Source organism: Hemitrygon akajei, chromosome 12, assembly GCF_048418815.1.
Source record: "Hemitrygon akajei chromosome 12, sHemAka1.3, whole genome shotgun sequence".
NCBI classification, from domain to species: Eukaryota; Metazoa; Chordata; class Chondrichthyes; order Myliobatiformes; family Dasyatidae; genus Hemitrygon; species Hemitrygon akajei.
The window spans coordinates 12546728-12690906 of record NC_133135.1 but is presented as its reverse complement, the minus strand read 5'-3'; the positions used below and the strand labels follow the sequence as shown (position 1 = coordinate 12690906).

The 144179-nt window shown below is 42.6% G+C and overlaps 1 protein-coding gene across 1 annotated transcript; it reads left to right on the top strand.

Moving 5' to 3' along the window:
- Nucleotides 1–42445: 42445 nt before the first annotated feature.
- On the top strand, nucleotides 42446–108225 carry gipc2 (GIPC PDZ domain containing family, member 2). The gene is made up of 6 exons (XM_073062565.1): nucleotides 42446–42805; nucleotides 81409–81594; nucleotides 94674–94854; nucleotides 103243–103352; nucleotides 104284–104365; nucleotides 106031–108225. Exons 1-6 carry the CDS (start codon nucleotides 42452–42454, stop codon nucleotides 106180–106182), a joined length of 1065 nt encoding a protein of 354 aa, XP_072918666.1. The 5' UTR covers nucleotides 42446–42451; the 3' UTR covers nucleotides 106183–108225.
- Nucleotides 108226–144179: the final 35954 nt, after the last annotated feature.

Genomic DNA, 144179 nt, shown 5'->3' with positions numbered 1-144179 from the left:
CAATTAGTTGATGGTTGAGGGTAGTAACTGTTTTTAAACCTGGTGGTGTGAGTCCTGAGGTTCACGTACCTGTTGGCAGCAGTGAGAAGAGAGCTCTGATGATGGTCAACAAACTTGTCTTTCTTCAACTCCCTGCCGAAGTTGTCAGTACACATACATGAAATTCTGATGGTATTTTAAATCGACATTTTCCAACAGGTGGTTCTGAAGAACTAAATGTAAAGTATATCAGGATCTTTTGGATACTGTTGAGGTTCTGGGTCATGAAGTTAAAGATTGATATCAAAATCAGGGATGTTGCCGGATCCGGAGGACCTGAGTTATAAGGAACGATTGAATAGCTTGGGACTCTTTTCCTTGAAACCTAGAAGATTGAGTGGAGATTTGGTAAATTATGAGAAGTATAGAAAGTTAATGTAGAGAGGCTTTCCCCACTGAGGTTCGGTGGGACCACAATTAGAGGTTTGGGTTAATGGTGAAAGGAGAAAATTTGAAGGGGAACATGAGGAGGACCTTCTTCACTCAGAGGAGTAAAGTGTCGAATGAGCTGCTGGTGCAAGTGGTGCATGTGAGATTGATTTCAATGTTAAGAGAAGTTTGGATAGGTACATGGGTGGTAGGGATCTCGAGGGCTATGGTCCTGGTGCAGGTCAATGGGAATATGTGGTTTAAATAGTTTGGCACAGACTAGATGGGCTTGAAGGGCCTGTTTCTGTGCTGTATTTTTCTATGACTGTGACTCTGTGACACCGCAGAAACGTTTCTATCAAGAGTTGGAAGTCTCCCAGTATCAGGCAGCTTGCGGGATATTGCTGGTGCATGAACTTCACATTGAGCAATTCCAATTATAAATGGCAGGAGAGGTGGCTGCATTCTGTACAGGTCACTCTGCCTTGAAATAAATCCAGTTCCCTGAGCTGACAGTGATATGAAAGAGCAAAAGTTCCCTGAATTTAAAAATACAGGCCGTACTACGCTATGATTAGTGTTGGGGAATGATTAGCTGGTTAGCTGCCTTACCATTTCAGTTCTCCTGAGTATTTGCCAGGTTTCCAGAAGATTAATTGTGACTCTTTTTCTATTTTCTGTTCTGTGCACTGTTTTAGATTATTCATCAAAACACTGAGTTTCAAATTCAACAGATAAGCAAATAAAGTGGAAGTATGCTATCGTTAAAACCAAAGGCCAACAATTTGCCTATACCTCATAACTTGCAAATGTCCCATACCAACCAATAAAACAAATTTAACTTTAGGACTGCAACCAAGGGATTGCCATAGGAACAACCAAGGGATTGTTCTTAAAGAGGCAGCTCAGTTTGGAGGCTAAATATTATAACCAAACTTCAAGCACCATGGCAGGTGTGCATTCAAGGGATTTGAAGATGGATATAAGGCTCTGATGTTTTGGAAGTTTACCAGCAGAGTTTTTGTTACTGTATCAGTATTCGGATGCCTGGATTATGGTTCCAAGAACACGAATCCCACCATGCAGCTGGGAAAATTGAAATTCAATTCCAAACACAAGGAGTTGGTGTTTCAAATTTCCTTATGATATTCCAGGAACATTGGGTGTAGAATATTGAACATCACAACACAGTACAGGCCCTTTAGCCCATAATGCTGTGCCAATCTTTTAACACACTCTAAGATCAATGTAACCCTTCCCTCCCACGTAGCCCTCCATTTTCCTATCATATATGTGCCTATGTATCTTAAATATTCTTAATGTATCTGTCTTTACCACCATCCCTGGCAGGGCGTTCCTCACATTCATCGCTCTATATAAAGAAATTACCTCTGACATCCTCCCCTAAACTTTCCTCCAATCATCTTAAAATTATACCCCGTCATGTTAGTCATTTCCACCCTCCTCCTGTCTCCCTTCTGTCTTCTATTTCCCATTCTGACGCCTGTCTCACTGTTTCTCTTTTCTTTACAAACCTATCACCTCCCTTTGGTGTCTCTCCCCCTTCCCTTTCTCCATTCACTGTCCTCTCCTATCAGATTCCTTCTTCTTCGGCCCTTTACTTTCATATTAACTATTTCTGCCCTTGGAAAAAATCTCTGGCTAACCACTTGATTTACTGCATGCCTTTCATTATCGTGTACACCTCTATCAAGTTGCCTCTCATTCTCCTTTGGTCCAAAGAGGAAGCTCTAGCTCACTCAACTGATCCTCATATGATGTACTCTCTAATCCAGGAAGCTTCCTGTCAAATCTCCTCTGTATCCTCCCTAAAGCTTCTACCTCTTTCCGATAATGAGGAGTTCACAGCAACAAAACTGGTTACCATGTAACTGAAGGATTCCAGACCCAAATGACTGAATTTCTGACCTTGACCCAATACATCAACTGTTCATTTCCCTCCAAAGGATGCTGTCTGACACACTGAGCTCCTTCAGCACCTGCAGTCTTCTTTGTCTCTCTTTCATGTCAGACATGTGGTATCACGGCCTGGGATGGAAACACCAATGTCCAAGAATGGAAATGTCTCCAAAAAGTGGTGAATATAGCCCAATTCATAACAGGCAGAGTCTACCCCGCCACTGAGCACATCTTGGAGCGTTGACGCAAGAAATCAGCATCCATCATCAAGGACCCCAATCATCCAGGCCATGCTCTCTTCTCGCTGCTGCCATCAGGAGGGAGGTACAGAAGCCTTGGGTCTCACACCACCAAGTTCAGGAACAGTTTTAGCGTTCAACCGTTAAGCTCTTGAACCAGCATGAATAATTTCACTTACCTCAACACTGAACCAGTTCCACAACCTATGGACTCGCTTTCAAGGATTCTGCAGCTGCTGTTCTCGGTATTATTTATCTATCTATCTCCTGTATCTATTTTGAAATCTGCACAGTTTTTCTTCTTTTGCACAGTGGTTGTTTGTCAGTCTCTGTGTACTTTTTCATTGATTGTATTTCTTCGTTTCACTATGAATGCCTGCAAGAAAGTGAATCTCTAGGTAGTATGTGGTGACACATATGTAAATAAAATATTGTGCAAAAGTCTTAGGCACGTATACATATGTCTAAGACTTTTGCACAATCCTGTAGTAATTGTATATATTGAACTGTACCAATAACACAAAAAAAACTAATTTTATGATATATGTGAATGATGATAAACCTGATTCTGATATGGGTCTCGATTGTGGACTGAGAGTGGGAAGGGGACAGGGAGAGGGGGATCATGGTTGGGGGAAAAAGGGAAAGGAGAGGGGAGGGAGTGGGAAGCACCTGAGAGACATTCTGCAATGATCAATAAAACAATTGCTTGGTATCAAATTACCTTGCCTGGTGTCGCAGGGTTGGGTGTGTCTGCACCCGTGTCACCTCCCGCCTCTGGTATTCCTTCCTTGCCACCTGTCCCACATCCCTCCATTCTACCCTGAACATTCCCAACATCCATTGTCCCCACCAGATTTACAAATTAGCTCTCCATTCCACATTGACAAATACAGTACTGTGCAAAAGTCTTAGGCACCCTTGCTATAAGAATGTGTCTAAGACTTCTGCACAGTACTATAGACCGGCAATAAATTCACATTGAACTTTGAACCTTGAACTATGAAGTAAAGAATAAGTTTCTTGAGCATATGCGTGTACTCTTAAGGTTATTAAAGTTAGCAGTTTCTGAGCGAAGGTCATTCTTCCAAACTTTATAACTAACAGTACATCCTTCCTCTTCCTGTCTCTGCAGCTAGTTTAACAGGAAATCAAAAACAGGATGTGATTTTCAAGTTCAAGTTCAGTTTATTGTCATTCACATGTACACCACCAAATGAAACAATGTTCCTCCGGACCAAACACAGAATGTATAGCTCACACACATCACATAAAAAGTAATATTACCGCAAATAAATTAACAAACACTAAGGTGCATTTATAATACAAGTTAAAAAAGTAAACAATGTAATGTTACTGGGCCTTTATACCTGATGAGACCTGGGTTGTGACAGGGAGTTCAGCAGTCTCGCAGCCTGGGGGAAGAAGCTGGTTCCCATCCCAACAGATCTTGTTCTGATGTTATGATACCGTCTGCTTGATGGTAGGCAGTCAAAGAAATTGTTGGGCAGATGGGAAGGATCATTGACAATGCTCCTGATAAATATCTCTGGTGAGTGGAAGAGAGACACCGATGATCCTCTCAACAGTACTTACAATCCTTTTCAGGGACTTGGAGTCGGATGCCTTGCAATTCCTGTCCAGATGTTGAAGCAGCTGCCCAGGACACTCTTGATGGTCCAGTAGGTTTAAAGACCTTAGACACCCAAAGAGTTTGCAATTAAATAAGTATATTAGAAGAGTAAATAGCCAAGTACTTATTACAATGTACTCCTCAGAAATTCTGCTAACATCACTGTTGTTGGCAGAATCTCAGATCGTGACGAGGAGGTGTACAGGAGTGAGGTTGATTGGCTGTTGACTGTGTCTCAATAGTATCAAAGTTCAAAGTAAATTTATTATCAAGGTATCTATGTAGATACCACCCTATACTGCCCCCCAAAAACCCTTGCCCAGGGCTTATGCCCTGGAAACTTTCCTAGGTGCAAATCCATGGTCTATTGAGACTAACGGAGGCCTACACACACTGCCCCAAGATGCATTTTCCTGGGGGCATTCAAGGTAAAACAAAAAATATAAAGAATTAATGAAAAACTACACAAAAACAAATACTGTGAAACAACCAATGTGCAAGAGAGTACAAAACTGTGCCAATACATAGAAGTAAAAAATAATGATAAATAAATAAGTAATTAAAAATATTGAAAATATGGGTCTTTGAAAGTGAGTCCATAGGTTGAGGAATCTGTTCAGTATTGAGGTGAGTGAAGTTATCCACTCTGGTTCAGAAGCCTGATGGTTGAGGGGTAATAAATGTTCCTGACACAAGAGGTGCCGTGGATGCTGAAAATCTAGAGCAATACACAAGGAGGAGCTCAGCATGTCAGGAAGTATCTATGAATGGGACAGTTGATGTTTTGGGCCAAGAGCCTTCATTTGGACTGGAAAGGAAAGGAGAATTAGAATTAGAATTTTATTTCTTACATTCATCTCACAACAGGAGGGAGTAAAAATCTTAATGTTGCATCTCCATCACTATTGTTGGGCTTGAAATTCTGCCCTGTGTTCGTTTAGGAAGAGAGACAACCAACACCGGAATATTACAAAACTTAGGTTTATTGCAGAATTCGTAACTGGTACAGCGAATCGACGGAATCGCTGGAGAAGGCGCGTTCCGACCTCCCCTTACAATCTGCTCTTATTTATATCCCTTTTCCCCCCAGCACAACCCCCCGCTACATATTAGGTAATATCGGGCACTTGTGTCCATCTTATTGGCCCGCAGCCATATGCTCACGAGTTACCTGTTTCTTTTGTTTACTGTATCGCGTGACACTAATAGTATCGGTGTAGCGGGGTCCCCAGTTTCGCTCCCCCTCGCTCGCATTCCAGCTTCCTAACATGATGTGCGTTACGTGAGCCACTCCTGACCTGTAATGGCGGTCCCGAATTAACCCCGACACGAATTAACCCCGACACGAATTAACCCCGACACGAATTAACCCCGACACGAATTAACCCCGACACGAATTAACCCCAACACTATGTACAAGCAATAAGGAAGGGAACTGTGGGAGGAATTGCCCAAACACTAAGATTGTATACATTATTGTTCTGTATACATGTTTATACAGTCAGATACAATGTATAGACAGATATGCAATCAGATCAATGAGTATTGATAAATCTGATGGCCTGGTGATAGAAGCTGTCCCATAGCCTGCTGGTCCTGTGGGTACCATTTGCCAGACAGAAGCAGCTGAAACAGAATTGTTCTGAACCTGGTGATGTGGGACCTTAGGCTCCTGTACATCTTTCCTGATGGTCTCGGTGTCAGTAAGACCAAGGAATCGGTTGTGGACTTCAGGAAAGGGAAGTCGGGAGGACACACAACAGTTCTCATCAAGGGTTCAGCTGTGGGAAGAGCTCCTGGGGGTCAAAATCTTAGAAGTACTACCCTGGGCCCAACTTATTGATGCAATTACAAAGAAGGTGCGACAGCAGCTATATTTCATTAAGAGTTTGAGGAGATCTGGTAGGTCACCAAAGACACTTGCAAATTTCCACAGATGTAGCATGGGGAGCATTCTGACTGGTTGCATCACCATCTGGAATGGAAGTTCCAAATGCACGTCTCAGTACCTTTTACTCTTTATTCTACATTGTTATTATTTTATCTTGATCTAGCTCAATGTAATGATGCAATCTGTATGAACAGTTTTTCACTGTATCTCAGTACATGTGACAATAATAAACCATAAACCAATAAGAATCGGTTTTCAATGGGTGAGCTTCAAAGTGCTTGATTCTGGAAAATTCTAACTAAGTTTCCTTATATAACCCCGTCTTGCCAACGATATCTGTTCACAGATTATTATTATCACAGGAGTAAACCAATCTGTATATAAATAGTTCTTGAGCGTGTTTGAAGTAATTTGGCATCTGTTAATGTGATCTTGTTTTTCCCGAGCAGCCTTTAGACTATTTTTTCTTTTGTACCATTCAATTTCGTGTTGAAAAGGAAGTGTGGATCAGTATGTTGCTTGCCCACTTGGCAGAAAGTGCCACTACAAAGAAGGCGTAGCAAGGCAAGGCACTTCTACTTTCTTAAAAGTTTGCACGGATTCGGAATGTCATCTAAAACTTCAAAGGTTCCAAGGTTCATTGAGTATCAGAGAATATATACCATATACAACCTGAAATTGGTACACTTCACAGACGTCTACAAAACAAGAAGTCCCCATAGAATGAATGTAGAAACATTGAAGCCCCAAAGCCCCCCCCCACTTCCCTTCACACAAGCAGCAGCAAAAACATCATCCCACCCACCCCTCCCCCACAGAGACCTTCATCCACAGTCCTTCAAAACTACAGTCCATAACCCAGCACTTTGGTATCTCAGACAGGCCCTCTCTCTCCAGCGAGAGAGGGAGAGATCGCTCCTGCAGTGTGGAGAAAGGCAACTCGCTGTTCTGATCTTACAATCTTCCGCATCTCTTCTCCAAGCCCCCGTCTCGAGGACTGACAGGTTCTCACTCTGCATCAAATGAAAGAGAGAAAGAGGGATCATCTGAGTACAGGGGCCTTCCTCTGACAACAGCCGGTGATTAGCGGACATACCGCCGGCTGTTTTGGTGTTCCAGTCTCCCATGACGCTTCAGTTGGTGAAATCAGTGAGGAACCAGGTGGTCCACGTGACTCCTCTCTGACTTGTAACCCCCACCCCCCCCAGTCCCAAGGGCGCACATTTTCCAGGCCATTCCTGGAGATAGCGAAGCATTAGGCCGCACAGTCACCACTTGCAAAGAACCGTAGTTAGAACTCTAGATCATGGACTCCAGCAGAACCACAACCACCTTGAAAAGAAAGACATGAGAAGAAAAATAAGCTGTTTAACTGGAAGAAGTCGCCTGAGTTTTCAAAATCTGTTGGTACCATCTTTCCTCTCTCCTCCTCCTTTGACAGACTTCTACAGATGCACGGTGGAGAGTATCCTGACTGGTTGCATCACACCCTGCTATGGAAATACCAATGCCTTTTGAATGGAAAAGCCTACAAAAAGTAGTGGATACAACCCAGTCTGTCACAGGAAAAGCCCTCCCCACCATTGAGCATATCTATAAGTCGCACTGCCACAAGAAGGCAGTGTGGAGGACCCCCATCGTCTAGCCAATGCTCTCTTCTCAGAGTTGCCAATGGGAAGGAGGAACAGGAGCCTTGGGTCCTGAACCACCAGGTTCAGGAGGAGTTATTAAGCACTCAACTATCAGGCTCTTGAATCAGACAGGATAACTTCACTCAACTTACTCACCCCGGCTCTGAACTGTTCCCACAAATGATGTCCTCAATTTCATGGAGTCCTTTATTTGCTGACACCTCCTGCTGCGGAATCAGAAAAGAACAAGGAACAAAGGAGGTATGGCTTTGAGCAGGAGGCACAGAATCCTTAGGTCCCACACCAGGTTCAGGAACAGTTATTACCCCTCAACCATCAGCCTTCTGAACCAGCGTGGATAACTTCACTCACCTCAACATTAAAGTGATTTCACAACCTGTGAACTGACTTTCAAGGACTCTACAACTCAGGTTCTCTGGTTTATTATTTTTCTTTGTATTTGCAGTTTCCCTTCTTTTGCACATTGGTTGTTTGTATTAGTTTTTCGCAAATTCTATTGTATTGGTTGTCCTAGAGTAAATGCCTGCAAGAACATAAATCTTGGAGTGATATGTTATAAGGTGACATATATGTACTTTGAAGAAAGGATTGCTTGATGAGATCTTGGTGAGTAAAGCAAGTCAATAGTGTGAGCAGCTTGTCCAGTTAATGCCTACTTATGATATACACGGCCTGATGTCCACAACTGAACTCCCAATGAGTACAACGGGACAGAACTGCAGGGCTCTTAATGAATAAAATGTTCATTGGTGTATGGGGAAGTCATGTGATCAATCCTTGTCAGCCATTTTGCTATGGCTTCCTGATTGACTTGGAAAGCTACAGGGAACATTCTTGGCTGCATTGTTTTTGACTTGGGTGTGGCTTCATACATCATATGAGGTCAAAAAGATGTTGATTGTACTCTTTTCCTTAGATGTTGCTTGGCCTGCTGAATCCCTCAGCATTTTGTGTGTGATGTAGACCTTGATTCTACTTATGAGCTGAAGTGGGCAAAATTCCAGGCCACATCGCACGAAGTTCACCACACAGCCAATCAGCAATGAGATTTCCTCCCCACATCACAGTTGAGTTTCCAAAGTGATGTCCAATCAGCTGATTGGAAAGTACATACAGGCCAAGCATTTGGAGGACACCAAATCAACAGTGCATTGACGACGTCTCCTCGCATGGTGACAAAACACTTGCAGGTAAATTGTCACGATCGGAGAACAGCTCAATTCAACCATCCTATTATATCTTAATTTTCCTGTAAATGCCTGCAAGAAAATGAATCTCTAGGTAGGATGAGGTTAAAATATACATACCTTGATAATAGATTTGCTTTGGCTTTGTATTTGTCATAAATGCCAACTCCCTGCCCAGGAAGGACACAGGTGAGACTCCATGGTACACACACGAGATTCTGCAGATGGGTGGAAATCTGGAGCACCACACACAGAATACAGAGGAACTCAGCAGGTCAGGAAACATCAATGGAGGGAGATTTCCCCCTTTCCCCATTCTTCTATCTCCAGTGAGCACAGGCCCAGAACCATTAAATAATTTCTGTGTAAGACAGACCTGTCTTTTCATCTCAATCACCAGGGGGAGGGGGATGAAGTTTTTAAACATTAGGACAAATTTAAAGGAATTTGAGTCAGATTCTGACTTCATTTAGTTATTTTACTTGTTAGCCGATAGTTTGGGCAAATGAGTATATAAGTGATGTTTTTCAAATTCTCCTTCCCAGCCCACTTTTACTCATTGGAGACACTCCAGGGAATCTGGTACATCACGTGGTAGCACAGTGGTTAATGCAATGCTATTATGGCCTGGGGCATCGGAGTTTGGAGTTCAATTCTGGTGTCCCCGTAAGCAAGTTTCTATGTTCCTTCCCATGTGTGTGTGGGTTCCAGGTGCTCTAGCATTGTCCCACAGTCCAAAGATATACAGGTTAATGGGTTAATTGGTCATTGTAAATTGTTCCATGACCTGGCTAGCGTTTTAATTGGTGAGTTGTTAGGTGGTGTGGTTTGAAGGGTTGGAAGGGCTTGATCTGTGATGTATCTCTAAATAAATAAACAAAATCACACAGAAGACTAGATGAACTCAGTGGGTCAGGCAGCATCCATCGAAAGAAATGGCTAATCCTCCATTGAACTGAAGCTCAGATCTTTTGTTTTTTAATTGTGTAATTGTTTAACTTTTAATTCCTTTTTTAAGTTCATAAGAATGGCTTTGGGAACAGAGAAGGCACTTAGGAGTCAAGTTAAGGTTTAGTGACAAGGATGTGGAGGTAGGCTGGAGTCGAAGTCTCTGCTCAATGTTAGATTTATTGGATGTCAGACTGGCAAAGAGTGGATGAGGGCCCCCTCCCCCCAGGTCAGTGCATTGTCGTTAGGTTCCAGAGTTGGAGTTCCATGCAGGCAGGAGGAATGAGTTCCAATTACCCTCTGAGTTCATCATTCGGTGAGATCCGAGTTGAGATATTAAGGCCCAGGTTAAGAGAGAAAGGGAGGTGCATAACAGGAACAAATGAGGTGCTTATAGAGTACAAGAAATGCAAGGGAACACTTTTTAAAAAAAAAAAAAAAAAAATCAAAAAAAAAATCAGGAAGGCTAAAAGAAGGCATGAAGATACTCTAGCAGACAAATTGAAGGAGAATTCTAAGGGATTCTACAGATATCTTAAGAGCAAAAGGATTGCAAGAGACAAATTTGGTCCACTGGAAGACCAGAATGGCGATCCATGTGTGAAGCCAAAACTGATGGGGAGATATTAAATGCATTGTTTGCATCTTTATTTACTCAGGAGATGGATACAAAGTCTATAGAAGTGAGGCAAAGTGACATCAACTTCATGGACCATAAACAGATCACAGAGGAGGAGGTGTTCACTACCTTGGGGCAAATCAGGGTGGATAAATCCTCAGGATCCTGATAAGGTGTTCCCTTGGACCATACGGGAGTGAAGTGCAGGAATTGCCCCGGCCCTACAGAGATACTTAAAACATTATTAGTGACAGGAGTGGTACCAGAGGATTGGAGGATACTCAATGTCATTCCATGAAGTTATAGGTTGGTGAGTCTGACATCAGTTGTGGGAAAGTTATTGGAAAGTATTCTAAGGAACTGGATATATATATTTGGATAGATATGGACTGATTAAGGATAAACAACGTGGCTTCATGTTTGATAGGTCAGCTTTAACCAATCTTATAGAGTTTTTCAAGGAAGTTACCAGGAAGTGGGCTGAGCAGTGGCAGATGGAGTTCAACCCGGGGAAGTGTGAGGTGGTACACTTTGGAAGGACAAACTCCAAGGCAGAGTACAAAGTAAATGGCAGGATACTTGGTAGTGTGGAGGAGCAGAGGGATCTGGGGGTACATGTCCACAGATCCCTGAAAGTTGCCTCACAGGTAGATAGGGTAGTTAAGAAAGCTTATGGGGTGTTAGCTTTCATAAGTCAAGGGATAGAGTTTAAGAGATGTGATGTAATGATGCAGCTCTATAAAACTCTAGTTAGGTCACACTTGGAGTACTGTGTCCAGTTCTGGTTGCCTCACTATAGGAAGGATGTGGAAGCATTGCAAAGGGTACAGAGGAGATTTACCAGGATGCTGCCTGGTTTAGAGTATGGATTATGATCAAAGATTAAGGGAGCTAGGGCTTTACTCTTTGGAGAGAAGGAGGATGAGAGGAGACATGATAGAGGTGTAAAAGATATTAAGAGGAATAGACAGAGTGGACAGCCAGCGCCTCTTCCCCAGGGCACCACTGCTCAGTACAAGAGGACATGGCTTTTAAGGGGAGGGAAGTTCAAGGGGGATATTAGAGGAAGGTTTTTCACTCAGTGGTTGGTGCGTGAAATGCACTGCCTGAGTCAGTGGTGGAGGCAGACACACTAGTGAAGTTTAAGAGACTACTAGATAAGTATATGGAGGAATTTAAGGTGGGGGGTTATATGTGAGGCAGGGTTTGAGGGTCAGCACAACATTGTGGGCCGAAGGGCCTGAAATGTGCTGTACTATTCTATGTTCTATGGCAGTGGATGTTGCCTACATGGACATTAGCAAGGCATTTGACAAGGTCCCGCATGGGAGGCTGGTCCAGAAGGTTCAGGGGCTTTGCATTCAGGATGAGCTAGTAAATTGGATTAGACATTGACTTTGTGGGTGAAGCCAGAGAGTGGTAGTAGGGGGTTGCCCCTCTGACTGGAGGCCTGTGACGAGTGGCGTGCCACGGGGATTGATGCTGAGTCCTTTGTTGTTTTGTCATCTGTATCGATCTTGATCAAAATGTAGTTAACTGGAGTAGTAAATTTGTGGATAACATCAAGACTGGGGGAGCAGAGGACAGTGAGGAAGGCTATCATATCACGCAGAGTGATCTATATCAGCTGGAAAAATGGGCTGAAAAATGTCAGATGGAATTTAATGCAGACAGGTGGAAGGATTTGCACTTCCGTACCTGGGTAAGTCTTACACTGTGAATGGTTGGACAATGAGGAGAACAAAGGGATCTAAGAATACAGGAACATAATTCATAGAAAGTGGCATCACAGGTAGATAGAGTTGTAAAGAAAACTTTTTGCCACATTGGCCTTCATAAATCAATGTATTAAGTAAAGGAGGTGGGATGTTATGTTGAAGTTGCACAAGATATTGTTATTGTTTGGGGTATTGTGTTCAGTTTTGGTCACCTACCTATAAGAAAGGTGTAAGCAAGTTGAAAAAGTGCAGAAAAAAATTTACAAGGATGCTGCTGGATCTGGAGGACCTGAGTTATAAGGAAAGATTGGATAGGTTTAGAACATAGAAGAATAAGAGGAGATTTGATAGAGGTATACAAAACTGAGGGGTATAGATGGGGTTTGCCCAGGCTTGCGCCCTGGAGAGGGCTTTCCAGGCACAGATCCATGGTCTTGCGAGACTAACGGATGCCATACATAGATAGGCTTTTTCCACTGACATTGGGTGGGACTACAATCAGAGGGCATGGGTTAAGGATGAAAGATGAGAAGTTTAAGGGGAACATTAGGAGAAACTTCTTCACTCAAAGGGCTGTGAGAGTGTGAAACGAGCTGGCAGCACAAGTGGTACATGTGAGATCGGTTTCAATGTTTCAGAAGTTTGGATAGGTACATGGATAGTAGGAATATGGAGGGTTGATGGGAGTAGGCAGTTTAAATGGTTTGGCATGGACTGGATGGGCCGAAAGGCATGTTTCTGTGCTGTACTTCTCTATGACTCTAGTGGTTGGAGCCCCATCATCAGTGAGTCTGGAGTTTGAGGCAAGGGTTTGGTAATTGGTATTGATGCAGAGTATCGAGGCCTGAGGGTCAAGTTGAAGTCCAGAAGTCGAGGCCCGTTGGCCAGAGCCAAGTCTGTGAATCTCTCTGGGCAGGTTGAAGCTCTGGGTCTGCAGGCCCGACTCTGGAGGCTGGAGGCCTATCCTGGGATTAAAGGACTTCGTATGTGCAGGAGAAATGGGATTGTTGTTGCTGTTCTTTTGTTGCTTGTGTTCTGCCAAGCATTGCGGGCATTCCATGTTGGCGCAAGAATATATGGTAACAATTGAGGGCTGCACCCAACTCATCCTTGGTTGTGTTGGCTATTAACTCAAATGACCCCATTTCACTATATGCTTTGATGTACGTGTGATAAATAAACTTGAGTCTTGAATCTTGGATAGTTAGTGTTTTGGGTTGAGACCGTTCAGCCCCACTTTGTTACGGGGAAACAAGTTTGTGGATTTGGTGAGTGGGACAGAAGGCACGGATTGCAAGTGGGCCCGTTAACTATTTATTTATAAATAAACGGAGAAACACAAAACTGGGCATCCAGTTAAACAAACATTTATCTAAGCTACACAAAACTACGATACTAAACATTCTGTAACCCTTTTAACTCGATGGGTATTCTATTAAATCTCTCCATTATAAAACTAAGCATGCTACAAATGAGTAATTAACTAAAATGTTGGGGACCCATATATTTCTGCACCAATCTTTCCCAATGGTCGTTCAGCACTAGTTGTGGCTTCAGCCTGGAGTGAGCCCCTGGAGACAAGGGAAAGAGACTGAGTCTCTTGCACGTGTTATTCTTATACCCCTGAAGTACCTGAAGCAGAAGCCGGTGCCATGGTGTGAAAGCCAACCAACGGAAAATAGCTGCTATATCCTTTGAACATCAAAACTGACATGGTGGAAGCGGATTTCGACCAGCAGTTGAACTAACCCTCTCATTATACGCTTTTGCTTCATACGTCCAAAGGTGCAAAATACTCTGGCTATGTTACTGTAGATGGAAGCCAGAGGAAAAACCATCCGTACGATGTGGCGCTCTTGCGATACGCTGAAGGATTTGGTGAGTTCGACTCTCGACGACGCAGGTATGGCCACGGCCATTGTTGAAGCGGACTCTAGGCCGGATTGAAAGCTCAGGCTGGATCGAAGTGGTGGTGACCGGACCAGAGAGCAAAAAAACAAAGAAGACACTGTTTCACCAATTCAAGTGCTGAGGCAGATTAGAAAGATTGAGATGTTGGGACCAAGGACAAAGGATGAACAAGTTAGTGTTCAGATCATTACTCTATGGGGCTTTACTCGCCTCAGCATTGAACTGACTCTGTAGACATGGCCAGCAGCAAACAGGCTCCTGGTGTGGCTGCAGCTCTGAACTGGCTCTGTGGCTGTGGACTCGTTTTCAAGGACTCTGTGGTTCATGTTCTGTGTATCATTTGCTTAATTTTTATTGCTTTGCACAGTTTGCTCATTTTTTCTCACATTGAATGTTTGAGTGTTTTTGTGGTGTGGGGTTTTTCATGGATTCTCAAAGTTCAAAGTACGTATACTATGTACAACCTTGAGATTCATCTCCTTACAGGCAGCCACAAAACAAAGAAACCCAGTAGAAGCAAATAAATAAGACTGTCAAGCACCTGACGCGTAGAAAAAGAACAAATGATGCAACACCAAAAACCTTAACAGACGTCTATAGATGTGCAGTGGCTGCATTACGGCCTGGTATGGGAACACCAATGCCTTTGAGTGGAAAACCCATTGAGCACATCTACATGAAGCACTGTCACAGGAAAGCATCCATCAAAGATCCTCACCACCCAGGCCATGAACTTTTCTCACTGCTGCCGTCAGGTAGAAGGTACAAGAGTCTCAGGACTCACACCACCAGGTTCAAAAACAGTTACTACCCCTGAACCATGAGGCTCTTGGACAAAAGAGGATAATTACACTCATCTATGGAGATGTTCCCACAACCAGCGATCTCACTTTAAGCACTCTTTATCTTGTTAATTCATGCTCTCGTTATTTATATTTGCATTTTAACAGATTGTTGACTTCTATGTTCTTGTTCTTTCGTTGATCCTGATTTCTGTTACTATTCTATAGATTTGCTAAATATGGCCACAGGGAAAATAATCTCCGGGTTGTGTGTGATGACAGGTCTGTACTCTGATAATAAATTTTACTTTGAACTTTAGAACTGAAATTCGTGAGAGTGAGTCTGTAGCCACGAAGCTGGTCACAGCCGATCAGGTAGCCTGGTAGTTGTAGGCCAGAACCTCGGCTCTATATTGTCACTGCCAATTGTGTTTCTTTGTTTTGTGGCTGCCTGCCATAAGACGAATCTCAAGGTCGTACATTGTATATGTACTTTGATAATGACTGTACTTTGAACAACTTTCCTCCCACAGATGCTGCTTGACCTGCTGAGTTCTTCCAGCAGATATTTTGTTGCTGCTGATTCCAGCCTTGGCATTCTCTTGTACCTCCAGCGGCTGAGGCCACCTCGGGGCTGATCGATTTAGTTACTGAGAACATAGTCACCCCCCCCCCCATAGAGATTGGCATTCTTCCAAAGAATGCCAATTTCTAGGGATTTCTCTTTGTCATAGACCTAACTGGCCTGCACCCCCCACCTCAACCGGCCACTACCCTGAGATAACTCCTTCTGCTTGTAGATTGTCCAACACGAGGAAACAAGCTCTCAGACCCAACCTGTCAACCAGTTTCAGAATATAACTCATTTCAAATTTCTATTTCTATTTATTGTTTATTATGCTTGTTGTGTTCTTTATGCCGCATTGGATTCGGAATCGCAATTATTTCATTCTCCTTTACACTCGTGTACCGAAGAATGACAATTAACAATCTCCAATCTTCAGTGAGACTGGCTGTGATTTTTTTTCTATACACATAATGAGTTCTTGTATCTCAGCCAACATTCCTCCCTAACTAACATCATGTAGATAAAGCCAGGATTATTGGTGATTGACTTCAACACCATCTATGTGATGTTATTTGCTCTCGTGGCTTTTAAGGGAAATCTTCTTGGTCACATGAGTGTCACAATCTAATGAACGTGTATTGCAAACCTCTAGTTGCCCTTGAGAAGATGATGACAGACCTTCCAGAACCTCTGCAGCCCATTTGATGAAGCCTTGTTAATGGGAGAGGTCAGAGGAGAATGGCCAGACTGGTTCAAGCTGACAGGAAGGTGACAGCAACTTAGATAACCACACGTTACAACAGTGGTGTGCGGAAGAGCATCACTGAATACACAACACGTTGAACCTTGAAGTGGATGGGCTACAGCAGCAGAAGGCTATGAATGTAGACTCAGTGGCCACTTTATTAGGTATAGGAGGTTGTTCAATAAGGTGAGTATCTCTGAGCTTCATGGAGGGCATCTGCAATGATATTGCTGCTGACAGGAGGATCCAAAACATGGGAAACATCAGTGAAACTATTCACAACATGCACTGTGGCTGTGATATCTTTTTTGAACATGGTACAGGCCTTGAAGGAACATTTCAAATGATCTGTCATAACATGCAAAACCCAATTTTCCACTCTACTTCAGTACAAGACAAAAATGAACCAATCACCTTCTATCAGATACCAAAGTTGGAAACACGTAGGGTAGCTTCTATCTAGCTGAGCAGACCTACTATTTGATTGATTTATTTATTTATTGAGATACTGCATGGAATAGGCACTTCCACACACCACCCAGAAACTCGCCTATTTAACCCTTGCCTGACAAACCTGTTGAAATTGTTTGAGGAAATTACAAGTAGGATAGATAAAGGGGATGCAAAGGATGTTATATATTTGAACTTTCAGAAGGCCTTTGACAAGGTGCTACACATGAGGTTGCTTACCAAGTTAAGAGTCCATGGTATTATAGGAAAGTTACTAGCATGGTTAGAGCATTGACTAATTGGTAGGAGGCAGCAAGTGGGAATAAAAGGATTCTTTTCTGGTTGGCTGCCAGTGACTAGTAGTGTTCCACGGGGGTCAGTGTTGGGACCACTTCTTTTTATGTTGTACATCAATAATTTAGATGATGGAATAGATTAGTGGTCACCAACCTTTTTAAGCCCAAGATCCCCTACCTCGGCCTTAGTAAAAGGCAAGATTGACCCCAGATCAAGTAGTTACATGCATGCGCACCAGGGCAGAAAAGACCAGAAGTAAAACCCCACAACCCAGAAGCAGAAATAGTGTATAAACACCAGGGGTACCCACCCTTTTTGCACCACGGACCGGTTTAATATTGACAATATTCTTGCGGACTGGCCGGCGGGGGGAGGGAGTGTTAAGCACGACAGTACACGAAGCAGGTTCCTTATGTCCAGTCTATTCTACAATTTACTTTTCGCGGCTCTCGGCACTTGGCTTCTGTCCTGCGCTGCTCATGTTTTTCCCGCTGAAAAAACTCAACGGGTTTGTCTTTAAGTGCTGGGAGCTTGAACTCAGGGTACTGAAGCAGTTTTGAGTGCTTCATTGCCTCATTGGACAGCCTCTGGGCCTGAACTCCAGCCTCCCACCTGCCCACCGCCAGACACCTTGGCCAGGTGCGGCTGGTCGTGGGTTGGGTGAGAGGACAAGGTCAGGGCCGGAGGTCCCCGTGCCGGGGCTGTGGCGGTCGCAGTCCGGAGAGAGCGATCGACCGAATGAGGAGAGCGACAGGGCGCGCCCCCTCTCCCCCCTCCCCCCCCCCCCCCCCCCCGTAGGATCTATCGGCCGACAAAAGTTTGTTTCAGTAGATCGCAGCGAGGTAGCGCTCTGCTACTTACAAAACCCTGAGCCCGAATTAGGTTGTCTGCGAATATTTTAGCACCAGGTTCCCCACAAACATTCGGTGTGTTAAACAGGTTTAGAGGCAGCACTCCAGGCCTGTAGCAATGGCACTTCCTGCCAGCCGCCCGAGGCCAACCAGTGATCCCTGGCGCGAGGGTGTTACTGCGGTTAGGCAACTGATAACCTCACATGGGTTCAAGTTCAACAGTCGGCATGACAGGGAATGAATGAGGAAAGGTGCAGCTGACTCATATCGTTTCCTCCCGGCCCGGTGGTTGGGGACCACTGAATTACACTGTGTAGTGTGTGGCGGGGAGCTACACGCACGCGCACTGGGCAGAAAGAATGGAACTAAACCCCCACAACCCGGAAACAATCTCTCAACAGTATTTGTGTATTTATTTTTCATTTTTTTTTCGGGATCTACTGGGAAAGTCTCAAAGATCGACTAGTCGATCGCGATCGACGGGTTGGTGACCACTAGAATAGGTGGTTTTGTTGCCAAGTGTGCAGATGATACAAAGATTGGTGGAGGGGCAGGTAATGTTGAGGAAATGGGTAAGATGCAGAAGGACTTGGACAGATTAGGAGAATGGGCAAGAAATACAATTTTGGGAATGCATGGTCAGACACTTTGTTAGAAGAAATAAATATGCAGCTATTTTCTGAATGGGGAGAAAATCCAAAAATCTGAGATGCAAAGGGGCTTGGGAGACCTTGTGCAGAACACCGTAAAGGTTACATTGCAGGTTGAGTCAGTGGTGAAAGAGGCAAATGCAATTGTTACGTACCCTGTAACTGGGCGTCTGACCAGCAGAGAAAGAAGAATCCGTTGGAGTCTGGTGGTACCAAACTAAAGGTATTTATTAGTAATCTACACAATACAATATCAAAAATGCAAATATACATATAAAACAAGTTAGCAGTAATAAACCTAAAAGTGTAGGAATAATAATAATCAATAATAAACAAGCTCTATTGATGTCTAGGGGTAAATGAATTGTCATAGGAAAGTAGAGTTCAGTTCATAAATGCTGAAGTAGTTATGGTTGTTGTATTGAAATCGTTGGGGAGAGAGAGAGAGAGAGAGAGCGAGCGAGATGTAACAGCTACAGCAGCCAAACCTTCTGTTGCTTTCTTAATCCGTCGTATCGTTGTGGTCATTCAGTTATGACCCCTCTGGTCTTCAGCTAGACCATTCTTCTGTGGTGGACTCGTCACTCTGGCATGAGTGGACACACACACAAGTCCCCACCGGCCCTGCTTTAACACTGTGAGCTTTACTGACCGATCTCCTGGTTCGGTCTGCGATGCCCCCACCTTCCTGTGGGTTCCCAACACTCAGTCAGTGTCCACTAGTGTGTCTGAAGGGTGTCTCTCCAGTTCTGTCTTTTTATCCCCACTCACGGGGTCTCAGCTATCCATCAACTCTGAATGACCGCGTCCATCAAATCAGGCCACTCCTGCTATCTCCTGAGGAATGTTAACGAGCAAAGTAAAGTCCTTGTAGTGGAGGGTAAATAATCCAGGAAGAGTCATAATACAGTAAATCAACAGTCACTCTCCCCCTCTTATCTGTAGCAAATGTTCTTGCCTGGGCTTTATCTCTCTCTCATGAGGAGCATAACAACAGCAATAGTTCGTAGTTCTCGGGGGGGGGGGGTTGGAAATGGTTAACTCTGCCCCATTTCCATCAGGTCTGTCCAGCACTCATAACACCTCCATCCTTCTGGAAATTTTCACCAGGGTGAAAGTTAACTAATAAAGCATATTACTGAATTACAGAGTTTAACAAAATACAGAAGTGGTCTTAACTACAAGAATAATACAAATACACTTTCAAATTAACATCTGGATAAACAGTCATCAATTACATTATCACTCCCCTGTACATGTTGTATTTTAATATCGAATTCCTGTAACAACAGACTCCAACTTAATAACCTCCTATTTTTATTTTTCATGTTAGCCAAAAATACCCAGGGATTGTGTTCTTAGCTTAGGTGTATAGTACAAAGTGTGAACCAATACATGTGTAATTATACTGTGGTACATTACAGAAGTTTGTGCAAATACTAATCTCTATTTTACTTTTAAACTTAACATTCAATCTTCCATGATGTTGTCTTTATCATTCACGTGCTTTGTTAAAAAAAAATCAAATTCCCGTAAAACCAGATCCTGTTATTCAAAGTGGCACTTGGTCAACCCTTGCCTCTTTTCCACTTAACTCTCACGTGGTTAGCTTGCTCACCAGCTTGGAACAGGCCTTCACAGACTGCTTTCACAGGAGCTATCTTATCACCAATGTTTTCCAAACTAAGCCTATTTGCTGAACTTCCAAACCATTCATTAATTTTAAGCAGGTCATTAATTTTATCTTCAGGATCTTTAATTCTATTAGTTTCTCATTTAACATCTGCAGGTGATCCCTCTTGGTCAAAACAACACTAAGTTCTGCCTCTCCAAAGCACATCCTTGAACAACATCACCAAGTTGTTTATCCTTAAATTCCAAAACAAACTGTAATTGATTCGCAGGCACCTTGTTAAGCCATTGTTTAGTTAACGGTCCCTTCACTTTAATTAACAGTTCTGAAACCAAACTCGACTTTAAATTTTCTTTATTCAAAAGTTTAGGAACAATACTTTTCCCTTTCCCTTCAATAATATTCATCTCACCAGCTTTCATCTCCTCACTAACTTTTAACACAAGTGACTGAGAATTCTCACATTCTACCAGTGCCAAGGTTAACCCTTTCTTCACTGAACCAACTCTATCTGACCCAAAAGGATTGCATTCCTTTTCAACTAAATCAGATACCTCAGACTTTTCCTGAGATTCAACACTACGTTCAGTATCCTATGACTCCACATCCTTCACATCCTGAAAACAAGCAAACGGGACATCTGCCTCTCCTAGGCTTTCAATACCAGTCCCTTTTTCAAATTCTAAGTTCCCCTGATCCTCCCAGTTACTCTCTGGGCAACTCCCCTTCGGAGTAAACTCAACCTTGCGGTTTTTTTTAATAAATTTTTTTTTATTGAATTTTCAAATGGCTACAGAAGGGGAAAAAATTATCAACCCTTCCACCCCCTGCCCTGAACCCCTCCCCCTAACATATCCCTGTAGAAAGAGGAAAAAAAAAGAGAAAAAGAAAGAAAGAAAGAATGAATGCCTGGATATCGGAAGATCCCCACATGCTCCATGGAGTTCATAATAGCTTTGGTATATATATTTATTTCTTTCCCCAAATAACCAATAATTTTATCTTTGGAGCACCTATATATTTAATCCTATCTTTTGTAAATAAGGGTGCCAAATTTTCAGAAATATTTCGTATTTATTTCTTAAATTATAAGTAATTTTTTCAAATAGAATGCAGCTAAAAGCTATATCTATTTTCATTTTCTTAATGTATGTTAAAATTCTTTTTCTTTTCACTGGTCCATTAAGCCCATTAACATTAAAACTTTAAAAATTCAGTAAATTAGTCATTATTTTTAACAGGGTTACTCCAGTCTATAGTAATACCTAATTAACCTTGCGGGTTAAGACAACTTCGTCTGCTAACCCAGCAGACTCCCTCAAGGTAGCGGCATCCTTTTCATCTAGGACTGCCCTTACATCATCGGGAACACACTTAACTTCTCCAAACTGAAACAGCTCTGTCAAGCCAGACAGATCATCCGTGTCCAACCCTGGACCTTCTAACTGCCTCATCTGTTTCTCATCTTTACTCTGTGCCTCCATAACTTCCTTCCTCACTCCTAAGTGTCCACCTAGGGGTATCTTGTGAACCAGGTTCAAAATCTTGTTCCTTGACAACATTAAATCTGCTTCGTCTCCGTAACTTTCCTTAGCTCCACTATTCTCCGTTTTACCATCCTCTAACCCCTTTTCATACAAGATCGGCAAAAATGTCTCCGCTAAATCAACCCTGGACTCATTTAAACTGTCTCCTTTCTCAGCCGCCTTTCTAGACATGCTGCGAGTGATTGCGCATGCGGGATAAATCTTGGAATCTATGGGCGGGTCCTCAGTACTTACAGGCTTACTTGTTAATTTCACTGCTGAATACACATCACCACCTGCCAGATCGTTACCAAGTAGGACATCCACGCCGTCCATCGGTAGTTTTGACCGCACCCCTATTTCGACTGGTCCAGATACTAGGTCACATTTCAGAAATATCCTGTGCAAAGGTACTGCCTCTGTCCCTTTCCCGATACCTCTTAACACAACCTTCCTTCTTCGGAGCAAAACAGATGCTATATGACCAGCTTTCCCACAATTATAACACGTAAAGATGGGAACTTTCCTGCCAACCTGTTTTTCCTCCTCCTTACCTTTTCCACTAGCTCCCGGCTTATTCTCTGCCTTAGCCGGTGGGCTTTCTCTGCTGTCCCTACTGCCTTTCTGGTAACTCTTATTTAGGGAAAACTTTGTTTTGTGGGTTAAGGCATACTCGTCTGCTAATTTGGCAGTCGCAGACAGAGTCTCTGTCTCCTTCTCATCCAAATATATCTTCATACTCTCAGGGATACAACTTTTAAATTGCTCCATCAGTATTAACTGTAACAGTTTATCATAATCTCCAATGACCCCTGAGGCGCACCAATGCTCATAACACATTTGCATCTCACGGGAAAACTCTAAATACGTGTGGTTCCAGGGCTTTCTCAAGTTCTGGAACTTCTGCCGGTATGCCTCTGGAACCAACTCGTAAATCCTCAATACAGCCCTTTTTACTTCCTCATAGTCCCTAGACTCATCCATAGACAATGCCGAATACGCTTGTTGAGCCTTCCCCCTAGGTACGCTCTGTAACAGAACAGCCCATTTCCCCTTGGGCCAGTTCTGATTCACAGCCACTTTCTCAAAATGAAGGAAGAACTTATCGACATCCATCTCCTCAAATGGAGGTACCAACTGGATCTCCTGACCAATCTTGAGCCCCTCACTTGGGTTTGCAACCTGGTCTCTTCCCTGCGATGCCTTTAACCTCTCCATTTCCAGCACAAACTGCCTCTCTTTTTCTCTGTCCTCCCTCTGCCCATCAGCTTCTTCTCTCTGCCTTGCAGCTTCTACCTCCTTTATCCGGAGCTCACGCTCCCTTTTCTCCTTCTCCGCAGCCAACCTTAATCTTTCTATCTGTATCTGAAGCTCACCCTCGACTGGTATTTTCTCAGGGAACAGGTCCAATACATCCGACGTGAACACACCCTCGGATACGTAATGCACAGCTATTGCTCTCTGTATATCCACCTTGCTCATCGACGATTTCACCGCTGAGAGATTTAATCATTTTGCAACGCTCACCAATTCCGCCTTCTTGGCATCCTCTAATGCCCCCGAAGTTGGGTCTTTTACAAATTTGTCAATTTCCATCTCTGCTGGTTTCCCGTCTGGTTATCTACACAACCAGATCAGATAAGGGACTTTTATCCCGATTCACTGGCCCCCCAATTTGGTAATCAAATCTCGGAGACGAGGCCCCAATTTGTTACGTACCCTGTAACTGGGTGTCAGACCAGCAGAGAAAGAAGAATCCGTTGGAGTCTGGTGGTACCAAACCAAAGGTGTTTATTAGGAAACTACACAATACAATATCAAAAATGCAAATATACATATAAAACAAGTTAGCAGTAATAAACCTAAAAGTGTAAGAATAATAATAATCAATAATAAACAAGCTCTATCGATGTCTAGGGGTAAATGAGTTGTCATAGGAAAGTAGAGTTCAGTTCATAAATGCTGAAGTAGTTATGGTTGTTGTATTGAAATCGTTGGGGAGAGAGAGAGAGAGAGCGAGCGAGATGTAACAGCTACAGCTGCCAAACCTTCCGTTGCTTTCTTAATCCATCGTACCATTGTGGTCATTCAGTTATGACCCCTCTGGTCTTCAGCTAGACCGTTCTTCTGTGGTGGACTCGTCACTCTGGCATGAGTGGACACACACACAAGTCCCCACCGGCCCTGCTTTAACACTGTGAGCTTTACTGACCGATCTCCTGGTTCGGTCTCCAAAGCCCCCACCTTACTGTGGGTTCCCAACACTCAGTCAGTGTCCACTGGTGTGTCTGAAGGGTGTCTCTCCAGACCTGTCTTTTTATCCCCACTCACCGGGTCTCAGCTATCCATCAACACTGAATGACTGTGTCCATCAAATCAGGCCACTCCTGCTATCTCCTGAGGAATGTTAATGAGCAAAGTAAAGTCCTTGTAGTGGGGGGTAAATAATCCAGGAAGAGTCATATTACAGTAAATCAACAGTCTCTCTCCCCTCTTATCTGTAGCAAATGTTCTTGCCTGGGCTTTATCTCTCTCTCATGAGCAGCATAACAACAGCAATAGTTCGAAGTTCTCAGGAGGAGGTCTGGAAATGGCTAACTCTGCACCCCATTGACCATTAGGTCTGTTCATCACTCATAACACTATGTTAGCATTCATTTCAAGAGGTCTAGAATACAAGACCAGAGATGTGGCACTGAGGCTTTATAAAGCACTGGTGAGGCCTCACCTTGAGTACTGTGGACAGTTTTGGACTCCTTATCAAAGAAAAGATGTGCTGGCTTTGGAGAGGATTCAAAGGAGGTTCACAAGGATGATTCGGGAATGAAAGGATTATCATATGAGGAACGTTCGATGGCCTTGAGCCTGTATTTGCTGAAATTTGGAAAGATGGGGGGGGAATCTCATTGAGATCTGTGTTGATGGCACAGTTGCACAGCAGTTAGTGCAATGCTGTTACGGTGTCAGGTTTGATTGCTGCTGCTGTCTGTAAGGAGTTTTCATGTTCTCCTCTGACATCTGGTTTCCTCCCACATTCCAACGTGTATGGGGTAGAACTTTCATTGGTCACATGGGTGTAATTGGCCAGCACGGGCTCGTTGGACTGGAAGGGTCAGTTACCGTACTGTATCTCTAAATAAAACTTTTTAAAACGGGTAGTTTTTCACTCCATCTTGGAGTGAAAAACAATAAACCAGTTATCATTTTCAGTCCTCTGTTGCCGTGAACTGCTGAGAGGTATCAAGTGAAGGAGTTTGTTGCCGGGAATCTAATAGTTAAAGAAGCAAACACGAGGAAATCTGCAGATGCTGGAAATTCAAACAACAACAACACACCAAATGCTGGTAGAACACAGCAGGCCAGGCAGCATCTATAGGGAGAAGCGCTGTCGACGTTGACAGTGCTTCTCCCTATAGATGCTGCCTGGCCTGCTGTGTTCTACCAGCAGTTAAAGAAGCATGCAGGTTTGCCCTTGCTATGGACTAGAGAATGTGCGACACCTTTGCCTGGGTCATGTAAAGGAAAAATATGTTTCTGTCAGGGATGGAATGCAGGAATATCTAGGAGAGAAACCACAAGATGGCAGTGTAGAGACTCATTTGATCAGAATCAGGTTTAATATCACCGGCATATTTCATGGAATTTGTTGTCTTCACTGCAGCAGTACAATGCAATACATAGTAATAGCGTTGTGAGTTACAGGAAGTGTGTATGTGTGTATATATAATATATCAGATAGCTAAATTAAATATGTAGTGCGATAACAGAAACAAAGAAGTAGTGAGGTCATGGGTTCAATGTCCATTCGGAAACTGGATGGCTTTGGGTGTGCCGCATGAGGGTGTGTCTTCATGCTCCTGTGCCTCCTCTCTGATCGTAACAATAAAAACAAGGCATGTCCTTGGTGATGGCGGTCCTTAAATGACGGACACCGCCTTTTTCAGACATCACTCCTTGAAGATGTCCTGGATACTACAGAGGCTAGTGCCCATGATAGAGCTGACTAAGTTTACAACTCACTGAAGCTAATTTCAATCCCGTGCAGTTGCCTGCTACCCCATACCCCATAGCAGACCGTTAGAAAGCTCTCCACAGTATACCTGTAGAAATTTGCGAGTGTCTTTGGTGACGTACCAAATCTCCTCAAACTCCGAATGAAATACAGCCGCTGCTGTGCCGTCTTTGTAACTGCATCAATATGATGGGTCCAGATTGGATCCTCAGAGATACTGACACTTGGGAACTTGGCGTTGCTCACTCTGTCCACCTCTGATCCCTCTGTAAGGACTGGTGTGTGTTCCCCCATCTTATCAATCAATGTTGAGCCCCTGCAGGGGTTCCCAACCTTTTTGATGCCATGGAGCCTTACTATTAATGAAGGGTCCATGGACCACAGGTTGGGAATACCTGAGCCCCAGGAAGTAATATTTTGCTTCTGTTATGGAAGGGAAATATAATTTAATTGACTGATTATACTCTTTAGAGTATTTTAATGATCTAGAGATTAGCACTGCTTCTCAACGAGATGAGATTTTAAACACTGTTTATTTCCCCCCACAGACGCTGCCTGACCTGCTGTGTTCCTCCTGCATTTTGTGTGTGAATTTCCAGCATTTGCAGAATCTCCTGTGTTTATAATTTTAAACTCTCCAGTGGAGTTCAGCACATTTCAAAGTCAAAAGTTCAAAGTAAATTTGTCTATGGACATATATGTTACCATATACTGCCTCGAGATTCAATTTTTTTTACAGTTATTTACAGGAAAATTAGGAAATACAATAGAATTTATGAAAAACTATGCATAAAATAAAGGCTGACCTGAAACATTGGCTGTTTATTTCTCTCCTTAGATGCTGTCTGACCTGATGAATTCATTCTGCAATTTGTATGCGTTCCTCTGGATTTTCAGCATCTGCAGGACCTCCTGTGATTATGACTGATATTTTCACCTCATCTGCCTGTACACATGGAGCTAAGGGATCCCATAAGCTTTTTATAGAAGGGTTAACATTCCTGCCTGAGTCAGCAGTAACAGAAAGCAGATGATTTAGTTAGTGAGCTGGCTATTGTTTGCAACTTGGTCATCTCATTTGTTACCATAACAAATAGGACTGATGCCAAAAGCACTTCATTAATGATATGTCACCTTGGAAGACTTTGACACTTACTTCAAAGTTCAAAGTAAATTTTTTTTTATCAAAGTACATATATGTCACTATATGTTACCCTGAGATTCATTTTCTTATGGGCATTCACAATAAATATGAAGAAACACAACTGGGGGTCGTTTTTTTGCATGTTGGGTGTTTGATGTTTTCTTGAATCGGTTCCATGGTATTTCTTTATTTCGGGGCTGCCTGAGGGAGGGTGAATCGCAGAGTTGTATTCTGTATACTTACTTTGATAACAAATGTACTTTGACAAACAAATATGGACAAACAACTTTGGAAATTTATGTAAAGGTTATGGAAAACTCCAACTATGGAAATCTTTTCTCCCTCCTGCCATCTGGGAAAAGGCGCCGAAGCATTCGGGCTTTCACGACCAGACTATGTAACAGTTTCTTCCCCCAAGCTATCAGACTCCTCAATACCCGAAGCCTGGACTGACACCTTGCCCTACTGTCCTGTTTATTATTTATTGTAATGCCTGCACTGTCTTTGTGCACTTTATGCAGTCCAGTGTAGGTCTGTGGTCTAGTGTAGCTTTCTCTGTTTTTTTTATTACGTAGATCAGTCTAGTTTTTTGTAATGTGTCATGTAACACCATGGTCCTGAAAAACATTGTCTCATTTTTACTATGGACTGTACCAGCAGTTATGGTCGAAATGACAATAAAAGTTGACTTGACTTGACTTCAAGTTGATTTTTCCCTCGTTTTTCAAACTACGATTTCACTTTGCAGGAATGCAGAGAGAATGAACAAGTGTAACATTCAATTTCAGGATGTCCCAGTCAGTTCCAGTTAACTTGATTTCTCCATTGTTCCACAGCCAAATACACAGCTGGTTTCCACAAACAGTCATTGCTACGAAATGATCAATTAATCTGCTTTTGTTGGTAATGGTTAGGGTATAAACATTGCAAGGTCACAGGATGGTTTCTCTAATTTCCTTTAAAATCTGCCACAGGATCCTTTCTGTTCCCTCACACGATGGTCAAATCAAAGCCTCCGCTCTGAGGTAAAGTGTCATCTGGGGTGACGTGCTCAGATCCTGAAGGAGGGGTTTGTATCCACGACAGCAACAAACAATCTATGTGTTGAGCGGCAATTGCGTGTGTTGGAATTGTCAACGATGTGGGTTGAAACCCTGCATAAGATAGAAGCAAAAATTTCCTTAACTGTTAGACAATCCCAATAAAAAGATTAGCTTTATTTGTCACATAAATATCAATGAAACGTGTTGCTTCTGTCGGATTTAATCGGTGAGAGTCGTGCTTGATGACCTGGAAGTGTCACCACGCTTCAGGTGCCAATGGATCATGGCTACAGGGCACTACTCCTAACTCGTATGTCTTTGGAATGTTGGAGTAAACCAGAGCCTCTGGGGGAAACGCAGGTGGTCATGGGCTGAAGGTGACAGATTGCGGTGGGAGTTGACCCCATTTGGTGATTGATGATGCCGCAATAGTGGAATGCTAACCACCTAGAAGCTGTAAACAAATATCAAATACACATGAAAAGTAAAACCAGTTAAGAGACAAGTGAGACCAGAGTTGGAGGCCTCATGCTCGAGGCCCCTCATCGGTTAATCCAGGGTTCGAGGCCTGGGAATTGGCAGGCCCTGTGGTTGATGCCGAGGATTGAAGCCCAACCCTTGAATTTGAACTCCGGAGGTTGAGGCCCAATTGGCCAGAGTCCTAGGTCTGTGAATCCCTGTGAGTTCACTGGGGTAGTCGAGGGCCCAAAATCTGTGTGTCCAAAGTCCGTATCCAAGTCTGCTGGTGGTGAGAGGCCAAAGAAGATGGCCTATCTTGGGGTTAGAGGACTGTGTATGGACCTGGATGGGAGGGAGTAAAGGGGCTTGTTTCACTGTTGTTGTCTGGTTGCTTGATGTGCTCCGTGTTGTTCTGCCGAGCATTGCGGGGATGCAATGTTGGAGCTGGAATGTGAGGCGATCCTTGGTGTGTTGGGGGCAGCCTGCAAATGACGCAGTTCACTCTATGCTTTGCTGTAACATGATCAATAAACTCTCATCTTAACTCTGCCGTGGATCGTCCCAAGCCTGGCTGCGAAAGGAGGAGGGTTAGTTATGGAGCCAGGACTGTAGAAACGGCAACTGAAGCTCCAAAGACCTCATTCATTGGAGAGGAGATCTTCACCTGGAAGCCGTATGAATTCATGTGGTGAAAGAGGAATACAGGGCCAATCGACCCTCAGCTCTGGACTGAGGACTCTGGCAAGCTGCTATCAGCAGCCTGTGCCTCAGGAGTGATGGGCTTAAGAAGAAGAAGAAGAAGAAGAAGAAGAAGAAGAAAAAGGAGAAATTTGAATTTTAAAGAGAAAGGCAGATTTTGGAGAGCAACAAATTGAAGCTACACCGCATAACTTGGGCTTGACCTCTCACCTTCTTTAAGTACACTGAATAGTTAAAAGTTGTGGACCAGGATATAACCTGAAACAGGTTAAACCATAGACGCAGAGATCTTGCAATTCACTCTGTGAATCTGGATAATGATAGTTTGGCAGGTCATCCTGAATTTGTCAGCTGGAAATGAAAGGCAGCTGTGAAGGAACAGAGCCCTCTTGTGGTAATCAGACTATAAGACAGCCACTCAGTGGCCACTTTATTAGGTACAGGAGGTACCTACTGTATGTTTGTGGTCTTCTGCTGCTGTAACCCATCTACTTCAAGGTTCAAACACGAGGAAATCTGCAGATGTTGGAAATTCAAACAACACACACAAAATGCTGGTGGAACACAGCAGGCCAGGCAGCATCTATAAGGAGAAGCACTGTCAGACGTCGACAGTGCTTCTCCTTATAGATGCTGCCTGGCCTGCTGTGTTCCACCAGCATTTTGTGTGTGTTGTTACTCCAAGGTTCAATGTGTTGCGCATTCATAGATGGTCGTCTGCACACCAGTATTGTAACATGTGGCTATTTGAGTTACTATCGGTCTGGCCATTCTCTTCTGACCAACAAGGTAATTTCATCCACAGACCTGTTGGTCACCGGATGTTTTTTTTATTCACGCTATTCTTGTAAACCCTAAAGACTGTTGTGCATGAAAATCCAAGGTGAGCAGCAGCTTCTGAGATACTCAAACCACCCCATCTGGCACCAACAATCATTACATTTATTAGATCACATTTCTTCCCCATTCTGATATTCGGTCTGAACAACAACAGAACCTCTCGACCATGTCTGCACCCGTTTATGCATTGAGTTGTTCCATGTGATTATACAAGGCCATGCTCTCCTCTCGTTGCAGCCATCAGGAAGAAGGTACAGGCGCCTCAGGACTCACGCTGCCAGGTTTGGGAACAGTTATTGCCCCTCCACCATCAGGTTCTTGAACCAAAGAGGATAACTTCACTCAACTTCACTTGACCTATCATTGAAATGTTCCCACAAACTCTGGACTCATTTTCAGGGATTCTTTCATCTCATGCTCTTGATATTCATTGCTTATTTATTATTATTATTTCTTTCTTTTTGTATTTGCACAGTTCATTGTCTTTTGGTCACTGGTTCAACATCCAAGTTGGTGCGATCTTTGATTGATTCTGTTATGACTATTATTCAGTAATGGATTTAGTGAGTGTGCCCGGAAGAAAATGAATCTCAGGGTTGTATATGTTGATATGTATGCACTTTGGTAATAAATTTATTTTGAACTTTGAATGTAATTGGCTGATTAGATACTTGGATTAATGAGGAGTTCAGGTTACTACATAACATGAGAAATTAGTGTTGTTACCAAAAGCTAAGAGATTGAAATAATGTTTGGAAATTTTAAAAAAAGCAATAAAAACGAACAAAATAATTTCATTTACCTCATTCCATTTGCATTTTAGAACTAATTAGACTAGATTAGATTCAACTTTATTGTCATTGTGCCGAGTACAGATACAAAGCCAAATGAAATGCAGTTAGCATCTAACCAGAAATGCAAAGAATTGTGTTATTTGCAAAATAACTGTGAATAAAAAGTAAGTGCTACAGCATACAAATATAAAAGTACTGAGACAGTACAATATGGGTGCAATACTGCTTAGCGCTGTGATATGCGGTTCAGCAGGGTCACAGCCTCAGGGAAGAAGCTCTTCCTGTGCCTGCTGGTGCGGGAGCGGAGGCTCCTGTAGCACCTACCGGATGGGAGGAGAGTAAAAAGTCCATGGTTAGGGTGAGATGCATCCTTGATAATGCTTTTCACCCTGCCCAGGCAGCGTTTATGGTAGATGTTCTCAATGGTGGGTAATTGGGTGCCAATAATCCACTGGGCAGTTTTCACCACACGCTGGAGAGCTTTGCGGTCCGATATGGGACAATTACCATACCACACTGAGATGCAGTTGGTGAGTATGCCTTCAATGGTACAGTGGTAAAAGTCCGTCAGTATCCTGGGACAGAGGTGAGCTTTCTTGATGCTCCGCAGGAAATAAAGGTGCTGTTGCGTCTTTTTGATCAGGACGGAGGAGTTCAGGGACCAGGTGAGATCATTGGAAATGTGGACACCAAGGAATTTGAAGCTTGATACATGCTCCACTGTAGCTCTTGATGTAGATGGGGACGTGAGTGTGGCTCCTAGCATGCCTGAAGTCCACAATGATCTCCTTGGTCTTCTGGGTGCCAGGTTGTTGTCAGCACACCACGCTGCCAGGTGCTGGACCTCGTCCCTGTAGGCTGTCTCATCATCCCCTCTGATCAGGCCAACCACCGTGGTGTCGTCTGCAAACTTGATTATGGAGTTAGAGCCATGTACAGGAACGCAGTCATATGTGAAAAGGGAGTACAGAAGAGGGCTCAGCACACAGCCTTGAGGCATGCCGGTGTTCAGGGTGAGAGTGGAGGAGGAGAGGTTGTCTAACTTAACAGATTGGGATCTGTTAGTCAGAAAGTCCAAGGTCCAATTGCAGAGGGATGAACTGATACCAAGCTGGTGAATTTTGGCGATCAGCTTGGAGGGGGTCACAGTGTTGAATGCTGAACTGAAGTCAATGAACAGCATTCTGATGCAAGAGTTGGGGCTGTCCAGGTGGGTCAGGGCAGAGTGAAGTGCTGTGGAGATGACGTCCTCTGTTGACCTGTTGGTGCGATGGGCAAACTGATGGGGGTCCAGGGTAGTGGACAGACAGGATTTCAGATGTGATAGAACCAGCCTCTCAAAGCACTTTGCAATGATGGGGGTGAGTGCAACTGGGCGGAAGTCACTCAGGCCCGTGGCAGCGGAATGCTTCGGCACTGGCACGATGGTGGCGATCTTGAAGCTTACAGGGACAACTGCCTGGGCCAGGGACAGATTGAAAATGTCCGTGAAGACCTAATGACCTTTTTGAATTAGTTACTATTTTTACTTTTTGAAATGTTTACTGTTACCTTGTCAAAAATGCACAATGATATGAATAATTCCCACAAACTAATGAGAATCAAATGAGATCATACCTCCTAATTGTTCAAATATAAACGGAGAATTTCTGTGGTTTCCTGTGGGTGTACAGATTTTGCAGCACTAGAAAGAATAGACAAGGCATATTAGGTGATTGATAATTAGCTTATTATTGCCACATTCAAGATTCAAGATTGCTTGTTGTCATTCTTCAGTACACGTTCAAGTTTATTGTTATTCGAATGTATACATGTATACTGCCAAATGAAACAACTTTCCTCTGGACCAAAGGGTACAACACAGTACATATAACTCACACACAACACAGAAAGCACTATTGCCACAAATAAATTAACAAATAATAAAATATATTCCAGAAGGTTGACATCTAGCGCAAGGTGCATTTGTGACACAAGTTGAAAAGTATAATGTTATTGGCACTCTATACGTGCTGAGACCCGGCTGGTGGCGTGGAGTTCAGTAGTCTCACGGCCTGGGGGAAGGCACTTAACCACACATTGCTCTGCGACGACACCGGTGCCAAGCTGTATCGGCCTATAGCCCTTCCCTTGGACAACATCGGTGGCATGGAGAGGGGAGACTTGCAGCATGGGCAACTGCTGGTCTTCCATACACATACAACCTTGCCCAGGCCTCAGTCAACATTGAAATCGATGGAGAGCCAAAGAAGAGAAGAAGAAGAATATACTTTGACTGTATAAAGTGACACTAGGTGATGCGTATGTAATGATGGGTGGGGGAGTGAGCTGGGTCAGTGATGGAGGTGTTGATCAGCCTGGCAGTTTATGGGAGGTAACTGAGGTCGAGTGAGTAACCTTTGGTTACATGCCACCTGGGTGCCTGTGATGCTGCCTTAAGTCAGTTTCTCTTTGTGCATCATGTACACACACCTGTGTGTTTGACAATAGACCTGCCTTTGACATTTTGCCACATCAGTACATTGAGGAAGTACAAGGAAAAAGCAGAATACAGTGTTACAGTTCCGGAGAAAGTCTGGCTCAGGCAGATAATAAAGTGCAAGGCCACAATGAAATAGATTGGGAGTTTCTACCTTGCTACTCCGCGAGGTTCCATAAGACACAGGAGCAGAATTAGGCCATTCAGTCCATAGAGTCTGGTCTGCCATTCCATCATGGTGATCCCGGATCCCAGTCATTCCATACACCTGCTTTCTTGCCGTCTCATTTGATGCCCCGATCAATCAGGAAACTGCTTTAAGTATACCCATGGACTTGGCCTCTGCAGCTGTTTGTGGCAGAGCATTCCACAGATTCACTGCTCTCTGGTTAGAAAAAAAATTCCTCCTTAGCTCTATTCTAAAGGGTGGCCCCTCAGTTTTGATGCTGTGCCCTCTGGTTCTGGACACCCCCACCAGAGAAAACATCCTTTCCATATCCACCCTATTTAGTTCTTCAACACTTGATAGGTTTCAATGTGATGCCCTGCATACTTCTAAATTCCAGCGAGTACAGGCCATAACTGCCAAATTAACCCCTTCATTCTTGGAATAATTCTTGTGAACCTTCTCTGGACTTTTTCCAATGACAGCACATCCTTTCAGAGATATGGGGCCCAAAACTGTTAACAATACTCCAACTGTGGCCTGATTAGTGTCTTATTAAAGCTCATCATTATCTCCTTGCTTTTATATTCTATTCTCCTTGAAATAAATGCCAACATTGCATTTGCCTTCTTTACAACGGACTCAACCTGTAAATTAACCTGATGAGAGTCTTGCACAAGGACTCCAAAGTCCTTTTGTACCTCTGTTGTTTGAATTTTCTCCCTACTTAGACTTAGTCTGCATTTCTGCTCCTTTTATATAAGATTCATAAGAACATAAGAAATAGGAGCAGGAATCGGCCACCTGGTTCGTTGAGCCTGCTCTGCCATTCAATAAGATCATGGCTGATCTGGCCATGGATTCACCTCCACCTACCTGCCTTTTCCCCATAGCCCTTAACTTCCTTACTATGCAACAATCTATCCAACCTTGTCTTAAATATATTAACTGAGGTAGCCTCCGCTGCTTCATTGGGAGAGAATTCCAGATTCACCACTCTCTGGGAAAAGTAGTTCCTCTTCATCGTCCTAAATCTACTTCCCTGAATCTTGAGGCTATGTCCCCTAGTTCTAGTCTCACCTACCAGTGGAAACAACTTTCCTGCCTCTACCTTATCTATCTCTTTCATAATTTTATATGTTTGTATAAGATCTCCTCTCATTCTTCTGAATTCTGCGAGCACAGTCCTAGGTGACTCAATCTTTCAATCCGTCTGTGGACTCACTTTTGTGAACTTCACGAATGTCGTTTGCTTACTCTATTGTTTGCGTGATTTCTTCTTTTCTCTCTGCACATTGGGTGTTTGACGATCTTTTTTAATGGGTTCTGTTGGGTTTCTTTGTTCTGCGGCTGCCTAGGAGATGAATCTCTAGGTTGTATATCATGTAGATACAGTACTTTGATAATAAATGTACTTTGAACTTTGAGCTTGAGTTTAAGAGTCCATTTTATTGTAAAAGATGTCTATTTAAGAGTCTGTGGGATAGAAGTTGTCCTTGAGCCTGGTGGTAGGTTCTTTCAGGCTTTTTAATCTCCTGCCAGATAGGAAGGGGAGAAAAGAGAATGTCTGTGGTGGGGTGGGCACTTTGGTTATTTTACCGAGGCAGTGAGAAGTGTAAAGAGAATAAAGTCCGATTAAAAAGATGCAGTGTGGGGGACACTGAAGTTCAGCACTCCCACGGTGCTATAGTGAAGTGTCAGATAGATCTGCTCCAGTCACAAGGATATCACCTGTACCCAGAATCTATTGACACAGTGACACCAATCCTGTCTGTGTATCTACAACTGACTGGCAAGTAGCTTTTACAGGTGGCTCAGAGTGATTGTGTCTTGAGTTACCAGACATACAGACTAGAAATAGCCCAGGGCTTATCCTGCAATTTGTGCCAAATTAACTGATCTTATTTCATCTGGAGATAGAGGAGGTCCAATTACACTGAATTTCCTTGGGTTAGGGAGGGGGTAATTGGACTAGCTTTCCTGCTCTTTGTTATAATCCTTTGACCACTGCAAGTGGTTTGAGTATAAAAGAGTTTCCATTCTGAAACAGCTTCTGTACGTTAAATTTAAAACTAAAATCTTACATTGAGCAACCATTTTAAGTCAAAAAGAAATAAAGATAGAAACTTGTCTAGTCCTGACAAAGGGTCTCGGCCCGAAACGCCGACTCTTTATTCCTGTCCGTAGATGCTGCCTGACCTGCTGAGCTCCTCCAGCATTTTGTGTGTGTTGCTCTCTCAGGGTGGAGGAGCAACACCTTATATTTTGTCTGGGTCACCTCCAGCCTGATGGCATGAACATTGATTTTTCCTTCTGGTAAAAATATTTATTTCCCTCCTCCTCCTCTCTTCTTCTATTCCCCACTATAGTCTTTTACCTCTTCTCAGCTGCCTATGAATTCTCCCTGGGCCCCCTCCTCCTTCCCATTCTCCTATGGTCCACTCTCCTCTCCTATCAGATTCCTTCCCCTCCAGGCCTTGAACTTTCCCACCCACCTGACCTGGCCTCACCTATCACCTAGCCATCCTTCCCCTCTCCCCACCTTTTATTCTGGCATCTTCCCCTTTTCTTTTCAGTCCTGAAGAAAGGTCTCAGCCCGAAATATCAACTGTTTATTCACTTCCATAGATGCTGTCTGACCTGCCGAGTTCCTCCAGCATTTTGTGTGTGTTGCTGATGGTCATTTGTTACCCTGCATGTATCGCTTTTCATATGGAGTTATTTTTTCCTCAGGGAAATCTATTCATTGAGAATTTTGATTTTTTTCATTATTTCTTACCATTGTTTATCTAACAAACAGCTTTTTGTCTCTCCTACTTATGTAATTTTCCTTTTTTTTAAGTTCAGTACATGAATTTCTTTCTGAATTGTGTCTCTCTTGAAACTGAATACGTTCCACCTCTCGGTTCATGAAAAGTAAGGAGCCTGAATTAATTGAACTTAACACACACAAAACGCTGGAGGAATTCGGCAGGTCAGGCAGCATCTATGGGGAGGAATAGACAGTCGATGTTTTGGGTGGAGACCCTTTCTTATTCTTTTGTCTATACACTTCTTAGCATTAACTCCTCTCTTAGTGTTATTTTTCAGCTCCTTGTTCAGTTTGCTCGGTATTTGTATGTTACAATGGGTAGCCATGGGCACTCACGTGGGTCCCAGCTATGCCAGTCTGTTTGTCGGCAACATGGAACAGTCTGTGTTCCAAGCTTACACTGGTGACGGTCCTGCACTTTTCCTATGCTATACCGGTGACTGCATTGGTGCTGCTTCCTGCACCCGTGCTGAACTTGTCAACTTCATCCACTTTGCCTCCAACTTCCACCCTGCCCTCAAGTTCACCTGGTCCATTTCCAGCGCCTCCCTCCCCTTTCTCGATCTCACTGTCTCTACCTCCACCGATGTATATTACAAATCCATGGACTCTCACTGCTACCAGGACCACACCTTGTCCCACCCCACTACTTGTAACAATGCCATCCCCTTTTCCCAATTCCTCGTCTCCATCACATCTGCTCTCAGGATGAGGCTTTTCATTCTAGAAGGAAGGAGATGTCCTCCTTTTTCAAAGAAAGGGCTTCCCTTCCTCCTCCATCAATGCTGCTCTCAACCACATCTCTTCCATTTCACGCACATCTGCTCTTACCTATCCTCCTGCCATGCAAACAGGGGTAGGATTCCTCTTATCCTCACCTCCCACCCCACCAGCCTCCGCGTCCAGCGCAGAATTCTCTGAAACTTCTGCACCTCCAACGGGATCCCACCACCCAGCACATCTTTCCCTCCTCCTTCACTTATTGCTTTCCACAGGGATCGCTCTCTTGTCCACTCGTCCCTCCCCAGTGATCTTCCTCCTGGCACTTATCCTTGCAAGCGGAACAAGTGCTAACCTGCCCCTACACCTCCTCCCTCACCACCATTCAGGGCCCCAAACAGTCCTTCCAGGTGAGGCGACACTTCACCTGTGAGTCTGTTGGGATCATTTAGTGTGTTTGGTGTTCCCGGTGTGGCCTTCTGTGTATCGGTGAGACCCTACGTAGATTGGGAGACCATTTTGCCGAGCTTCTATGCTCCGTTTGCAAGGACAAGCAGGATCTCCCAGTGGCCACCTATTTTAATTCCACTTCCCATTCCGATTCCGATATGTCCATCCATGGCGTCCTCTACTGTTGTGATGAGGCCACACTTAGGATGGAGGAACAACACCTTATGTTCTGTTTGGGTAGCCTCCAACCTGATGACATGAACACTGATTTCTCTAACTTCTGGTAATGCCCCTCCAACTAACCCCCCATTCACCATTTCCCATTTCCTTCTCCCTATCTCACCTTATTTCCTTGACTGCTCATTACCTCCCTCTGGTGCTCCTCCCAACTTTTATTTCTTCCATGGCCTTCTCTCTCTTTCACCAATCAACTTCCCAACTCTTTGCTTCATCCTTTCCCCTCCAGGTTTCACCTGTCACCTGGTGTTTCTCATTCCCCTCTCCCCGCCCTTTAAATCTACTCCGCAGCTATTTTCTCCAGTCCTGCAGAAGGGTTTCAGCCTGAAATGTTGACTGTACTTCCCTCTCACTGTGAAACGGGAACACCTCTTTTTCTCTTAAGAGAGAGAGAGAGAGCCTGTGGTATGTTGAATTACCGGGTGAACAAGTAGTCTCTGGGGTACTGTGTCTTTATTGATGCTTTGTTGCATGCTTGAGTGCTCGGTTTGGGATCCTGATGCTTTTTTTGCTGGTGAGGGGGGGGGGGGGATTGTTGTTTTGCTGCTGTTTACTTGTGGGAGGGGGAGCTGGGGGGGGCTTTGGGGTTCTAACGTTTAACTGTCACTCATTCTTTGAGGCGCTCCTCTGTTTTCGTGGATGGTTGCAAAGAAAGGGTATTTCAGGATGTATCAAGACATACAAAAAAGCTGGACGAGCTCAGCAGGTCGGGCAGTATCCGGCTGAGTTCGTCCAGCTTTCTTGTACGTCTTGATTTGACCACAGCATCTGCAGTGCACTTTGTGTTTTGATTTCAGGATGTATATTGTATACATTTCTCTGACATTAAATGTACCCTAGAAACCTTTGAACCTGAGCCTCTGTATCTCCCTCTGCAATTGGAAGACCTCAATCTGTATGTATTGGTGATAATATCTCCTCCTCGCTGACGATCAACACTGGGGCACCTCAGGGATGTGCAATCGGCCCACTGCTCTACTCTCTCTGCACCCATGACCGTGTGGCTAGGCATAGGTCAAATACCATCTATAAATTTGCTGACGATACAACCATTGTTGGTAGAATCTCAGATGGAGATGAGAGGGTGTACAGGAGTGAGATATACCAGCTACAGTAGTTCAGAGGTGTCATAGCAACAACCTTGCACTCAGTGTCAGTAAGACCAAAGAGCTGATTGTGGACTTTGTAAAGGGTAGGATGCAATCCTCGTAGAGGGATCAGAAGTGGAGAGAGTGAGAAATTCCAAGTTCCTGCGTGTCAAGATCTCTGAAGATCTAACCTGGTCCCAGCATATGGATGCAGCTGTAAAGAAGGCAAGGCAGTTGCTATATTTTGAGGAGATTTGGTTTGTCATCTAAGACACTCGAAAATTTCTACAGATGTACCATAGAGAGCATTCTGACAGGCTGCAACACTGTCTGGTATGCAGGTGTGGGGCTAATGCACAGGATTGAAAGAAGGTACAGAAAATTATAAAATTAGTTGGCTGGAGAGCGTCCAGAGGAGGTTCACGAGAATGATTGAGGGAATGAAAGTGTTAATTTATGAGGAGCATTTGATGTCTCTGGGCCTATACTTGCCTGATTTTGGAAGAATGTGGGTGGGTCTCATCGAAACCCATCGGTTATTGAAAGGCTTAAATAAAATGGATGTGGAGAGGATGCTTCCTACAGTGGGCGAGTCTAGGACCAGAAGGCACAGCCCCAGAATGGTGGGGTGTCCATTTAGAACAGAGATGAGAAGGAGCTTCTTTAGCCAGAGGGTGGTGAATCTGTGGAATTCATTGCCACATACAGCTGTGGACGTCAAGTCGTTGAGTATATTTAATACAGAGGTTGATAGTGTTTTGGCTGGTCAGGTGTCAAAGGTTATGAGGAAAAGGGGTTAAAGGGATAAAAATTAGCCATGATGCTTGATTTATTGGGTGGAGGGGTGGAGATACATCTCTACCAAAGGCGGTGTAAGGTGCTCCTTCCCACCGCTCGCCTGCAGGTCATCATTGGGCAAAGTGTAGCACCTGCTTAGCCCACTGATCAGGGTCATGTGAAGCCATGGAGCAAGTGGTAGTTGGTCATATGAGCAGCTGGTGCATATTAGAAGTCTTGGTTAAGTGACCACTGACACCAGGCAGATAATCTCTAAAGGGTATTGATAACGGCTGGGGTCACCCATCTTGTAAAGGCACTGCCCAGAAGAAAGCAATGGCAAACCACTTCTGTGGACAACCTTGCCAAGAATAATCATGGTCTTGGGAAGACCACGATCGCCCATGCCATATGACACGGCACATAATGATGATGATGATGGCTGTTGATCTCTTGTCCCCTCATAAACATCCTGTAGCTGCTTCCGACACATATTCCAGCCAACATACTGCAATATTTTTGCTGCTGTTAATAATTCAATTCTTCCCCTGGCCTGTTCTGTGATTGGAGAACTGTGTATGTACATGGGTATGTGGGTGGGAGGGAGGAAGGGGGCTTGTTTTCCTTCTTACTCTGACTTCTCAACTTTTTCTCAAGTCCTGATGAAGGGTCTCGACCCAAATCGTCAACTATTTATTTATTTCCATTGATGCTGCCTGGCCTCCTGAGTTCCCCCAACATTTTGTGTGTGTGTGTGTTGCTCTGGATTTCTAGCATCTGCAGATTTTCTTGTGTTTATTTTGCAATTGTTGTTCTGGTCTGTTGTCTGCATTAGTTTGCTGAGCATTCTGGGCATGCTATGTTGACTCCAGAATGCGTGATGACTCCTGCGGGCTGTCCCACAGCACATAAGACCGTAAGATATAGGAGCAGAATCAGGCCATTTGGCCCATTGTCTGCTCTGCACTTCATCATGGCTGATCCAATTTTCCTCTCAGCCCCAAACTCCCACCTTCTCCCTGTAATGTTTCATGCCATGACTAATCAAGAATCTATCAATCTTTGCCTTAAATATACCTAAAGACTTGGCCTCCACAGCCACCTCTGGCAACAAATTCCACAGATTCACACCTCTCTGTCCAGTGAAATTCCTCCTCAACTCCATCTGAAAAGGATATCCCTCTATTCTGTGTCTCCTGGTCTTTGACTCCCCCACCATCTTCTCCACATCCACTCCATTGAGGCCTTTCAACATTTGATAGGTTTCAATAAAGTCACCCCTCATTCTTCCGAATTCCAGTGAATACAGGCCCAGAGCCGTCAAATGCTCTTCATATGACAAGCCTTTCAATCCAATAATCATTTTTGTGAACTCTCTCCAGTTTTAGCACATCCTTTCTATGATAAGGGGTCCAAAACTGTTCCCAATACTTCAAGTGAGGCTTCACCAGTGCTTTATAAAGTCTCAACATTATACCTTTGCTTTTATATTCTTGTCCTCTCAAAGTTAATGCTGACATCACATTTGCCTTTCTCACCACAGACATGACCTTAACCTTTATGGAATCCTGCACGAGCACTCCCAAGTCCTTACGTTGTGTTTTTGTTCACACAAATGATGCATTTTACTGTATGTTTCAATGTATGTGTGATAAATAAATTAATTTGAACCTGCAGTAGTTCAGAAATGTGCCTCATAGAATCATAGAGTAACACAACGCTGATGCAAGCCCTTTGGCCCAACTCATCCATACTAAGATGTCACCTCTAAGTTAGTCCCATTCATCCATTTGTGGCCTCAACAGAGTGGATGTGGAGGGAATGTTTCCTCTGGTGAGGGAGTCTAGACACAGTCTCAGAATAGAGGAGTGTCATTCTAGAATGGAGATGAGAAGGAATTTCTTTAGCCAGAGAGTGATGAATCAGCAGAATTTGTTGCCTCAGGCAGCTGGGGAGGCCAAGTCATTAAGTATATTGATGGCAGAGGTTGATAGATTCTTTTTTAGTCAAGGCATGAAAGGATATGGGGAGAAGGCAGGAGAGGGAAGGCAGGGTGGACAGAGAAAATGGATGAAATGGCAGAGATGGATGGGCAAATGGCCTAATTCTGCTCCTTATATCCAGTCTAAACTTATCCTACCCGCTTACTTACCCAACCATTGTTAATGTACCTGTCTCAACTAGTTTCTCAAAATTATTTTGGGAAGACAAGAATCGCTAGACTTGTAAGGGAAACAATAGCTCATTTTTTTGTGTTTTGTGTCTTTGAAGTCTAGCAAAAAAAATAAAGGATACCTGCAAATACGAGGAAATCTGCAGATGCTGGAAATTCAAACAACAACACACACAAAATGCTGGTAGAACACAGCAGGCTAGGCAGCATCTATAGGGAGAAGGGTCTCGGCCCGAAACGTCGACATCGCTTCTCCCTATAGATGCTGCCTAGCCTGCTGTGTTCTACCAGCATTTTGTGTGTGTTGTTAAAGGATACCTGCACCTTTTCCTATGATAAATCTTCAATATTCATGTTTCCCCAATTTAACTGGTCAAAAACTTTCACTGGTAGGTCGACAAAATGCTGGAGGAATTTAACAGGTCAGGCAATGTCAATAGAAAGTCGACGTTTCGGGCGAAGACCCTTCATCAGGATATGAAAGAAAGGGGGAGGGGAAGTCTTCTGTGTGTGTTGCCCTGCAGAATCTGTTGTGTTTATATTATTGGTAGGTCAAACATGTTAAAATTCCTGATTCTCTCAAGCCTAATTCAGAGGTTGAGAGGAGCGAATAAAAGTCTCGGTACTTCAATTATTCATATACGATGACATAACAAAAACTACCCTTTTCCAGATTACAGATTCAGTTTCTCTTCAGTAAAATAGTGTCACTAATTCCTTTCAACTTCTTCCATCGCCCCAGGTGCTCTCACCTGAGATACTATGTCCATGACGTCAATGCACACGGAATTACAAGGCAATTGGACGCATGCGTTGTGAGCGTACACCGCCAGCGCCGTTGCCGGCATGCACAGACAGAGCATGCGCTACAAGAATTCCGCCCCCTGAAGCTCGCTGCCCCGCCCATCGCCGGGGCTGGGCAGACTGCGCATGCACGTTACATGGGTAGTTGGCAGCGTCGGTAGCGGGCGAAGGTTCCGCTGCACACAGAGGGGAAAAATGCCGCTGGGCTTAAAGGGGAAGTGGAAGCACAGGTCGCGGGACAGCACTACCTTGGTGGAGAACGAAGGTGGCGCAGGCTGGAGGGGTGGCCGGATCGGGGCGTCTACCCCGAGCGCGGCCGGCGGGGCTGGTCTGCCTGCGCCGCCGTCTCACGCCCGGCCCAAGCTGGTCTTCCACACGCAACTGGCGCACGGCAGCCCCACCGGCCGCATCGAGGGCTTCACCAATGTCCGTGAGCTTTATGCCAGGATTGCCGAGGTGTTCGATATCCCTGCCTCGGAGGTAAATGGCCGCTAACGAGCTTTCAATTGCCCCCCTTCCCTGACCTTGTAGTGTCTCCTTTTACTTCCCATTCCTTTTTTCGATCAGCTCTCTACCCCCTTTCCCATTGACTCGCACACCCCCTCTACCCCCTTTCCCATTGACCCGCACACCCCCTCTACCCCTTTCCCATTGACCCGCACACCCCCTCTACCCCTTTCCCATTGACCCGCACACCCCCTCTACCCCTTTCCCATTGACCCGCACACCCCCTCTACCCCTTTCCCATTGACCCGCACACCCCCTCTACCCCTTTCCCATTGACCCGCACACCCCCTCTACCCCTTTCCCATTGACCCGCACACCCCCTCTACCCCCTTTCCCATTGACCCGCACACCCCCTGTACCCCTTTCCCATTTAAACCACCCGGCCCCTCTCATTGACGTGCTCCGTTTTGCAGCCTTCCCATTTAAACCTCTGTCCCCTCTACCCCAGTTTACTCCCCTCCCACTTTTTTCCATCCAGCCCCTCCTTCCCTTTGACCCTTGCCCTCTTCCACTCCTTTTCCCTATGGGTTCCTAATCACCCTCTACCACCACCTTCCTGATTGGCGTCAACTTGGCTTTTCACACACCTCCCCAACATCTCATGGGCTCTTTTTCTCCTCTTGTTTCCACCTGTCAATAAATGACCCTCCTTTGCTCCCTCTCCAATAGGATCCCTCTACTTTGACCCTTCTCTGTTTGGACCACATCTGCCTCCTTTGCACTCCTTTCCTCCTTCCTCTTCAGTCGGGTATACTATTTATTGTATTCACTGTGGCTCATCTTTTGTCTCCCCCTTTTCTCCCTCTTCACTGAACCTGCCCCCCCATTTGAATTTCTTCTCCAACTAGCATATTTGTGAGTCTCCAAATGTTTCAAGCACCTGTTTTGAAACTTAAGCTGGTTTATGGGAGAGCTTGTGTAATTTTACTATGGACTGATACATCTTTTCTTTCATGGTAAATCTGCAGTGTTCTAGACATCTTCATTCTTAAGGGAGATAGATCTTCCCCTCCAGCAATCACTGGTTTTTATTTGCATGGTTATGGGAAGAAAATGCAGTGCTGACTTACCAGAAGTGCTTATCGTAGCACATTCTATTTCCCATTGAGGGCATTGAACACTTACTCAGAGCAAGCGAAGTGTAACCACTGCTGTTGACTTGCCTGCCATTGGTTGGGGTCGACCACGGACATTTCGCCATAGCTGTCTACGTGGTACGAAGCCAGGGCAGCACGGTGGTTACTACAACACTTTACAGTGCTGGCAACCCACCGCTGTAAAGAGTTTTTACGTTCTCCCTGTAACTGTTGGTTTCCTGCCACTGACCAAAGATGTACCGGTTGGTAGGTTAATTGCTCATTGTAAATTACCCTATGATTAGGTAGGGTTAAGTCGGGGTTTGCTGAGTGGTGCAGCTTGAAGGGCCTATTCGGTGTTGATGGTAAATATATGGAGGGCAAGCAGTTGCCCATGTCGCAGCCTCCCCCTCTCCATGTACATGATTAGTCCAAAGACCGATACAGTTTGGCATCACAGGAGTTGCCAGTTAGCGTTGAACTCAACGTTGGACTGCCTGAGGGACTCCATCTGCTGATTTATTTTTCCCCCTTGGGGTTTACTCCTGAAGCCTTCCTCATGATTGAGTACAACTGCAAAGCAGGAGATGGTGGCCATCAGTTTTCTTTCTCCTAGATGAGCTGCCAACCACAGCTGATGAGCCTCATTTGACCAGTGACTGGTTTTAAGGTGCCAATAACCTGACTTTGCCCCTTATCCTATTACAAGAACATAAGAAATAGGAGCAGGAGTAGGCCATCCGGCCCATCGAGCCTGCCCAGTCATTCAATAAGATCATGGCTGATCTGTCCGTAAACTCAGCTCCATCTACCTGCCTTTTCCCTATAACCCTTAATTCCCCATCTATAGAAAAATCTATATAACTGCATTGTAAGTATATTTAGTGAAGAAGCCTCAACTGCTTCCCTGGGCAGAGAATTCCACAGGTTCACTACTCTGGGAAAAACAGTTTCTCCTCACCTCCATCCTAAGTCTTTTCCCCTGAATCTTGAGGCAATGTTCCTGTCGGTTGAATAGTTTTGCCAGGCTTAGTCGCTCAGCCACATGTGAAGGCCAGGAGCTGGACTTGATTGTCAATGGCTATTAGGTACACATGCCAGTGGGAGCTTTTCCCCAATACCACCCCTGGTTATAGCAGCCTTAAGGTTCCTGTAATACAATGGGCTCTTACATTGTTGAGCAGCCTCATATGCAGCACTTTGTTAAAAGTCTTCTGAAAATCTAAGTAACTAACATCCAATGACTACTTTGTCTATCTTGCTTGTTATTTCCTCAAAAAATTCCCCTCTCTTCTCCCCACCCCTACAAGCTATAATAACCTTGAGGGGAAACAGCAGAGAATTTCCATGCAGTAAGCTCCATAAAAGGCCAGTGTAATAGTGACATGTAAATATTGACAATACCCTGCTCTTTCTAGACGTTGTTCCTTAAAGGGCAGGCATAAAAATCTGATTAGGAAATCGCTGCCATTGATGGTGCAACACTCTCACAGTGCTGCTCGGAGTTGTTACTCTGTGTTACACAGATTTGAATGTAGTGCTTAGAATTGATTTTGATGAAGACTTAAATGGGAATCAGTCAGAATCAGGTTGTTTATCACTGACATATGTTGTGAAATTTGTTGTTTTGTGGAAAGACCCGTTTCACACAAAATATATGATATGTGCAAAAATAGTGAGGTAGCGTTCATGGGTTCAATGTCCATTCAGAAACTTGGCAGAGGGAAAGAAGCTGTTTCTAAAGCATTGAGTGCGTGTCTTCAGGCTTCTGTACCTCCTCTCTGATGGTGGAAATTAAAACTTGAGGTTAGTATATTTTAAAAGTTACTATAAGAAGATTGTTAATTTGCACTGAGGGAAGATTGTGTTGAATGCTGAGCTGTAATCAATAAACAGCAGGCTGATGTAGCTATTGCTTTTGTCCAGGTGGTCTAAGGCCTGGTGGCAAGCCAATGAGATTACATCTTCTGTAGGTCTTGTGACATGACCAACCTCTCAAAGCACTTAATCACAGCAGATATGCCACTGGGTGATGGTTGTTGAGGCAGCTCACTCTGCTGCTGGGCACTGGGATGATTGACCTTTTGAAGCAGGTAGGAGCTTCCTACTGAAACAGTGAGAGATTGAAGGTGACCTTGCACATTCCAGCCAGTTGATTGGCACAAAGTTTTCAGTACCCTGTCATTATGCCAGCAGGCCTGACGCCTTTTGATGGTTCACCCTTTAAAGAGTGTTCTGATGTTAGCTTCCAAGGCAGAGATCATGGGGTTGAAGGATGCTATGGGGATTCACATAGTGTAGTGTATTTCTCCCATTTAAAGTGTGCACAAAAGGCATTGAGCTTTTTGGGGAGTGAAGCATTGCTGCCATTTGTGTTATTAGGCTTTGTCTTATAGGAACTAATGGCATACAAACCCTATTACAGCTGCTGTACTTCCAGTTGTGTCTCTAACTTCAGTTAATTGCCTTTTCACTCTTGCGATGGCCTTGGGTTGTACTTGGACTACTTGTGGGGTTCTGGATCGCTGATCTTCAATGTCCCAGACTGAACTCTCAGGAGACGGTGAATATCCTGGTTCTGAAAGACTATGTTCTGGAAACTGCACACTCACCTGCACAGTCAGTGACAGTAGCAGCCCATTCATTCAAATCTGAATATGGTCCAGTCAACTGATTCAAAGTAATTTTGTAAATGCTTATTCCCCCTTGATCATAACTTTAGTTTTAGTCTCTGTTTGTATGATTGGAGTAGAAGTACAGCCAGATTATTGGACTTGCCAAAGTGTAGAACTGCGATGACACAGTAAGAGTTGCTGATGGTTGTGTAACAGTGATCGCGAGTGTTGGGTACTCTGATTCCACAGCTGACATATTGGTGGTGGTTGTTCATAGACTTTTTCAAGCTGTCGTGGTTGAAGTTCCCCATTGATCAGAACTGGATCTGTGAAAAGAAGAACGTGGATTGGATAGAGGCATCAGAGGGAATGGCAAGGAAAGGGTGCAGACCAAAGTTGGATTTCTGAATTGGCCATCAGATTTCTGAAATGTCAATGAACCCATTGTGTTTGCTCTTTTTGCACTATTTGTATATTAATTTATTATATATTTAATTAATTTATTATAAATATTTAAAAATTGGCTACTTAAGCACTGTCCCAATTAGCCAGTTTCATGGAAATAAAGAAATATGGTTCAACTGAGTAACAAATTATGTATTTAAATGAAATGCAGAACAAATTAGAACCTTACTAATACCACTACACTACTATAGTTATCAATAGAAGAATTCATTTCATGTACTCTGCCCTGTTTTATTGATTGACTAAATGAACAAGATCAGTGCAGATACCTAGTGCAGATGATAGACTGCCTTCGTCCAAATCTTAATTTTCATTATAACATTCAAGATGATTGTCAATACTTTCACTATTCCTAACTTGTCGAAGTCATGAAATCATTTGTTTTTCACTTCTGCTATTTCTGGCATCTCCAAGCCTGAAGGCTTGAACTGTGGAGAGCTAAACAGTTCTGAATTGTCATAATGCTTATTTCACAACTATCAGTGACAATAATTTCCACTTTTTGAACACAAACACACGCAACTGGTGCTAATTAAAAGCTGATTGCACTAAGCATGGTGTAGTGTGTAGTGGCCATGTAAGAGCACAAGACTGACGCTAATCAGAAACTGTTTAGTAGGTCTCCTGTCCCAATTAAGCAGCACAGTGTCCCAAATAAATTAAGAGAATTACAGTTATTTTCTCAATTTAGTTATTGTTATTCAGGAGTTGTTCCAAATAGATGGCTAGCCCGATTAACTGGAATCCACAAATGAGAAAATCAGCAGATGCTGGAAATCTGAGCAATACACACAAAATGCTGGAGGAACTCAGCAGGTCAGGCAGCATCTATGAGGAAAAAAAAGTACAGTCAGCGTTTTGAGCAGAAACCCCGAGTCCTGCCAAAGGGTTTCAGTATGAAATGTTGACTGTACCTTTTTCTATGATGCTGCCTGGCCTGCAGAATTCCTCGAGCATTTTGTGTGTTAACTGGAATCTGCTGTCTGTGTTTATTTAGTAGGAGCCATACACTGATGTATCACTTCTCAAACATCCTTGTTCAAGGTGTTCATATTCAAAGTACAGAAGTACATTGTATATGTACTTTGATAATAAATTTACAACTCTTGAGATTCATTTTCCTGCAGGCACTCACAGTAGAACAAAGAAAATACACTAGAATTAATGAAAAACTACACGCAAAGTCTGACAAACATCCAATGTGCAAAAGGCAATTTGTGTATATACAAAAAATAAATAATACTGAGCATGAGTTTGGGTCTTTGAAAGTGAATCCAAGGACATTAAAGCAGATAAATTAGTCCCTGAACTCCTTATTTTTGTCAATTTGTGTGCTTGGACCATTTCCTATATTAACACAGTGTTAAATGTATAAATTTGTTACTATATCTATGAGCACTTGAAATAGGGCTCTGATAATTTTCACTGCTTTAAAAATGTCCCTTCAAGTTACAGTCCTCTTGAGAATACTGATAGACGCACATCCTGAATTTTTCTCCCACATGATACACCCACAGCCTGCTCTGCAAGTATATCTCATATCCTGTCTGGATCTGTAATTTGATATGGCACATCGAGCCAATAATTCTGTCAATCTATTTTCCCCCTTGCTTAACATAATTATTTACACTAAAGAATTTACTATGAATAATTAGGCTTGAGCTCTTTCCTGGCTTTCTGTTAAGTTTCTTAAATAATCTTTGAAAAAATGTTTGTGATTGAAATACGTTTGGTCTTTAAATAAAATTAGTAATGTTGAATTGAAAAGTATAGTGCTGTTGAAGATCGGGTCTTCATAGTAATAATTAATGTAATTGTGAACTAGCAAGCAGGAGATCCTGGATGCCATGACAAACTGTCAGGTGCATGACGAGGGAAATCCTCTACATCCTGTTTCTAAGGAAAATGATTTTGTGCTTGAAGCAGTTATCAACTCTTAGAGTTTAATGCTGTTGCTAAGGAAGGTTTTACTATTTTGTTTGAAAACTGTCCACAGAAAAACTATTTTCAGGAAACCTTTCTTGCTGATCTTGTTTCTTGGTGCTTATGAAATTAACACAGAGTACAGGTGTCCCCCCCCTTTACAAAGGTAGAGCGCTCCTACAAAACCTTTCTTAAGCTGAAATGGTGTAAAGTGAAGAACCATTAATTTATATGGGAAACATTTTTGTAAAAGCAAAAATCCTCTTCGTAATGTGAAAACAGGTTACGAATGTAGGTCTTTTGTAAAAGCGAAGTGGCATAAAGCAAACATTCGTAAAGCAGGGGACACCTGATACTAACTATCATTTGATTCACTTACACAGCATTTGAGGTTACCTGTGATAATCAGTTGAACATGTTTAAGGAGAAGGTGCAGAGATGCAAATACTCAGGTAAATAAAGCTAACTTGTTTTATAAATTTTGATCCACAATCAATGTGGCAAAAAATTTTGAAGTAAAAGGCATTTTAAAACCATTTTTACACAATCATCACTGGTAATTTTTAATGAAAATTTGATTTTTGGATTCCTTTCTGAAAAAGTATTACATAGTTAATATTGCATCTGCCCAGTGCACAAGTTGTGGATCACTTTTGACTGTGCTTCATTTGAGAGCCCTTATTGCTGAAGTCTGCATTGTAAGATTAGTCATCAGTCACATATGAAATTGGATTTTGAACACTAATCACCCATTGGCCATTGCTGAGACAACTTCCATTCTTCTTTGAGTATTTGCCTTTATGCTAGGTTTGTGACTGAAAATGAGAAGGGAATTCTGTCCACTTTGAGGCACAGTGGAGTCGATTTTCACTGCATGCCTTTTGTCTCACTAATGATCTTGGCTCCCTCAGTGAAAAGGACCTTGCGTTTGGTTTTCCCTTAGATGTTCATCTCAATTTTGTGTTTGCTCCTTGATGGTATGAAAACCAACAGATCTACTATGGAAGCTTTCTATGTGTTGGCTGCTTGCCATTGCTGCCTGCCACACATCCAACAGTGCCCTTGGGTCAGCTGCAGGGTCATCAGACAAGGATCACTACCTTAGATCTGGTACATCTCCTGGTGGTGGAGCAGTGGCAAGGATGTCTCCCTGGCACTCCCTGCAACTTCCAGTGGGTCCCCCAAAATCTGTCCTTTCTCCTTAGCCACAGCCAAAAGCTACCCTTTTCTGCCTCTTAAGCCAACTCTCTGGTGGCTGATGTGAGCCTCACTCCATTCACTGCTATATCATGGAGTAACCTTGTCTTCAGTGTGCTGACAAAGCCCAGCATCCTACCTCCACAGGGTAGAAGATGGTCCTGTAGCCAGCTTTCTTACACTCTACTGCCAAGTCTGAGTACTTCAGCCTCTTCTGTTCATGGGCAGCCTCCAGTCCTTCTTCCCATTGGATGGTTAACTCAATGAGGAGGACTGTCTTGGTAGCCCTAGACCATAGTACTATGTCTAGGCAGAGAGATGTGATGGTGATTTTCATGGGGAGCTGCTGCTGCTCTGCCAAAACCTACTTCATGTTCCACTCCTTGCCTGAAGGAGCTCTTGGGTGGGTGCATTGAGCGCTCTTACCACCCTTAACAAATGGGATGAGTTGTCGTCCCACTGGGGAATGGCTGCTTCCCACATCTTGACTGCAGATCTCCAGGATCTCTGCTTGCTGCTTTAGGACCTGGTTGTGTCACTATCAGGAGTGCCCTTGGGACGATGCAGTCTTACACTCTGCCAGGATGTATTGGAGGTTGGCACTGGTGGTATCACTCGGGGCGGCTATCCTCACTGCCGAACCACTAGTGAAGATTTCAGGGGCAGGGCAAGGTATCATAGATTGCCCTCATGAGGAAGTTGAGTCTAACATGTGGTATCTTCCACAGGTTAGACCGGCTGAATGACCTATTGGTGGTGCCCTCCCATGTTGTCCAGCTTCCCTGATGGCCTTGTGCCACTGCCTTCACCCTGTAGTGCTCTTGCTCTTTGTCACCTCCACGACCATGGCTTTCCTCTTTCTTTGAGGCCTTGGACTAGAAATATGCTGCCTGCCCCCAGCCAAGTCCTGTATGTCCAGACTGGACTCTGAAGGCATCCTCTTGGTGCTGCAGCCTGCTGATGGCTTGAGCTTTCCATACATGGCTGGTATGGATTGGGGCATTGGCACTCCTCACCAGAAGTTTAGTTGTTTCTCTCAGCTCAGTGACCAGGGTTTTCTCATGCTTGTACCCGAGGCTGATGGATTTCAGTGGCAGTGGCAACATCTTCTGGAAGAGGCAGTGTCCAAGAAATACTGAGGTAGCTCCAGCTATTTCTGGATATATGAGATGGCCATCTCATCTGCCCTACTGGCTATTGAAGGAATTTTACACATTTTCAGGGTCCACATCACTTTTTGGAACAGTCTGAACTCATAATACCACACTTTATATTTTTCAGGTAGTTGGCTCTGGTTGATTCTGGCCAGGCTGTCTGTGAGCTGTTTCTGTGGTACTTTTTCCCACCTGCCTGTCAGAGTGCTGTGTGGTGTACTGCCACCTCCCAAGGCTTTGGATGGGTTGCTTAGCCAGCAATGGGATTTCCTGACCTACAACAACAAAGGTGATGTTGTCACTTCTGACCCCTTTTTGAAGGGATAGGCTTTGCAACTTGGAGGGCTTGGATATTCATCCTTGCTCATGTCGTTAGCTCATCCGGCCTCTTCAGCAGCTTTCTTATGCATGCAGTCATCTGAAGGGTGCTTGTGACATCATCCATATAGCTGCTCAAAGGAAGAAGCCTCTGTCCTGATTGTAGCTTTATCCCTCTGATCTCGAAGACTGTCTTTGAGCAAGATGGTACATCCCATTACAATGCCTACTTGGAGCTGCTGCCACCCCCCTTGTAAAGTCTCAAAAAGAGAAGCCCATCTGTAGGTCACTGAAGTAATTGGAAACCAGGCCCTGAATGCAATCGGGAATGTAAAAGAACTCCATTGCAAAGATGATGAGGTGGTGAGGCACTGATCCATTGGCATTCATCAGATCCAGCCATATGACGTGTAATTCACCTTTCTCATGCTTGCTTTGTTGGATCTTGTCCCATATCAGTGATGCATGCTGCACACCTGTAAAGCCTGAAACTCCTGCCTTCAGGCAGCTGGTGTCAGTGTATCCATTGCCCATGAGGTGGCAGGTCATCCTCTTAGTCACGACAGAGATGAAGATTTTCCCCTCCATATTCAGCAGTGCAGTGCTCCTGAACTGGTTGATAGAACTGGAGTTCTGCTCTTTGGGGATGAACGCTGCCACAGCTCTTTCCCACCCTGATCGAATGTGCTGTTTTTTCCAGGCAGATCTCATTAGGTTCCACAGTGTCTTCAGCACACAAGGGCAGGTTTTGTGGAGCACTGATGTCAAACAAGGCAGCAATATTGTCCCAACAGTTTTCTCAGGGTTTCTGGCCGATTGTTGCAATTCAACTTCAACAAACCTCCTGTGGGATGGAGCTGATCTTTGGAACTAATGGGAAGCTGTCTTATCTTCCATTGTATCGTGACTAGATTCCATTAAGAATTAGAATCAGGTTTAATACCATCAGCATGTGTTGTGAAATTTGTAAACTTTGTGGCAGCAGAAAAATGCAATACATGATAGAGAGAAAACTGAATTACAGCAAGTGTGTATGTATATAAATTAAATAAGTAGTGCAAAACTAAAAAAAGTAATGAGGTTCAATGTCCATTCAGAAATTGGATGGCAGAAGGGAAGAAGCTATTCCTGAATTGTTGAGTATGTGGCTTCAGGCTTCTATACCTTCTTCCTGATAGTAGCAATGAAAAGAGGGTGTGTCCTACGTGGTGGAGGTCCATAATGATGGATGTTGCCTTTCTGAGGCACTGCTCCTTGAAGTTGACCTGGATATTACAGAGGCTAGTCCCCATGATGGAGCTGGACAATTTCCAATTTTGCAACCCTCTGTGGCTTGTTTCGATTCTGTGCAGTAGTACTGCCCCCCCCGCCCCCAAGATGGTAATGCAGTGAGTTAGAATGCTCTCCACAGTACATCTGTAGAAACTTATGTTTATGGTGATATACCAAATCTCCTCAAACTCCTAATGAAATATAGCCGTCTTCTTGCCTTCTTCATAGCTGTGTGATATGTTGGGTCCTCAGAGATATTGACACCCAGGAACTTGAAATTGCTCAAGTTCTCCACTCTCTCCATTTCTGATCCCGCTGAGGATTGGTGTGCATACCCTCATTTTATCCTTTCTGAAGTACACAATCAGTTCTTCGGTCTTACTGGCGTTGAGTGCAAGGTTGTTACTGCAACATCACTCAACTAATTGGTATATCTTGCTCCTGTACATCCTCTTGTCTCCATCTGAGATTCTACCAAGTATGGTTGTATTGTTAGCAAATTTATGGATGGTGTTTGAGCTGTGCCTAGCTACGCAGTCGTAGGTGTTGAGTGAGTAGAGCAGTGGGCTAAGCACACATCCCTAAGGTTCACCGGTGTTAATTGTAAGGGAGGTGGAGATGTTATTTCCAGTCAACACTGATTGTGGTTTGTGGTGAGGAAGTCAAGTGTCCAGTTGCAGATAATCAGGCGACCTACGATAATCCTATATCTGTTAGGGTTGATAGCCGGTTAACTGGTAATCTTGCAAGTTCTCAGTACTCTGATTTTGTTAGGCTGCCTTTTTAAAGCCCTATCTTGTGTGTGACATCTGTGTGAACTAGATGTGAAATTGTTTTCTAACAATGAGATGATTAATGGGTATTTGCCAAGAGTGGCACAACATGAGAGATCTCTTTCAAATTACAAATTATGAAAGATGGCACATACAAAATGTCACCATCTTTTGAATGTAAACATGTTTTTCAATTTTTTTTCTCTGGTTGGCTTAGTCACAGACATTCAGCTTGTAACTGGATGGAAGTGTTTGCACCTACCTGCTGAGATAGTTATTTAGTACATCTGTATATTGAAAATAGGGTAAAACTTTGCTTTGGAGCCAGCTTTTAAACTGAGTGGTTCGTATGTCATTGCTTTTGTAATCCCTTGATGTTTTAGAAGATTCAATCATTGTGTTTAAAATGGAGTCTGACTGCCTGAGCCTGTTGGTAGTTGACTTTGAATTGAATGATTCTTAATACAAGTATCCAGTCAGCCAATCATGTGGCAGCAACTCAGTGCATTAATAGCATGCACAGATGATGAAGAGGTTCAGGTGTTTAGACCAAACATCAGAATTGGGAAGAAATGTGATCTAAGTGACTTATACTGTGGAATAATTGTTGGTGTCAGATGGGGTGGTTTGAGTATCTCAGAAACTGGTGATCTTCTTGCACAAGGGTCTCTGCAGTTTACACAGAATGGTGTGTAAAACAAAAATATGTCCAGTGAGTAGCTGTTTTGTAGGCAAAGATGTCTCGTTAATGAGAAAGATCAGAGGGGAATGGTGATACTGGTTGAAGCTGACAGAAAGGTGACAGTAACTTAAATAAGTACACTTTACAATAGTAGCATGAAAAAGAGCAGCTCTGAACGCACAACACGTTGAGCCCTGAAGTGAATGGACTACAGCAGCAGAAGACTACTCTGGGTTCTATTCCTGTACCTTAAAAAAAATAGTGGCCACTGAGTGTATGCTCTTGTAAAACACTTGGGAGGAGACCATGATCAAGACAAGTTTTAATTATATTCCAGAGTCATTTAACACAACTAGAAACAGTTCTATTGTGGGGTTAATACAGAGTGAGGGGCCATGACTATAGGTCATAGGTGAGAAGTAACATCGGGGAGCTGCTGGAAAGCTTCCCTGTAAAGGCAATTGGTGCTGGGACGATTGTAGCTTTTAAGACTGGGGTCACCTACATAATTCGCAACTGTGCTATGGCTTAAAAATAAGTTACTACAACCAAACATATTAACCATGAATGTAGAAGTTTTGCAATTTTTCTATATTTTTATTATGAATAAATGTAAAAAAAAGTGAGCAGCACAATGCTGGAGGAACTGAGCAGGTCAGGCAGCATCTATGCAAATGAATAAACAGTCGATGTTTTGGGCTGAGACCCTTCATCAGCACTGGAAAGGAAGGGGGAAGGAGACAGAATAAAAAGGTGGGAGATGGGGAAGGAGTACAAACTGGCAGATGATGGGTGAAACCGGGTGAGGGAGGGGTGATGAAGTAAGAAGTTGGGAGAGGATAGGTGGTGGAGAAGAAAGAATCTGTTAGAGGAGAATGGACCAGGCAAAAATATTTCAGAGTCAAGGAACAAAATGACCGACCATGATTTAAGTGAACAGTGAGTTAGTTTGAAGTAGATAAATGGCTGCCGTTGTTCCTATATTTTTCAGTTTCTTGAGCAGTTGAGCTACTGTCAGACTGGGGAGGACTAACTGTAGCTGTGATAACATTAGGTGACCTTTTAACAAGAACAAACCCTATCTGTAGTTAGTGTTTTTTCAACACTATACCTTGTTAAATGGACTACTAGTTTTACTTAGAGATACAGCAAGGACTGAGCCCTTCCTGCTCTTCGAGCCGTGCCACCTACAACCCTCTGATTTAATCTTGGACTAATAATGTACTCCATAATGTACTAGTTAGGCACAGGAGTACATTCAGCCAGAGACTCATTCCACTGAGATGTAACATTGAGTGTCAATAGACAATAGACAATAGGTGCAGAAGTAGACCATTCGGCCCTTCAAGCCTGCACCGCCATTTTGAGATCATGGCTAATCAACTACCATCAATACCCGGTTCCTGCCTTGTCCCCATATCCCTTGATTCCCCTATCCATAAGATACCTATCTAGCTCCTCCTTGAAAGCATCCAGAGAATTGGCCTCCACTACCTTCCGAGGCAGTGCATTCCAGACCCCCACAACTCTCTGGGAGAAGAAATTTTTCCTTAACTCTGTCCTAAATGACCTACCCCTTATTCTCAAACCATGCCCTCTGGTACTGGACTCTCCCAGCATCTGGAACATATTTCCTGCCTCTATCTTGTCCAATCCCTTAATAATCTTATATGTTTCAATCAGATCTCCGCTCAATCTCCTTAATAGGAAGTCATTCCAACCTGCGGCCATCAAACTTTACAACTCCTCCCTTGGAGTGTCAGACACCCTGTGCCAATAGGCTGGTCCTGGACTTATTTCCACCTAGCCTGATTAACTTATTATTTAATTATTTATGGTTTTATATTGCTATATTTCTTCACTATTCTTGGTTGGTGCGGCTGTAACGAAACCCAATTTCCCTTGGGATCAAAAAAGTATGTTTGTCTGTCTGTTAATGGGACAATTTGCAGTGATCACTTAACCTACTAACCAGTACATCTGTGGACTGTGATAGCAGTTTAAAGTGATCTCCAGACATGGTCTAAATCTGCAGAGACATTATTGTATCGTCTGATATTGGTCACAGCTACTGTGCATGATGTATAATTTTTGGTTCAGTTTTTCTTGGATCCCAGTGGCCGTACTGTGAAGATTGAGTGTGACTAATTTGATTCTGTAGATATGACCTCCCACTAACCAATTATATAGTAATCTAAGTTGCGTATTTTATAGTAATCACTGTTTGTTCAGGCGCAGATTAATAATTTTTTCCAGTATTTTCTCTACCATTTAGCCTGTTAGCAATTCCCATATCCCAAAAATCAATAATTTAAAAGCCCACTTATCAATAACTTATAGACTGGGGGGGGGGGGGGGAGGAGGGAGAAGAAAGAATGCAAATTAGAGGAACTGTTTAACTAAATGTCTCAAATGTTCTGGTTTGTTGGTTTGCCAATGTTTGCAACTACATGCTAAATTCCAGCAAATTATGACATTAACTATGCACTCAATGATGGATAGAGCATATTTTTATTTTACAGAAATGGCAGATGTAATATTGGTGTTTAGATTTGCATTGCTGTTGCCTTGAATTTGCATACATTTAAATTTGAACTGCAGCAGGGAATCAAATTTAATTACCGTAGATTTCGCACTACAGAGCGCACCTGATTAAAAGCCGCTGGCTCTAATTTTAGAAATAAAATCAATTTTGTACTTGTACAAGCCGCACCGGATTTTCGGCCGCAGGTGTCCCACGTTGTAATATGAGATATTTACACAGAAAGATATTACAAGTGAGGATTTTTTAACTTTTAATTAAATCCATATGGTAACATAAACAAATACATATTGCAAATGCTTTTTTTCGAACCGTGCCTGTAACGCGGCTACTTTTAAATATACGTTGCGTATACTTTTTTACTGAACAACATTCCAATATCTCCTAACGACTGGTAAAAAATATATATACTGCAGCCTACCAGGAAAAGTTATTGATCGCCTTTAACTTAAAAGCAGCGTTTTGGCTCCGCCGCTCGCCCCCCGCCTTCCCGTTTATCGCAAACCGGTATTTTTCCCACAAGACGCGGCGAAACCGGGTGTGACGTCATAGCATCCCGGGATGTAGTACAGAAAACAAATATAGTTAAAACACTTCTAACTTTAACTAACAAATGAATTACTAAGCGAAAATATTATAAACTAAATAACTGCCATAAAGGCAGCACAATGCTTTTCTTCGAGTGTTTTCCATGTTGATGAGGGTGAGTACAAATGACTGATTTACAATAATTTAATTGTGAAAGTGCGCTTGATTTATCGTACAATTTCATTGGACCTCTGTGAACTACTCATCAATTTTATTGGTCTACTGTTACGAGGCAAAATGTTTTTGGCGGCATGAAAAAAAATCATGCATTAGCCGCACTGTAGTAAAGGCCGCAGTGTTCAAAGCTGTTCAAAATGTGGGAAAAAAGTAGCGGCTTATAATCCGACATCTACGGTAGGTGAACATAAACACATGCTGAAACTGGAGAGGGTTCAAAGGAGCTTAACGAAAATGATTCCAGTATTGAATGGCTTGTCATATGAAGAGCATCTGATGGCTCTGGGCTTGTATTCACTGGAATTCAGAAGAATGAGGGGTGGCTATCGCCCAGTAGCACTCACATCTACAGTGATGAAATGCTTTGAGAGGTTGGTCATGACTAGACTGAACTCCAGCCTCAGCGAGGACCTGGACCCATTGCAATTTGCCTATTGCCACAAAAGGTCAATGGCAGATGCAATCTCAATAGCTCTTCACATGGCTGTAGACCACCTGGACAACACAAACACCTACGTCAGGATGCTGTTCATCGACTATTTCTCAGCATTTTACACCATCGTTCCCACAATCCTGATTGAGAAGTTGCAGAACCTGGGCCTCTGTACTTCACTCTGCAGTTTGGATCCTCGACTTCCTAACCAGAAGACCACAGTCTGTGCAGATTGGTGATAACATCTCCTCGCTGGCGATCAACCCTGGCATACCTCGGGCGTGTGCTTAGCCCACTGTTCTACTCTCTATATATGCATTGACTATGTGGCTAGGCATAGCTCAAATACCATCTGTTAATTTGCTGATACATCTATTGTTGGTAGAATCTCAGATGGTGATGAGAGGGCGTACAGGAGTGAGATATGCCAACTAGTGAAGTGGTGCTGCATCAGCAACCTGGCATTCAACGTCAGTAAGGCGAAAGAACACATACCAATCCTCATAGGGGGAATCGGAAGTAGAGAGGAGTGAGCAGCTTCAAGTTCTTGGGTGTCAAGACCTCTGAGGATCTAACTTGGTCCCAACATATGGATGTAGTTATAAACAAGGCAAGGCGGTGGCTTTACTTGATTAGGAGTTTGAAGAGATTTGGCATGTCAACAAATACACTCAAAAACTTCTATAATTGTACAATGGAGAGCATGCTGACAGGCTGCATCACTGTCTGGTATGGAGGGACTACCGCACAGGACTGAAAGAAGCTGCAAAAGGTTGTAAGTCTAGTCAACTCCATCTTGGGCACTAGCCTACAAAATACCCAGGACATCTTTAGGAAGCGGTTTCTCAGAAAGGCAGCATCCATTATTAAGGACCACGAGCACCCAGGGCATGCCCTTTTCTCACTGTTGCTATAAGGTAGGAGGTACAGAAGCCTGAAGGCACATACTCAGCGATTCAGGAACAGCTTCTTCCCCTCTGCCATCCAATTCCTAAATGGACATTGAATTTTTGGACACTGCCTCACTTTTAAAAAAATATACAATATTTCTGTTGTTGAATGTTTTTTTAATCTCAATATATAATTGATTAACTTGTTTGTTTATTATTATTTTTGTTATTTATTATTATTATTCACCCCCCATTGTGTATTGCATTGAACTGCTGCTGCTAAGTTAACAAATTTCACGTCACATGTTGGTGATAATAAACCTGTTTCTGATTCTGACCTGAATGAAACCTATTGAATAGTGAAAGGACTTGATAGAGTGGATGTGGAGAGTAGTTTCTTATGGTGGGAGAGTCCTGACTGAAAGACACAGTCTCAGAGTGGAGAGGCATCCTTTTAGAATGGAGGTGAAGAAATTCTTTAACCAGAGAGTGGAGAATTTGTGGAATTCTTTGCCACAGGAAACTATAGAGGTCAAGTCTTTATGCATATTGAAGGCAGAGGTTAATAGATTCTTGATTGTTTAGGGTATGAAGGGATATGAGGAGAAGGCCGGAGATTGGGGCTGAGAAGAAAATTTGATCAGCCATGGTGAAATGGTGGAGTGGACTAGACTGGCCAAATGGCCAAATTCTACTCCTATATCTTATGGTCTTACAAGAGATGCTGGAAATCCGGACCAACACCCACAATCCTGGATGAGATCAACAAGTCAGGTGGCGTCTTTGAAGAGGTATGAACAGTTGAATATTCAGGCCAAGACTCTTCATCAGGATTCATTAAGTGAAACTAGCTCTTGATGTAAAAATGTGGTATACATTCAGAACAATTAGTTTTGCTTGGTAAGAAATTCTAGTTCATGGTGTATTGAAATAAATCATGCATTTTGTTTCAGCTGGTGTGATTTTTAAATATCCCTGCTTGTATTTTAATCAACTTTTGAGGATGAGGGATTAGATGTTATTCCCAATGGCTCTAAGAAGGATCGAGGTTTGTGTTGTTAATTTCATTGAGAGGAAACAAATGAGGGAGGGAGTGATTGGGTAGGACTAGAACAACCTGTGCATTTGAACTGGTTGATGTTGCTGCCAAGCGAGAGGCCAACAAAGTGCATTACAAATTCTTATTAACAAAGTTAATGGTACATCACTGCATCTGTTGATATATCAACCATCTGTCACCCTGTAATATTTGCAGTAACTTAGTTTAGATGGACAGAAGGCTATGTTGCAGTTTGAGAGGAATGGTAACTTTACCCAACTTGCAGTTCTCAAGCTAGACTTCAAACTGCTTTTGTTTAACTTTGCATGTCTGCTCATGTTAAGAGGATGGGAACAAAGAGATTGCTGGGATGTTTTGCTTATTGCTTATAATTTATAATTGCCTTTATGGTGTTTTTTTAAAATACCGGTAGCTAAAACAGCAAGAGGTTCAAACTGATTTATTTTCTGAATTAGCAGCTTTTTCTAGGATCCAATTTGGAGGGATGAATTATAGAAATGAATTCCTTTATTGAATTGACTGTGAATTGAGCAATTGATCTACCGGGGAAAGAGGAGCAGAGATGGACTCGAGAGGGAATGGTCCCCTTCTTGTGTTTTTTTTTGTTGATGGTGGTTGAATCACCTCATCCAATCCATTTAGTTTTCAGACCATTGTCTTTATGTTGAAGTGTTTCAGATCTGAAACACTGTTTTTCTTCTCTTAAATGCGGTCTGACCTGGTGAATATTTATAGCACCTTTTTATTTTATGTAGCCCATTAATTATTTGGTTATATTCTTCACTGCTAGCATACAGTACAGTTCTCTGAAGTCTTTTTATGCAGCTCTGATTTTAGCTTTATTTTTACAAACTCGTACACATCTTAAATGGGCAATGTGAGGAAATACCAAAGGTTCAGTGTAATTGTATAGAAATTCAATCCTGAGTAAATTATTTCAGCCTGCGTAACTAAAATAGCAAGCCTTTCCAGGGGACTGAAACAATGTGAACTTGATAACAATTGGCTTGAAACTGAATCAGTGAACATTGATGGTTGTTCGTCACACTGAAGGGTCATTGGATTCTCTCACCAGCCTTCAGTTAAGACTGCTATTCTGTCCAGAAACCCACTGGATTTTTGTTTTTGCATCATATTCTGTAAACTCTAGAGACTTGTGTGTGAATATCCCAGTAGTTTATCGGTTTCTGAGATGCTTAAACCACCCTGTCTGGCACCAACAATTATTCTATGGTTAAAGTCACTTAGATGCCCATTCTGATGTTAGGCCTCAACAAAAACGGAACCTCTTGATCATGTCTGCGTTCTTTTATGTACTGAGTTCTTGCCACTGATTGGCTGATTAGATATTTACATTAACTTGATGTACCTAATAAAGTGGTCACTGAGTGTATTTTACTTCATGTAAAAATATGTTTGATTACAGGTTAGTCCAGTATTTAACATCTGCGCATGTCCAGAACTTTCTTTTAACTGTTAAACATGAGATTCTGCAGATACTGGAAATCCAGAGTAACATACAAATGCTGAAAGAACTCAGCAGGTCAGGCAGCTTCTATGGAAATAAATAAAGAGTTAATGTATTGGGCCAAAACCCTTCTTCAGGACTGGAAAGGAAAGGGGAGGATGCTAGAATAAAAAGGTGTGGGTGGAGGATAGCTAGAAGATGATAGGTGAAACCAGGCGGGTGGGAGAGGTAAATGACTGGAGGAGGAGTCTGGTAAGAGGAGTGGACTCTGAGACAGTAAAAAAAAAATCAGCATATTTTTGTGACTTCAAAGATGGGCCAGTCTGTATGAAGTCATTTTTTAATGCAGCGGATTTAAAAAAAAAAAAAAAATTTAATTAGTTTTTCAAAACATTTTACAAAATTAAAAATCCCAAATCCCAATGAGGAGCATTAATACAGTGCAAGATTAAGCATACAATAACAATATGCTACAAAGGAAGAGAATTTAACAAAAAAGCACCTAAATTAAAGACAAGTGAGCTTAGTGTCCTCCCCAAGCCCCACAACACAAGAAAAAAAACAACAACAACTCCAGACCAACCACCACACAGTATAAAGAGTATAAGTCCGGACAGTCAAACTCCCAGACTGTGAATACACTTAGCAACAGAGGATAATAATGCCTACTACCAAAAAAAAGGGAGCTGAAAGCAAGGGACCGAAAAGAAGAAAAAAAAAGAAAAAAAAACCCTAGTCAGGAGGAAGGTTATGAAAGTACTCGATAAAAGGTCCCCAGACCTTATGGAACTTTAGATCCGAATTAAGAACTGAATAATGAATTTTTTCGAGGTCCAAGCAGGCCATAATGTCGTTAAGCCATTGCGCATGAGTGGGCGGGGCAACATCTCTCCATCTAAGGAGGATCAAGCGTCTCGCCAGGAGAGAGGCAAAGGATAGTATTCGGCATTTGGTCGGACCCAGACATAAATCTGTCTCGCCCCAAAAACCGAACAGAGCAATTAAGGGGTTAGGTTCTAGGTGCTGATTCAGAATACCCGATAATGTAGTGAAGACATCTTTCCAGAATTTCTCCAAGCTAGGACAGAACCAGTACATATGGATGAGAGAGGCCACGCCCCTCTTGCATTTATCACCGAGCGGACTAATGCCAGGGTAGAATCGAAATAGTTTAGATTTAGACATATGGGCTCGGAATATTTGAGTTAATAAGAATGGAAACTCCCCTAGCTTTATCGGCAAAGGATGAATGAAAATGCTGACCCGCCCACTTTGACAGAAGCCGGGAGTTATCAGAACAACGAATTTCTTGGAGGAAAGCAATGTCAGCTTTGAGTTGTTTAATATGTGAGAATACCTTCCTCCTTTTAACAGGGTGGTTCAATCCCTTTACATTCCAGCTCACGAATTTAAGTGCACTAGCCATTATCAATTACTAATGCATAAAAGGCAGCAGGCATATTAAAAGTCAAGCAGTACAATAGCAGTCTGGGAGCAGAGATGTAAACATAGATTCGTAAGGTCAAAATATAAACATGTCCTAAGCAATAAAGAGATGTTGGAACTGGAAAATCCAACCCATCCACACAACCCAAAACTAGACGGCTACCAAAACAAGTAGCAAGCTCTACCAAAAAAATTAACCCAAATACAACTTCCAGATCTGTGTCATTAACAACAGTTCCGTATAAATACTATAGCAAATAATAACTAGTTTATGCACTAGAAAACATAACTACAGATTAGAACACCTTCTGCAGAAATATAAAACTTAATACAGAGAAAATTGGAAGAAAACCAAAACTAACCTACCCGCAAAAAATTATAGAAGAATAAAGTAAGAGAAAGGGGAAAAAAAAAAGGTAAGGAGGAAAAAGAAAAAAGAGGAAGGGGAAAATTATAAATTCAAGACGAGTATTTATCAACCGTTTACAGAGAAGGAAGAAAAAAATTCAGAGATTAGAAAAAAGGGGTGAAGAAAAGAAAAAGATAAAATAAATAAATATTTAAGACAAAGGAAAATGAATCAGCAGATGAACTGTGAACCGATAAACAGGGAGGCCTTCACTAAAGACTTCGAACCTCCAAAACAAGTTAAAGTTAGTTGTAGAACTCTGTAGGTAAAGTTATACAAGAATAAAAATAGATTACACACACACCAAATCCCGGGAGAGATTGTCAACAGCCCTTAAAGTTTCACTGAATAATGTCTGAGTGATTCAAGTGAATTCCGAGTCCAAAGAAAGTAATTTTACTACGAGGAGTACTTATTCACCATTTTAGGAGATCCGATCAGATTCCGAAGATGACTGGATAGCCGGAAGACTTGCCACAAACGCTTCAGCTTCCTTCGCTGATTTGAACCACTTGAATTTCCCGGTATTAAGCTTGATTCGTAGATCAGCAAGGTTACGAAGGGAAGGTTTGAAACCACGATCAAAAAGCACTTTCATTACGCCTTTAAACTCAGCGCGCATCTTTAAGGTCTGGGGTGCAAAATCTTCCACAAAGCGAATGGTTGTATCCTTGAAAGGAAGCGACCCCCTGCGACGCGCCTCTACAATCAGACTGTGTTTTACCTGGTATTGATGGAAACACAAGATTACTGGTCGCGGGCGGGAGCCCAGAATTCCGGGGGGAACGTAAACTCTGTGTGCCCGTTCGAGCTTGGGCGGCTTTGGAAGCAAATCTTTCCCGAATAACTCACAGAGAAACTCGGCGAAAAACTTCACGGTTGATCCCTTTTCAGTCGCCTCTGGTAATCCCAGAATTCTGATATTGCAGTGCCTGCTACGATTTTCGAGATCCACCATTTTGGAAAGAAGTTTATTAGATTTTTCCTCTAAGCTGGAACAGAGAGTCTCCAAGTATCGAACACACTCTCTAAAGCTTCAGAAGTCGAATCGATGCGAGATAAGTGTTCAGCATGTTTGTCCACTTTATCGTTGATCCGATCCAGTTTGTCTTCTAACTGTTTGAAAGCGGTTTTAAATTCCTGTAAGATTTCGTCTCGGAGCTTTCCAAGCGCAACCAGCGTCTCGTCCGACGGGGTCATAGTTTCTTTTCTCCCGGATTTAGAACTCTTGCTAGACATTGTAAGTTAGATATATTCACAGGCAAGTAAGAGATACTGAAATAATTCCTAACTAAGGTTTAAAAAATGAAGACATTTAGTGCAAAGATAGCGACAGTAACAGAACAAAAGTTCGGAGCAGCTAAACAATCGCCATCTTACCGGAAGTCCCAATGCAGCGGATATTGATGAGCTTCGTAATGTACACATGGTTTTAACTCAGAGCTTTGTCTTGGTAAACCACAGGTTCATTTGGAGATAAAAAGAAAGGCATTTTATGAGTGAGGACACAATTTTCAGAGTCTGATTGTAATGGTTGTCTCTGAACTGGCAAGACTTCTGGCATTAAGATAAAGTTGAACTGCTTAATGTTGTGAGGAATTGGAACTTTAAAGTATTTGTGTTCCAAAGATAAAACACCAGTAAAGGATAAAGGCATATCTGGGAATGATTATTATATGAACAATAGCAGAGATTTAGCTCTAGTATGAGATGGTATAATTGTGAGCATTTTTAAGAAAGGAAACAAGTTCAACTGTGCTGACTGTAGAAGAGGTGGTGTGCTGTCTGCCACAGGGAATGTCATTGCCAAGTTGTTCTTCAGCAATCCTGTTCAGCAACCCTATGGCTGAACAGCTGCCCTGTAAGTCAATCTCATTTCTGTTCACCTTGATGCAAATCGGACATTACTTTTACTGCATGAAATACAATATACATGACTTTCATCAATCTCACTATTGAACTTGGCTCCCTCAATTTGGAGGAGCTCACGTTGGTTTTTTCCTTGGATGTTTATCCTAATCTTATGTTAGCTCCTTAATGACGTGAAAATGCTCGCCACTCTCCAGGATTTGTTGAAGTCTTTGGTGACATACAGGGGGTTAAACAGCCAGTGCAGAGTACCCCTGTGGCCATCCCCCTCTACAACAGGTTGGTTGTTGTTGATTGGGGGGGGGGGGTGGAGGTGGGGAATGATCCAACAGAAGAATGTCACAGCAGTCAGGTCTCTGGTACTGAGTCTGGACCTGTTACTCAAAAGCGAAGGAGGTAGAAACGGTGAGCTGTGGTGATAGGGGAGCAGAAAGGAGGTTCTGTAGATGAGAACGAGATTCCCAGATGGTATGTTGCCTCCTGGGTGCCAGGGTCCTGTATATTTTCGATCGGGTTTGCAGCAATCTTAGGTGGGAGGGTGCACAGCCAGAGATCGTAGTCCATGTAGGTACCAATGACTTGGATAGGAAGAGTGACAAGGTTCTGCAAAGTGAGTTCAAGGAGTTAATGTGAGGTTACAGGGCAGGACTTCCAAGGTTATGATCTCTGGATTGCTACCCATGAGGATAGAAATAGGAAGATTATAGAGTTTAACACGTTGCAAAGGAGTTGGTACAGGAGAAAGGGCATAAGACTTTTGGATCATTGGGCTCTCTTCCAAGGAAGTGTGACCTGTAAAGAAAAGACTAGTGGGGGGGGGGGTGTCTGTGTCTGTGTGTGTGTTTCATGGGGATGGGAACCCGAAGGGCATAGATCAAGAGATCGAGACCTGCAATTATGATACTGTAGCCATTAATGAGACTTGGTTGCAGGAGGGGCAGGACTGGTAGCTCAATATTCTGGCATTCCATTGTTTTGGATACAACAGAGCAGGAGGGATTAAAGGAGTGGTGGTGTTACTAGTCAAAGAAAGTGTCATGGCACTCCTCAGTCAGGACAGACAGGAGAACCTGTCTAGAGAGGTGTTATGGGTGGAACTGGGTTATAAGAAAGGTATGTTAATGGGGCTATATTACAGAGTACCCAACAGTATGAGAGATTTAGAAGAACAAATTTGTAGAAATTGCAGACTGTTGCGAGAAGCATAAGGTTGTTATAGCAGGTGATTTTTAATTTTCCACATATTGAGGTCAGGTTGAGCGCCCATTATTAAGTATCTCCAGCACACAGGGCCTGCTCTTTTTTCACTGTTACCATCAGGTAGGAGGTACAGAAGCATGAAGGCACACACTCAGTGATTCAGGAACAGCTTCTTCCCCTCTGCCATCTGATTCCTAAATGGACATTGAACCCTAGGACACTACCTCTCTTTTAATATACACCCTATCCTCGTTATATGTGGGGGATATGTTCCTCGCAGTCGACGCATTATGTGAAAATGCATAATGTGAATAGTTATTTAAACGGAGAAAATAGGGATGCTTTCTGGAGGGCTTCCTAACTATGTTTTATCTGTAATTTATTCACATTTTCAATACCAATATGACACAAAAGCAGTTCCACAAGGCAACATTCATATTATAATCAATTTGAGGTAATATTCAACATAATAAATCATAGAAAGTTAACTTACTTGGGTGTATAGTACTCAAGCCCTTAAGAGCACGGGAGTTTAGTGAATGGTAAACTGAGAGGCTTCATCTTACAGTCTCTTTGGCATTGGAACACATAAGCACATAAGCAAAGTCAATCTATCCTTTGCTGCCTTGAAACCTGACAGTTTTTTCATCCTTACTTATGTAAATGCATTTCGGCATATGTTTCCAAAAAAGCCCGGTCTCGTCTGCATTAAACACCTGCTTTGGTGTGATGCCTAATTCAGCTATCATAGCCCGCAACTGCACAGGGTAGTGTTCAACAGCTTTGTGGTCAGCACTAGGTTGCTCACCACGCACAGCTAACCTGTGAAGCTTGTGACGATTAACAAACTTAGAAAACCATCCCCTACTTGCATTAAAGCTAACAATATCACCTGATCCTTCCTCACTAGCCTCTGAACAAAGGTGACCATAAATTTCCAAAGCTTTCACACGAAGATGATCGGATCTAAGTGTTTTTTTCTTTGTTTCATGCTCAGTGTACAAACTCAACATTTTCTCAATTTTTGTCATAATCGGGTTATGCACTTTGGTAACAATCTTTGAAGACACTTGTGATGAATCAATCACTGCACTTTTTATTTTCTCAGCATTTTTCTTTGTTTCTGATTGTGGACTCACCCGGGCCAAAGTAGCGTCCCAGAGCTGTGCAACCTTCACCTGATGCAGCCCTGTTTATAATTTCCAACTTTTGTTCAAGTGATAAAATGGTTCTCTGCCACTTGGCTGATGGCCCAGGACTTGACATTGGATGCTTAGGAGGCATAGCTAAATATTTCAAGCACAAAATCACTGCACCGTAGGTAAAAGCAACAAAAGTTTAAGAGCGCAAGATCGCACATCCACATGTTGCCAAAACCAATGCGAGACTGGCGGGAGTGAGACTGTGAGGCGTGTGCACGTGACTTCTATTGGCGGGAATGCGGTGCTTCTTGTCTCAACAGTGAGACTGCGAGGCGTGCGCACATGATTTGTATTGGCGGGAAAGCAGTGCTTCTCGCATAACTGAGTTTTGGATGCATATAAGGAGAAGTTGGTAGAAATAGGTTCCTGGCTTAACTGTGAATGCGCATTGTCTGAAGACGCATATAATAAGGATAGGGTGTGCGGTATTTCTGTTTTTTGCATGTTTTTTTAATCTATTCAGTTAACATATACTGTAATTGATTTACTTATTATTTTTATTTTATTCTCTATGTATTGCATTGAACTGCTAAGTTAGCAAATTTCACGTCATGTGCAGGTGATAATAAACTTGATTCTATTTCTGATGACTGGGGCTCCCATACTGTAAGAGGACTAGATAGGATTGAGTTTGTCAAATGTGTTGATGATAGATGTTGAGGGGTAATCCATAGTATGAAGGTATGGTGTGCTTGTCAGTTCCAGACCAGAACAACATACAGTTAGTTCCTCCTTCTCCCAACCTGGCCCTTTCACCAAAGCTTTGTAAATTATTCTTTCTGATTTATTTATCTAGTTCCCTTTGACAGCCATAATGGATTCTGTCTCCACCATATCTGCAAGCAGTGTTCTGCGGATTTCAGCCGTATGTTGTGCTAAAAAAAAAGTCCTTTTTGTGACACTCTTAATTATGTCATTGGATTGTGTTGGTTGTTATCACGAACTGTGCATTTCAGTCTGTTTCTATGTAGATGTGATAAATGAATCCAAATTTGTCTGAGCTGCAGTATGGTCTACCTTCACTTCCTCAGAATCTTATATACTATTAAATCTCTCTTCAACCTCATCATTTAGGAAAACTGTTTGGGCCTCTTGTAACTGTGTTCTTCACCTCAGAAAATTGTTCATTTATTATGTGCTCTATTTGATCATGGCCTTTCTTATGACCGTGATTGTTCTTGGCAATTTTCTTTTGCAGAAGTGGTTTACCATTGCTGCCTTCTGGGTAATGTCTTTACTCTTGTCAATAGTCTTTAGAGGTTGTCTACCTGGCATCAGTGGACACGTAACCAGGACTTGTGATATGTACCAGCTGCTCATACAATCATCCACCAACCTGTGCCCATGGCTTCTTGTGACCCTGATCGGGGGGAGCTAAGCAGGTGCTACACCTTGTACAAGGGTGACTCGCAGGCTCGCTGAGGGAAGGAATGCCTGATGTCGCCTCAGGTAGAGACATATCTCCAGTCCACCACCCATCCCAGGAAATGTTCTTGTAAATTTTCTCTCATCTTATCACAAACACATTATTCCAGTTCTTATTTTGCTATGTTTCTATGTAAATTCCATTCTCCTGATGCAAACTTAACATAATGGGTGTGGGAGTTTCATATCTAGCAATGTACAAAACATTTTTCAAATTCTTCATGCAGTAAGAATTTGTCTTACTGTCTGGAGTGTACCACCAAGGTTAATATTTGAGGCAGATTTAATTGTAGTATTGAGAAATTTAATTGTTAGGTCAGTTGAATTCGTTGCCAAATGTGCATACATGTCCTGTGGTATGCTGAGTGGTGAGTAATCACATACCAGAGCTCTTGGCTTTATGCAATCCAGCACCCACAATTATACCTCTACTATCTTCACTCACTTTGGGTTGATCTGTTATGATCTTGTGGTTGTTGCCCAAGTGATAAACTTAAAATTACTCGCTCCATTAATCTGCTGATTCATTGGCCACTAAATAGGACCTTCATATTGGTCCAGCCTACTACACAAATTATTGTGGTTGACATTTAGAGATGTAGTGGAACAAGCCTTTGTTCTCAATATAGTTACAATCAGGTATGTAAATCTCATTGAATAAATACAGGTATCCCCTGCTTTATGAAAGTTTGCTTTACGCCACTTTGCTTTCACGAAAGACCTACATTAGTACCTGTTTTCGCTAACCGAAAGAAATCCAAAGAGGATTTTCGCTTTTATGAAAAAAGGCGCCAGCTTTAAACTTGTGTTTACCTCGAGAAAGACTACCATGACTATGAAGCCTTGCGCGGGCAGGTGTGCGCGCATGCGTGTACGTGCTGATTTTTTTCCCTACAAATCGGTTTTTGGCCGAATCTGGTAAGTGAAACTACACTGCACATACATTATTTCTACTTTATGTAGGCTGCGTATTTATCATATAATTCCTACTTTTATTACATGTTAGTGTTATTTTAGGTTTTATGTGCTATTTGGTATGATTTGGTTGGTTATTTTTTGGGTCTGGGAGTGCTCAAACATTTTTCCCATATAAATTAATGGTAATTGCTTCTTCACTTTACGCCATTTCAGCTTACAAAAGGTTTCATAGGATTGCTCTACTTTCAGATAGTGGGGGAAACCCTTAAGTCAAAAATATAAGTTTTAGATACAATGATAATGCCAGACAGGTGAATGACAGCCCATCAGATGTGAACATAATCATTTTTGGTATGATTAAGTGTAGCACTTATTCCCTGCAAACGGCCTAAATGCTGCACCTGCCAAACATCACCTCCCTCACCTCAATTCAGGGCCCCAAACAGTCCTTCCAGGTAAGGCAACACTTCACCTGCAAATCTACTGGGGTCATCTATTGTGTTTGGTGCTCCTGATGCGACCTCTTCTACGTTGGTGAAACCTGTTGTGAATTGGGGGACCTCTTTGTTGACTACCTCCACTGCAGCTGCCAAAAGCAAAACTTCCTGCTGGCCAAACATTTTAATTTTGATTCCTGATCTGACATGTTGGTCCATGGTCGCCTCTTGTGCTAAGGTGAGGCCACTTTCAGGCTGGAGGAGCAATGCTTTATAATGCGTCTTGGAAGTCTCCAACCTGATGGTATGAATATTGATTTCTCCTTCCGGTTTAAAAAAAATTCTTCGTTTCCCCTCCCCCTCCTGACTTTTTACTCTCTTCTCTCCCGGGTCACTTCCCCTTTCTTTTTCTCCTATGGTCCACTCTCCTCTCCTATCAGATTCTTTCTTCTACAGCTCTTTGCATTTCCTGCCCATTTGGCTTCACCTATCACCTTCCAGCTAGCAACACACACAGAATGCTGGTGGAACGCTGCAGGCCAGGCAGCATCTATAGGAAGAAGTACAGTCGACGTTATGGACTGAGACCCTTTGACAGGACGAAGGGTTTCGGACCATAATGTCGACTGTACTTCTTCCTATAGATGCTGCCTGGCCTGCTGCATTCCACCAGCATTTTGTGTGTTTTGCTTGAATTTCCAGCATCTGCAGATTTCCTCATGTTTACCTTCCAGCTAGCCTCCTCCCCCGCCCCCCCCCCCCCCCCCCACCTTTTTATTCTGGCGTCTAGCTCCTTCCTTTCTAGTCCTGAAGAAGGGTCTTAGCCCAAAACATCAACTGTTAATTAATTTCCGTAGATGCTGCTTGACCTGCTTGGTTCCTCCAGTATTTTATGTGTTGCTTTGGTGTGACTAGATGGCCAGATAGGTGAGGCCCTCCAGCGGTTGATTGGATGAGTTTAAGACAGATATGCCCCTCCCATCCTTTCTGTACATAATACATGTCCCAAATAATCATAAATTAGCTAGGACTGTAGCATAGTAGTTAGCACAGTGCCAGTGACCCAGGTTTATTTCCTGCTGCTGCCTGTGAGGAGCTTGTATGCTCTCCCCATGACCATGTGTGTTTCCTCCAGGTCCTCCAATTTTCTCCCACAGAACAAAGACAAATTTAGCATCCTGTGACTAAAGAAATTCCTCTTCATCTCTTTATGTCCTTTCTGTTCTAAGGCTGTGCCCTCTTGTCCTAGAGTCTCCCACTATCCATTCTATCCAGTCCTTTTAATATTCAATAGGTTTCAATGACAATCCCCCCTCATTCTTCTGAACTCCATTGAGTACAGGTGCAGAGCCGTCAAATGTCCACATCCTCAAATCATGGTGCAGCTGTGTAAGTAAACACAAATGCACAGCTGGACCTTAGTGGTTTGAAAATGGATCACTCTATTTGTATACACACAATGATTGGTTTCTCTGTGTACATGTGTATAACTGTATACAAATAATTTGAGATGTAGCCTGGGACCGATGCCACAAGGCTGCAGTTCCCTAGATAGCAAAAAAACAGACAACAGGACTGAATCTATTGATGTCTGTTCTCAACCACCTGGTACATTTCACATTGTTCTCGCTTACCTTGATCTATTACTGTAATTTTGAGTTTTGACCTCAAGGAGTTGCTTGGACCTCCAATTAAAACAGACTTTTGTCTTATTCAACACACCCACCATGTTCTCTGTACATTTGGCTGATTGTCTGAGAATGTCTCATAGTGGTGTCACTTTTGTTCCCAAAAACCAAGAAATGTTCGAGGTGATAGCCGGAAAAGGCTGGAGAAGAAGGAACCTGAGGAAAATAGAGTGGACCATGGGAGGAGGAGGAGGGGCACTGGGGAAGGTAATAGGCAGGTGAGGTGGAGGAAGAAAAATTACAAGTATGTTCATTGTATCAGGTTGGGTTCTAACTAGGTGGAATATAAGTTGTTGCTTCTTCAACCTGAGAGGAGCTCAAGAATGCCTGAGTGCTCTCCATTCACATAGCTGTACATTGTGATTTCTAAACTGGTCATTTCTTACAACTACTAATACATCAGTAGAAGTAGTTTGAAGGGTGGCTCTTGTATCAGTGGTTCCGATACATTCTCTGACATCCCTGTACTCCATCACACACTTATTCACAAAGCAGCTTGAGGAATATTTAAAAGAAAATCAAAATTATACTGTGAAGACAGTGATAGAATTAGGGGGCAGGAGTAAGATGGCTGGCAAGTTGGACTAAATTGGTTGCTTTTTAAAGCTGGTATGCTTTTGATGGGCTGAATGGTGGCCTTCAGGGACTTAACAATTTTTCCATTTCAGATTCCTGCCTCCTCCCAGATGATTGGAATAGAAACCCTGGTTATATTCTCAACTCTGTCCCTTTTGGAATGAACAGACCTGTGTGAGGCTGCTACTTCTCTCAATATCATTAAAACTTTCCATATCAAATTGAAGAAGTGGCATTATTAGTACACAAGGACTATTTAAGTGACCATTCCCAGTGCTTCAATGGGTGCTGAGTGAGTCGGGGTCAACATGGATGTGAGCTAGACTGCTCATCCTCTGATAGCACAATGGTATCTGTTATGGACTTGAACTTTTTGAATTACAGGTGGACATCAGGTCAGACAGCTGGCAAACAAAGTAGTCTTCTGCCTGAATTTTCAGGCGTGGTAACTAGCACCTTAGAAATGCTCACGAAATAGAAAAGAATTGAGTATTTGGACCTTTGGTTGTTTTCGTCACAGTGGACCCTGAATGTTTGGGTATTAATATATATTTTTGGATACCAAAGAACTGGCACCACCCTGAAACTTCAGCTGTCTTTTGCTCTCTCCACAGATGTTGATGGACCTGTTGAATATTTTCAGCATTTCCTGTTGTGATTTTAGATTTCCTGTGATTTTGCTTCTTTTTCCTAACTTGATATGGGGAAATTCGTTTTCTTTAGCACAGTCAGCTTAAGGGCACAATTAAAAGTATAGTGTTGCATTGCTTTCTTTATAATTTTTCTTGGTTTAGCCTTTGGCTTATTTGTAATAGGGCAAAGTACAAAATAGGCACAGCCAGTGGATTGGAAATTATTCTGCAGTCCAATGAAATAATCCTCCAGAGCCTGTTTCATTACACCTGAATGACAAATAACCAATGAATCATCCATTTAGAATCAATTTATAATTGAACATTATATTACTGTATGACAACCTTTCAAACAATTTATCACAGTGTACTAAGTGCATGTTATTTACAGTTTGGCTCTTTGGTCTCAGGTGACTATTTATATTTGGACTGAATGTTGAAAGACCTGGAAATTGATATGGCACTGTTAGAATTGGTTTCAATAGTTATTACATTATACAGCTGAAGGAGTAACTCCAGTTTTAGAGCTGCTTTTCTTTTGGGTGAGTCATGAAATTGAGGGCCTATTTGTCCTCTTGGATGTATATTAAAGTTTCATTGTTTCATACACCAGAGGAGCTTTCCCCAATGTTTTGGCCAATGTTTATATATCGACCAACACCTGATTTCAGATCTATCTGTCACATCTAAATCGAAATAGTGAAATGTGTTGTTTGCACTAACAATGAACACAATCCAAGGATGTATTGGGGGCAATCTGCAAGAGTCACCACACATTTCTGTGCCAACATAGCATATCCATAGTGCTCAGCAGAACAACTCAAACAACAGTAAAACAAGCCCCTTTGCCATTCACTTACACACAGACTCCTTCTGTGCCTCCGACCCCCAGTCCTTGGCTCTGGACCCTCAGGCATTTAGGCATCGGGCCTCCAACCCCTGGTCCCTGGCCCAGATGTCAGGCCTTCGACTTCCGGACACACTGACTCGGTGGCTTTGACCTCTGGACTTGCTGACTTTGGTCATTGACCTTTGGATTTTAATCTCACAATTGACCCCGATACCATCCTTAAAGGTTGCTGGTCCTGATTTTTATTCTTGGCTGTTCTGGAAAATGTGAAGATGATGGATTAGAATGCCTCTGCCATTTCCAGGTTTCTACATAAAGAGGCTTTTTCAGTGAAGTTCTTAACAAGGACATTGCAAGGGCTATACTCCAATAAAGAGAGGGTGCCCTTGTAAAATAAGGAGCAAATTTATCAGGCATCAGATGATCTCGCATGATGAATTCCTTCCCTAAAGATCACCTCCAGTGTCTTGTTTCCTTAAACTATTTAACTCTGCCCATGTACCCTATTAATTGATTACATGCTAAGTTTTGTCTGACTGCATTCCTTTGACCCTTTTTATTTAAACTGTCAAAACTGTATGCATTCTTTTTATCAAATTCTCAAATGTGTGTCATGATCTATGTGGAAGTTTTATGCCAAATTCAACAAAGTATGTTGAATCCACTTTTCTAAGAAATAACGAGGCACCAATGGAACATGTATTGGGGCTACTAAGTTTGGAATGTAGCACGTTGGAGATTGAGTTGTTCAGAGACATCAATTTAATCATACAATATTGCCTTTCATTGCAAGTAAATTATTTTTAGAAGCAGTTGTGGCTACAGGGATGTGAGCATCTGGCAATAATGTATATTTAACTCAACCAGATTTGATGAGGTGACATTTAAAACTGAGTTTTCCTGCTTGTTGGCTACCACAAATTTGGCAAGTTTTCCATGAAAGAGTTGACCTCTAGTTTTTCTTTCTCTTGCTACAGACTTCAACATTACAATGTGTTTTAAATTGTGCTGCAAGGAACATTTTGTGCATTGTTTCAGAAAGTAAATAGAATCTTGGTCTTTATCCTCAAGTGAATGAAATGTAAAGAGATAGAATTCTTGTATTTCTTTTGAACAGAAATTACTATTGTAATCAGGAATCAGCAGTTATATTGTGCGCAGCGAGCTCTAGCAAATTACTGTGTAGTAAGGACATGTAACTTGAATTTTGGGTGATGTTGAGTAATATTTATAGAACACAGAATAATACATCACGGTACAAACCCCTCGGCCCACAATGTTATGCTAACCTTTTAACTTTAAGACCAGTCTAACCCTTCTGTTCTACATAGCCCTCATCTTCCTTTAATCCAAAAAGAAAAGCCCTAGCTTGCTCATCCTCTCATCATAAGATATGTTCTTCAATCCAAGCATCATCCTGGTAAATCTCTGGACACTCTCAAAGCTTCCACGTACATCCTATAATGAGGTAATCGGAACTGAGCTCTGTACTGCAAGTGTGGTCTAACCAGTGTTTCATAGAGCTGCCACATTACCTCTTGAACTCAACCACCTATCAACTTGTGTAGCAACTTTGAGCGATCTATGGATGCTTTAATGGCCAGCATTTTAAAATTAATTCCTCTTGCTTTCACAAAAGGGCCATTGAATCTTTTACAGTCATCTGAGAGAGCAGGCTTTGGGTTAAGTGTCATTTAAAAATACTGCCACCACCACCAGTGTAATTTACCCTTTCTATTCCTCTGGAATTTTTTTTATTGAAGGGTACTCGAAGTCACAACTTTAAAAAAGACCATTTCTCTTTACCATCTTCTCTTCCTTCTTCCCAACCGCGTTCATACATGGACAGTCCTCTAACTCTACAAGAGGCTTTCAGGCCTCACGACTTCAGCTGTTGGACTATGAATTCTGGACTTCTGATCGTCTTCAGACCCTCATCTTTGGTATCAACCACTGGACTAGCTGATGACGCGATCCTGCACCTTAAACTCCGAGCATGCCGATTGACCGGCCCTTATGTTTGCACTGACAGCCCTTGGATTATTCGATCAATAGCTAGAGGTGCTGTACTGGACTATCACAGTTCTTTAGTTTACAGAGTCCCATTCCCCCCTCCAAAATTTTGGATTTGTACATGCACTGTTTAAATCTAAAAAAAATACGTCTCAAAGTTGAAGTGAGTTGTGGCCATGGCTTTTCATTTTGGAGTGAGAGGATGACAGGTGATTTGATGGAAGTGAATAAGATTATAAGAGACATAGATAGTGTGGATAGCCAGTGCCTTCTATCCCCAGAATGGCAGTGGCCAATATCATAGCTCATCCTTTTAAGGTGAGTGGTGAACAGTATAGGGAAGATATTGGAGGTAGCTTTTTTTTTGGTATGCACTACCAGGGATGATGGTAGGGGCAGATACTTGAGGACATTTAAGAGAATCTTGGATGGGCATGTGGACGAAAGGGGGAAAATGTGGAGGGTTGTGGGCTCTAGAAGGGAAAGGTTAAATCGATTGTGGAGTAGGTTAAATGGGCAGCAAAACTTCATGGATTGAGGGGCCTGAACTGTTCAATGGTCTATAAATTTCAGTGACTTCTGGTTTAGAAGGCACTAGACTAACTTCTGTCAAGATATTAAAATCCTCCTTGGTCTCGGCTGCAATTTAAATTCATCGAAGAACTGAGGGAATTTGATGATTGGTGGGTCACTAAACAGAATTGAGTGAGAATCCCATGACATAATTTAGTAACTGATTTTTTTCTCTCTTTTTAATATGGAGCTAGTTGACATTTTGTTTATGTAACGAGCAATGCCATCACTCGAGTCAAATAGGGTTGTCAGTTGTTGGGTCCTTGGATGGCTGTAGAGGCCTATACAGGATGCATGTATTCTGCAACAGTGTGGGCAAGAGTAAGTGGTGGTTGTATTAAGTGGTTGTGGTTTTTAGTTGTTCATTCTCTCCTTTCGCAGCTACCACTTGTTCTCTGCAGAATCACGGAGGATGCTCTCGTAGCACAGCTCCCTCTTGAGCAGGTTAACAAGTAGAGCCCTTCAGGCATCTAAAATACATGTTAGATTCCTTTCCTTGGTAGCTTGCATATCTGAACATGTAGAAGCAAATACCATGCCTCAACAGCAACAGCCTCATTTTATTGAATCCTTAGGGCGTGCTATCAAAGTCAGAATCAGGTTTTGTATCAATGGCATAAGTTGTGAAATTTGTTTTGTGGCAGTTTTACACAGTAATACATAATTTAAAAAATGAATATACATATATGAACACGCAAAAGTTTGGGCACTCCTGGTCAAAATTTCTGTTACTGTGAATAGCTAAGCGAGTAAAAGATGACCTGATTTCCAAAAGGCATAAAGTTAAAGATGACACATTTCTTTAATATTTTAAGCAAGATTACTTTTATATTTCCATCTTTTACAGTTTCAAAATAACAAAAAAAGGAAAAAGGCCCAAAGCAAAAGTTTGGGCATCCTGCATGGTCAGCACTTAGTAACACCCCCTTTGGCAAGTATCACAGCTTGTAAGCACGTTCTGTAGCCAGCTAAGAGTCTTTCAATTGTTGTTTGGGGGATTTTTGCCCATTCTTCCTTGCAAAAGGCTTCTAGTTCTGTGAGATTCTTGGACCGTCTTGCATGCACTGCTCTTTTGAGGTCTATCCACAGATTTTCGATGTTTAGGTCAGGGGACTGTGAGGGCCATGGCAAAACCTTTAGCTTGTACCTCTTGAGGTAGTCCATTGTGGATTTTGAGGTGTGTTTAGGATCATTATTCTGTTGTAGAAGCCATCCTCTTTTCATCTTCAGCTTTTTTTTTTACAGATGGTGTGATGTTTGTTTCCAGAATTTGCTGGTATTTAATTGAATTCATTCTTCCCTCTACCAGTGAAATGTTTCCGGTGCCACTGGCTGCAACACAAGTCCAAAGCATGATCGATCCACCCCCATGCTTAACAGTTGGAGAGATGTTCTTTTCATGAATTTCTCCACCCTTTTTTCTCCAAACATACCTTTGTTCATTGCGGCCAAAAAGTTCTGTTTTAATTTCAGTCCACAGGACTTGTTTCCAAAATCCATCAGGCTTGTTTAGATGTTCCGTTGCAAACTTCTGACACTGAATTTTGTGGTGAGGACGTAGGAAAGGTTTTCTTCTGATGACTCTTCCATGAAGGTCATATTTGTGCAGGTGTTGCTGCACAGTAGAACAGTGCACCAACACTCCAGAGTCTGGTAAATCTTCTTGAAGGTCTTTTGTAGTCAAACGGGTTTTGATTTGCCTTTCTAGCAATCGTACAAGCAGTTCTCTCTAAGTTTTCTTGGTCTTCCAGACCTCATCTTGACCTCTGCCGTTCCTGTTAACTGCCATTTCTTAATTACATTATGAACTGAGGAAACGGCTACCTGAAAACGCTTTGCTATCTTCTTATAGCCTTCTGCTTTGTGGGCATCATTTACTTTAATTTTCAGAGTGCTAGGCAGCTGCTTAGAGGAGCCCATGGCTGCTGGTTGTTGGGACAAGGTTTGAGGAGTCAGGGCTTTGAAATTTGCATCACCTGACCTTTCCTAATGATGACTGTGAACAAGCCATTGTCCTAACAAGCTAATTGAGGTCTGAGACGTTGGTAAAAGTTATCTGAGAGCTCAAATCTCTTGGGGCACCCAAACTTTTGCATGCCACTCTGTGTGTGTGTGTGTGTGTGTGTGTTGCAAAAAGAGAGCAAAGAAAAATAGGTAATGTACATGGATTCATTGTTCAGAAATCTGATAGTGGAGGGAAAGAAGCTATTCGTGAATTGTTGAGTGTCTCTTTTCAGGCCTCCTTATTGGGTTGCAATGAGACAAGGGCATGTCCTGGGTGAAGGGGGTCCATGAAGATGGATGTTGCTATTCCATATTCCTGTAAATGATTAAAATTGATTCTGGTGATCAGGGTAGCAATGCCAATAGGTGACTTTTGCACTAACAATCCAGCTGTTCTGCTGCACCCTTATCAAATATAAACACATGTACAAGTAAGAAGGGTAGTTATAGAAGCCTGAGCTTACTCCACTAATCCTCCACAAATGTTTTTCTGCCCAGTCCTATTATCTGGACTTCAGCTGAGCCTCAACAATTGTTTACAAATGCAACATTTCAGTATTAAGAAATTTGGTCACCAAAAGAAATGAAGTTATTTATCTCAATGGCTCAATTTGCAAGAAATCCATAGTGCCGAGTCATGTAAATAGATAATTTTTTTTTAACAAACTGGCTAGCAATCGGAAAGGAGCCACCTACCAGTTAGTGGATAAACAGGAAATGCCGCTGCTCGCAATATATGCTGGTGTAGATCACACATTGCCTTAGGACAAATTACATCTTATCCTGTTATTCAGCTACTTTGAATAGTTGGTTTTGGACCTTCTGGACATGAAAGTGTGTCCTAGGGTGTTATGCAAAGCAAGGCAAGGGATAGCAGCTTCACATTCATTTGTGTTTGACATGCGCATCAAAACTTGGGTTAACAACCAACACAGTTAAAAATAGGGCGAGGTGTAGCCTGCAAATGTTGCCACATAGTCCAGTGACAACATAGCATGCCCATGATGTTCAGCACAAAAGCCGCAACATTATTTTGCGCAACACGCACACAATGCTGGTGGAACACAGCAGGCCAGGCAGCATCTATAGGAAGTACAGTCGATGTTTTGGCCTGAGACCCTTTGACAGGACTAACTGAAAGAGATAGTAAGAGATTTGAAAGTGAGAAGGGGAGATCTGAAATTATAGGAGAAGGCAAGAGGGGGAAGGGTGAAGCTAAGAGCTGGAAAGTTGATTGGCAAAAGGGATACAGAGCTGGAGAAGGGAGAGGATCATGGGACGGGAGGCCTAGGGAGAAAGGAAGGGGGAGGGGAGCACCAGAGGAAGATGGAGAGCAGGCGGGGAGTGATTTTGAGAGGGACAAAGAGAAACGAGAGAGAAGAACAAAACGAGAGAAAAAAAGGGGGAAAAATAATAAATAAATAAGGGATGGGGTAAGAAGGGGAGGAGAGGCATTAACAGAAGTTAGAGAAATCTGAGGTTCAGTGTGGAACTATCCTAATGGCAAGTAGAAGATGTTGGAAGTGGTCCAATGGCTGTGGCTTTTCCCATTTTGAAAACTCTCCCGCACAAGTTTGACTATTATCATCGGATATCACAGATTTGGAAGTAGTGAAAAGGCAAGGGTTAATGATGTCCGGGCAAGCATACATTCAGATGGTCAACATCTGTAGCTGTTGGTCAGTTTTGTATAAAAATGGCATTTCTCTGTTCAAGACTTGAGAACAGTGTGGTGACAAGGGCTAGGCTGTTCTTGTGTGCAAGTAAAATTCAAGATTCATGATTATTTATTGTCATTTCCAGTACACGTCTAAAAGAGAAAATAATTGTTACTCCAGATCTGAAGCAACACAAAGCACAATTAAGATGAAGAACATAATAATAAAAACACAATAACTATAAGTACATACATACAATGTATACAAGTTGAGTGACACTTGACAGAGGAGCTGACTGACAGGAAATGATGTGGTGGTGGGTGTGTGAAGGGGTGGGTTAGTGGGTGTGGGACAAACAGTCCATGAGCAGGGTTGTCCAGAGTCCAGTTAATCAGCGATGCATAAGCAATCACCATTTTATTAAATGATCTCCTTACACTAGCATTAATTAAACTAATTGTGTACTGTGCCTATCATGAATGGAATATCTTAGTATTGTTGGCTTGAAAAATATTTTAAAAATAAATGGGAAAATTTAAGTAAAGCCAGATTTCAGTATGTCAGGTCAGTTCAGTTCAGGTAACTTGTAACCCACGGTGCCCCTGTGTTAATATGAGTCTGTCTACTCTTTGTATGTGGAAACAGTGATAGTATAGTGTAGAAACTAACATTACTGGAAACACAGCAATCAGGCAGCATTGGTGGAAAGATTTAGTCAACATTTCGGGTTGAGGGCACTTCATCAGATCTGGGAAAGAGGAAGCAAATGAAATCTGATGACTTGTCATTAAACTGCATGAAAAGTTCGATCAGAAATTTAAAAACACCAGGATTGAGAGGTTTAAGGAGGTGAGCTTTATGTCTAGGCAGCAGATGATGGAGGGAAGGTAGTCAGGGAAGGCACATGAATTAAAACAGTAAGATGAAGGGTGTTTTGAATCTGTTTGGTAACAGATAAAATGTTGGCAACAGTTGGCATGCTTCTTGTCATCTTCTAAGACCTCTTCTGTACTGATAATCAATGTAATTTTTTTCCCATACAGATTTTGTTCTGCACATTGAATACACACAAAATTGACATGGACAAACTCCTCGGCGGGCAGATTGGCTTGGAAGACTTTATTTTTGCACATACAAAAGGTCTCAGGAAAGAAGTGGATGTTTTTAAATCTGAGGAGGCTCTGGGATTGACCATTACCGATAATGGGGCAGGATTTGCTTTCATAAAGGTAGGTCTTGGTTCTATATCTGAGGAAAGTCCACTGTTAGTGCAACAGGATAGACATTGCATTTTTCCCACTGAGGATTTAATTTGTCTTTGAAAATGAATGTTTCTAAAATGTTAAAATCCTTGGCCAGCTGCAGTGTTCCTAGCTTTGGCTGTTAACAATAATAATCTAGTTATTTTGTATTTATTTAGCGATACACCATGGTAACAGGCCCTTTCAGCCCAGCGAGCCCATGCCACCCAGTTACACCCATGTGACCAATCAACCTATACCAACCCATATGTCTTTGGAATTTGTGAGGAAACTGGAGCAGCTGGACGAAACCTACACAGTCACAAGGGATTGCACATACACCTTACAGCATGCTTTGGAATTGAACCTAGGTCATTGGCTCTGTAATAGTGTTAAGCTAACCACTGCATAATCACTGTTGCTAAAATCACGAGCAGGCTCAATATAACCAGGGCAGACCATCTAAAGTCAGCAATGTTGGTAACACTCGTGTCCCAAGAAGCAACATAGTCAATTAGGCATGATTGCTCCAATCAGCAAGTGGCACTTAAGTTCTCTCTCATTCTGCAAATAAACAAGGATGTTGTCAAAACCTGAGGACCTGAGTTGTAGAGAAAGGATGAATAGGTTAGTAATTTATTCCCAGGAGTGAAAGAGAATTAGGTATATAAAACTGAGGGGTACAGACCAGGTAAATGCAAGCAGGCTTTTTTTCACTGGTTGGGGGAGACTAGAAGTCGGGGGTCACAGGTTAAGGGTGAAAGGTGAAATATTTAAGGGAATTGTAAAGGGGAGCTACTTCACTCAGAGGTTGGTGAGATTACGGAACGAGCTACCAGAGGAATTGGTGGATGCGAGTTCAATTTCAACATTTGAGAAATTTGGATAAAAGGGATATGGAGGGTTTATGATCCAAGTGCAGTTTGATGGGACTAGGGAGAATAATAGTTTGTATGGACTAGATGGGCTGACGGGCTTGATTCTGTGCAATTGTAATTTAAATCCTTTCACTTGTCAATATCTAAGCTTTCAGTGTATATCTTCACCCAAAAAACAATGGGTCTGGCTGTTGCTACTTTAGTTTAAAACAAAATTGAGAAAACCTGTGAAGCGGTTTCAAAGCTACATTTTGACATGGCAGCAGTAAGATTTTGCAAGTATAGGTAGGCACTATCTACCAACTGTTTTCTTTTTGACTATTGCCTTCAAAGTGTTGAGACATTTTTATTTGCCTACCCTAGAGTGTTGGAGAGGGATGTGTTTTCTGTAGATAGCTGTCAAAGCTGTGGCTTCTCTCCTGCAGCTTTGACTGCATTTCAGAAACTGATATAAGTGATTTAAAACAAAAAATTGTGCTTGTTTCCTTGGGAAAAGGTGAAAGAAAACACCTGAGGCAAAAACATGGTAGCGTGGTGGCATTGTACTATTACAGTACCAGTGACCCAGGTTCAATTTTGACCACATGGTTTTCTCCCAAATTCCAAAAATGTACGTGTCAATAGGTTTATGTATTTGTTGAAGTACAGTATGGAATAGGCCCTTCTGGCCCTTCCAGCTATGCTGCCCAGCAATTCCCCAATATAATAGCCTAATCACAGGACAATTTACAATGACCAATTACCCTACCAACATGTATGTCTTCGGACTGTGAGAAGAAACCACAGAGCACTTGGAGGAAGCCCATATGGTAACGGGGAGCAGGTAGGCAGCAGTGGGAATTGAATCTGGGTCACTGGTGCTGTGCTAACTACTACGCTACTGTGCCCCTCCCCACAGTGATTGGTCATTCATGGGTGTAATTGGGCGGCATGGGCTTATTGGGCTGGAAGGGTCTGCTACTTAAATAATATTAGATTAAATTTAAATGAAATAAAGAAGGGGTATTTTTATTTCAGTATCATAATCTGGATGTACTGCTGGAAGGGAATTGGAAGCAAATTCAATAATAGCTCCTACTTGCATAATAATTAGCAGGACTATATGGGGGTGGGGGAGGTGGAGTGGGGGGGAAGAGAAAATCTCTTGTATAGTTCTATTAGTGAGATTGCATATTGGGCAAACATATTTTGTGATTAAAGAGCAAGATTGAATGATTGTTTTTGCATAACGTGAAAAACTTTTTCAAGCACAAATAATGGTTTGGAGTTGGGTTTCATTTTTAAAAAGAAATGTATGCATGAATGAAGGGAGTGGGAATGCTGTGCTAGTTTCCTGTCAGGGGAAGTGTCCAAAGGGCTGGGTAAGGGAGTGTGTGTTTCCAGAAGGCAAGTAAACACTGCACAATGTTGGCAAAAGGGAAGGAAGTCATTATTGCTCTGTATTTGTCATGAATAATGATCCATTTATTTCTGCATTTTATCAAAAGTGGAAAGAAATACAAATGGAGAGAAAGCTGTATTAGTCCTACAGTAAAATTTATTGTAAGATTGGAGAATGAATGTAACTCTGAAGCAGGTTATGAAATTCACAGAACAACACACAAAATGCTGGTGGAACACAGCAGGCCAGGCAGCATCTATAGGGAGAAGTGCTGTTGACGAAGGGTCTTGGCCCGAAACGTCGACAGTGCTTCTCCTTATAGATGCTGCCTGGCCTGCTGTGTTCCACCAGCATTTTGTGTGTGTTGTTTGAATTTCCAGCATCTGCAGATTTCCTCGTGTTTGCTCTATGAAATTCACAGATTGGACTTTGTTAACTATTAGCAATAATTAAATACACTCTCAACAGGTTTTAATGAGCTTTTAAAACTTCACAAAGTTGCACTGTTTCCATTTTATTAGGTTTGGTCAAGAGGTTCAGTTGTTCTTTGGACCAAACATCAGATTGGGTGTGAGATGGGGAGGTTTGAGTTTCTCCTCCTGGACTTTTTCATGCACAGCAGTCTCCCAGAGTTGGCAGAATGGTGTGGAAAAACAAAAAGCATCCAGTAATCATTTCTGAGAGTAAAAATGCCTTGTTAATGAGAGAGATCAGAGGAGAATGGACTGGTTCAAGCTGATAGGGAGGCAACAGTAATTCAGATAACCATGTGAAACAACAGTTGTGCGCAGAAGAGCATCTCTGAATGCACAATACCTCGAACTTTGAAGTGGATGAGCTATAGCAGGTGATGACCACACTGGATTCCATTCCTGTACCTAATAAAGTGGCCACTGAGTAAATTTTCAAGTTGTATTTGCTCGAATGCAGTTGTGCTGGTTCCAGATGTGTTAGTTTATCAATCGTTTCCAAAGAACACATTTATCAGTTCCTGAGAGCAATATGTTTTATGAAGGAGGGGGGAATAGACTTTCTGTGAAGACACCAGATTACCCAAAACAGACAACCATCTTATTTCAAATTTCCTTGAAGTTGTGAAGGAAATCGCGTTAGTGGGAGATGGACTGAATCATTTGGGGCACTGATAAAGTTGCTTTGGTCTAGAAGTGGGTGATGGTAAACACAAGAAATTCTGCAGATGCTGGAAATTCAAGGAGCAACACACACAAATGCAGAGGAGCCCAGCAGGTCAGACAGCCGGTATGGAGAGGAATAAACAGTATGTTTTGGGATGAGCCCCTTCACCAGTATTTTGAACAAAAGGAGGAAGAAGCCAAAATAAGAAGGTGGGGGAGGGGGATGAAGTGAGAAGCTGGGAGGTGATAGGTGGAAATTTTAAAAGGCTGAAGAAGGAATCTGATAGGCAAGGACAGTGGACCGCGGAAGAACAAGGAGGGTCATTAGAGGAAGGTGATGGGCAGGTGAGGAGAAGAGTTAAGGGAGAAGTCAGAATGGGAAATGGAAAAAGGGAGGGGAGGAAGATATAAAAATCAATGTTCATGGCAACTGTACATATTACAATTCAAGACACTTATTTTGCTACAAAGTGAATGTCACATGGAACCTTGAGTGTAATGTAAGCATGTATTTTGTAATTTAATCTGTGCTGTGCGACCTGAATAATTGGTGTTCTACAGTGCCATCTAATGGCAATGCATTGTCAGTAATGCCTGTTGATAATGAACACTGCTGACTTCTTAAATTAAGATGTTCACCATTTCTCATACATGGATCCCAGCAGCTGCTTTTACCTTTGCCAGGCTATCTGTCTGCAAGATCCTTTTCATGACTGAGCCAGACCAGAATTTCTCTTAATTGCTATTCACTAGTGGTAGTCAGTTGATTAGATTTAGGACTTGAATCTGGTTTGGTTTTTGCTCAATTCGCCAGCACTAAGGAACAGAAATAGACCATTCACAATAGACAGTAAGTGCAGGAGTAGGCCATTCAGCCCTTCTAGCCAGCACCACCATTCTCTGCGATCATGGCCGATCATACACAATCAGTACCCAGTTCCTGCCCCCTCCCCATATCCCTTGACCCCGCTATCTATAAGAGCTCTATCTAACTCTCTCTTGAATGCATCCAGAGACTTGGCCTCCACTGCAGAGCATTCCACATATCCACCACTCTCTGGGTGAAAAAGTTTTTCCTCATCTCTGTTCTAAATGGCCTACCTCTTATTCTTAAACTGTGGCCTCTAGTTCTGGACTCACCCATCAGCGGGAACATGCTTCCTGCCTCCAGCGTGTCCAATCCCTTAATAATCTTATATGTTTCAATCAGATCCCCTCTCATCCTTCTAAATTCCAGTGTATACAAGCCCAGTCGCTCCAATCTTTCAACATATGACAGTCCCGCCATTCTGGGAATTAACCTTGTGAACCTATGCTGCACTCCCTCAATAGCAAGAATGTCCTTCCTCAAATTTGGAGACCAAAACTGCACACAATACTCCAGGTGGGGTCTCACCAGGGCCCTGTACAGCTGCAGAAGGACCTCTTTACTCCTATACTCAATTCCTCTTGTTATAAAAGCCAGCATGCCATTAGCTTTCTTCACTGCCTGCTGTACCTGCATGCTTGCTTTCATTGACTGATGTACAAGAACACCTAGATCTCATTGTACTTTCTCTTTTCCTAACTTGACTCCATTTAGATAGTAATCTGCCTTCCTGTTCTTGCCACCAAAGTGGATAACCTCACATTTATCCACATTAAACTGCATCTGTCATACATTTGCCCACTCACCCAACCTGTCCAAGTCACCCTGCATTCTCATAACATCCTCCTGACATTTCACACTGCCACCCAGCTTTGTCTCATCAGCAAATTTGCTAATGTTACTTTTAATTCCTTCATCTAAATCATTAATGTATATTGTAAACAGCTGCAGTCCCAGCACCGAACCTTGCCGTACCCCACTGGTCACAGCCTGCCATTCCGAAAGGGACCCGTTAATCACTACTGTTTCCTGTCAGCCAGCCAATTTTCAATCCATGTCAGTACTCTGCCCCCAATGCCATGTGCCCTAATTTTGCCCACTAATCTCCTATGTGGGACTTTATCAAAAGCTTTCTGGAAGTCCAGGTACACTACATCCACTGGCTCTCTCTTGTCCATTTTCATAGTTATATCCTCAAAAAACTCCAGAAGATTAGTCAAGCATGATTTTCCCTTCATAAATCCATGCTGACTCGGACTGATACTTCTACTGCTATCCAAATGTGTCATAATTTCCTCTTTTATAATTGACTCCAGCATCTTTCCCACCACTGACATCAGGCTAACCGGTCTATAATTCCCTGTTTTCTCTCTCCCTCCTTTCTTGAAAAGTGGGACAACATTAGCCACCCTCCAATCAGCAGGAACTCTTCCTGAATCTATAGAACATTGGAAAATGATTACCTATGTGTCCACGATTTCTAGAGCCACGTCTTTAAGTACCCTGGGATGCAGACCATCAGGTCCCGGGGACTTATCAGCCTTTAGACTCAATAGTCTATCCAATACCATTTCTTGCCTAATATAAATTTCCTTCAGTTCATCCTTTACCCTAGTTCCTTTGGCCACTATTACATCTGGGAGATTGTTTGTCTTCCCTAGTGAAGGCAGATCCAAAGTACCTGTTCAACTCATCTGCCATTTCCTTGTTCCCCATAATAAATTCACCCGTTTCTGTCTTCAATGGCCCAATTTTGGTCTTAACTATTTTTTTGCTGTTCACATATCTAAAGAAGCTTTTACTATCCTCCTTTATATTCTTGGCTAGTTTACCTTCGTACCTCATTTTTTCTTGGGGTATTGCCTTTTTTTGTTATCTTCTGTTGCTCTTTAAAAGCTTCCCAGTCCTCCGGTTTCCCGCTCATCTTTGCTATGTTATACTTCTTATTTTTATACTGCCCTTTACTTCCCTCGTCAGCCACGGCCACCCCTTACTCCCCTTAGGATCTTTTTTCCTCTTTGGAATGAACCGATCCTTCACCTTCTGCATTATTCCCAGAAATACCTGCCATTTTTGTTCCACCGTCTTCCCTGCTAGGGTATTGTTCCATTGAACTTTGGCCAGCTCCTCCCTCATAGCTCCATAGTTCCCTTTGTTCAACTGTAATACTGACACATCCGATTTTCCCTTCTCAAATTGTAGGTTAAAACGTATCATATTATGGTCACTACCTCCTAATGGTTCCGTTACCTCGAGGTCCCTGATCAAATCCGGTTCATTGCACAACACTGAATTTAGAATAGCCTTCTCCCTGGTAGGCTCCAGTACAAACTGTTCTAAGAATCCATCTCAGAGGCACTCCGCAAACTCCCTTTCTTGGGGTCCAGTACCATTCTGATTCTCCCAGTCTACCTGCATGTTGAAATCCCCCATGACAACTGTATCATTACCTTTGCGACATGCCAATTTTAACTCTTCATTCAACTTGCACCCTACATCCAGACTGCTGTTTGGGGGCCTGTAGATAACTCCCATTAGGGTCTTTCTACCTTTAGAATTTCTCAGTTCTATCCATACTGACTCTAGACCCCCAGATTCTATGTCCCCCCTCGCAAGGGACTGAATATCATTCCTCACCAACAGAGCCACCCCACCCCCTCTGCCAGTCAGTCTGTCCTTTCGATAAGATGTATATCCTTGAATATTCATTTCCCAGGCCCTGTCTGCTTGAAGCTATGTCTCAGTTATTCCCACAACATCATACTTGCCAATTTCCAACTGAGCCTCAAGTTCATCTACTTTATTCCTTATACTTTGTGCATTCATATACAATACTTTTAATTTGGTACTCCCCTCTCCTTTCATATCAATTCCTTTTTCACTTGGCCATACTGTATGATCTCTTCTTGAGCTTTTTACTCCATTGATTCTGTTGTCCTTTTTAACTTTTATTTTCACTTTCCCTTTAACTCCATCCTTATATTTCCAGTTCATCCCCTCCCCCCACTACTTAGTTTAAACACATCCGTGTTGCAGTGGCAAACCTGTCTGCCAGAATGCTGGTCCCCCGCTTATTAAGGTGCAACCCTTTTGTACAATTCATCCCTACCCCAAAACAGGTCCCAGTGGTCCAAGAATGCAAATCCTTGCTTCCTGCACCAGTTCCTCAGCCACACATTCAGATCCATTATCTCCCTGTTTCTGCCCTCTCCAGCACGGGGAACTGGAAGCAAACCAGAGATAACCACCCTGGAAGTCCTGCTTTTCAGTCTTCTTCCGAGTTCTCTGAAGTCCCGCAGAATGTCCTTCCTCTTCTTACCAATGTCATTTGTGCCGACATGCACTACCACTTCCGGCTGTTCACCTTCACCCTTGAGGATTCCATGCAATCGGTCTGTGATGTCTTGGATCCTAGCACCAGGGAGGCAACACACCATCCTTAACTCTCGCCTGTTGCCACAGAAACCCCTTTCCATACCTCTTACTATGGAGTCCCCTACTACCACGGCTCTTCCTGATGTCTGACTCTTCAGCTCTGCTTTTGCACCAATTTTCAGCCCGCATACCTGTCCACCTCTCAGACTGGCAGTATCTTCTGTCCTGACAGCTTCCAAGAAGGTGAACCTGTTTACAAGAGGTACATCCCCTGGGGTCTCCTGTACTTCAAACATCCTTTCCTTCCTCATCATTGCCCCCTTTCTCTCTTCGGTATCCTCGGTGTAATGACCTCACTGTAGGTCCTGTCCAGAAAACCCTCATTTTCGCAGATAAACCTGAGGTCATCCAGTTCTTTCTTCAGTGCTGCAACATGCTCCTTCAGAAGCTGAATCTGGACACACTTTCCACAGTTGTAGGAGCCAGGGGCACCATCAGTGTCCCTGACCTCCCACATCATGCACGTAGCACACTGAATCAGCTTAGCGGTCATGTCTTCACTCTCTGCAATTGTGCCTGGCGTAGTCTCCTCACCAAAGACTAGCACTTCTCACACCAGGCACTTCCCTCGACCAGGCCACACCGCTAGAGCTCTCCCTCTTTTTATTTGCTTGAGTTTTGCAAGCTGCAAGGTCACCTGACCTCGATTGCCCAATCAGCTGTTTTCTGCTGACTCTGAGCTATTCAAATCTTGATTGCCAATCAACTGCTAATCAATTCTTGATTGCACTATCCAACTGCCAGAATCTCTCAAGCCAAAGATTAGCACTTTTCACACCAGGCACTTCCCTCGACCAGGCTGTTTCAACCTGTTTCACTTGCTCTGCCATTTGACCAAATCAAAGAACGATTGAAGGAGGATGAGGGGTGACTTGATAGAGGTGTATAAGATAAGAGTCATATGTAGAGTGGATAGCCGGAGACTTTTTCCCAGGACAGAAATTGGTAATACAAGGGGACACAAATTTAAGGAGAATCGAGGAAATGGAGGTGGGGGGGGAAATGTTAGAGTGGTGGGTGAATGGAACGCACAGTTAGAGTTGCTGGTAGAGGCAGATACATTAGGGACATTTAAGAAACTCAGTCATCAAATGCTCCTTGTACGTTAACCCTTTCATTCTCAGAATTCTGGTGAACCACCTCTAATGCTGTCCCTTGCTAAGTTGCTATTAACAGAAGCCTTCTTTGATTGCCTGCTGTACAAAAAAAATTCCTGTCAACTCTGCTTACTTTTTAAAACTGGCATGTCAAGTCTATAAGGAACTGTCTCTAACTTGCTTCACAATCTCCTGCTCCACAGACAAGTGCCGACAGGCCTTGTTTGTTTTTTTATCATATGTTTCATGAGATCCTGGTATTAAAGGTCCATAACACCATAGGACATAGGCATTTTGGCAATTGTGTCTGCTCTGCCATTCAACCATGGCTGACCCTTTTTTCTTTCCCCTTCCTCAGCCCAACTCCCCAGCCTTCTGGTAACCTGTGATGCTGTGGCCTGTCGAGAAGCTATCAATCTGTCTTAAATATGCCTAACAACCTGGGCTCTGTAGCTGCCTGTGGTAATAAATTCCACAAATTCACCAACTTCTATCTGAAGAATTTTCTCATCACAAGTGCCTTATAAAGCCAACAGCATCACATCCCTGCGCTTGAATACAAGACCTCTTTGAAATGAATGCTAACATTTCATTTGCCTTTCTCACCATCTCCTCAACCTTCAAGTTGACCTTTAGGGTGTTCTGCACATGGACTCATAAGTCCCTTTGCATCTGAGAGTTTTGGATTTTCTCCCCTTTTAGAAAATAGTGTGCACATTTATTTCTTCTATCAAAGTGCATGACCATGCATTTTCCAACATTGTATTTCATTTGTCACTTCCTTGCCCATTCTCCTAATCTGTCTAAGTCTTTCTGCAGCCCTCCTGTTTCATCAACACTACCTACCCCTCCACCAATCTTTGTATCATCCGAAAACTTGGCAACAAAGCCATCTATTCCATCTAAATCATTGATATACAGCACAAAAAGAAGCAGTCCCAACACAGACCACTGCGGAACACTAGTCACTGGCAGCCATCCAACAAGGATTCTTTTATCCCCACCTGCTGCCTTCTTCCAATCAGCCAATGCTCTAACCATGTCAGTAACTTTTCTGTAATACTACGGGCTCTTAACTTGGTAAGCAGCCTTATGTGAGGTACCTTGTTAAAGACCTTCTGAAAATCCAAATATACAACATTCTCTGCATCCCTTTTTATCTATCCTACTTGTAATCTCTTCAACAAATTCCAACAGGTTCATCAGGCAAGATTTTCCCTCAAGGAAACCATACTGACTTTGACATATCTTGTACCGTATCACCAAATACTCCATAACACCTTATCCTTAACAATTGTCTCCAACATCTTACGAACCATTGAGGTCAAGCTAACTGGTCTATAATTTCCTTTCTGCTGCCTTCCTCAAAGAGTGGAGTGACGTTTGCAATTTTCCAGTCCTCTGGCAAATCATTAAAGATCATTACTAGTGGCTTCAGTCTCTATATTTCCTCTTTCAGAACCCTAGGATGCAGTTCATCTGTTCTGGGCGACTTGGGTCTTTCAGCTTTTTGAGCACCTTCTCCCTTGTAATAGTAACTGCACTGACTGCTCTTCCCTCACACCCTTCAACATCTGGCATACTGCTGGTGTCTTCCACAGTGAAGACTGATGCAAAATACTCATCTAGTTCATCTGCCATTTCCTTGGCCCCCATTATTATTTCTCTGGTCTCATTTTCTTGCGGTCTTATATTCACTCTCATCTTTTACTTTTTTATGTACTTGGAAAAACTTTTACTATTCACTTTGATATTGTTTGCTAGCTTGCTTTCATATTTCATCTTTTCCCTCCTAATGATTCTTTTAGTTCTCTGTGTAGGTTTTTAAAAGCTTCCCAATCCTCTATCTTCCACTAATTTTTGCTTTGTTGTATGCCCTCTCTTTTGCTTTTACAATAGGTTTGACTTCCCTTGTCAGCCACAGTTGTATTATTTTTCCATTTGAGTATTTCTTGGTTTTTGGAATACATCTATCCTGCACCTTCTTCATTTTTCCTAGAAACTCATGCCATTGCTGCTCTGCTGTCACCCCTGCCAGCATCTCCCTTCTGATTTACTTTGGTCAACTCCTCTCTCATGCCACTGTAATTTCCTTTACTCCACTGTAATACTGCTGTATCAGGCTTTATTTTCTCCTTGTCAAATTTCAAGTTGAACTCAATTATATTGTGATCACTTCCTCTTGAGAGTTCTTTTATCTTAGCTTCCTAATCACCTCCACTTCATGACTTAACACCCAATCCAGCATAGCTGATCTTTTAAAAATCTTCGCTCCCACTCCAAACCTGTGTTCCCTAGTATTGGACTACTCTAATAGAATCAGAGCAGGTTTAGTATGACTGGCATATGTTGTGAAATCTGTTGCTTTATGGCAACAATACGGTGTAAAAACCTGGGAAAAATCTATTACCATTCAGCTTATCTATGCCTCATAACTTTAAACTCTTCTGTAAGGTTCCCCTTCTTTCTCCTATATTCCATTGCCTGGGCAATCTTTTCATATAACTCAGACATATTGATCAGCCATGATTTTGATGAATGATGGAAGTGGCTTGAATCTAAATGGCTCAATCCTTCTTTCTCATAAGCAGTCTCCAATGTGGTAAATATCCCTGGATGATTCACAGACTCAAACTTAGACTCAAACATCAGGGGATAGAAAGGAAAGTTACCAACATGATGGTAACTATGATGGCAGATGGCAGAATATAGCATTAATGGCAAGACTCTTGGCAATGTGGAGGATCAGAGGGATCTTGGGGTCTGAGTACATAGGACGCTTAAAGCTGCTCCGCAGGTTGACTCAGTGGTTAGGAAGGCATACGGTGCATTGGCCTTCATCAAACATGGGATTGAGTTTAACAGCCAAGAGGTAATGTTGCAGCTATATACCCGAAGCCTGGACTGACACCTTGCCCTACTGTCCTGTTTATTTATTTATTGTAATGCCTTCACTGTTTTTGTGCACTTTATGTAGTCCAGTGTAGGTCTGTAGTCTAGTGTAGCTTTCTCTGTGTTATTTTTTATTATTACGTAGTTCAGTCTAGTTTTTTGTACTGTCATGTAACACCATGGTCCTGAAAAACGTTCTCATTTTTACTATGCACTGTACCAGCAGTTATAGTCAAAATGACAATAAAAGTTGACTTGACTTGACGACTTGATATAGGACTCTGGTCAGACCCCATTTGGAGTACTGTGCTCAGTTCTGGTCGCCTCACTACAGAAAGGATGTGGAAACCATAGAAAGCGTGCAGAGGAGATTTACAAGGATGTTCAGTGAACTCAGCCTTTTCTCCTTTGAGCGGCGGGGGATGAGAGGTGACCTGATAGAGGTGTACAAGATAATGAGAGGCATTGATCGTGTGGATAGTCAGATGCTTTTTCGCAGGGCTGAAATGGCTAGCATGAGAGGGCACAGTTTTAAGGTGCTTGGAAGTGGGTACAGAGGAGATGTCAGGGGTAAGTTTTTTTTTACGCAGAGTGTGAGTGTGTGGAATGGGCTGCTGATGGCGGTGGTGGAGGCAGGAACGATTGGGTCTTTTAAGAAACTACTGGATGGATACATGGAGCTTAGAAAAATAGAGGGCTATGGGTAAGCCTAGGTAGTTCTAAGGTAAGGACATGTTCGGCACAGAGTTGTGGGCTGAAGGGTCTGTATTGTGCTGTAGGTTTTCTATGTTCTATGTAACGTTTGGGTGATTAGGAAGGTGGTAGATGGATTTATTTATTTCAGAGATGCAGAGCAAACAAGCTCTTTCAGTCCAATGAGCTGTACTGCCCAGCAGACCAAATATTTAACCCTAGCCTAATCACAGGACAATTTACAATGACCAATTAATTACTATCTTGGTAGTAATGACCAATTAAATACTGGAGCGCCTGGAGGATACCCAAGCTCTCCAGGGAGAGCTTATAAACTCCTTACAGAAGGCACAAGAATTGAACTCTGAACCCGATGCTGTAGTAGTATTGTGCAAACTGCTATGTTACCATGGTGCCCCATTTAGGCTGGGAATTCCAGAGCTTATGGATGACATAGCTGAAGGCATGAAGAAATGCAGGGATATGAAAAAAATTCGAGATCTGATGATGCTGCTGTAGATCTTTGTGTGTTGTATTTGCCATAAAGTAATAGTTACAAAAATAGCGGGAAAGTATTATCAGATCTGTCAGCATCAGTAAGTCAGGTCATGTCATGGCACCAGTTCCTCATGGATCCAAACTCTTACTGCTTTGTTTTAACAATGTTCACTCTTCCCTCTCTCTCAGCGCATCAAGGAAGGCAGTATCATCGACCAAGTTAAAGTAATTCTTGTCGGTGACCATATTGAATCGATCAACGGCAAGGGTGTGGTTGGCTGTCGGCACTACGAGGTGGCCAAGATGCTGAAAGAATTGCCAAAAGGCAAAAGCTTCACGCTCAAGCTGGTAGAAACCACTAAAGCATTTGGTAAGTTTCAAAGCCTCACAAATGTCCACTTCCAACCAACCTTCCTCCAACAAATGCAATGGACCAATTTATTATTGTAATAATACATTGTTATGGTAACACAGACCAGTCACACTTTTCCTTCAGCTTTCTTTCTGCCATGCTGAAATGATCTTGAAATTGGGAAACCATTTGAAAACAATCACAAGTGTCAAATAGGAAAGAGTGGCCCAAAAGTAAAATATTACAGATGTTGGAAATCTGAAATGAAAGCAAAAAATGCTGGAAGTACACAGAAGATTGGTCTGTAAGTGTAAAGTGATGTTTCAGGCAAATAGTTTGCTAACCCTAACTTCCAAATCCCTAATAGTAATACTATTTCTTTCTCTTTCAATTCCCTCTGATGTGCGAGGTATCATCATGATTTTCTTTTCCTATTTACCACTCTACCACTGATTATTTGCAGATTAATTTTTAGTTTCCACTGTTAGCAGAATAACTTGGTTGAAAGGATATTAAATGCTTCAGTTTAGTGATTTTCAGCAAACCTCCAGCACTTCAACTGGTAAAGAACAGGCTTGAATGTTATGGGATATGTGACTATATATTTTTGCCACCAGTCACATGGTAAGCCTGCTATTCACAATACTTTTACTTCTTGTAAAATTATTTGAACAGAGGTGCAAACCTGACTTGAGATGAATTCTTTGATGTATTCGCACTCTGGTGGTAACATAACAGTTAGTGTATTGCTTTGCAATGCCAGTGATCCACGTTCAATTCCTGTCACTGTAAGGAGTTTGTACATTATCCCTGTGAACACAAGGCTTTCCTCTTGGCGCTGTAGTTTCCTTCCACATTCCAGAATTGTACGGGTTGGGGTTAGTAATATGTGGGCATGCCATGTTGCTGCTGGAGGTGTGGCAACATTTGCAGGCTGTCCCCAGACATTCTTGGACTGTGGTCATTGACACAAATAACAATTTAACTATATGTATCGATGTAGGTGTGACAAATAAATCTTTAATCTAGTGTGAGGATAGAGAACAGAGACAGAATTTTTTTCAGAAAAAGATTTTTCAGCTTCTGTGTAATTTTTCCTTTTAACCCTCCTGTCAGTAACTCTGATCTGTTGTCTGGATCGGAAGCAGCATCTCCAACACCATCACAGTGAGCACGGGGGGCCCCCCAGGGCTTTGTGCTCAGTCCACTGCTGTTCACTCTGCTGACCCACGACTGTGCTGCAACACACAGCTCAAACCACATCATCAAGTTCGCCAATGACACGGCCGTGGTGGGTCTCATCAGCAAGAACGACGAGTCAGCATACAGAGAGGAGGTGTAGCGGCTAACAGACTCATGCAGAGGCAACAACCTGTCTCTGAATGTGAACAAAGTAAAAGAAATGGTTGTTAACTTTAGCCCCACTCTCTGCTGAACATCGACAGCTCCTTGGTAGAGATCATTAAGAGCACCGAATTTCTTGGTGTTCACCTGGCGGAGAATCTCACTTGGTCCCTTAGTACCAGCTCCATAGCAAAGAAAGCCCAGTAGCGTCTCTACTTTCTGCGAAGGCTGAGGAGAGTCCATCTCCCTGCCCCCATCCTCATCACATTCTACAGAGGTTGTATTGAGAGCATCCTGAACAGCTGCATCACTGCCTGGTTCAGAAATTGCACTATCTTGGATCACAAGACCCTGCAGCAAATAGTGAGGTCCGCTGAGAAGATCATCAGGGTCTTTCTTCCCGACATTTACACTACACACTGCATCCGCAAAGCAAACAGCATTATGAAGGACCCCACACACCCCTCATACAAACTCATTTCCTTCCTGCCATCTGGGAAAAGGCACTGAAGCATTCAGGCTCTCACGACCAGACTATGTAACAGTTTCTTTCCCCAAACCATCAGACTCTTCAAAACCCAGAGTCTGGACTGACACCAACTTACTGCCCTCTACTGTGTCTATTGTCTTGTTTATTTATTGTAATGCCTGCACTGTTTTGTGCACTTTATGCAGTCCTGGGTAGGTCTGTAGTCTAGTGTAGTTTTTTTTCTATGTTGTTTTTATGTAGTTCAGTGTAGTTCTTGTACTGTTTCATGTAGCACCATGGTCCTGAAAGACGTTGTCTCGTTTTTACTGTGTACCGCACCAGCAGTTATGGTCGAAATGACAATAAAAAGACACTTGACTTGATCTATCTTGATCAAGATGGTGCCATGTTGCAACTTCTGGAGTCATGGCTCAGTTTTAGTTGTTTTTAGTTTTTTTGGGGGGGGGTTTAATGGGGATGGTTTTGGGGATAAGGGTTAGGGTCAGGTTAGGGATTAAGGGCATGGATGTGGGGGAATTAGAGGACATGCAGTGTGGAAATATGTCTCAACCCAAGGAGGTGTAAGGTGCTTCTTCCTTCCACTAACCTGCAGGTTCCCCTTGGGCAGGGTGTAGCACCTGCTTAGCCCTCCAGTCAGGGTCACACAGTTAGTCAGGGTCAAGTGGAGATATGGCATAATAACATAGAGTTGCTGGAGGAATGAGCACGTGGAGGAAATGGATAGTCAACATTTCAGGTTGAGACTCTTCATCAGGATTGGAAAGAAAGAGGGGCGATGGCCAGTATAAAAGGTAGATGCAAGATCAGTGGAAATGACAAATGGCTGGAGAAGATGGACTATATTAGAAGAGAGTGGACCACAGAATAAAGGGAAAGAGGTGTTGCGGGGAACTGGTAGGAGGAGCGTCTTGTGTGAAGGGTAGATGGAGAGTGTGAGGAAAGGGCAAAGAAATGTGTTGATATGGGGTGGTGGGAAGAGGAGATGAAAAGGGGAATGGATAGAGTGAAGTAATTAATAGAAATTAGAGAAATCAATGTTCATGCAGTCAGGTTGGAGACTACCATGGTTGAATATGAGCTGTTGTTCCTCTAATCTGCGTCTCACCTCAACTTGGCAAAAGTAATAGACTGAAAAGTTGAGAGTCATTTATGAAGAGCATAAAAGGAAGGAAAGAAAGTAATTTTAAGTGTGTATGCATCATCAGTCAAACCAACAAGCATGTGCAAAATAAAAATTAACTAGGATGATGCTGATGGATTAGACCATAGACATGCCAGATTTCATTCCTTCTAGGAAAGGAAAGACTAAGAGATGAACTAATCAAATTCTTTTAAATTAAGAAAAGGCATGATGCCTAAATGACTGTCCAAACAGATGTTTCTACATGCAAGTGTTTAGAATGTCATGACCCAATGGGTAGTAAGAATCTGGAGCTCACTAACAAAATATTTGGTAAATGTGATTTAGTCAACCTGTGAAGGAGAAAGGACCAGAAGGCTGAGCTGATTTTTTTCCAAGGAACCTCTTGATGCATGAGCAAGATGGACCATGTGGTTTGTTTCTGTGTTGCAGACCATGTGGGGCCAGATATGGAATGACTGCCACTGCAAATATTGGAAAGAACAATAAATCCTATAATTGCAAGATTAGATAAGCCGAAGGCCTGTTTCTATGCTGTAGTGCTCTGATTCAATGTTTTGTTCTTGGGATATTGGTTAAGGGATGAATTTTGCCCTGGACATCTGCTCTTCCTGTGCTGTTTCACATTATGTCAAAGGTCTTTGGTTTCCATGTGAAAGCAAATGGGGCTTCAGTGTAATGACTCATCCAAAAGTTGGCTTCTGCAACAGTGCTTCACTGGAGTGTCAGCCTAGAGTTTCTTTGTGCTTATTTGTGTGGAACAGAAATTTGAACCTACAACCTTCTGGGAATATACAGTATATAAGAAACATATAACTAAGGGAGCTGACATTGTAATGTGGCCACAGCAACATCTATATGAGTGCAGGTTCTCTTCTCCCACTTTGACTACATAGGTGTGGGGCTGTAGGATATTAACTAGTCCTTGTATCTGTTGTAAGATGCTTATTGGTGAGCTCAGTGATCAGTTGATCTGAGTATGCTTTCTCTAAAGCTTCACTGTTTAAGATGACTGCAAGCCTGTGGCTTGGAAAGCAGGCAGTGACTGGCTTCAGGCCAGGTGACTCACAGGTTAAAACAAACCTGATCAACTGGGATTGATTTTTTTTTGGCTACTCTGACAGATTTTGGCTCCATCTTTTACTCTGGTACTGTCCTAGGATAAAAGTGGTGTCTGCTCTTTGCTTTATTGACATAACTTCTGTAAACGGCAGAATGAGAATCAGCTTTGTTACCACTGACATAGAGTTAGTCCTGAAATTTGTTGCTTTGCAGCAGCCAAATATTCAAGGCAAGAGCTGCTGGATAAAAAGATCTTTGTCAAGACCCAGTGGACTTTCTTGCCCCTCTCATCAGCCTGGGATAGATCCCTTCAGACCCTGGAGAATAATCTACCATTTTGTTCTTAAATGGACCAAGCACCACTACCACCTTGATAACAGTATATTACTCCCTGATCTCACTATGCTTGGTCCTTTTCCTTGCTGAATATTGAAGCAATATATAAGAACACAAGAAATAGGAGCAGGAGTAGGCCATCCAGCCCATCGAGCCTGCCCTGTCATTCAATAAGATCATGGCTGATCTGTCTGTAAACTCAGCTCCATCTACCTGCTCTTTCCCCATAACCATTAATTCCCCTACTATGTAAAAATCTATCTAACTGCATGCTAAATATATTTAGTGAAGAAGCCTTCACTGCTTCCTTGGGCAAAGAATTCCACAGATTCACCACTCTCTGGGGAAAAACAGTTTCTCCTCATCTCCTTCCTAAATCTTCTCCCCACACCCACTTCCTTCCCGGGCATAAATTCCCTCCTTTATCTTGAGGAGTGGTCCTGCCTCTCTCAACTTACCTTGTATGTTTAAACTGCCTTAGGATTCTCTTTAGTCCTACATCCTAAGGATGTTTATGGGCCCTTTTTGCCCTACTGATTCCCTGCTCAAGTTCTTTGCTAATTCCTTTTATATTCTTCAAAGGCCCTGTTTGATTTCAGCTTTCTAAATCTTGCATACGTGTCCTTTTTCTTTTTGCTTAAATTGCAACATCTCTCATCATCCATGTTTTCCTGAGCCTTGCCGTCCTGTCTTACTTCCCCACAGTAACAGCTGCTGTGAATTTACTCTCCGTACTGTTGCAGTGGGATAACATTGCTGGCTTTGATTGGGCTCCATCTGTGGTGAATTCTTCGTTCTAATAACAGTTAGAACATAAAACATCAAGCCATACTGCAGAAGACCAGGCCCTTCGACCCCATGATGTATGTGCTGACCATGATGCCAAAATAAATTCATCCCATCTACCTGTATCTCCCTCTGTTCCCTGCTTTTATTGTGCTGCAATGGTGTCTGCTTCTATTTACCATCTGTGGTAGCCTGTTCCTGACACATACCACTCTGTTTTTATTTATAAAAAATAAAAAAAATAAATTCTTACCCTAAAAATCTCCTTTAAACCATCTCCCTCTCACTTTATAGCCACATCCTCTAGTTTTCTTCCCTGGAGAAACTGACTCTTTCTACCCTATCAATGCCTCTCATTATTTTATAAGCCTCTATCAGATTGTATCTCAATCTGCAGCATCCCAGAGGGGGAAAAAATAGAAGATCGTCCAACCTCCCCATAAAGTTCATTCATATCCTTTACTGCTGTCAGCATTCTGGTAAACCTTTGTACCCTCTCCAAAGCCTCTACAACCTTTTAGTAATGGAATGACGAGAAATGCCATATTACTGAGATGATTCATGTAAAGCAAGCCTCTTGGTATTTGCAGTGATCAGCTAATGAAAACCTCATGATCTACAGAAACCAGCATTTGGCAAGCTGGTTTCTGCACTCCATCTTCCCACCCCTTTGCATTTAACTCCATTAACATTACCTGAAGGGGGGCATACACTTGCAAGAAAAAAATCTCTGAACCTTTTGCAATTACCTGGTTTTCTGCATTAATTACTCATAAAATGTGATCTGATCTTCATCTAAGTCACAATAATAGACAAACACAATCTGCCTAAACTAATAACAGAAACAATTGTACTTTTCATGTCTTTATTGAACACATTGTTTAATAATTCAGGCCAGGCTGGAAAAGTATGCGAACCCTTGTATCTAAAAACTGGTAGCACCTCCTTTAGCAGCAATAACCTCTACCAAATGTTTCCTGTAGCTGCTAATCAGACTTGCACAACAGCAGGGAAGAATTTTAGACCATTCCTCCATACAAAACTGTTTCAGTTCATCAATATTTCTGGGATACCTTGCATGAGCACTCCTCTTCAGGTCATTCCACAGTATCTCAATTGGGTTAGGGTCTAGACTCTGACTTGACCATATCAAAACACAAGTTCTTTTTAAACCTTTCTATTGTTTATTTACTCTTGTGTTTTGTATCATTGCCTTGTTGCATCATCCAAGTTCTATTAAGTTTCAGGTGATGGACAGCTACCCTGACATTCTCCTGTAAAATGTCTTGATACAATTTTGAATTCATTGTTCCCTCAACGATGGCAAGCTGTCCAGGCCCTGAGGCAGCAAAGCTGCCCCAAACCATGATGCTCCTTCCATCATGCTTCACAGTTGGGATGTGGTTTTGGTGTTGGTGTGCAGTTTTTCCTCCAAACATAGCGGTATGCATTTCTGCCAGAAAGTTCAACTTTTGTCTCATTTGTCCACAGAACATTGTCCCAAAAGCATTGTGGAAAATCCAGGTAGTCTTTTGCAAACTTGAGATGTGCAGCAATGTTTTTTTGGAGAGCAGTGGTTTCCTCCATGGTGTCCTTCCATGAATGCCATTCTTGTTCAGTGTTTTTCCTATAGTGGACACATGAACAGAGACTTTAGCAAGTTCTAGAGATGTCTGCAAATATTTTGCTGTTGCCCTTGGGTTCTTTTTCACCTCCTTCAGCATTGCACATTTTGCTATTGCTGTGATCTTTGCAGGATGCCTATTCCTAGGGAGAGTAGCAACTGTACTGAATGCCCTCCATTTGTAGACAATCTCTTTTACTGTGGACCGATGAACACTCAGGTCTTTAGAAATGGTTTTGTAGCCTTTTCCAGCTTCATGCATCTCTACAGTTCTTCTTCTAAGGTCCTCTGAAAGTTGTTTTGTGCACATAAAGAGAACTTTCTTGAGAAGAGCAAGCTCTGTCAGTAACCTGACCTTTTTTTATATAGCAGGAGACCTCTACAACCCACACCTCAAATCTTCCCATTGGAATATCTGACCCCAAATAGCTTTTGTAAAAGGCATTACCTCAGAGGTTAGATTGTGCCTAGAGTAGGTTAAAATGTCAGCACAATATTGTGGGTCAGAGGGCCTGTACTATGCTGTAATTTTCTATGAATGATCTTCATCAAACTGCAAAGATGCTTGAAATCTGAACTATTGATTTAGAGTATGGAAACAGTCCAATTCATTTATGCCAACCAAGGTGCTTACCTGAGCTGGTCCCACTTGCCTGCATTAGGCCCAGATCATTCTCAACCTTTCCTGTCCACACTCCTGTTTACAAATCTTTTAAATAAAAACAGAAAATGCTGGAAAGATTTAACAGGTAATATAGCAACTGTGCAAAAAGAACTGGTAAACAGTTAACATCATCAGGGTCTTGGCCTGAAACATCAACTGTTTACTCCTTCCATAGATGCTGCCTGGCATTTCGTGTGTGTTGCTGGGATTTCCAACATCTGTAGATTTTCTCTTGGCATGTGAAATAAAAATCATGTTAATGTTTAAGGACAAGGGCCCTTACTCAAAAATAATCCTTCTTTTTGTCTTGCATGCTAACGTAGCATCCTCACAAATACATCTGAGCTGGTTATCTGAGCTACTCTCTTTGGTTGTAATAAAAATATTTCTAATGCAATCCTGACTATATTGTACTATAATTAACTTGTATTTATGGTTCCGCCTTTGGTCTCACTCATTGTAGAAACATCAACTACTTGTTTCCTGTGGATTTCTTTCATTAGATCTCTTAATCTCTCAAATCCACCACCTCATGGCCCTTGCGCCTTCTTGCCTACCTGCATTGCACTTGCTCTGTAGCTGTAACACTATATGCTGCATTATTGTGATTCCCTTTGTATTATCCTGATCTACTCATGTTTGCAATAATATGGATAGTATGAAAAACTGCCTTTAATTATCTTGGTGCATGGGACAATAAATCAATTACCAGTTTAAGAACTCACAAGTTACCTGATATGATTTATATAGACAGTTTGTCTTTAGCACATTGGTTATTTATCAGTCTGTGTATGTATGGTTTTTCACAGACTTGATTGTATTTTTGTATTTATTTATTTTTCCTCTAAATGTCTGAAGAAAATTTCAACATGTATGTACTAAGATAATAAATTTACTTCAGAACTTTTTTGAGCGTTAATTCATCTTGTGACATTTAAATTTCATGTCATTTTTGTCAGATGTGATTGAGCCCCGATCACGAGGAAAGCCTGGTGGCGAGGGTAAGATTGGCACAGGAAGGGGCACACTACGATTGCGTTCAAAGGGACCTGCAACTGTGGAAGAGTTGGTAAGTGAGTCAAGATGGAGTGAAGTTTTAAATACTTCAAGTATTTCAAATCCACAAAGTCAAAATGTTTGTACATTGTTTTCACTTGAAATGGAACTTGCATTAAGCCACCTGGCCATAGAACGCAGGGCAAATGCAGAGCAAAGCTTTTATTGTTCATCCTCAGTGAAGTTGCCCAGCAAGAGTTCCGGAGTACCTTCTTTCTGCAACAGAGTGGCATTTTTATACGTAGAGTCATAGAACACTACAATGCAAAAGCAATCCCTTTGGCCCATCTAGTCCATGCAAACTATTATTCTGCCTATCTTGAATCATTATCTATTAATGATAACTAGGGAGCTATTTTGAGGTTTGGCCCTGTTTCTGGGAAGAACAAGACTTCTTTGGGGGAAAAAGAGGGAATATCAATGGAACACTGTCAACTTAAGGCTTCTGCAAAGTGGAGATGGGGAGCAAAACAAAAAACTGCTGGAGGAACTCAATAGGTCAACTACTTCTGTGGAAAGAAATGGACATTTGAAGTTTTGGGTTGAGACCCTTTAAAAAGAGGTTTGCTTTGTTTGTCACATGCATTGAAAGGAAAATGTTCAAACTCTTTACAGACAGCGATGGTAATTTAACCCCAGTCTTACAGCTGGCATTGTATAGCATTAGGTTAACTACTATGCTATCATGCTGCCCATCATCTGAAAGGCTGGAGGTGGTGATAGTTGGCATAAAGAGGTGAGGGGTTGCACAAGAATTGACTATTTATTGAGACACAGTGCAGAATAAGCCTTTCCATCCTTTCAAACTTTTTTTTTTCTCCTTGTGTACCGGAAATGACATTAAACAATCTTAAATCTTGGATCGTTTGAAAGTACTGACATCATTGTGACAGATTTGTTTATTTCGTTCTTTATTTATGTGTTTTTTTTTGTTGAATCAACAGCCGACTGAATTCGAAGAAAAAGCAATCGGTAAAGTTGATGACCTGTTAGAAAGTTATATGGGCATAAGGGACACGGAATTAGGTGAGTTAATTGCTATTTTTCATGTGGAAGTGAATGATAATAGTGTTGACAGTTATGCAGCACAGAAACAGGCCTTTCCACCCAAATGGTCCACGCTGACCAAGATGCCCCATTCTACCTAGTTCCATTTGCCAGCTTTTGGCCCATAACCTTCTGAACCTTTCCAACCCATGGAAAGCATAATAATATTAATAGTGACATTATTAATAAAAGATTATTAGAGATACTGCAGTAACAGGCCCTTCTGGTCCCATGAGCCCTCACTACCCAATTACACTGATGTAACCAATTAACCTACTAACCCTTTGTCTTATGGTCTTGTAGTGGGATAATAAATCAGCCATGAACGAATGGTGGAGCAGACTTGATGGGCCAAATGGCCTAGTTCTACTCCCATGTCTGATGGTCTTACCCAGGCAACTATGGAGCATGGGATGAAATGGAGCAACCTGAAGAAACCCATGCAGTCATGGAGAGAATGTATAAACCCTTTACATGCAGTGACGGAAATTAACCTGGCGATGTAATAGCCGCTAACGGCCATGCTATTGTGCCGCTCCAAACTGTACTTACCTTAACTGTCTTTTAAAACTTGTACTAAACTCAAGCACTGTTCTTGCTGCTCATGCCACATACGTGTGTGAGTGTGTGTGCGTGTGTTACCCTCATCCCCCACCCACACACAAAGTTCCTATTAAATTTTCCCCCTCATCTTAAACCTATGTCTTCTTGTTCTTGATTATTCCATTATTCTCCAACCCTGGGAAAAGGACTGTGCATTCACCCATATATGCCCCTCATTATTTTACACTAATGATTTTGTACTTCTATGCATTATTTTAAATTATGAAAATTAAAGTTGGGGATAAGAAATAAAAGTGACCAATTGAAGATTATTTGACATATCCGAAATCTGTTCAGATGGTTGTTACATGTCCTTTAGCAGATGATGTGTATCCTACGCTCTGTAGGAGATGAAGGGACTCAGGTCAGCATGAAAATACGATCACAGATTAACATTTAAAAAAAAATTAATGGGCAAGAATGTGGACATACCACAAAAATTGCCCATCAAATCCCTGTAATCTGCTTTTGGTCTAAATCTAGAGGAGAGCACATTGTGCATGCTGACTACAATATACAGGATGGAAAACTAACCATATTGTTTCTCACCAGCTGCCCAGTAAATGTGTTCAGGCTCTCATTATCAGGGTTTAAATTTTGGTTAGCTTTATTTTATGTACGTCAAAACGTGCAGTGAAATGTGTTGTTTGCATCAGCGACCAACACAGTCCAGAATTGTGCTGGGGGCAGCCTGCAAGTGTCACTACGCTTCCCACAACTCACTAACCCGAGCCAGCAAGTCCTGTTGAGGATGACAATGAACTGATCTAAATCTGATATCATCCACGTCATGAAGTGCCTGTTGAAGATGCTACACTGTATGATTCATCAGTTGATTCTCTGTTACCTGTCTGTTAAATGTTACTGGCTGGCTCAGTAAATTGCTTCAATCGCTATTGCTGAGTGGTTAAATTGCACCATTGTAGGCTGAGTCTTGAAAGACAGCTGGTATCACACAGGATCCTCTTTTTTTTTACCATTTTAAAGGTTTTTATACAAATTCATGATTTTATTAAAACCTGTTCTCTCCTTTGTTTTCAGCTGCAACCATGGTTGAGGTTGGGAAGGACAAGAAAAACCCTGATGAATTTGCAGTGGCACTCGATGAGGCCCTGGGCGACTTTGCGTTTCCGGATGAGTTTGTCTTTGATATCTGGGGCGCCATAGGTGACGCAAAGAAGGGAAGACTTTAGTGCCAACATTTCGATAGGCAGGGTTTTGAAGCTTCATTGATAGTTCCTTTTTTAAAAAAAAATGCCAAATGGACTTTGTTGCCTGAGAGTGGAGTGAGCACATTTTTAAAATTGTGTTCAATTTGTCCAGTAACTTCTTAGGCCATCACAAGACCATCCAATAAAACACAGACCACCCTCATCCCTGCCCACTACCTTCCCATGTTGGAGTAGAGGACAATCTTACCTTACTAATCAATCAATCCCTCTCTCTCTTTTCCTGTCTCTCTCTCTCTTCAGGTTTCAATAAATTATTGACAGATATATCACTTCTGTTTTTCTCTGGTTTCCACTAGAGAGCAGTACTACATGCCATTGTTAAGTGGACTGAGCCCCGTACGAGCTCACCCTTTCCACTATTAAGGATCTACAGAAGGTGCAGCACTTGTAACCTTAGTGACTTTATATCACTGGGCAAAGTGTTTTTTAAGAAAAAAATTGAGAAAGATTTAGTTCAAATAAGAAGTACAGTTTCAAACATTGCTCTTTCTGTGAATGAGAGTATTTAACATTTATGTCACCAAAGTTAATTTTGGCAATAGCATTCATTCCAAATTATAAATGATGTTGGACCAAAGATTTTCTAAGAATATTTGTACACTCCTGTCAATCCAATGGGGTTTTTTCCTATAATTTTAGACATTTGGACATAATGTGTTTTCAATCAAAATACGTATAAGGAATTACAAACCAACAAGTGTTTTTTTAAATAACTGCAGCCTTGTTTATAATTTACCAAGTCTTAAAATGATTTACCATGGTGTGCCTAATGATGTTGCACTGTATTTTTATAGCTAAATTGTTTGCTAATTTTGTTTGGATCTTTGGTACCAGGACAGCCAATTAATCATATATTTGATAGGACTTTATTTTAATAACCTAGTAACTCAATTTTATTCACTTAGTTTGTAAATACACATTGCCTATTGACTTATCTGAATGTAGATTGGAGTTTAATTGTGGTGGTTTAGGTTGTCGCTACTTGGGATGATACCTTTGTCTAGAATGCCAACCTCCAAAACTCACTAATTCAACAGCACTTCCTGAATCATCAGTGATGCAGGATGGGTTGATAATAAGCCAAGACTCCTGATCAAAATAATTTTTGTGTAATCCTTTTTCAGTGAGTCAAACAGTATAACTTTTTCCACCCACTGCTTGGAGCAGGTGGTTTTCACTTAAGTGTGGTATGTACTGGGTATAATTAATGAGATTGCATCATGCATTGGATGTCTATAATCTTCAACATCTTGTTTATTTATTTAAGCTCTTTGTTCTGCATCCAGATGGATTTGTGTTGTTATTACTATATTTTTCAACGGGGTTTTGGTTCTCATTCCATTTTATATTGCTATAACTCTACATTTGTTTAAAATGAATCAGTTACCTCAAATGGTTCTCCGAGAGCATCCAGACTTGATCTCTGTGGGTCCATACACATGATTTGGTCTTGGGTGTGTGATTTTCTGGAGTTGCCCATCCTCCATCACTGTGCTCTATATATAACACTGTAGGCTAAGCATGTGTTACATTCAGGTGCTACATTCAGAAATATAATTGTATAAACATCCCTATGTATGTACATGCATCAAAAGCAGTTGATGCTTGTAAGTTTGTGCACCAATGAGACATCAATTCTACCAAAGCTCTTTCCAATTCGGACCAAACAAATTCAGAAATGGGAATATCAATCAGCTTGGAGGCTGGCGGTGATCTAAATTTGCCTGTTTTAACTTTATGGGACTAGCTTTCTCTCCAAGTACAACTGACTTTCTTCTGCACTTACAATCAAAGGGAAGATAACTCGTCCCAGTAAAAATGACTCTTTGAGCATTGGTCTATTAAGCATGCACAGTCATAACCGGGCTTCACAAAGTTCATAATGACTACTTTACCTAAAGCAGTGCTTCGGTATTGAACTACTGAAAAACACAATGATTTACACTACATGTTAAAATGCCTTCTGTAAAGAGATTTTTCTATTAAAGTTTTTTTTTTCACAAACACTGTGTCAAATTGCTTTTCTTGTCCTGTATGGAAAAATTTTGAGTATTTTACACCAATAATTAGCACATCTTTTTGTCATACCTCCAATGACTGACTTAAAATATTTATTTAGCTATACCAGTAGTGTATTTTGTTAGCCACATCCTTGCTTTCAAGAATGGTGCTTATCAAATACAGATATTGCAACTGCTGGCCAATCATATTGGTTTCTGGACACAATAGAACAAATAAATCAGGTGCCACAACAGTGGAGCTCAGGCTGGTGGAACACATTTTCAGTGAAACACAGGTGCTCATGGATAATTTTGAACGTGAAGGCATTGTTTACTATTGTTCTCAACCGAGTTGGAATTTATTATAGAAACCGAATATTGGCACATTCCACTCATCCTTTTGTACTTTTCATTTCTAGGTGATTAATTATGTAACCAATACAAGGTTTATTATCACTGACAGCAGTACAGTGCAATACATAAAAAATTACTACGTTCCAAAAATAGCGCAGAAGGCTATTAATGAGGTAATGTTCATGGACTGTTCAGAAATCTGATGGCGTGGGGACGAAGCTGCCCTGACAAAGGGTCTCTGCCTAAAATGTTGACTGTTTACTCTTTTCCGTAGATGCTGCCTGGCTTACTGCATTCCTCCAGCATTTTGGATTTCTGGCATATGCTGATTTTCTCGTGTCTGCTAAAATGTTGAGTGAGGGTCCTTGTGCTTTTGGGTGGTTGTATTTTACTGGTATCTTATGTATTTGCTATCCTTTATGTGCTAGCACTAGGTCTCAAGCCATACTGTCACCTGTTTACAGCCACCAGGATAGAGGTATTGGAGGTGTTGTACTCCATCGGGGCGGTGTGGTATGGAGTCCAGGCTGGAATCAGTTCTGTCCTCTTCTTTCTAACAACCCCCCCCCCCCCCCCCCCCGGTCTATGCTTGGCGGAAGGCAATATACAATGTGGTCAGCCTGCAGATTTCTGCGGCATTCATGGCTTGGGTCTGGACTTTTGTGTGGCTGTATCTTACTGATATCTTTGAGCTATGTGTGCTTTGTGCTGTGTGATTGTTGGTGCTGTGTTTTGCACCTTGGCCCTGGAGTAATGCTGTCTTGTTTGGCTGTGTTCATGTAGGGTTGAATGACAATTAAAATTGAATTGATGATAGTAGCATGAAGAGGGAATGTCCCAGGTGCTTGACGGTCTTTAATAGATGCCACCACCTTGAGGCATCACCTCTTGAAGATGTCCTCAATAGTGGGAGAGGGTTGTGCCCGTGATGGAACTGGCTGAGTCTACAACCTTATGCAGTCTCTCCATTCCAGGCAACCACTCAGAATGCTCTCCAGTGTACATCTATAAAAATTTGCAAGGTTCTTTGATATATTAAATCCCCTCAAACACTTAATGAAAGAAAGCAATGAACGAGCAATTGTGGTTACATTAATGTGTTGGGACCAGAGTAGACCACCTTGAGATATTAATGCTCGAACTTGAAACTGCTCACCCTTTTCACCTCTGACCCCTCTGAGGACTGGTGTGTGTGTGTGTGTTCTCCCATCTTCCCCTTCCTCAAAATCTACAATCAATTCCTTGGTCTTGGTGACACAGCGCAAAGGTGTTGTTTCAACACCATCTGAGATTCTGCAATAAGTTGTGTCATTGCTGAATTCATAGATGGTGTTTGAGCTGTGCATAGCCACACAGCTGTGAGTAGAGAGAGCAGAGCAGTGGGCTAAACATCTCAAATCATTGAGGTGCATCCATGTTGACTGTCAGCAAAGAGTTGTTATTACTGGAAGGTGTATCGAGGACTGGCTCCTGGACTGATGTGGATGGCTTCGCTTGCCTCACATTGAACCCACTCCACAGCCTGTAGACACACTTCAGAGACTCCGCCTTCATTATGTACGGGTGTTCATGGATTCCTTTACTTTACTTTCCTGAGGGTGCCATCCCATCTCCTGTACTCAATACATTGATTTATGAAGGCCTAAGTGCAAAAAGCTTTCTTTATGACCCTGTCTACTTGTGACGTCACTTTCAACAAATTATGGACCTGTATTCCTAGATCCCTTTGTTCTACCATACTCGTCAGTGCTCTACTGTTTGAGACCTACCCTGGTTGGTCCTACCAAAGTGCAACAGCTCACATTCGTCTGCAGTAAATTCCATATGCCACTTTTCCAGCTGATGCAGCTCTCTCTGCGAGCCATGATAGCCTTCCTCGCTGTCCACAACACCCTCAATCTTGGAGTCATCTGAAAATTTGCTAATACAGTTAACCACATTATCATACAGATCTTTGATTTTAGATGACAAACAACAAAGGTCTAGTACTGATCCCTATGGCACATCACAAGTCATAGACCTCAAGTCAGAGACCATCTGTTACCACTCTGGTTTCTCCCACAAAGTCACTGTCTGATCCAATTTACAACTTAATCTTGAATGCTGAGTGACTGAACTTTTTTAAATAACCTATGCAAGACCTTGTCAAATACCTTGCTAAACTCCATGTAGACATCATCCACAACCCTACCTTCATCCACTTCCCTGGTATCTTTCTTGAAAAACTCTTCAAGATTGGTTAGACATGACCTATCACACATGAAGCCATGCTGACTATCCTTAATCAGTCCGTGTCTATCCAAATACTTGTACAAATGGTTCCTTAGAATACCTTCCAATAACTTTCCCACAACTGATGTCAGACTCACTGTCCTATAATTTTCTGGTTTGCGTTTAGAGCCTTTCTTAAACAGTGGAACAACATAGGCTATCCTCCAGTCCTCTGGTACCTCTCCTGTTGCTAATGATTTTTGAAATATCTGCTTGGGCACTGGCAATTTATGCACTTGCCTCCCGTAGAGATGGAGGGAACATCTTCCTAGGACCTGGTTTGCCTGCAAACACTTCTGTAATCTGTACAGATCCATGAAGTTGATGTTGCTTTGCCTCACTTCTATAGAGTCTATCTGAATCCCAAGTAAATGCAGATGCAGTGAATGCATTTAAGATCTCCCCCATCTGTTCTGACTCCATACCTGGATTACCATTCTGGTCTTCTAGAGGACCAATTTTGTCCCTTGCAAACCTTTTTGCTCTTAACATATCTGTAGAAGCCCTTAGGATTCTCCTTCACCTTGTTTGCTAGAGTAACTCCGTGCCATCTTTTAGCCTTCCTGGTTTCTTTCTTAAGTGTTCTCTTGCGTTTCTTGTACTCTAATGGCATGTTGGCCTTCATAAGGGGAGTGCTAATGACATATTGGCCTTCATAACAAGGGGAGCTGAGTATAGGAGCAAAGAGGTCCTTCTGCAGTTGTACAGGGTCCTGTGAGACCACAGCTGGAGTACTGTGTTCAGTTTTGGTCTCCAAATTTGAGGAAGGACATTCTTGCTATTGAGGGAGTGCAGCGTAGGTTCACGAGGTTGATTCCCGGGACGGCGGGACTGTTATATGTTGAAAGATTGGAGCGACTGGGCTTGTATACACTGGAATTTAGAAGGATGAGAGGGGATCTGATTGAAACATATAAGATTATTAAGGGATTGGACACACTAGAGGCAGGAAACATGTTCCCAATGTTGGGGGATTCCAGAACCAGAGGCCACAGTTTAAGAATAAGTGGTAGGCCATTTTGAATGGAGCTCAGGAAAAACTTTTTCACCCAGAGAGTTGTGGATCTATGGAATGCTCTGCCTCAGAAGGCAGTGGAGGCCAATTCTCTGGATGCTTTCAAGAGAGAGTTAGATAGAGCTCTTAAAGATAGCGGAGTGATGGGATATGGGAAGAAGGCAGGAGCGGGTTACTGATTTTGGATGATCAGCCATGATCACATTGAATGGCGGTGCTGGCTCGAAGGGCCAAATGGCCTACTCCTGCACCTCTTGTCTATTCTCTGAGCACCTCATTTGTTCCCCCCTCCCCATCTCTTCTTGCTGTGCACCTTTTTTTAAAAAAAAAAATCTCTGAATGAGGGCCTTTAAAACCAAGATCTCTTTCAAAATCTCTTGAAAACCAAGGTTACCTACACCTGTTATCTTTACCTTTTATTCTGACATGCACATACAGCTTCGTATTCTCAAAATTTTGCTTTTGGAGACCTTCCACTTACCAAGCACACCTTTGCCTAAAAACAGTCTGTACCAATCCACACTTGCTAGCTAATTTCCGATGCCATCAAAATTGGCCTTTCTCCAATTTAGAATCTCAGCCCACAGGCCAGACCTATCTTTTTGCATATTTACTTTAAAACTGATGGTATGGTCATAGATGCAGTGTTCCCCTACACAAACTTCTGTCACTTGTCTCATCACCTAACAACAGATCCAGTATTGTGCACTAACTGGTTGGGACTTATGCGTACTGATTCGGGAAATACTGAACACATTTTTCAAACTTTATCCCATCTAGTCCTTTGACAGTATGGGAGTCCCAGTTCCTATGAGGAAAAGTTAAAATCACCTTCTATAACAACCTTGTTTCTTGCAACAGTCTGTGATCACTGTACAAATTTGTTTCTCTAAATCCCTCGGACTGATGGATGGGGGGTGGGGGGGAGTGTCTGTAATTTAGCCCCATTAATGTGAGCAATCCTTTCTTGTAACTCTGTTCCACCCATAATGCCTCACTAGACAAGTTCTCCAGTCAGTCCTGATGAAGCACTGCCATGACATTTTCCCTGACTAGTAATGTCACCCCTTTTCCTTTAATCCCTCCCACTCTATCACATCTAAATCAATAGAACCCCAGAATATTGAGCTGCCAATCCTGCCTCACCTGCAACCAAGTTTCGCTAATGGCCACAACATCATAATTCCAAGTGTTGATCCATGCCCGGAGCTCATCTGCCTTTACCTACAATATTTCTTGCTTTGAAATATATGCAGCTCAGGACATTAGTCACATTGTGTTCAACCTTTTGATTTTTGACTTTGCCTTGAAGTTTTACTAACATCTGTCTCCACAACCTCTCCGCTAACTGTTCTGGCCATCTCTGGTTCTCATCCCCCTGCAACTCTAGTTTAAATGCTACCATGCAGCATTAGCAAATCTTCCTGCTAGGATATTAGTTCCCTTTTTTTAGTTCAGGTTCAAACCATCTCTTCTGTACAGGTCCCACCTTCCCAGGAAGAGAGCCCAATGATCCAACAATCTTATGCCCTCCCTTGTGCACCATCTCCTTAGTCACATGTTAAATTGTATAAATCTTCCCATTTCTGGCCTAACTAACACATGGCACAGGTAACAATCCTGAGATCACAACCATGAAGGCCCTGTCCTTTAACTTAGCACCAAACTCCCTGAACTACATTTGCAGAAGCTCATCACAGGTCCTACCATGTTATTGGTACCTGCATGGATCGGGACCTTCGGCATTTCACTCTCCTACTTGAGAATGCTGAGGACTCTATCTGAGATGAACCTGACCCTGGCACCCGGGAGGTAACATACTGTCTGGGAATCTCATTCTCACCTACAGAGCCTGCTGTCTGTTCCCCTAACTAAAGAATCCCCTATTATCACAGCTCCTCTTCTTTTTCCTTCCCTTCTGAGTCACCGAGCCAGACTCAGTGCCAGAGACCTGACTGCTGTGACTTTCCTCTGCCAGCTCAATACCCGCAACAGTTTCCAACCTGTTGTTGAGAGGGATGGCCAGAGGGTTACTCTGCACTGGCTCCTTAACCCCTTCCCCTTCCTGACTGTCACCCAGATTCCTGTGTCCTGCACCTTGGGTGTAACTACCGCTCTCTATGTCCTATTTATCACCCCTTCAGCCTCCTGAATGATCCGGAGTTCATCCAGGTCCATCTCCAACTCCTTAATGCAGTTTGTTATTAATACCATCTGGGAGGAGGTATAGGAGCCTGAAGACACCCTCAATGTTTTAGGAACAGCTTTTTCCCCCTCTGCCATCAGATTTCTGAATGGTCCATGAACATGAACTATTTTGCTCTCTTTTGCACCATTTTTTAATATATTCTTATTGTACAGGGAGAAGGCAGGAGATTGGGGCTGAGGGGGCAAATGGAACAACTATGATGAAATGGCTGAGCAGACTGGATGGGTTATGAACCAGGGTTACTGTACTCCTTGGGCAGTAGTGTTAGCTATGATCTATGGTTGACATTTTATTGGCTGCATAAGTCAGAATGGTCAAAGTTTAATTGTGCTTTGCTAACTTATCCCAAGACATGAAGGGCACTAGGTATTATGTGCAAAGCTCTTGCTCCTGGTGCTTTTCAATGACGTCTGACTGGAAAGTGTGCGTAAGTGAGCATTAATGGAGGTGAATACAGTTCTTGGCCTTGATAGTCATTCATTACTTCTTGAGGATCACCGAAGTACAATTATTGCTTAAGCATGCTTAATTGTCATGCAATTGCACTGTGCCATACAGACTCATTTCTAAACTACTGAAAAAACTTTGAGAAAATTAGAGCCATGGCTAACTTCAAAAGATGTTGAATTTCTTCATTACTTAGTTCCAGGAAACTTGCAAATATTTTGTGGAACTATTCCAGGTTGAAAAAAAAAACGTCTGAGATTTTTGGTTGGATGATATCCTCCATGTGCAAAGTGGAGTAATTGAATGTGAAGTGATGCCCGAATAACATGCAAACTTCAATTATGTATGTGTGTTTGCTGTAAATCCTGATCTCCATACTCACTCCACTGCCCTTCTGTACAGAGCTACGCAGTATGCTAAACAGCTTCTAAAAATCACTCGCAATGGAAGCTTTCTTAAGGGTTTTTCATGAGATTTCTTTACTTCTGGAACTATAGTGAGTTAAGCAAAATACATCTTAAATTTAATACAGAATCACTAAGTCTGAATATATTAATACTGTCAATTATTCTCACAAGTGTTAGTCAAGATAATACTTGTGTACAACACTAAATAACTACACAGTGTAATCAAGAGTAATCTTGTGCTGTAACGATAAACTTAAAGATCCTCCAGTTTAAGATTGGTGCTGGTGAAGCTCAGCGGCTATTTATCAGTCACAAACAAAAGGAAACAACTGAATACTTTATTAATAAGCACTTTTTTCTGGTAAACAATCTCTACAAATAATAGCCTTTAATTTTCTTTTGGATTTGGAGGTGATTTGATGTGGCAGAACCAAGGCGAGGCCAAGCAGTGGCCCCATCACTGAGAGTCAGGGAAGACCCAAGGTTTGATCGATTTAAGCGCTGGGCCAAGTTGGAATGGTTAGGCATAGGCCCCTGAACGTACTGAAGTGACAAAACCCAGTGTTTGGATGATGGTTTAAGTGCAGGGCCAAATGGAAAAGGTCAGGGCGTCTGGACAGGGGCGAGGGCCAGAATGGTACAGCTAGTTGCTCCATGGCATTTATTTGGCTCTCTGAATTGATGGTGTGGCTTCATGTCTGTCGACAGACTTTCTTTCCTCGACCTCAGTTCTGAATGGTATTTGCATGCTTGCTTTTATTTTTTGCACAATTTGTGGGTGTTTGAAGGTCTTTTTTTAATGGGTGCTTTTGGGTTTCTTTGTTTTGTGGCTGCCTGTAAGAAGACGAATCTCAAGGTTCTATAGTGTATACGTACTTTGACAATAAATGTACGTTGAACTTTGAGCATAATACTTCCTTCAAAATAATTCTGCTAAATGTTTACCAATATTAACAAATTTAAGACTCATAGATATTGTTGTTTCAAGAACGAATGAAGAATGGATGGAAATGAATGTCTTTTCACCATGCACTTCAAATCAGATGAAAACCAACCAGTGCAGAAAATGATATTAAAAAACATACAAAATAAGTGATGCTTATACAAAATGAGCTGTGCCTCTAGAGGTCAGAACACTTATCCTCCCACACACCGGACCTGGCCATCTCAGAACAACTGCCAATTAAGTTGTAAGTAGCTTTCCAAGGGATTAATTAAGAAAGAAAACTAAAATGTGATGCATTTAAATAAATTCTTTCAAGTGCACGTGGCTGTTAACATGGACCTATTATCTGTGATTTTTTTAAATGCCCTGAATTGTTACAGTGAAGTAAGTCACTTATTATTTCAGCTTCTATTATATAATTGTGTAACTACACACAGTAAACTTGTTCCGGCTCATAAGTGATGCACTAAAGGATAGAGGCTGATGACTCCATCTTTTCTGTGCTGGCCTCGGATAGAATTATTCAATTAATCCCATTCCCCTGCAATCTACTAACCATTTTCCATTGTGCATACATTTAGTTCGGATTTTGATTCCGGATTCTGAATTGAGAATCAGGATCAGGTTTAGTATCGCTGTTGTGGAATTTGATGTTGTGCTGGTGATTCTAAATTCAGAATCAGATTCAGATTCCATGTGTGCACAGTGAAACCTGGCGTTTGCATTAACAACTAACACAGTCTGAGTCTGGGCTGGGGGCAGCCAGTAAATGTCGCCACACATTCTAAAGGGAGCATGATACAACTGGGCTGACAAGGGAAGCCAAAGGCAACATAAAAGCAAAACAGAGGGCATATAACATAGCACAAACTATTGGGAAGTTACAGGATTGGAAGCTTAAAAAAACCCAACAGAAGGCACTAAAAAATGCGTAAGAGGGGGAAATGATGAAATATGAGGGTAAGCTAACCAATAATATCAAATAGGATACCAAAAGTTTTTTTCAGATATATAAAGAGTAAAAGAGAGGCATGAGTAGATATCAGTGAGTAGATAAAATGACACTGGAAAGGTAGTAATGGGGGAGCAAGGAAATAACGGATGAACTGAATAAATATTTAACATTAGCCTTCACTGTGGTGTGTCTGAAATTCGAGTGTCAGGGACAGAAGTGACTGCAGCTGTTACTACCAGGGAGAAGGTGCTTGGGAAGCTGAAGGACCAGATGGACTACACCCCAGGGTTCTGAAGGAGGTAGCTGAAAAGATTGTGGCAGCATTAGTAATAATCTTTCAAGGATCAATAGATTCTGGCATGGAGTTGGCTGAGTTTACAACCCCTCTGTAGTTTTTTCTGATCCTGTGCATTGTTACCTCCACACCAGACAGCGATACGACCAGTCAGAAGACTCCACATGGAACATCTGTTAACATTTGCCAGTGTCTTAGGTGACATAACAAACTTCCTCAAACTCCTGATCTCTCTTTTCTTAACTTCATCTTCCTGAAGTCCACAATCAATTCCTTGGTCTTACTGATGTTGAGTGGAAGGTTGTTTTTGCAACAGCATTTGTCCAGCTGATCTATCTCACTCTGTATGCCTCTGCATAACCAGCTGAGATTCTACCAACTACAGATACTTGAGCTGTGCCTAGCCACACAGTCACAGGTGTAGAGAGAGTAGGACAGTGGGCTAAGCATGCATCCTTGAGCTCCACCAGTTTTGATTCTGATCCACACAGACCGTAGTCTCCTGGTGAGGAAGTCGAGGATCCAGTTGCAGAGGGAGGTATGGAGGCCCAGGGTTTGGAGCTTGTTGATTAGTACTGATGGGATGATGGTGTTGAATGCCGAGCTGTTGTGCAGGTGATCCAAGGCTGAGTGGACAGCCAGTGAGATAGCATCCATTGTTGCCCTATTGTGCTGATAGGCAAATTGCAGCAGGTCCAGATCCTTGCTTAGCCAGAAGATGATTCCAGCCATGACCAATCTCTCAAAGCACTTCATCACAGTAGATGAGAGTGTAACTGGGTGGTAGTCAGTGAGGTAGCTCACCCTGCTCTTCTTAGGGCACTGGTGATGGTTGCCCATTTGAAGCTGGTGGGAACCTCTGACTCTAGCAGTGAGTCCTTGAACACTCCCCACAGTTGGCTGGCACAAGTTTTCAGAGCCCTACCGGGTCACCATCAGCTCAGGTCATCCCATTGGATGCTGAGGTTTTGGAGAGGGTGCAGAAGAGGTTTACCAGGATATTGCATGGGTTAGAGGTCATGTGCTACAACGAGAGGTTGGACAAATTTGGTTTGTTTTCTCTGGAGTGGCAGAGATTGAGGAGAGATCTGATCAAGGTTTATAAGATTATGACAGGCACAGATAGAGTAGACAGATAGTTGCTTTATCTAAGGGTTAAAATGTCTAATACCAGAGGGCATGTACTTAAGGTGAGAGGGGGTAATTTCAAAGGAGATGTGAGGGACAAGTTTTTTTTCACAGAATGTGCTGGAATGTGCTCCCTGGGGCAGTGGTAGAGGCAGATACATTACTTTTAGGAGACGTTTAGGTAGGCATGTTTAGATGAATGTGAGGAAAATGGAAGGATATGGACAGAAGAAGGCATATATATCTATACAGATATAGGCAGAAGAAGTGGCTTGTTGGAATTTTTTAGCCATTTGATTACTAACTTAATTGGTTTGGCGCAACATTGTGGGCCAAACGGTGTGTTCCTGTGTTTTATATTCCATTTTCTGTGTGTATAAAAGGTGTTTAGCTCTTCTGGAGCAACACATCACAACCATTTATGATGTTAGGTTTTCTCTATAGGAAGTAATGACCAGCAAGCCCTGCTAGAACATCTGATTCTATCTTAAGCTTCACTTAGAATAATTCTTTGTTCATAAGGTAGCCTTCTGTAGGTCATACTGGGCCTCTTATAGAGTTCTGGATCACCAGTCTTGAATACCACAGATCTAGCCCTCAGCAGACCATGGATTTGATGTAGTACTAATCAGAAACAGACGTCTACCTCCCTGAATACAGTGCATAATTCTTTTCACTCTCAATTTTGGAGCTTGCCAACAATATCTCTTTCTCTGTAAGCCAGAGTCATAATGTGACATTTGCCTGGAGGAATGCAATAGCTTTTAAAGTATACTCATTATCTAAGGTTTTACATTTCGGTAAATATTCTGTTGAATGGAAGAATCTGAAAGGCAATTAGTGGTGGTTGGCATACACCGAGATGGAGATGATTGCAGTGAGGTCAAGTTTACTTGACTTCCAGTCCAGTGGAATGTGCTGGGAGCAGATCAAGTAGAAGAATCACTTTGGATCCTGACTATTTACGGGAACTTCATGGCAGCTCGGTGCATAACGGTGAACGTAATGCTATTACAGTGCCATCGACCCAAATTTAATCCTGCTGCTGTCTACTTGTTATGCTCAGTCCATCTTTGTAATAGTTCTCCCCATGACTGCATGGGTCTCCACTGGCTGCCCTGGTTTCCTCCCACATTCTAAAGATGTATGGGTTAATAGGTTAATTAGTCACTTGGGGGTAATTGGGTGGTGCAGGCTCGTTGGGCTGGAAGGGGCCCATTGCAGTGCTGTATCTCTAAATAAGTAAATAAATAAAATAATAAACACAAGAGATTCTGCAGATGCTGAAAATCCCGAGTAACACACACAAAATGCTGAAGGAATTTAGCATGTCAAGCAGCATCTATGGGGAGAAATAAATAGTCAACATTTTGGGCTGAGACCCTTCATGCAGACATTATATACCATCCTGACTTAGAGTCTTGTCCCAAAGAGCCGATGGCTTATTCTCTCCATAGTTGCCTCTCTTACAGGTTCATTTGTCTGTGGAACAGGAGTGAGTTGGAGACAGTTCTTTATGGAATTTACATGCTGATTTTAAAATGCGAGAGGGGCCTGTCAGGATTTGTCTGAGGCATGAGAGATTGCTTGGGTTATTAGCAACTTAGCAAAGGCAAATGAAAACAAGTGAGGGGTAAGTGGAGCAGATGTTGTCAGAGTGAGCCAGTGTTAGGGTGGTCAGGCCTTGGCTCAACAGGCTTCGGCAAGAGCAGGTGGAGGCTAAGGGTGACTTGGAATCATTTATGCCATTGTAGAACTTAGGCTTAAGACATTAGAGCCAAAGGTATAATAAATGTAGACAGGATGGGAGTTAGGGCAGTGAGATACCTAACAGTCTCCCTGATGATTATGCCTTTAAGAAGTGCATCCAACTTCAGCTCCTGATTGACAAGGTCAAGGAACTGGAGCTGGATGTGCTCAGGATCATTTGGGAGGGTAAAAACCTCATAGATGAAACTTTTACTGAGGTTAACTTGTCACAACCAGGACAGGATTCAGTTGTAGATCGGCAAGCAGATGAAGGAAAGCTGTGTGAAAACAAAAGGGCTGCTGTCATCAGGGACTTCAACTTCCCTAATATAAACTGGGACCTTCTGAGTGCTAGAGTTTAGATGGGCAGAATTTGTTAAGTGTATCCAAGTGGGTTTCTAAATATGTAGATAGCCCACCAAGATGAGCGGCTGTACTAGACCTGGTGATGGGTAATGAGCTTGGCCAAGTTGTTGACCTTTCAATTGGTGAGCCAATATGGAACAGTGATCACAGCTCCTTAAATTTTATGATAGCTATAGATAAAGATAATTATGGACCTTGCTAGAGAGGTAGCATACTTATGCTAGGGCAATTCAGGGTAAAATAGGAGGTAGTGTTGGCTCTCTTATAGAGCTTCAGGGTGGATAAATCCTTAGGGCTTGATGGGATATACCCCAGGTTATTGAGAGAGATGGGAGGTGAGATTTCTGGGGCCTTGACCAGTATCTTTGTATCGTCTCTAGCCTCAGGCAAGGTCCCGGAGGACTGGCTAGTAGCTAATGTTGTTCCAACATTTAAGAAGGGAACCAGGGAGAGTCCTGGAAACTATAGACTGGTGAGTCTCATGCCACTAGTCGGAAAGTTACTGGAGAGAATTCTTAAGGATAGGATTTACGAGCATTTGGAAAATTATGACCTAATTTGGGAGAACCAACATGGCTTTATGCGGAGCAAGTCGTGTCCTACTAACTTAACTGAATTTTTTGATGAGGTGACAAGAGTGACTGATGAAGGTAGAGTTGTGGATGTTTACATGAATTTTAGTAAGATGCTTGATAAGGTCCCTCATGGGAGACTCATTTAGAAGATTAAGATGCATGGGATCCATGATGAATTGCCTGTTTGGCTTCAGTACTGATTTGTCGATAGAAGATGGAGGGTAGTGATCAAAGAGACTATTCTAGCTAGAGTTCTGTTATTAGTGGTGTTCTATACTGAGACTTCTGCTGTAAATGAAAATGTATTTGGATGGGTTATTAAGTTTGCAGATGATATGAAGATTGGTGGACTTGTGGATAGCATAGAAGACTGGTAAAACTGGATATAGATACAGCAGGATATTGATCAGTTGCAGATATGGGCAGAGAAATGGCAGTTGGAGTTTAACCCAGCCAAGTGTGAGGTGTTGAACTTTGGTAGGCCAAATGTTAAGAGACAGTGCACTGTAAAGGGCAAGACCCTTAACAGTATTGATAAGCAGAGAGAACTTAGGGTCCGAGTTCATAATTCCTTCAAAGCGGCTACACAGGTTGGAAGGGTGTTGAGAAGGCAGATGGCATGCTTGCCTTTATTAGTTGACGAACTGAGTTCAGAAGTCAGAAAGTTATGTTGCAGCTTTATAAAACTCTAGTTAGGCTGCATCAGGAGTATTGCGTACAGTTCTGGTCGCCCCATTATAGGAAGGATGTCGAGACTTTGGAAAGGGCGCAGAAGAGTTTACCAGGATGCAGCCTGGATTAGAGGGCATGTGCTATAACGATATGTTGGACAAACTTGGGTTGTTTTCTCTGGAGTGCCAGAAGCTAAGGGGAGATCTGACAGAGGTTTATAAGATTATGAGAGGCATAGATAGTGTCGACAGACAGTATCTTTTCCCCAGGGTTAAAATATCTAACACCAGAGGGCATGCTTTCAAGGTGAGAGAGGGTAATTTCAAAGGAGATGTGAGGGGTAAGCATTTTACACCAAGAGTGGTGATGGGTGATTGGGATGCACTGCCTGGGGTGATGAAAAAGGCAGAAATATTAGAGAATTTTGAGAGCTGTTTTGATAGGTACATGAATGTGAGGGAAATGGAGGTATATGGACATGTTGTAGGGAGAGGAGATTATTTAGATTGGCCATCTGATTGCTAATTTAATTGGTTTAGCACAACGTTGTGTCCCTGCGCTGTACTGTTCCTCCAGGATTCTGAATGTGATACAATAAATAAGATAACCTGTAATAGGCCATTGCCTTGGGTTTGAGGAACACTCAGTATATTCTGGGCTCTCAAACTTACTGATGTGCTTGGAGGCACGCAGACATTGCCTGGCAACTAAATAACAAAAGGGACTGGATGGGATAGCCCTGCTGTCTTCTGCTACATCCAGGGATTGGGCTGGTTGGGGTTAAGACAATCATGAGGCACGCGTTGATTGGGAGAACTGAGTAATTTAGTCGGTTTGTGGAATGACCTCAGTCTGCTGAGGGACTGGAACAGGGAAAAGTGTAACACAGGAAAAGGGCCCACAGTGCCTGTGCTGACCACAATGCCAAATTAAATCATCTTCTGCCTGCATAGGCATGTATATACACTTAGTGGTCACTTTATAAGGTGCTCGTTAATGCAAATATTCAATCATTCAATCATGTGGCAGCAATTCATTGCATAAAGCATGCAGACATGGTCAAGAGGTTCAGTTATTCAGACCAAACATCAGAATGGGAGAGAACTGTGATCTAAGTGACTTTGACTGTGGAATGATTGTTGGTGCCAGACGGGGTTGTTTGAGTATTTCAGAAACTGCTGATCACCTGGAATTTTCACACACAAGTCTTCAGACTTTACAGAGAATGGTGCGAGAAACAAAAAAAAACATCTAGTGAGTGGCAGTTCTGTGGGTGGAAAACCTTGTTAATGAGGGAGTTCAGAGGAGAATGGCCAGACTGATTCAAGCTGACAGGATGGTGACCATTCAAATAACCACATGTCTGAATGCACAATATGTCAAACCTTGGAGTGGACGAGCTACAGCAGCAGACCAGGAACATGTAGTCAGTGGTCACTTTATTAAGTGCAGGAGGTACCAAATAAAGTGGCAAATGAGTGTATCTTAAATGGCTCTTTTGTGTGTGCTTCCATTAGTGAGATTAGTGTGCAAATTTAAAGCACATGGTATAGGGGGTATGGTATTGATGTGGATAGAGAATTGGTTGGCAGACAGGAAGCAAAGAGTGGGAGTAAATGGGACCTTTTCAGAATGGCAGGCAGTGACTAGTGGGGTACCGCAAGGCTCAGTGCTGGGACCCCAGTTGTTTACAATATATATTAATGATTTAGATGAGGGAATTAAATGTAGCATCTCCAAGTTTGCGGATGACACGAAGCTGGGTGGCGGTTTTAGCTGTGAGGAGGATGCTAAGATGATGCAGGGTGACTTGGATAGGTTAGGTGAGTGGGCAAATTCATGGCAGATGCAATTTAATGTGGATAAATGTGAGGTTATCCACTTTGGTTGCAAGAACAGGAAAACAGTTTATTATCTGAACAGTGGCTGATTAGGAAAAGGGGAGGTGCAACAAGACCTGGGTGTCATTATACACCAGTCATTGAAAGTGGGCATGCAGGTACAGCAGGTGGCGAAAAAGGCAAATGGTATGTTGGCATTCATAGCAAAAGGATTTGAGTGCAGGAGCAGGGAGGTTCTACTGCAGTTGTACAAGGCCTTGGTGAGACTGCACCTAGGGTATTGTGTGCAGTTTTGGTCTCCTAATCTGAGGAAAGACATTCTTGCCATAGAGGGAGTACAAAGAAGGTTCACCAGATTGATTCCTGGGATGGCAGGACTTTCATATGAAGAAAGACTGGGTCGACTAGGCTTATACTCACTGGAATTTAGAAGATTGAGGGGGGATCTTATTGAAACGTATAAAATTCTAAAGGGATTGGACAGGCTAGATGCAGGAAGATTGTTTCCGATGTTGGGGAAGTCCAGAATGACAGGTCACAGTTTAAGGATAAAGGGGAAGCCTTTTAGGACTGAGATGAGGAAAAACTTCTTCACACAGAGAGTGGTGAAACTGTGGAATTCTCTGCCACAGAAAACAGTTGAGGCCAGTTCATTGGCTATATTTAAGAGGGAGTTAGATATGGCCCTTGTGGCTAAAGGGATCAGGGGGTATGGAGAGAAAGCAGGTACAGGGTTCTGAGTTGGATGATCAGCCATGATCACACTGAATGGCGGTGCAGGCTCAAAGGGCCGAATGGCCTACTCCTGCACCTATTTTCTATGTTTATATGTTTCTATTACTACCACTGGCAGCCAGTTCCAGGCACCACCACTCTCTGTGTGAGTAACTCCTGTGTCTAATAAAGTGGCCACTGAGTGCGTGTTCATGGTCCTCTGCTCTGTCAGAATCTGTCATGTTCACCAAAACATAGAGTGAAATGGTGTAAAGGTGTTGTTACTGACGATGGGTCATGTTTGCAAATACACGTACAGGAGTCATTACTCACATGTCATAGAGTCCTAGAGCACTATAGAACAGAAACAGACCATTCGGCCCATCTAGTTTGCGCCAAACTGGTCATTTGCCTAGACTCATCTACTTACACCTGGGCCATAAATCTCGATACCTCTTTCATCTATGTACTTATCCACACTTCTCTTAAATGCTACAATTGAACCCACATCTTCCACTTCTGGTGGCAGCTCGTTCCACACTCACACCATTCTCGGAATGAAGAAGTTCCTCTTCAGATTCCGCTTAAATATTTCACCTTTCACCTTTAACCTATAACCTGTAGTTCTAGTTGCACCCAAGCTGAGGGGAAAATGACTGCTTTTCTATTCACTGTTTTTTGAAAGTCCTCTTCATTCTTTTGGCCCTTGATGGCTCTCCTTTTCGATGGAGGTGAAACGCTGCAGGGACTGGCATTAATTTTCAAGATTCAAGATTGTTTAATGGCATTTCCAGTACACATGTGTTAAGGAGAAAAAAATAATTGCTACTTTGGGTCTGATGCAGCACAAAAAACAATAGGGTAAAGAACACAATATTAAAAAATCAAATATAAATATATTAGATAGAATCGATCTATGTATATAAGTTATGTCCATAAAGTGACGTTTGGCTCAGGAGTATCTGTACATAAGGTGATTGCCAGGAAATGATAAAGTAGTTGTGTTTTGGGGTGTGGAAGGTGGGTTAGTGGCTGGAGGTGTTGATCAGTCTTACTGCTTGGGGAAAGTAACTAATTTTGAGTCTGGTGGTCCTGGTGTGGATGGTATGTAGCACTCTTCCTGATGGCTATGGGTGAAATATGACGCTGTAATGTTTTAAACTTGACAAATTTGTACTGTCAACTAAAATCTCCTTCTTAGTTGGGCCATGGGCTGATCTAAACAGAATCAGCTTCTCACTGCCAGTAATTCTAACAGTAAACACATAGATAGATAGATAGATAGATAGATAGATAGATAGATACTTTATTCATCCCCATGGGGAAATTCAACTTTTTTCCAATGTCCCATACACTTGTTGTAGCAAAACTAATTACATACAATACTTAATTCAGTAAAAAAATATGATATGCATCTAAATCACTATCTCAAAAAGCATTAATAATAGCTTTTAAAAAGTTCTTAAGTCCTGGCGGTAGAATTGTAAAGCCTTATGGCATTGGGGAGTATTGACCTCTTCATCCTGTCTGAGGAGCATTGCATCGATAGTAACCTGTCGCTGAAACTGCTTCTCTGTCTCTGGATGGTGCTATGTAGAGGATGTTCAGAGTTATCCATAATTGACCGTAGCCTACTCAGCGCCCTTCGCTCAGCTACTGATTTGATAGATCAGTAATATTTTGTAAAATTGGGCCCAAATGTTCAAGTGAAGGTAATTAAATATTAGGCAATATTCTTTTTCAATTGCTTAAAGTCATGGAACGCAGCTGTTTAACCTCTTGTATTCCAACCTGCTTAAGCCTTTGGTGCCGCATCATACAGTGTAATAGGGAAGGTATCATGACCACTGATACAGAAATGTAATAATCATTTATTTTCCTATTTAGAGATACAGCAGGCTAATGTGCTTTTCGAGCCTAACAAGACTGGCCCACCCAATTACTCATATGTGACCAAATAACACAGTAGCATAGTGGTTAGCACAAAGCTTTACAGTACTGATGACCTGGGTTCACTTCCTGACGCTGCCTGTGAGGAGTCTGTACGTTCTCTCTGTGACCGTGTAGGTTTCCTCCAGGCGCTCCAGTTTCCTCCCACACTCGAAAGACACGCCAGTTGGTAGGTCATTCCACGAAGGGCCTATTCCACACTGCATCTCAATAAATAAAAAAGACAACAACTAACCCATACATTTTTTGGAGAGGAAGCTGGACCATCTGGAAGAAACCCCAGGCAGTCACGGGGAGAACTTACAATCTCCTTACAGTCAGAGGCAGGAATTAAACATGAATCTCTGGCACTGAAAGTGTTACGCTAACCATTATGCTGCATGCCCCCCCAATACTCTTTTTTCCATATTTTCTTTCTTGTAAAATGCTGATTGACCCATTATAAGCAAAAAAAAATCTGCAGATGCTGGAAATCCGAAACAAAGGCAGGACATGCTGAAGATACAAGAGTCTGCAGATGCTGAAATCTGGGGCCAAAACCAGGCTGCTGGAGGGACTCAGTGAGTTAGCAGCACCTGTGAAGGGAAAGGAATTGTTGATGTTTCTGGTCAAAACGCTTCAGCAGTTCAGAATATGCTGAATATACTCAACTAGTCAGGCAGCATCTGTGTATAGGGAAACAGAATTAACATTACAGAATGGAAACCTTTTCAGAACTAAAATTGGACCCAACATAAGAGGTTGAGGAGAATTGGCATGCCATCAAGGACTCTTGCAAATTTCTACCGATGTACCATGGAGAGCATTCTAACTGGTTGCATCACTGTCTGGAAACACTGCAAAGGGTTGAAAACTCAACTAGATCCATCATGGGCACTAGCCCATCCACCATCGAGGACATCTTCATAAGGCCATGCCTTAAAAAGTTGGCATCCATCACTATGGACCCCCACCATCCAAGAGGACATGCCCTCTTCTCATTGCTACCATCAGGGAGGAGGTACAGAAGCCTGAAGACACACACACACACACACACACACACACACATATATATATACATATACATATACATACATATATATATATATCTATCAGAAGTCCTCCCTTGGAAGTTTGCACAAGTAATTAGCCCCTTCAAGTCAGTATTTAGTACCTTTGTCAGAAATTAGAGCTTTGAGTCTGTGTGGATAGGTCTCTATCAGCTTTGCACATCTGGACACTGCAATATTTCCCCATTCTTCTTTACAAAACTGCTGAAGCTCTGTCAGTTTGCAAGGGGATCATGAGTGAACAGCCCTTTTCAAGTCCAGCCACAAACTCTCAGTTGGATTGAGGTCCGGACACTGACTTGGCCACTCCAGGACATTAATTTTGTTATTTTTAAACCATTCCTTGGAGTACTGCGCTCAGTTCTGGTCGCCTCGCTACAGGAAGGATGTGGAAGGTGCAGAGGAGATTTACAAGGATGTTGCCTGGATTGGGGAGCATGCCTCATGAGAATAGGTTGAGTGAACTCGGCCTTTTCTCCTTGGAGTGTCGGAGGATGAGAGGTGACCTGATAGAGGTGTACTGTATAAGATGATGAGAGGCATTGATTGTGTGGATAGTCAGAGGCTTTTCCCCAGGGCTGAAATGGCTGACATGAGAGGGCGCAGTTTTAAGGTGCTTGGAAGTAGGTACAGAGGAGATATTGGGTAAGGTTTTTACACAGAGTGGTAAGTATGTGGAATGGGCTGCCAGTGATGGTGGTGGAGACAGAAACGATAGGGTCTTTTAAGAGACTCTTTGACAGGTATATGGAGCTCAGAAAAATAGAGGGCTATGGGTAACCCTAAGTAATTTCTCAGGTAAGGATAAGTTCGACACAGCTTTGTGGGCCGAAGGGCCTGTATTGTGCTGTAGGTTTTCTATGCTTCTATTCCTATGTGGCTTAGGCTTTATGCTTGGGGTCATGGTCTTGCTGAAAAACAAGTCATAGTCTCTTGCAGACTGCATCAGGTTTTCCTCCAGGATTTCCCTGTATTTTGCTGCATTCATTTTACCCTCTACCTTCACAAGCCTTCCTGAGCCTGCTGCAGTGAAGCATCCCCACAGCATGAAGCAGCCACCACCATGCTTCACAGTAGGGATGGTGTGTTTTTGAATATGTCTGGTGTTTTGCTTATGCCAAACATAGCACTTAGTCTGATGGCCAAAAAGCTCAATTTCATCAGACCATTGAACCTTCTTCCAGCTGACTTCAGAGTCTCCCACATGCCTCTTGGTAAACTCTAGCCAAGATTTCATCTGAGTCTTTTCCAACAGTGGCATTCTCTTTGCTATTCTCCCATAAAGCTGCGTCCGATGCAGCATCCGGGCAATAGTTGTATGTGCAGTCTCTCCCATCTCAGCCACTGAAGCTTGTAACTACTCCAGAGTTGCCATAGGTCTTTTGACAGCCTCTCTCACTGGTCCCCTTCTTGCACAGTCACTCAGTTTTGAGGACGGCCTGCTCTGGGCAGATTTACAGCTGAGCCATATTCTTTCCACTTCTTTGATGATTGACTTAACCTTACTGCAAGGGATATTCAGTGACTTGGAAATTTTCTTGTATCCATCTCCTGCTTTGTGCTTTTCAGTAACCTTTTTGCAGAGTTGCTTGGAGTGTTCTTTTGTCTCCATGGTGTAGTTCTTGCCAGGGTACTGACTCTCCAGCTGCACCTTCCAGATACAGGTGTATTTTTACTACAATTAATTGAAACGACTTGACTGCACACGGTGACCTCCATTAAACTAATTATGTGACTTCTAAAACCAACTGGCTGCACCAGTGATGACTTGATGTGTTATATTAAAGGGGGTGAATACTTGTGCAATCAATTAATTTGTGTTTTATATTTGTAGTTAAGTTGGATCACTTTGTAGAGATCTGTTTTCACTTTGACACGAAAGATTCTTTTTCTGTTGTTCAGTGTCAAAAGAAGCCAGATTATATCCACTGAGATAGAGACAGAAAGATCAAGGAAGGGGAGGGAGGTGTTGGAAATGGGCCAGATAAATTTGAGGGCAGGTTAGAAGTTGGAGGCAAAGTTGGTGAAGTCAACAAAGGGGATAAAGGAAGACAGAAAGATCAAGGAAGGGGAGGGAGACTATCTCTGGAGACAGCTTATCTACTGATGTCTACTATAAGCCCACAGACTCTCACAGCTACCTGGACTATTCCTCTTCCCACCCTGTTACTTGTAAAAATGCCATCCCCTTCTCTCAATTCCTCCATCTCTGCTGCATCTGCTCTCAGGATGAGGCTTTTCATTCCAGGATGAAGGAGATGTCTTCCTTTTTTAGAGAAAGGGGCTTCCCTTCCTCCACTATCAACTCTGCCCTCAAACGCATCTCTGCCATTTCACGCACATCTGCTCTCACCCCATCCTCCTGCCACCCCATTAGGGATAGGGTTCCCCTTATCCTCACCTACCACCCCACCAGCCTCCGTGTCCAACATATAATTCTCTGTAACTTCCGCCACCTCCAACGGGATCCCACCACCAAACACATCTTTCCCTCTTTCTGCTTTCCACAGGGATTGCTCCCTACACGATTCCCTTGTCCACTCATCCCCCCCATCCCTTCCCACCGATCTCCCTCCCAGCACATCCTTGTAAGCGGAACAAGTGCTATACCTGCCCTTACACTTCCTCCCTCACCACCATTCAGGGCCCCAGACAGTCATTCCAGGTGAGGTGACACTTCACCTGTGAGTTGGCTGGTGTGGTATACTGTGTCCGGTGCTCCCGGTGTGGCCTTCTATATATTGGTGAGACCCGACGCAGACTGGGAAACCATTTCGCTGAACACCTACGCTCGGTCCGCCAGAGAAAGCAGGATCTCCCAGTGACCACACATTTTAATTCCATGTCCCATTCCCATTCTGATATGTCAATCCATGACCTCCTCTACTGTCGAGATGAAGCCACACTCAGGTTGGAGGAACAACACCTTATATACCGGCTGGGTAGACTCTAACCTGATGGCATGAACATTGATTTCTCTAACTTCTGTTAATGCCCCTCCTCCCCTTCTTACCCCATCCCTGACATATTTAGTTGTTTGTTTCTTTTTCTCTCTCTCTCTGCCCATCACTCTGCCTGTTCCCCATCTTCCTCTGGTGCTTCCCCCCTCCCCCTTTCTTTCTCCCGAGGCCTCCCGTCCTATGATACTCCCCCTTCTCCAGCTCTGTATCACTTTTGCCAATCACCTTCCCAGTTCTTAGCTTCATCTCTCACGCTCCGGTCTTTCTCCTATCATTTCGGGTCTCCCCTCCCGCTCCCACTTTCAAATCCCTTACTATCTCTTTTTTCCGTTAGTCCTGGTGAAGGGCTAACCTCAAACATCAACTGTATTTCTTCCTATAGATGCTGCCTGGCCTGCTGCATTCCACCAGCATTTTGTGTGTGTTGCTTGAATTTCCAGCATCTGTAGATTTTCTCATGTCTGCTGTAGGTCATAGAATTGGCTTGGATTAGTGGTGTTTGAAGTTATACACACTGATGATTGAAGGTTAATAACTGTTCTTGAACCTGGTAGTGTGGGACCCAGGACTCCTGAGCCTCCTTCCCAATGATAGTACAAGAGGAGGGAATGGCTTGGATGGTGGGGATCCTTAATGAATTTATTTTTTGATGAGGGTTATTATTTTCTTTTGTAAGACCTCAAAGCATTGGTTGATGAAACTATCTGTATGAATCAAATGCAGAACAAATTTTTCACTGTACTCCAGTACATGTTCCTGCCCCTGTCTATAAGGAGTTTATACATTCTCCCCATGACTACGTGGATTTCCTCCAGCTGCTCCATTTTCCTCCTACAGTCCAAAGACATACTGGTTGGTAGGTTAATTGGTCAATATCAATTATTCTGTGATTAGGCTAGTGAAATTGGGTTGCTGGGCTGTGGGGCCTGATAAACAGGGAGGACCTGTTCCGCGCTGTATCACAATAACAAGCCAATTCCAATCCAAACGTTCTTCAGACAGATCCACATGTTAGCTAAAGCATAGAACATAGAATAGTACAGCACATTATAGGCCCTTCGGCCCACAATGTTGTGCCGACCCTCAAACCCTGCCTCCCATATAACCCCCCACCTTAAATTCCTCCATGTACCTGTCTAGTGGTCTCTTAAACTTTACTAGTGTATCTGCCTCCACCACTGACCCAGGCAGTGCATTCCACGCACCAACCACTCTCTGAGTGAAAAACCTTCCTCTAATATCCCCCTTGAACTTCCCTCCCCTTACCTTAAAGCCATGTCCTCTTGTACTGAGCAGTGGTGCCCTGGGGAAGAGGCGCTGGCTGTCCACTCTGTCTATTCTTCTTAGTATCTTTTACACCTCTATCATGTCTCCTCTCATTCCCCTTCTCTACAAAGAGTAAAGCCCTAGCTCCCTTAATCTCTGATCATAATCCATGCTCTCTAAACCAGGCAGCATCCTGTAGTATCCACCAGCACTATCAACAATTTCTTTCTAACTAGTAAACAGGTTCAGAAACAATCCGAGTCACATGGAGTCACAGAGTACTACAGCTCAGAAACAGGCTCTTTGGCCCATCCAGTCCGTGCCAGGTCCCATTGACCTGTACCTGGACCATAGTCCTCCATCTCTTCCCATCCATGTACCGATCCAAACTTCTCTTAAATGCTGTAATTAAATCTGTATCCACCACTTCCACTGGCAGCTTGTTCTACATTTGCACAAACATGTGAATGAAGTTCCCCTTAAATATTTCACCCTTCACCCTAAATCTATAACTTCTCGTTCTAGTCTCACCTAACCTCGTCAAAAAAGCCTGCTAGCAGTTACTCTGTTCATACTATTCATAATTAAAAGATCAAAGTAAATTTTATTATCAAAGTGCATGTATATCACCTTATATAACCCTGAGATTCATATTTTGTATACCTCTATCAAATGTCTCCTCATTGTTCTATGCTTCAGGGAATAAAGTCCTAATCTTTTCAACCTTTTCCTATAACTCAAGTCCTGGCATCATCCTTGTAAAATTTTCTCTGCAGAATTTCAACCTTATTAATACTTTTCATGTAGGTAGGTGACCAGAACTGCTCGCAGTACTCCAAATTTGACCTTACAAATATCTTATACAATTTCAATATAACATCCCAGTTCCTGTACTGAGTATTTTGATTTTTGAAGGCCAATCTGCCAAAATCTCCCTTTATCTCCCTCTCTGCCTGTGATGACATTTTCAAGGAATTATTGACCTGTATCTCCAGATCCTTCTGTTCTATCACACTCCTCAGCGCCCTACATCTCACTGTGTATGTCCTACCCTGGTTTGTCCTCGCAAAGTGCAAGGAAGGTTCAAAAGGTTACAAGTGGGCATGTTGTAGTGGCGCCAGAATATATGGCAACACTTGCGGGCTGCCCCCAGCAGATCCTTGGTTGTGTTGGTTTTTAACCCAAGCGACACATTTCACCGTATGTTTCAATGTTTGTTTGTTTGTTATGTGCCATATCTTATGACTTGGGCGATTGTGGTCTCTCCTTGGCCATGATTATTCTTGGCAAATTACTGAAGTAGTTTCCCATTACCTTCTTCTGGGCAGTGTCTTTACAAGATGGGTGACCCCAGCCATTATCAATACTCTTCAGAGATTGTCTGCCTGGCATCAGTGGTCACATAACCAGGACTTGTGATATGTACCAGCTGCTCATACGACCATCCACCACCTGCACCCATGGTTTCATGTGACCCTGACTGGGGGGCTAAGCAGGTATTACACATTGCCCAAGGGTGACCTGCAGGCTAGTAGAGGGAGGGAGCACCTTACACCTCCTTTGGTCGAGACGTATCTCCACGCTGCCACCCATATTTCAATGTACACACGATAAATAAATGAAACTGAATCTGAAGTTGAGGTTTAACCACCAAAGTTCATTATTGTCCTTGAGGCAGACTGTAATTTGCCTCTTCATTTTTGATCACAATTAGCCTTACTGTAAACATTCAGTGACGTTGAGATTTCTGGAATGCTTGTCAGTTCTCATTCCTGGAGGGAGCCTCCTGTTCATGGGAGCCAGTTTAATACCAACATCAGCCCATTTCACTAGGGTAACCTGTGTTGATGTAGGTGTGCACATTTAATCACCGAGGACTCAACATAATTGGCACCAATGGAAAGAGAATGGATAGCCCGTGAGGAGAGATCGGAGAGGCTGGTTCTATTCTGCCTGGAGTGGAGGAGGTTAAGAAGGGACAGGATTGAGATCGGTAAATGTTTGGGGGATCTAGATAGGACCCCTTGATAAACTTGAGAATCAAGGCTCATTTATTTGTCACGTGTACATTGAAACGTGTTGTATTAGTTTTAAGAACCAACACACCCGAGGGTGTCACCACACATTCCAGTGCCAACAATGCTTGGCTGAATGACACAGAACACAAGCAACAAAACAACAAAGGCACAATAAGCCTGTTTCACCCGCCCACCCGCGCACAGGCACAACCCTCTAACCATAAGACAGTTTGTATCCTTCAGCCTGCAGCCTCCAGTGGACCTGGATTCGGATGCGAATACGCAGACATTGGACCTCTGACTACCCCAGTGGCCAGAGGAATCTAGAAGACATGGAATTAGGGTAAGGGGAAGATGGTAGAGGGGATCTGAAGGGTCCACCTTCAGCCAGAGAGTGTTAAGTACCTGAAATACAGTGATTGAGACCATAAGATGTAGGAACAGAATTAGGCCATTGGGCCCATCAATGTTCCACCATTCCTAGTAGTGGAAGCAGCGGCACTGGGAGCTTTTTGTGTCCAGCTGAGCAACTGAGTCACCCAGGCCAAGTACTGGGAGATGGGATTAGTATGGATAGGTATTCACTGGTTGGGGTGCACATGCTGGGCTGAATGGTCCATTTCTATGATGCTCTCTTAAACATAATAGCGATGCTTGAAATCCAGAGCGCACACATGAACGTTTGAAGGATCTCAGCAGGTCAGCAGCATCTATGGAGAGGAATAAACTGTCGACATTTTGGGCTGAGACCCTCCATCAGGCCTGAAACTTTGACTGATTATTCCTTTCCATAAATGCTGCCTGATTTACTGACTGACCTCTCCTCTGTTTGGCAGTGACATCAGGGATAACCTGTTCCTGAACTCTGCAGATTAATGTCCTCTTTCTAAACTTGAATGCTAACAAAAATACAGCAATCGCGTTTAAAATCTGCAATTAATTGAATGTTTTCAGTTCCCTTTGGCTACATTTGGACTTTCATTCCTGGAAATTCTGGCTTTACACCTTCTTGTTGCAATAAAAGGAAATGTGGGCTTTGGCTTTATATCAGCCCTCCTCAAAACCCAAGTCCCCTTGACATTAAATTAATTATTTTCAGCTGTGGTGTTGTGAGATTAGCAGTTGATTTAAGACTACGTTCCTAAAGCATCTTGTGTCTGAGTCAGAAGACTCTGAGTTGAAACACCTCTCCAGATGTTGAGTCTGCATTCTTGGCTGGAACACCAGGGGACTTCTCCCATTACTGCCTTGTGACAGAAATCAAAATCAGGTTTATTATCATTCTCATGTGTCATGAAATTTGAATCTTGTGTCAGCAGTACAGTGCAAAGATAGTAGTATAAACAGCAAAATGAATAGGCTAGTGCAGTACCATAGTGGTTAGCACAGTTGTTCTACAGCACCAGCAGTCACTGATTGGAGGTTCGATCCCTGCCACTGTTTGTAAGGAGTTTGTACGTTCTCCCAGAGACTGCGTCGGCTTCCTCCGGGTGGTTTCCACCCACATTCCGAAGATGTAAGGGTTAATGGGTTAATTGGTCACGATGCTGTAATGGGCAGCGCGGATACGTTGGGCCAGCATAGGGACAAGAGGTAGTGTTCATAGGTTCATGGACCGTTCAGATGTTCAGAAATCTGATGACGGAGGGGACGAAGCTGCTTCTGATTTGTTGGAGTAGTGTACTGGTTAATGCAATTGCTTTACATGCTAGCAATCAATGACAGGGGTTCAATTTCCGACGCTGTCTGCAAAGGGTTTGTATGTTTGTCCTGTGACCATGTGTGCCTCCTTCAGGTGATCCAGTTTCCAGCGTTAGTGAGCTGTGGACATGGTATGATGGCACAGGAAGTGCGGCGACACTTGTGGGCTGCCCAGCACAATCCTCGCTGATTCGACTTGATGCAATGAGCACTTCACTGTATGATTCAGAATCAGAATCAGGTTTATTATCACCGGCATGTGACGTGAAATTTGTTAACTTAGCAGCAGCAGTTCAATGCAATACATCACCTAGCAGAGAGAGAGAAAAAATAATAAATGAAATAGATTTGATAATAATAAATAAACAAGTAAATCAGTTACATATATTAAATAGATTTTTAAAAATGTGCAAAAACTGAAATACTGTATATTAAAAGAAGTGAGGTAGTGTCCAAAGAGTCAATGTCCATTTAGGAATCGGATGGCAGAGGGTCAATGTGAGTGCTACCAGGCAATAGTCATTAAGGCAGACCACATTATTCATCTTTGGCACTGGTATAATTGTTGCCTTTTTGAAGCAATTGGGAACTTCTGCCCATAGCAGAATGTCCTTGAATACTCCCTCTAGTTGGTTGGCATAGGTTTTCAGAGCCTGCCAGGTACTCCATTGGGACCTGCCGCCTTGCGAAGGTTCGATGTACATCTGACAAACAAAGCTAATCTCGAGTGTGTACAGGCTCCTGTAAATCCTCCCTTAAGGAAGTAATGAGAAGAGGGCATGTCCTGGATGGTGGAGGTTCTTAATGATGAATGCTGCCTTTTGAAGATGTCCTCAATGGTGGGGAGGCTTGTGACCATGATGGAGCTGGCTGAGTCAACAGACTTCTGCAGCTTTTTCCAGTCCTGTGCGTTGGAGCCTACATAACAATCAGAGGTGTAATCAGTCAGAGTGCTCTATACATCTGTAGAAATTTGCCAGAGTCTTTCGTAACATACCAAAGACTATTTGCCGTGGGAGGGAGAAGCAATGATCAGTGCTGGGACCGTTGCTGTTTACAATCTGCATTATCATTTACATTTCATGGGTTTATTTATCATTCATTTACTGTTACTGTCACGGTGTTGTGATACAGTGGAAAAACTTGCCTTGCATACTTTTCAGACAAATCAATTTATTCATCAGTCCTAGTGAAGGGTCTTGGCCAAAGCATTGACTGTTTACGCTTCTCCATACACGTGGCCTGACCTGCTGCATTCCTCCAGCATTTTGAACAAAGTAAAACTATTTTAACTCATGGTGGCGCAAGACTATTCAACACTGACTCAGCGGTCAGAACCTTGGAGTTGGGAGATCAATTCTGACACCATCTGTCAGGAGTTTGTACATTCTCCACACAAACGTGTTGTTTTTCTGCAAGTGCTCTGGTTTCCTCCCACAGTCAAAAGACATACTGGTTAGGTTAATTGGTCATTGTAAATTGTCCTGTCAAGAGGCTAAGGTTAAATAGGTGGGTTGCTGGCCAGTGCGGCTTGTTGGGCTGGACTGGCCTGTTCCACACTGCGCCTCAATAAATAAATAAAACAATAACAGAGAAAGTCCAGTGTAGGTAGACAATAAGTTGCAAGATCATAACGAGGTAGAGTGTGAGGTCCAAGATCCATCATATTTCATTAGGGAATCAGAATTAATATCACCACCACCTCTTGTGCAATTTGTGCTGTGGCAGCAATATATTGCAATACATAAAAAGAACTGTAAATTACTGTAAATATATATATTTAAAAATTTAAATTAAATAAGAAGTGCAAAAAGAGATGAGAAAAAGTAGTGAGGTGGTGTTCATGGGTTCAATGTCCATTTAGAAATTGGATGGCAGAGGGGAAGAAGCTGTTCCTGAATCATTGAGTAAGTTCCTTCAGGCTCCTGTACCTCCTGCCTGATGGGTAGCAACGAGAAGAGGTCGTGTCCTGGGTGATGGGGGTCATTAACGATGGATGCCACCTTTTTGAGGTATTGCTCCTGGAAGATGTCCTGCATGCTGGGGAGGCCAGTGTCCATGATGGAACTGACTGAGTTTATAACTTTCTGTGGCTTATTTAGATCCTGTGCCCTGAACCCCCACCCCATACCAGGTGGTGATGCAGCCAGTTAGAACACTCTCCATGGTGTTCCACCTGCAGAAATGTGTGTGTTTGATGATGTACTAAACCTCCTCGACCTCCTAATGAAATGTAGCTGCTGTTGTGGCTGCATTGACTAATTGGACCCAGAATAGATCCTCAGAAGTGTTGACACCCAGGAATTGCTCACCCTTTCAACTTCTGATCCCCCAATGAGAATTGGTCTGTGTTCCCTGGTCTTACCTTTTCTGAAGTTCACAGTCAATTCTTTGGTTGAGTGGAAGGTTGTTGCTGTGACACCACTCAACCAGCTGAACTATCTCACTCCAGTCTGCCCTCTCATCACCATCTAAAAGTCTGACGATAGTTATGATGTCAGCAAACTTATAGATGGCATCTGAGCTGTGCCTAGCCACACAGTCATGAGTGTAGAGAGATTAGAGCAGTGGGCTAAACACACATCCTTGAGGTGCACCAGTGCTGATTATGAGCGAGGTGGGAATGTTATTTCCGATCCACACAGACTGTGGTCTTCCGGTGAGGAAGTTGAGGATCCAGTTGCAGAGGGAGGTCCCGAGGTCCAGTTTTTAGAGCATTTTGAGCAGAACTGTTGGAATGATTGTGTTAAATACTGAGCAGTGTCAATAAACATCAGACTGTCATAAATATTAATATTGTCTAGTTGATTCAAGGCAGCATGAAGAGCCACTGAAATTGCATCTACCGTAGACCTATTGTGGCATTAGGCAAATTGCAGTGAATCCAAGTCGTAGCTTAGGCAGGGGTTTATTCTAGCCATAGCCAACTTCTCAAAGCAGTTCGTAACCATAGTTGTGAGTGCTAGTAGACAATTGTCATTGAGGCAGCTCACCCTGCTCTTCTTGGGCACCAGTATGATTGTTGCCCTTTTGAAGCTGGTGGGAATTTCTAACTGTAGGAATGAGAGATTGAAAATGTCTCTGAACACACCCACCAGTTGGTTGGCACAGGATTTCAGAGTCCTTCCAGGCACACCATCAAGGCCCGTCGCCTTGTGAGAGTTCACCCTATTGAAAGGCAATGTGGCGTCAGTCGCCAAGACAGAGATCACAGGGTCACAGGATGCTCATAGCTGTGGTTTTATCCTCCCTTTCAAAGTGTGCAAAAAAGGCATTGAGTTCTTGTAGGAGTGAAGCATCACTCCCATTCCACGGTGTAAGGTTGTGCTTTGTAGGAAGAATGGCCTGCAAACCCTTCCAGAGATGACATACACCATATTTCACCTCTAACCTCAATCAGAGTTGTTCTTTTGCTCTTCGGGTAGCTCTCCACAAGTCGTACCTGGCCTTCTCATATAGTCCTGGATTACCAGACTTGAATGCCACATATCTGGCCATCAGCAGACTACGAATCTCCTGGTTCTTTTAGGGACACATTCATCCGCACAGGTTCTAATGAAGTCAGCGAAAACTGGTGTGCCCATTCATAGTTGAAGATGAATCCCTGAATACTGTCCAGTCCACCAATTCAAAGCAGTCCTGTAGGTGCTCCTGTGCTTCCCTTGTCCATACCTTCTTGGTTCTCACTACTGGTGCTGTAGTCTTCAGTGTCTGCCTGTACTCATGGAGTAGAAGTACAGCCAGTTGATCAGACTTTCCAAAGTTTGGTCATGGGATGGCACGGTAAGCATTGTTGATGCTGGTGTAATAGTGCACACAAAATGCTGGTGGAACGCAGCAGGCCAGGCAGCATCTATAGGAAGGAGTATAGTCGAGGTTTCGTGAAACGTCGACTGTACTTCTTCCTATAGATGCTGCCTGGCCTGCTGCGTTCCACCAGCAATTTGTGTGTGTTGTTTGAATTTCCAGCATCTGCAGATTTCCTCGTGTTTGTGGTGTAATAGTGGTTCAGTGTGTTGGCTGCTCTACTTCCACAAGTGATATGTTGTGATAATTATGAAGAGACTTTTTCAAGCTGGCCTGGTTAACATCCCCCCAAATGATGGGAAGGCTCAGGGTGTGCAGTTTCATTCCTGTTGATTACTTGCTCAGTTCGTTTAGACCTTGTTTGACAGGGGCTTGAGGTGGGATGTACACCACTACCAAGATAATGGCTGAAAACTGGCTCCCGCAGGAGATAAAATGGACGATTCTTGATGGCTAGATGTTCCATCTCGGGTGAGCAGCACTGAGGCAGAACCACCACGTTTGTGCATCAGGAGGAGTTAACCATAAAGCATACTCCACCTCCTCTGCCTTTGAGAGACCCAGCAGTCCCATCTTGCTGCTGAATCATGAAGCCAGTGAGTTGCATCGCTCTGTCTGTAATGGCGGGGGTGGGGGTGGGGGTGGGGAGGGTAACTCAGACTCTGTGAATCACAAAAAAACAACAGTCTCCCATGTCCATCTGGTACAGCAATCTTGCTCTGAGGTCTTCAATGCTATTTTCCAGAGACTATGTGTTTGCCAGCAGAATATTTGGTAGTTATAGTCAGACCTCTCTTATCCTTAAAAGGACTTTTAATCCAGCACGGTATCCTCTCTTTCACTGAATTTAAAGGGGGACTGCACTTGTGACCAGACGCTGCAGTCCGAGATTCAGCAACTTTGAGTAGCAATAGATTTTTAAAAACACCTTAAAACCATGTTGCTTACTGTATTGTCCCTGTAGCTGTGGATTTTGTCTGTAGCAGTCCGGAATGGTCATATTTTTTGATTTCCATGGGAGCTGCTCGCATGAGTCGCCTTCTTAGTGGCGCTACCAGAATTATTCAATTGTGTTGAAATAGTGAGATCTGTGATAATCTTACGATTTTTAAAAAAATTTAGAGATACAGTGTGGAATCGGCCCTTTGAGTTACGCCTCAGCCGCAACCCCCGACAACACCGATTTTACCCTAACCTAATCACGGGACAATTTACAATGTTCAATGAACCTGCTTGGTAGGTCTCTGGAATGTGGGGGTGGGGGGGGGGGACCCGCACATTCCACGGGCAGGATGTACCGAAGCTCCTTATAGAGGACGCCGGGACTGAACTTTGAAATCGAACTGTAATGGCGTCGTGTTACCCGCTAGGCTATCGTGGCACCCCAAAAATAACGGGAATGCACTGCCCAAGCTGGCAGTGTGAATGATGAGACCCGCACATTTGAAATGTGTTCAGAAAAGCTGCTTGAATTCCAAAGGCCGATGAAGGGATTAGTATGGATGAATAACGGATGGTCATTATTGACAATCTGCCTCTCTGCTCTATGAATCTATGTCTCTATTTTATCACCAGGAGAATTCAGAATATACAAAGCCTGGTGGAGTCCATAAAACATAGGAGCAGAATTAGGCTATTTGGTCCATTGAGTCTGGTCTGCTATTTCATTATGGCCAATTTATTATCCCTCCAAACCCCATTTTCCTGCTATCTCCCCATAACCTTTGACACCCTAACTAAACAAGAACCCGTCAACCTCTGCTTTAAGTACAACCAATGACTTGGCCACCACAGATTCACCACCCTCTGGTTAAAGAAATTTATCCTCATCTCTGTTTTAAAGGGAGGTCCTTCAATTCTGAGGCTGTGCCTCTGGTCCTAGACTGTCCCAGTATAGGACGCATCCTCTCCCCATCCAGTCAATCTGGATCTTTTGATATTCCACAGGTTTCAATGAGATTCCCCACCACTTCATTCTTCTAAACTCCAGTGTGCAGAGGCCCAGAGCAATCAAACATGCCTTATATGTTAACCCTTTTATTCCCAGAATCATTCTCATGAACCTCCTCTGGACCCTCTCCAACCATCCCGTCTCATCCAGAAGTGGAGCTGGGACGAGGAGGGGGACGATGCCAAGTACAGGGGGGCATTGGTAAGTTTTTCAACATTGATAAAGAACCTACCAATGCTGTTCAATGCAGATAAATGCAAAGTGGCTAACTTCGGAAGTTGGTTAGTTACTGCCTGTAATGCCACTGGTGTTTAGGATAGCAATGAAGGTCCCCCATCTCAGTCTGTACTAGGCCATCTTCTCTATTGTGCCTCAGGAGTGGTTCAGGGTCACTTTTTCTGCCTCTCTGGTACAGTGCCAGGTTGTCTTTAGTCTCCTGAGTTTTCTCCTCTCTTAAGGGTTCCAATGATGGAGTTGGCCTCTCTTCTCATCACGAGCCCAATCCACCTCCAACATTTTCTCATGATGATTGTGGCCATGTCTTCTTGGTGACTCTGAGGGAGTAGGGCATGTTTGGAGATCTCTCTTGGCCAGAAAATACTGGGGATCTTCCAGAGGCTCATGGTGTGGAATGACAACAGCTTGGCAAGGTCGTTCTCTGTCACGTGCCCGCATTCTGACTCATACAAGAGTGTGGACAAAACACAGCCCTGGCACAGCTTCACCTTGGTGTGGACTCTGTGCTTGGATGATCCCCATATGTTGTTCATTGATCTGAAGTCATTTCTAGCTTAGCTGAGTCTGCACTGGATGTTGTCCTGGGTTCCGCCATCCTGCCAAATGATGCTGCCCAGGTTGGTGAACCTGCTGACGTGGGCAAGTTGACACCATATGCCTTGACGGGAGGAGGAGGAGGAAGAGGAGGAGTCTTTACACTGAGGGTCATGGTCCCAGTCTTTCTTGGAAGGAAGGGGTAAAGTTTTCTTGGCTTTGGTTAAGTGTGTGTGTGTGTGTGTGTGTGTGTGTGTGTGTGTGTGTGTGTGTGTGTGTGTGTGTGTGTGTGTGTGTGTGTGTGTGTGTGTGTGTGTGTGTGTGTGTGTGTGTGTGTGTGTGTGTGTCGGGGCATTGCAGCTTTATAAAACACTAGTTAGGCTCCAGCTGGGAGTATTGCATTAAGCTCTAGTCACCCCATCATAGGAAGGGTTTCAAGGCTTAGGAGAGGGTGTACAAGAGGTTGCCTGGATTAGAGGGCTGTTCTATAATGAGATGTTGGACAAACTTGGGTTGTTTTCTCCGGAGTGCCGGAGACTGAGGGGAGATCTGACAGAGGTTTATGAGATTATGAGAGGCACAGATCGAGTAGACACAGTATCTTTTCCAGGGGTTGAAACGTCTAATACCAGAGGGCATGTACTTAATGTGAGAGGAGGTAATTTCAAAGGAAGTATGAGAGGCAAGTTCTTTTACACAGAGTGTGGTGGGTGTCTAGAATGCACTGCTGGGGGTGGTGGTGGAGGCAGAATCATCAGGCACTTTTAAGAGACGTTTAGATAGGCACATGAATGTGAGGGAAATGGAAGGATATGGACATTCTGTAGGCATATGATTACTCATTTAATTGGTCTGGCACAACAGTGTAGGCTGAAGGGCCTGTTCCTGTATGTTCTTTTTCAATCTTTTTACTAAGTTTTCAAAAACAAATACATAGCGGTCATAATAGTACAGAGGGAGTGGAAGTACATTGTTGGCAATTAACACATGTGAGTAGAAACTATAGGTAATACCAATATAATTGACCTCCCGAGCTCTTAATATAGACAGGATAGAAAGAAATAAAAAGATGGAAAAAAACCCAAATGAAAAATCAAAAACAAAGTAAACTAAACTAAGCTAAAACTAAACTAAACAAAGCTGGGCTATTCTACTATAATGGATAAAGTCATTAATGTCATCAACTCCGCTCCCCTACTCAAATTAATAAATAATATAAAGGAATCAGAAAAGGTCAAATTACATTCTATGAAAGTATTGGATAAATGGCCTCCAAGTTTCTTTAAATTTAACCGAGGGATCAAAGATACCACTTCTAATTTTTTCTAAGTTTAAACAGGATATGGTTTGGGAAAACCATTGAGATGTAGTTGGAGGATTCATCTCTTTCCAATTCAATAAAATAGATCTTCAAGCCATTAAAGTAGCAAATGCAATTACCTGCCGAGCTGAAGAGGGCAGGTCAATCATTGGTAAAACAAAAACTGCAGTGATAGGGTGAGGTTGTAAATCAATGTGCAAAACTGTAGAGAAAGTATCAAAAATATCTTTCCAAAATTTTTCCGAAAGAGGGCAAGACCAAAGCATATGCTGTACTATGTTCTATGTACAAGCAAGTGGCAGTTCAAGTCTAGATCACACCTCTCCAAACAGCAGATTATTCCCAGTCAGTTGCCAATTATTGTTCGGAAGTTGTGTATCCAAACGGGAAAGGGAAACAGAGTGACCTTGGAGGACAGACCATCCCTGTGTCCATATGTTTGGATTATTGAAATTCACCCTGACTGAATTCAGAGACAGAATCAAAATCAGGTTTAATATCACTGGCATATGTTATAAAATTTGTTGTTTTGCGGCAACAGTACAGTGTATAATAAAAAAACTATTTATTACAATAAGGAATATATATACTTTTTATTGTAATAAATAGTTTATATATATTTAATTTAATTAATTAAATTAAATATGTAGTGTTAGAAGAGAGCAAAAAAAGAGAAAAAAATTAATGATGTTGCATTTAAGAGTTCCTTGTCCATTCAGAAATCTAATGGCAGAGGGGAAGAAACTGTTCCTAAAACATTGAGTGTCTGTCTTCAGGCTCCTGTACCTTCTCGCTGTTGGAAACAATTGGGAGAGGGCATGTCCTGGGTGACAGGAGTCCTTAATGATGGATGCTGCCTTTTTGAGGCATCTCCTTTTGTCGATGTCCTCGATGCTGGGGATTTCACATACTGTATCAAATAAAATTCTCTCTCATAGGACTAAATGTAAACATATTAAATCAACACAGAATTTACTTTTTTCAACTTGTCTGTGTTGAACCAATGATGCAGTTTTGTGTTAGAAAAACCAGCAACACTCTGACCATTTTGATCACTTTGCAGTAAAATGGACTTGGTTAGTTTTTTGTTTTAGTTGCACTCAATGTCAGTAAGATCAAAGAGCTGATCGTAGACTTCAGGAAGGGTAAGACGAAGGAACACACACCAATCCTCACAGAGGGATCAGAAGTGGAGAGAGTAAGCAGCTTCAAGTTCCTGG

Coding starts and splice junctions, on each gene's coding strand:
- gipc2 (XM_073062565.1), top strand. CDS start 42,452: ATGCACGTTACATGGGTAGTTGGCAGCGTCGGTAGCGGGCGAAGGTTC. Junction 42,806..81,408: donor TCGATATCCCTGCCTCGGAG/GTAAATGGCCGC, acceptor TTTCCCATACAG/ATTTTGTTCTGCACATTGAA. Junction 103,353..104,283: donor CTGCAACTGTGGAAGAGTTG/GTAAGTGAGTCA, acceptor TTGAATCAACAG/CCGACTGAATTCGAAGAAAA.